This window comes from Pieris napi, chromosome 19, assembly GCF_905475465.1.
Source record: "Pieris napi chromosome 19, ilPieNapi1.2, whole genome shotgun sequence".
NCBI classification, from domain to species: Eukaryota; Metazoa; Arthropoda; class Insecta; order Lepidoptera; family Pieridae; genus Pieris; species Pieris napi.
Window position 1 is genome coordinate 3699083 of NC_062252.1, and position 144179 is coordinate 3843261.

Here is a 144179-nt window from a genome sequence, read left to right on the forward strand (position 1 = left end):
AAATATGTTATAACAAAGGTATAAGCTTTCGGCCGACGTGCGCTGAAAGCCAAGCTTATTCTATACTTATTATCAATTCCTTCACTTAACTCTTTTTCTTACAACCAACTTTGACAAAGAATTAAGTGTTCTGTATGAAAAATTATTTATGCACTAACATTTCTGTTTAACAAGTACTTTAAGTTTGATTTATGTTCATAAATCCTTTTTTTCGTATTGTAAGAAAATGTTATAAAATTATTCAAAACAAAATCATTGAAGTATAAAAGAGCCATACATAAATTCACAATACGCTAGACATTATGACATCTATTATTGACAGGAAAAGTAAGAGAAAGAGTTAAATACAATACAAATAGTTAAACTAGCGTATAAACCGTGCATTGTCTATGCTTACCCGTCTGTCAAAAATATACTTTTTCTTCTCTACAAAATCTTTACCTATATTAGTTGACTATCTATCTGCCTGAGGTTAGATATTTCATGAATAAAGTAATATAATAGAATATTCATAAAAACGGTGATATAGTCTTGCTTAGGAATTAATTTTAAAAGTATGTACATTAGAAAATATATAAATATAATATGTTCAGTTATGTCTCCAGTTCAAATAATTTGTATGAAAATACTTGGCGATTAAAAACAGTGGCGAAAAGTTTCTTGCCAGTTCTTCTTACCCGCTCTACGCCTTTGACTAGCGAACAGCCCTGCGATTCTGTAACTCACTTCACGAACTCACACAGCGGTTTTCGCATCGGCGGTCTCTGAGTGAGTTGCGGTGAGTTACAGAATCACAGGGCTGGTAGTAAATGTAAATTTACGATTAATTTAACTTGACAATTCAAAAGTGTACTTGGTTACCCACTTGAATAAAGATATTTTGAGTTTGAGTTTATGTTTGTCGTAGATGTAATGACACATTTCATAATTTGATCACATATTGAAAGATTAAGATATATATACTATATACCTACATGTAACATAAATAACTCCCCTCGATGTTACCGTTGAAGTTAGTGGAACTTAAATTCCATAAAAGCTTGATATAGTTCAAGAGCTATTCATAAAATTCCTAACCTCAAAAACATTATCTACATTAACCTCGCGATATTGTCAGCGTATTTACTATAAGTCCATATTAAAAAGTTTTCATTAGAATATGTTCAGTCAATGCACCCAATTTCGGCATAAGATCGCTATCTTTATTTTCCTTTCTGTGTCTGCATTTTTTATCTTTTAGTCCGATTTCGGATTTGTTGTGCGTATTCTTTATTTGAGTTGATAGATATAGGTTTTTCTTATTACAAGAAGTGCACGCACAGTTAATATTTTCACAATCACTTAATTGTTTCTTAACTTTGTTCTTGGTTTTAATGGGAATGTCCTCTTTAACCGCTTCAACTACCAGGTGCTTGTGGTCAAAGCATGTTTTTGATTTCTGTGAAAAAGGAAACACACTTTTACTAAATGTATAAAGAAACATATTTAGAACATAAGTTTAACAATTACTCATAAATGACTTCTTATTATGACATTTGCATGCCTGTTATTGTATGGCTGATTGTGCGGACTTTTCTTGTTGTTGTTTTTATTTTATTGTGTAACACTATCATGGCAAATAAAGGATTTATTATTATTATTATTAAAGCTAAGTTAAACATTTCATAACTTTAAATAGTTGTGACATGTTTTATCGTAATAGTGCTTTGTTTTTTAAAGAGCTTGGAAGCAATAACAACGGGACATTTTGTTTGCGGCTTAAAATAGATTAATTATTATTATTTGATCATTAGTATGAATTTACAACTGGATATCAACTTACTCGATCGTAAGTTCAGGATTTTAAGTAACATAACGTACATTCATATATAGAACGCCTATTATTAAAGCTGTATACAATTTTAAAAATCCTTTCTTAGTGGGTTTTTACTCAAACATATATTAAGTGCCAAAAATATTATAATCCCTGTTGCCCTGTCTCTAAAAAAGTTAGTTACCAGGTTTTTTTAAATAAATACCAGACTGTATATAGTCTACATCAATATTATATTCTTAATTATATAAAACTAATTATATTATCAATTAACTTCTGAATACACATAATATTAACGTAGTTAATTAGTGGTTAGATCGCAAATTTCAACCAATAACACAAGTATGTACGTACATTGTAACATGGTTAGTATAAAATTTTATATAATAATATAATAGAGAACATAATTTACATATATAGTTATCTGTATACCATATCTTAATTAGAGTTAAAAAATATATAGATCACATACGGTAGGATTCACTGCTTTGGAATAGATCTGAACTCTCCCCTCCAGTTCCATCTTTAGTCTCCAATCTCTCCAATACATATGGGCGGCAGCGCTACTAGGCCAACCTCTTCGCCATGTGTGCCATCTGCAAAATAATAGAGGTTAAAGCTAGTAGATAATTACATATTAACCTTATTTTAAAGATAAACCTCACCAAATTTTTTCCGTCGTTTTGTTTACGATGTCAACAAAAATCCTAATTGATGATATTAGAAAACAACCAACAAACAACAAACTCGCTCACAGCCTGTGGTTTTGAATATACATATTAATTTAGTTAAAATAATGTATTATAAACATTAGTATTTTATAATGTATAGTTTAATATAGTATCGTTCAAAGTAGCGACAAAAAAAAATCAGTGGCGCTACTACTTCTTTAGGCCTTGGCCTCAGATTTGTGAATCAGTTTCATGATCATTTTTAAATCTAATAAGTGATCTGCCTCCAGTGCCTGACACACGTCGTCGACTTTTTGGGTCTAAGACATGTCGGTTTCCTCACGATGTTTTCCTTCACCGTTCGAGCAAATGTTAAATGCGCACATAGAAAGAAAGTCCATTGGTGCACAGCCGGGGATCGAACCTACGACCACTAGGCCAACACTGCTCTTAGATTTCGCGACATACATTATCAATAATGATACAGGAAGCCAATTCACAACAGGACACTCCCATTAAACCAGCACACGTATCTTTTTAAAACCAACATTAAACCGATACTGATTGATGATATCGTTGTTAACGCGTTTCCCGGCTTTATTTATCAGGAGTGTCGTTCGCATAATAGCAACTCGTAGACTACGCTTATTGAAAATCGATGTCATAGCGAATGCATTTGTTGTACTCTTATTCTATATGTAACATTAATAAATTATAAATCAGTGGCAATACATGATCTCTTAGGTCTCGGCCTCAGAGAACATTTGTCAATCTAATAGGCAAGTAGGTGATCAGACTACTCTGACACAACGCCATCGGCTTTTTGGGTCTATAGCAAGCCGGTTTCCTCACGATGTTTTCCTTCACCGTTCGAGCAAATGTTAAAATTCGCACATAGAAAGAAAGTCCATTGGTGCACAGCCGGCGATAGAACCTAGGACGTTAGGGATGATAGCCAACACTTTAAAATTAGTACCAAAATAAAAAAGTACAATTTGCTGGAATATTGGTCACTGTTATATATGTGTTTACAAAATCTTAATAGTCAAAAACCAGGTCCTTTTGGATAAAAGAGTTGGTATAGTAATTTCCTTACCGTGTCAAAAGCTGTAAAATTCTAGACTTCTGCCCTAAAGCTCGATACACCAGTGCAGTTGATCTTAAGGAGATGAGGTCAGCCCGCACGGAGCGTTGTAATGACTTCGAACGGATACTAACTCTTGTTGCTTCTAAATAGTACTTGGATGCTGGACCTAGTAGACCTGTGAGTTTTAGCTTTAGTTTATTCTTGATCTTTGTTTTATAGTCATAATATTTACTTAGGCGTTACACTCTTTCGAAACTGTTACTTGTTTCATCAGGATTCAAACTCAGGACATTTGAAATTCTTCATTGAGCAAAGGCAATAAATTAATTAAAAAATAATCCACAATATAGTTTGAGTTTAGAATCACAATCACAAACACTTGAATGAAATTTTAGCTTGCACATGAAAATATAAAAGAAAATCCACAAAATTTACGCAAAACATACCTTTATTCTTGAGCCAATTTCCATACAAAATATAATGTTCCCAGTTATTAGGCTCCAACTCTACCAGTCTTCTCAAAATGCTCAATTTTTCTGTTTCTGGTTTCAACGACATCAGTTCAACATGAGCTTGAACAAATCGAGGTTGCAACGTGATACACCGTTCCAACATTCTTATTGCTTGCTCCATACGACCTGTTTTCCTGCAAGAAGAGTAAGAATATATGTTTTAATTGAAAACTTCTTTAACAAATAATTTGGAAATTCTCTTTCAGTCTCTTGGTGGCCATGACATCGCGTGGTGTAATATAAATGTGTGCATTTAAATAAAAAATAGTATTCGTTGCAGAAAAACGTTTTCTTTTTTTCACTTTAATACAAACATCAGCTACAACCTTTTTAGGTCTGGGCTTCAGATGTCTGTATCTGTTTCATGATCATTTGTTTATCTAATAAGCATGGTGATCAGCCTCCTGTGTCTGACACGCCGTCGACGTTTTCGGTCTAATGCAAGCCGGTTTCCTCACGATGTTTTCCTTCACCGTTCGAGCGAATGTTTAATGCACATAGAAAGAAAGTCCATTGGTCCGGCCGGGAATCGAACCTGTCGTAGGTTCAGGGATGAGAGTCGCTCGCTGCCACTAGGACAACACTGCTTGTTTAATAGTGTTTAAAAAACTACTGTACTTTGTTTTTGTTTTATGTTATATGTAGGTAGATTTATATATACGAGTATCATATTCTTTTATCTATAAATCCGATGTGGACATTGATCATGCTATTGTTTTGATACGTTTATGTAGTGATTACGTAAAATTTTTTATCATTTCAACGCGATTCCGAAAAAAGAAAATGGAACTTTTACCTCTTGAGGTTATAAGCATATATTATATGTATGTTATGAAATAAAGTTAACAAGCTTCTATTGTTCTGGAGTTGTGGCGTGCTTTTAACTATCAGAGTTAACTGGGAATGCTCGCTTAACGTTGAGCATAGTTACCTAAACTTTGTAAAATATTTAGAATGATTTCTACTGTCTGAGATTCGAAAAAGTTTGCTAATATTATAGTTATTTTAAATTAGTGTAGATTTTCTCAGTTAGTTTCTTGAAAATGGTTAGCCATGCGGTATTTTAAAGAAACATTATCATTACTTCGCTTTTATCTCAATTTTGGTTTTAAAACCGGAACCACTTTTATAAAATTACTTTCTACGAGAAACTAAACACAAACTTGTAGTGTACTAAGTGATATAAGTTTTGAGTATTCCATTTCCGGGGGAAAAAGTATTATTTCCGGTTGGAGAGCATGACCTACAAAAATACACAATTATACTCTACTTCCTACTCTGAGGTTAAGGAATACAGAGACATACTTGTAAAGCTTTCCCAAGTTGTAATGAGCGTTGACATGTTGTTTGTTGTATCGTATCGCTTGTAGAAAATGGTGCTCTGCGTTGTCTGTGCCCGACACCAATGTTCCAATGTTGTTGTGGGCGCTTGCATATGTTGGCCACAACCTTAGGAAGAAATGTGTAAGATTAATGCAAAAAAATTGTATCCGGTCTATATAGGCCGTAGACCCTTGACCTTTTCTCATTTAAAAAGGTCTATAAAATAGAAGAAAGAAAAAAGAATTAGAATATTCTAATTCGTTTCTCAAGTTTCCGATTCAGCACTGTCAAATATGTCTTACAAAAACTGTCAACTTCATACAGAAATAATGGTTTGACAGCTCTCGAATCTAGATTTAAGTTTGATTGACGTTCTAGACAACAATTAAATATTTTAGTTTAAATACAAAAGAAGTAGGTACGAGACCAACAGCTTTCCTAAACGTTCATTTGTTTTAATACTGGCATAAGAGTAAATACGTCACACCTGGTAGCATGTTAACTTTTAATAGAAAACATTAGAGGATGCGAGGCATATGCGTGAAATCACTCAGTCAAAGTCAGAAGTCATTGCCTATGAGTGAATAACCCTACCCCATGAAGACGTGAAAGCGAGCCTTTAAGAGGTACGGCGTGCTATTATTTTATCTAAACAGTTACGAGACCTTATATAATTTACATAATTATAAATAATTAGGACTAAAATTAAATAAACTCATTCTCATTATTAATTAAACGAATTTATTCATTTATCAAAAGACATCTGAACAAATTACTGCATATTCTCGAGCAAGGAAATAACTCTATGTAAATATGTTAATTTCAAGAAATTACATTTCTCTGCAAGTTTCATACGCGTATCTGCAGCACGTAGTACTGCAATGCAATACCTGTCTGCAGTACTGTACAACTTAGAATGTCGTAATAAATAAAGATAAACTACGTGTGAGTACTTTAATCCAGAAAAGTATGGTGATAATATGTTTAGATAGTGATAACAAGCTGTTTGCTTAAACTATGTAATATAACAATAATTAAAATAAATACGTAATAAGCTACAACACTACAGATTGCATCCGCTTCTACGATCAATTTAATTTCACAAACAAGTAGGTGTTCAGTCTTCTGTGTATGAGAATGTCATTTGTTTTTGTTTTTGAGTTATGCCGGTTTCAATACGATGTTTGCCTTCACCGTTGGAGCTAGTGCTAATTGCACAGATCGAAAGAAAGTTTACAAATGAAAGAGGAATACTGCTTTACAAAATAAATAACATGCGATGCGATTTTTTTCAAACTAAAAAGTCTACAAAAAGAGAGAGGGACTTTATTGGAATTATAACTTGACATATATATTGACAGAGTCATATATAAGATATAACGTTATTACATTTGAGAGAATCATAAAATATCTAAAATAAATAATAAAGTGAGTCATAAACCTTCTATTTTATGAATCATGACCGTGATAGTGATTTAGAAATCCGTAAATCATAGATTGTAACGCCGTTGACAAAAAGGAATAAAAATCCAACCAATTATTTACAATTTGGTTTATTACATTCTATGATTGCAACGAAATATGCATCTTGAAATAGATAATTATGCAGTCATCTAAACGTGCAACTATTGGCACGGGTACCGGCTTTATAAAGGTCCCTAATCTGTGTTTCTTAATCACTAAGTAATAGAAACGCGAGAAAACAATGACTTCCTGTTGAAGGTGAAATTTGTGAATTACTAGTTAAAAAGTTCTTCACGTTCACAAACCTCAAAGCCTCCTTATAATGCTTGATGGCGAAGTCGGGCTGCTCTGTTTCTCGTAGAAAGTTTGCCAAGTTGTAGTGAAGTTTGGCGTTCTGCGGCAGGTTTGCAACGTCCGCGCTAAAAATAAAAATAACACATATTTATTATCTTTAGCTATGTTTAATGGCTACTAAAGAGCAATGTACACCTACGACTTGAGTACATAAAAGCTTGTCGCAGACTACAGCCTTGCGATTCTGTAACTCACTTTTCAAACACTCACAGCGGTTTTCTCGGTCGCGCTCAAATCAGTCGTGAAACAGTCATTTTACGATTTGGCATTCTGATAAACAATAAACTACAAGCTCCCTCCGCTTGTCAAGACACAATGTAAAATTGCTTAACAGAATACCATGAGATTTCAAAAATGACGTGAGTGACGAATGGAGCGTTGTTAGTGCGAGGTGAACTCACGGATTAACAGAATCGCACGGCTGGCCTTGCCCTGGATTGGTGACGTGTATCTGCAATGGCCGCCGCTACATCATATTTTTAAGAGGATTGGCACATCAATAAGTGAATATCTACTCTTATTCCATCAGTTGAACACGTACATTTAGAATAAATATTAAATATTTAGTTACAAATAAGGTTTTCTAAATCAAATCGTTATATATTTAAACTCATGCTGTTGTGTTATAATTATTTTGATATAATTATAACTTATATCCGCCAATGTTTCGACTAACGATTAGTTGCGTTACTATAGAAAACAATATACTGAGATATATGTATGTTGAGATTGATATACTTGTACATAGTAAAAATGTATTACAAACTATAATGCAATTGTACCTATATAAAGTAGTAATTGTTATGGAAAATAAAACTTTAAACTCAAAAAGTTGAACTGTAAATTTAAAAACAAATGACAATTACACGCAGTATGTTTGTAAAGTTTGTTGGTTGACTATAACTTAGCAACAATACACATTAAAGTAAACCGATTTATCATGCCTTGTATTCTGCGCCAAGAAATATAAAACTTTAAGTGCATTTTTGTATATCAGATCCAACTGCAATTTATGTCAATAAACTAGATAAAGCGGTTTTTACCACGACTGCGAGTATTCCACATTAAAACTAAGCATTAATATTTGAGGAGATTACGTTAAACGTCACTTGTGGTGACTGGTCGTACTTGAATTGGTGTATTCGGTGATATTAGTTATTTCGACTATGTGTTTGCGTGTTGTTCCCACGAGAATGTAAGTGCGTGCTCCTATTACACCATGCCTCCTGCTGATAGAGGACTGGTCTTTGTTTTTAATTTATGTTATTACTATTAATTACTTAAGATGTCATGTGGAACATGGTGTTATGGTTGCAGCTACTTACAAACGTTATGTAAAAAAAAAACATGGAGATTAAAAAGAGAGGCGGAGAGTTTATTGCCAGTTCTTCTCTTCCGTTCTATGCCCTTGATATGTGAACTGGCACTAAATGTAAAGCTAGAAGCATTTCATATACAGTTATTTTTTTCACGATCATAAGTGTACCTATATGATGAAATTATTTTTGAATTTGAAATACATTAGAAATTCCCTAAATTTTCGTTGCCCTACGTGATTTGTTACGTATAAGAACAAGCACAGAACTGGACCAAAATTTTGAAACACATATTCAAGTGTGGCTTACACACACACGTATCAGTTAAACTTCATTTAACCCTAGAAAGATAACGTTATTTTTTTGTACTGAAAAGATAAACATGCGCCTGAGAGGCGCACTATTTTAATAGCAGATTTTTTTAATGAATGTCAATTATTTTTATTTCATTCACCACTGTAAATTGTTGAATTATTAATAGGTAAATAAAATACATAAGTATTATCATAAATTTTTATTCAAAATATGAAAATTTGTAGGTATTTATAAACCCTTAACAAAAATTAGAAGTCTTCTGTACTTAGGTAGAAATTTTTAAAAATATGTAATTTTTATAGTGTTTTTTCTTATTAATTAATTAATTATTATATAATCAGTCTCAATTTTATAAAGATACTGGAAAAATCAACGGCTAAAGACAATTGTTGCAACCATCTTTTTTATGTTCTCCGCACACTGTCTTTTTACATATTGTGCAACTCATCTTGGACATTCTCTTCTTTTTTTTGTATATAAGCTACAGTACCGTCAAATTTTAGCTGGAGGTTCCTCATCAGCTTCTTCAGACATCTCTCGGTTAGTTTGTTCGAGGATATTCTCAATACTTTCTCTTGCATAATCTCGTCAGTTGTAAATATCTCAAAGCATGTAAGTGGTTCAATAATATTTCGAGACATGCGACTAGGCCCTCTATTGGAATGAACTATATTGATCGCAGACGTTCTTCTGTTATTTTGTCCTTTAGCAGTATCCCAAACATGCCTATTCTTGCCCCTGATCACATCATTAGGCGGCGTTGGTCATGTCCAGTATTTTCAGTGACATTCTGCGATGAAGGATCATTCGAATATTCATAAATCATAGCTTCATCTACGTACTCATCATCAGTATCGCTTTGCACTTTGTCTTCACTTACATGGTCCTCGATCTCACTGTCACTGCCGACATCTGCGCCTTCATCTTCTTCATTCAATAAAGAAACAATTTCTCTTTCATCCAACACTCTTCTGCTCGCCATGATGCTAAAACGCTCCTAAAATCAATTAATTACAATAAGTATTCACCAATAAAAAAAACCTACCTTTAAACTTACCGTACATTGGTAAAAAATTGTAAAAACAAAATCACTATGAAAGTGGCGAAAGTTACACAAAAGATAAACATGCGCCTCCCGAGCGCAACGCATCGCTCTTACAGCAAAACTGTGGTACTTACCGAACAGAAGCAGTAGTCTCTCGGAAGTGATGACCAAGGACTGAATTGGCCCGGAAACACAAACTTGTATGCGCGTCGGTAACAAAATGGCAGCGAAATATATATTTCGCGGGCGCCTCTGAGGCGCACGTTATCTTTCTAGGGTTAACCAAAGAAAAGATAATGAAAATGACGTGTATACGTGACGTATGCTTTCGTACCATAATTCATTAAAAGCAGTGTTGGCCTAGTCGTTTCAGCGTACGACTCTCATCCATGAGGTAGGTGGTTTGATTCACAGCCGTGGACCGATGGACTTATTGTCTATGTACGCATCTAATACTCGCTTGGACGATGAAGGAAAATATTGTGTGGCTAGCATATCTCAAATCCGAAATTTGTCAGACAGACAGTCGCCTACTTGTCAATGAAATGAAAATGATCATAGAAACGGATGCATTCTAAAGCCAAAAATATTTTTTTATTATTTAATTATATATATTAAAAGATTACGAACCGTAATAATGTCGCCCTGTCGCGCCAGTCCGCATTACGTCTGTGTGTTCTGGCCACCCCACTAGCTGCCAGTACCACCAGACCGACAACCAGAAACACTTTTGATCCCGGCTTTGAATACCACATCAGCTGGACACCGTACGCAGTTATTATTACACTTCCAACACTGTGACAAAATCGAAATAGATTGATGTTGTACGTTTACTATAAGGAAATGAATGCTTAGGCTGCTTAAGGCTTTATTTTCGTGTCGTAATCATTATTATGAAAATAAAGCCTGTTTCACAATTATCTGTTCGTTCCTTTCTTCTGTATTATCACAGAACATTGCATTACTGTGCGGCAAGATTTTCATCAAGCAAAACAGTATGAATTTTGTATCATTTTTTTAAGTATAATAATAGTAACAAATAAACAGAAGTTTGATCTAGATTCTAGAAAGTTATTTTATTCAACCTGCCAGAGTTTTTTCTCAATCATGTTCTGTGAATAAAAATATTTTAAGAATTCGATTTATGTGAGCCGTTCTAACGAACGAGTATTATATAAGGAGTATTTTATTACTTTACCCTCGGGGGGTTAATTTTTAACCCAGTAACAAGATACCTCATTAGTTTAACAAGTCGTAAATATGCTCTCATTATATAATCAATTTTCCATTTATCCTCATGAGTATAAATTCTTTGAAATAAATATTTTTGCGTAACACAGTGGTCTAAAATCTCAAAGGCTTTGTGTGGAAACAGGTAAACACAAATATGTATTACAATCAAGAATGGGCTCACGAATAATAAAGCTTATTAATGGTGAAACAAATTAATAAATTTTCTACTGAACTGATTCCAGAGATTAATTCCTACAAACAATTTTTTATAAGAAACAAAACGTTCTTCGACTATTATGTCATGAAGCATAAATGTTACAAACATTTTTTTTATTTTTTTTTATAATTCATGAATCTTACGAAAAACTTAAAAGAAGACTTTATAAACATCAGGCAGCAGTTAAGCAGTTATAGAGATGTACAGAAATGAAAGATTACCTTGGTATGTAAAGAACACGTTCTGCGATGACAAATCCAACGGTGACCAACAAGTTACTGGCAGGCAAGAAAGGTATGACCAGAAAAAGAAGACCCACGACGACTGGACAGTGTCTTTGTACCTAGGTGAAAATTAATTGGAAATCATTAAATATAAATAATTTTATAAGATCTTGTATTTTAAGTTTACTTTCATCATTTTATGTTGAAACATATCAATTTGAGCGTATTACAGGAGGATTAAATTGGAAATTTTAAATCTTTAGTACTCGTAAATAGTCCTTTTCATGATTAATTATGAACGAGATCTTTAATGAAAATAAAAAGTGTAAGGTTTCTTATTATGTTGTTTATGTGACTGATATATAAATAAATATTCGATTGTAGACATTTTCATTACATGCATTATATTATATATACAATATATATATTTGTTTTTAGTTAGAAAACCTTTTTTTATTTCGTTTTTTAATCACATACCTCCATATCTGTAAAGCACCGATAACAGAGTAGAAGAAGAGTGCCCAATGCAGCACAAGTGAGCAGGTTCCGAGGATCCCAGCTGCTGGTGATGAGAGGCACAGAGCCCATCTGCCAATCATGACTCAGGGTCCAGGGACACAGAAGGAGCCACCAATTGAAGGCCGCCAGGTAGCAGAATGTCATCAGTCTGCAAGATAAAAGTAATTTGAGCGGTCTTGAAAGATTATAGAAGAGTACGAAAAAACGGGTTTAGATATCAATTATGGTGAGTGAAATTCATTTAGCATGAAATGTTAACGTACCCACAGCAGTCTTAGTTACGTAAATTGAAATAAAGCTTCTTTGCGAATATAAACCAAAAATATGTACATATTATATCATATTATGTCCTATCGCGCCATGAACAGGATTACTGAAAACCCTCAAAGAGGTTTGTAAAACATCTAATAAAATTGCATTTATATCCGTTGAAGTTTTATTTAAATAGCCCGATTTAGTACAGAAATAGTTGTAACGAGATATAGAACCAACCCAACTCCTCTCATGTGAGCAATCATAATGTTTGCATTGCCTCTGCAAGTTTACATAATACAGTTATTGACTGGTGATAGGCAGGTGCCTACAATATGACTAGAGAAGACCTGTATGATAGCCTTCCATTGCAGATCGGACATACGAGTATTCAATAACACTGTCTACAGTAAAAAGTAAATGTACTATAACTAAATACATTAGATGGTTAAAAAGGACTTAAAGTTATCAAAGAGTATTTAAGTTTATTTATCAAGTGAATAGTTATATATTGTAATGATATACGTTTATTTCGTCATGGTTATTTAGCCCAAAAATACTCAATCCGACGAAGTACAACAATATATAAAAGATCTCTTTCATTAAGAGAATTCTGGGAACTTTTTGAAATTAGCATAATGTTCTTGCCTCTATACTCTTTAAATTTATACAAGTATAATATTTTGGCTGAAAAAATGACATTACTTTGACAAAGAAAAAGTTCCATTACAAGTTAATATGCGATGGCATTATAACTTATTTTATCCAAGAGATTTGCAAAGCGACGCTTATAAAAGCTAATAAGTCGTACGGTATGCGAAACACAATGCTCGTACAACGCACGAATGTGTTTGCGGCTATTACAGATTAGCCATTTCTACTTATTGTGGAAATAACCATCTTCTATTACAACGTAATCATATTAATGCGAAAGCGTTTGTAATATTGTCAGGCAGGTGCGACGAATTTCGAACCGCGCGTTCGTTATTAAACCACAGAATAGATAAAAATGTTTGGTATTTATGTTAACGTAAAATTGTAAACACCGTTAGATTGTAATCTATCTCGCGAGATTATAAACTGTCGAAAGATTGTGATTCTCAGCTTACTGCTTACAATTTAACTTATTATTATTCGGTAGATTGCACTACACTAACTTAGTTATCATTCAAACTTCTTTGGTCAATTACAGATTAATTTTACTTTCCAACAATTTCATATAACTACCGAATAATAATACGTTAAATTGTAAGCAGTTCGTTGGGGTTCACAATCTTTCGACAGTTTATAATCTCGCGAGATAGATTACAATCTAACGGTGTTTACAATTTTCCGGTGACATTTATGTACCAAAACCATAGTCACTGATTTGAAATTCACAAACGAATTCAATGATAAATTGTGTTTTTTTTTTTTTTTTTTTTTTATAGAACGGGGGGCAAACGGGCAGGAGGCTCACCTGATGTTAAGTGATACCGCCGCCCATGGACACTCTCAATGCCAGAGGGCTCGCGAGTGCGTTGCCGGCCTTTTAAGAATAGGTACGCTCTTTTCTTGAAGGACCCTAAGTCGAATTGGTTCGGAAATACTTCAGTGGGCAGCTGGTTCCACATAGTGGTTGTGCGCGGCAAAAACTGCCTTGAAAAACGCTCAGTTGTGGAACGGCGGACGTCGAGGTGATACGGGTGGAATTTCGTATTCTGTCTCGACGTCCGATGATGAAATTCAGCTGCAGGTATTAATCCGAACAACTCCTCTGAACACTCTCCATGGTAAATGCGGTAGAAGATGCAGAGTGACCCCACATCTCTACGCAACGCCAAAGGATCAAGCCGCTCGGAGAGGGATTGGTCGTCGACGATTCGAACCGCTCTGCGTTGTATACGGTCAAGTGGAAGGAGCTGGTACTGGGGAGCCCCCGCCCAGAGGTGAGAGCAGTACTCCATGTGGGGCCGAATTTGCGCTTTATATAGTTGCATGCGGTGGCCCGGAGTGAAGTACCGCCTCGCCTTGCTGAGCACACCAAGCTTTTTGGAGGCTAATTTAGCCTTTCCCTCCAAGTGACCGCGAAACTGAACGTCGTTCGATATGTCAACGCCAAGTATTCCAATGCTGGCTGTGGCTTTAAGAAGAGTGTTTTCGAAAAGAGGAGTAGCGACAAAGGGTGTTTTTTTAGCGGAAAACGCGCAAACTTGTGTCTTCTTGGGGTTAAATTGGACTAGGTTTTGTCTGCCCCAGTCTGAGACTCCACGTAGTAGAGTTTCGACTTCAGACACAAGTTTGTTCCGGTACTCATCAACAACTGCCCGAGAAATACCTGCCCGGCCAGTGTAAAGAATATCCCCAGTGCTGTCATCCGCATAGCAGTGAATGTTGCTAAGTTGCAACATATCATTGATATGCAGAAGAAATAGGGTCGGGGATAGAACACAGCCTTGTGGGACCCCAGCGTTCACGGGTTTAAGGTCGGAACATGCTCCGTCGATGACGACCTTGATGCTCCGATCGGCCAGAAAGCTGGAGATCCAATCGCATAATTTCTCGGGAAGCCCATAGGCTGGAAGCTTCGAGAGCAGTGCTCTGTGCCACACCCGATCGAAGGCTTTCGCTATGTCCAAACTTACCGCCAGCGCCTCCCCCTTGGACTCAATTGCTTCCGCCCACCTATGGGTAAGGTATACAAGGAGGTCACCAGCTGAGCGACCACGACGAAAGCCGTACTGAGAATCGCTAATCAACTGGTGACCCTCTAGATAACTCAAGAGCTGGCAATTAATAATGGTTTCCATTATTTTGGAGAACAAGGAGGTTATAGCTATTGGGCGATAGTTGGACGGATCAGAGCGATCGCCTTTTTTTGGGATCGGATGTATCGAAGCGGTCTTCCAGCACTTCGGGACAGTGCCGAGCGAGTACAGGTACCGGAAAAGGCGCGTTAAGACCGGAGCCAACTCAGGAGCACAAGTACGCAGCACAATTGGGGGGATACCATCCGGCCCGCTCGACTTATGAATGTCCAAGGTAGATAGTGCTTTGCGGACAGCACGTTGCCTGAATGTGATTTCCGGCATCGAAGAATCACACCGCGAAATGGTCGGTGGTGATCTCCCTCGGTCATCCAAAGTCGAGTTGGACGCGAAGAGACAGCCCAAAAGGTCGGCCTTCTCCTTCGCAGTGTGGGCCAGAGAGTCATCCTCCCTGTGCAGTGGCGGAATGGAGGGCTGACAAAAATTCCCCTGGACAGCTTTGGCGAGAGACCAGAAGGCTCGAGTCCCTGAAGGGAGTTGGGCCAATCTCTCGCCAAATCTGGCAATGTGCTCTGACTTTGCCTTAGTGATTTCTCGTTTGAAGGACCTGGAGGCTGAGTTATATGCTGTTTTAAGTTCGCTGGTATTGGCATCACGAGATTTCGCCGCTTCCGCCCATGCCTTAAAGCATTCTCGCTTTCGACGCGAGGCCGCCTTGCAAGAACGTTTAAACCAGGGCTGAGACTTGCCACCGATCGGCACCGCAGAAAATGGAATAAAGAGTTCCATGCCCTGCAGAACCACTTCGGCGACAGAGGCGGCGACGGAATCTGGAGCTTCCGGCGAAAAGCACATAGGCCCCCAAGGGTAGGACGCAAAGAAAGACCGCATCCCGTCCCAATCTGCTGACTTATAGTGCCAAATACGGCGACAACCCATAAAGCGGGGCCGTGAAGGGCGCGTAGATGGCACAGTACTCCGGACCACACAATGATCTGATGAACCCAATGGCGGGTCAACAGAGACTTGATAGTTCTCCGGATGTGAAGTCAGCAGAAGGTCCAACAAAGAGGGTTTATGACCATCCACATCTGGTATTCGCGTAATCGCAGGGACCATTTGTGTCAGGTCGTAGGCTAAAGCAAAGTCGTGAAAGGATCTTCCCGCGTGATCGGTAGTTTCAGAGCCGAGCCAATCGGCATGGTGGGCGTTAAAATCGCCAAGTATAACGATTTCAGCGGTAGGAACCCTTTCGAGCAGGGAGTCTGTAGCCATTTGGATGTGCTCAATGAGTCGGTCAGTTTCGATATTTCCGCTATGGGACCTATACAGGCATGCGTAGAATCGCGGATGGTCATCGCAGTCTACGCGCAGCCAGAGGTTAGATAGGTCCCTTCCTTCAAGCGTCCCGAGGCGACGAGAACAGATATCCTCTCTGACGTACACGCAAACTCCCGCCCGCGGCACAAATGAATGTTCCAATTTGTACCCCGGGTAGGAGAGGTAGGAAGTATCAGCCGGGGAGGAAATCTGAGTCTCGGTAAGAAAGAGCAAGGCCGGCTTCGCAGTCTCTAAATGGTAGTGGACTGCGTTGATATTGGTATTGAGCCCCCTAACATTTGTGAAGTCCACGGCGAGTGTGGACGGGGGTGCCTTTGTAGGTTTGCTCCGTTTGCCCCGAGAACGAATTATGTTATTTTTTCCGAGCGCAGAATTGCCCCCCCCAGAATACGAAGGGCAGCCTGTGCGTCCACCACCGGGCGCAGAGTGTCCCGGTGTTGGACGCCCAGAGGGGGATTCTCCACCGCGAGCGCGTGTGGTACCCCCCTGGGGTAGATTCTGTCTTTTTTTCTGCACCTTCATATTTCTTGTAGAGGGGGGGGGGGGGGGTGGGGGGGGGGAAATGGGCTCCGGGAGTCTCTCTCACCGCACGAAACGCGAGTACAATAAGGCAAACTTATTGCATCACTTCACGCCGGTTTTCTGAGAGACAGTGGTACTGCCCCGGTCGTGCCTGCCCATTTGGCTGAAGCCCGAAGGCAACAGCATGGCACTCCCACTAGGAAATGGACATATAGATATGCATTAACCTACATTGCACAATCATTAATAAACCTGTTTCTTGCTCTTCTTACTATAATAATTTAACAAAATTCAACTTAAATGTATTAAAGATTTATTTTGCATATTAATTATTAAACAATGGCCTCGTTTTATTGACGCACAACCAAACATGGCGGCAAACAATGTTGCTGGTGCAAAAAAAAGGTTGTATATGAAAACTCTTTTCATAGAATATAATAAACCTAACAATAGCTCCAACATCTTACAAACTTCTTCAAAATTTCCTCAATATTACCTTTCATGTGTTATCGTTGAATCGTATTATTACAAGATTTTCAAAAGGGTTATAGAAATTTTGAATTTTCATTCATGTTCATTGACGGTAACGCAAACTTTGCCCAGTTCACAATAGAAAACAAATTTTGGGGCGAGTTAGAAGTTGGCAGCGTCACAATAGAGGTTAAATTAGTGCCAAGTTATGTTACGGAGGATTTAATTCATAAACAATAAATATCAAAAGAATATACATACATACAATAAAATAAATAAACTAGCCATAATTTCGGATAAGTCCCTTTTTCTCATACACAATCAATTAAAAATAAACTTAAGTCCATTTGCCGTCCCGGCAAAAGCCTCTTCTAGATCCTTCCATTCTTCCCATCTCTTTTACCGTCCAACTTTTTTCCAATTGTTGGATACCAACATAATATAGTTTTTCTCCAGTGTCCTGTCCTTCTTGTCCTTTTGAATACTCTTTGTAATTGCCTCTTTCTTTGTCGTGTTCCACACCTTTTATTTTTGGAACGACTAAATACAAAAACTACTTGACCAATTTCATAAGTTCTTTCATCATAACTTATGTCCAAAAAAATTAAAAAAGTGGGACAGCGCACAAATGTTATTATAAACATTATTTAGATCTTTTCACTAGTTTTAGTAGTGATTAACCCAATTCATTAGGATAGTGTGCTGAATAATAAATCAATCGAATCAAACCAATGGTAAAGTAAATAAATAAATAACTAATCGTGGTTAGCTCAATTATAATAATACCACAGCTTATAATTAATATCAGTCAATAATTACTTCGTAATCTGTCTACTCATCGGATTATAACCACGAATCTCAATCTATCGATCCATGGGTCTATTGATATCGCAATACATTTATACTATATCAATATTCAATGTAATATTCAGTATATATAATATATTAAATTAGCAGTCACGAATTGCCTTTGCATATTTTGAAAATACATCAAGAGCCAGGTTTCGTTATCGATTTCTGACTAAACATATTTGTTCACAAACATATCACCCGTGAATGAAAACAAATATATATTTCGTCCTTATTGCAACTAATTAACAAAGTTAATAAATAGTACTGCGGTGATTAAAATTTTTTTCGCGAGGTATATATTATATAGACCCATGACTGTCCTTCTTTAGTATAGAGATATATTTGTGATTATATATCCTTTCTTATTCATTAAAATTACAAACAATTATTAAAATATGTACCTATATTTGACAGGCCAGTCCGAAAGCTTCCAGTGATACAATATTTATGAAATCCTGCATGTAATCTACTTACTACGTTTTAGTCTGTGTAGCTTTTTAAAAATATCCTTTTTGAAGTGCGAAAACTTTTTTAACTCTTACCGTACAAAGAAACTCGGGTGGAACGCTGTAGGATTGTCTTGGGGCGAGAAAACAGGCCACGTCCCGTGCAACAGAGCGAGACGAACGCTGATCAGCAATGCGAGGGACACGACGACTTTAATTGTTCTTATTGACAATCCTGCACACTTCTTTTCTATTTTCATAGAGCATATTGACCTAAAAAAAGGTATTAAACATCAGTTAATTCAAAATAATTTTATTTTTAAAGTAGACAAGAGATATAATGTTGGCCTAGTGGCTTAAGCGTGCGACTCTCATCCCTGAGGTCGAAGGTTCGGTCCCCGGCTGTGCTCCAATGGATTTTCATTCTATGTGCGCATTTAACATTCCCTCAAACGGTGAAGGAAAACATCGTGAAAATAATCATGAAACAGATACATAACTCTGAGGCCAAAAAAACGGTTGTAGAGCCACTGATTTTTTTATTTCTTTTAGAATATAACTCGCATTTTACAAGACTTATCACACCAAAATATACCGTGTATCGAGTAAGATCATGAGTTTTATAAATTCCCGTTATCCCACGTTATCAATATACTTTAACGAAGTTTTCTTTTACTCTATGATAACATATGTTTACAGACTATATTATAATTGATATACCTGGCTTAGTATTAGCTATTAGTTAGTATTATCTTGGTTCAGGGCTGTAAGCATTATAAACTCGTTGAATTATTAAAACATGATATCACTGCAACAACTTTATAGTGCATTTAACTGATATATTTATGTATTTTTGTATAAGGAATTAAGCTGATCGCTACCAACATATATTTACATTTTATATCCTAACCAAATTGAACAATATGTAATTATGAATGTTTCAACTTTTAATAGTCATAAAATAGACTGTACGGAAATACAAATTACAATAGTAAATCATTGAAATGTGAAGTAATAATTGTGTGTCGAATTGCATCTGTTATTTATGGTATGAGGTGCAAAAAGGCATTTATTGTCGCATTAGCATAATAACTAGTGGGCGAATTAATCAATTCCTTGCCGTAGCAATAAAGAAATGTCCCGTGTCGCTAATGGAGCATAAGGCAGCGCGAAACGCTTGTTTTTGATATATTTCTTAACTGGCAAATCAAGATTAGCCTACAGCCCTATGCATGAACATTTTTAGGCTTTTCAAAGTTAATGTAATATAATGTAAGAATAAATCAACAAAACAGTGTTGGATTACTGGCTTAAGCGAGCGACTTTCAACCATGAGATCGTGCGTTCAAATAACTGTTGTGCTAATGGATTTTTCTTTTTAACATAATTAACACTTGCCCATACCCAAGAATCGATGATGAAGCGCAGAAGGGTGATGACCTACTTGTTTATACAAAATAAAGAACTGGTGCAATTTGCGGCCAAAATCCATACAGTTGTAGTGCTTGGTAGATTATTTTAATAAATCACTCAAAACATGTTTTTAAATTTCTACTTGTTAAGTAAATTTAGTTTTAATAGAAAATCCGAGATTCCCATAAATCTAAAGATTTTTTTAAAATTAGTTATATTAAACAAAACGTTTAGATTAAAACACTCTTGAAATTTTTGGATAAAGTCGCTTTTATTAAGAAAACAATCAGTGTTATAGCACTGTTTGACGGAAGTACTTTTTTGTCTCTTTCCTTCAAATTGTATAAATGATGTGATGAAAAGAAACACTACCTTAATTTAGTTTTTATAAATAAGGCAATAACGCACGCGTATCAGTGTGAACAAATACAGGTTCTATATTCAACTATGTATTTTCAATATCGAAAACTTAAAAAAATAACTAAATTTAAAATTAAAGCTTTGCCGTTGTCGACTATTCTTTTCCATAAGTTAAGTTAGTTATTAATCGATTCATATGGATTTATTTATATTAATACTAATAGAAAATAATGTATTTAAATGTTCTACTTGAACACAAAACACGGACATTGTAATTATTTACATTATAAGAGCAATATAATTAGCTCATGTGAAGGGATTATACCAATCATGACACAAAGAAGATAATTAGTTTATAAAGGAAATAGGGAAACAGGCCAAATTTCTATTTAATCATACATAATTAGAAGGGCTCTTTACAATGTAATGTATGCTTTAATTGCCATTGAATCATACGTTCATTAATCAAATAACACGGGGGCCAAAAGTCCTTAGTTCTTGCGAAACGATTCGTAAAGGCATAGAGAGTAGATTCGTAAATTCAGACTTGCTATATAAAAAAAATTTCAACGGTTCAACGGTTTTGTCACACCGGAACTTATAAACTAAGAACATCCAACAAAACTAACCTCTTTACGAAAGGCCAGCACCTGTAGAAGTCAATAGCCAGGTTGAGAAGTAATATTGTTACACCTGTCTCCTTAGCCAGCATACTTAGAGCTCCCAGCACCACACTTAAGCACACACTCTTCTTGCTACTAGTAGGTCTGCAAAAATGGGTTACTATTAATTTTTACAGCCTTAATTAAATAACAGCCAAAGCTCAAAACGTCCAGGGATCGATGCAAAGGGAAATAAATTCACATGAAAAGGCACAGAACAAAATATTGTATATCATCATTGAGGCATATTGTTTCCCGTATTATTAGAGTCTTTAGTAAAATACAATTATTATTTAAACTATAATTATAACATTCAGCGTGCGACTCTCATACCTGAGGTCGTATATTCGATCCCTGGCTGTGCGCCAATGGACTTTCATTCTATGTGCGCATTTGCTCGAACGGTGAAGGAAAACATCGTGAAGAAACCGACATGTCTTAGACCCAAAAAGAGGACGGCGTGTGCCAGGCACTGGAGACTGATCACCTACTTGCCTATTAGATTTAAAAATGATCATGAAACAGATTCAGAAATCTGAGGCCAAGACCTAAAGAGGTTGTAGTGCTGATTTATTTATTTATGACATGTATTATAAACATTTAGTATATATTAAAATAATAGTAGTAACTAAAAACATTCTTTAAGCCTAATCTTTTAATAATTTAGACAATATTTCTACGCAATAAATAAAATAAAGAGTTAAAATTGAATTTCACTTTTCCAACATTCGACTTCCATTCAATATGAACAAATTATAAATGATTGAAATGGACTTTTACAAGTTAACAGTCTACCATTTATTGTTATTATCGCCGGAATGGGAGTGGTGAAATCACTTAAATGTATTTCGATGTAATTTTACAATGAATTTAGGATTTTAACTGAAAAGGAACGTTTATTTCTATCGAACAATATACTTTGAAAAGCAACTAACAGTTTTTTAACAGCATTAGCTTAGAGATAAAGCGACAGTAAGTTTGAATCACGGCATCAATGATGTTTACATAAATGTTTTATTAACGTTTTACTCACCTATGATATACTAATAAAGATGATAGAAAGAAGATACATGCAAGTACATCCGCTCTGCCAACCACACCTGCTACCTATAAAACAAATCAAGGTTTATTTTAAATGTCAAATGAAGGATACAGACATATTTTGCGTCATATGTTACTGATAATCCTTTAGAGCATTTACTGTAAGGTTGCTCTGTCTTCCAAAACAAAATGATTGTTTTGCCCGGAGTCAAATCCAAAACCGTCATACTATTTACTCCTGCTATCAATTCGGTAATTATAAATGTGAGTATTTTCTGAAACATTTTAAATCACAATATAGCGAAAAAAACATGTATCTTAAATACATACCTTCTTCATTGTATCATAATAATAATACCAAGGAACTTCATTGTTAAATCACACAATATTCGGGGCAACAAGCAGTTGGCTTCGATAAAAGAACGCTGCTCTATGACACCTGCAGGACCTTTACGTTGTCAGCCTTAAGCTTAGGTTTCCTAGAAAAGCGGTGCCGTTATCTAACGGCCGTAATATAACGTTGGGTGACGTCACCCATACGTTGTCTATAAATGACATCGGATGGTAGGGGAGCCCACGATGCTAAATGGGGATTTACTCGAGCGTCGTAGAGACCTATTGGGATGCAAAGCTTAGATAAAAAGAAGAAAAAAATGTTATATGATAAATTCCTTTTCATCGGTGGGGGAAGCGGCTATAGATAGTTAAATATGTAAAAAAAAACTGTTGCATGGACATCCTCGAGCGCGTCAGATATTGATAGCATCTATGCCCTACGTATTTTTAATAATGTACGTATGTTAATCTGATCGTTTGCATGATGCGGGTGGTTGTATTTAAGGGTTGAAAATTAAAAAAAAAAAAAAATTATCGAGCGCGTCAGATTTTCTAAGGGAGTGTTAAGTGCACCAAAAAAAAGCTCTCATTCACTAATCTGACGATTTCGATGGGACGCAAACCCACAGCCATTTTCTTAATTTGCAAAAAAAAATCGCAATTTTGAAATACTCAAGCGCGTCAGATTAAGATATATGTGGTTCATCTTTATGTTCTAAACGTACTGTCTCATAATCTGACGATTATCTAGAGGGATTCGCCTGATCTGACAAAAAAAAAATAGAAAAACGGTTCACCTAAAGGGCCATGCCTGCAACTTCCCGCTAATTCCATTCCTGGGCGCTTAAAATTGATATTTTGAGCTCGCTGAGTTCAAAGAAATAACATTTCTATGCATTTGAGCTCTCCCAGCTCGAAAGTCTGATAGAAGTTTCATAGAACACTATTTTTGGAATTTTCAAACCGCAATAACTTTTGAATGGATCAAGCAATTTTCACGCGGTTGGCGGCATTCGACGCAGTTTTATCATCCTCATAAACAATTTTGCAATTTTAATTGATCGAACTACAAATTTCGGAGTAATCCCGAAAAAACACTTTTTCGGGTTTCTTTCGTGTACGATATCTCTCGAACGAATCAACCGCTTTTGACCAGCTTGGTGGCGATCGACGTGGTTTTTCAAGCTCAAAGGCGGATTAGTTTTTGAAATTGATCGATAAAGAAACCACTTTAAAAAAAAATATTTCTTATTTTTTTAAGATTTTTCAAAATTTCTCAAAATCTATCGGTCCGAATCGGTTCAAATTCACAGGAAATGTAATTTTGAGGGAAATATTTAGAACGCCGTTTAGTAGATTCCGATCGGTTTAAGGAAATGTAGGCATCACGCAGCTGCACGCATTTAACTTTATCGACGAATTTTTGTTATTTCGGCTTGCGGAAATCGTCAGATTATATATTTTTCATTATTCTTGAATTATTTCCTTCAAAATAAAAAAAAAATTAGCTACGCTCGAGAATGTCGAGATGACGTTTTTTTTTTACAACTTTGTTGCCCTCCCCTTTTTTTCCGTCACTCTCAAATTGTCAGATTAGTGGAATATACACTTTTTAGGATGTAATTAACTCACCCTACCTTAATCTGACGCGCTCGGGAATTTCTGATGGTCAATTTTTTTTTACTAAACTGATCCTGTCTCCTTCACGTGCGGCCTTATATATGGGCCTCATATTTTGTGGAGGTACTTAACCGGGTACAAGGTATCCCCCTATATATTAATCTGCCGCGCTTTAGTAAATCCCGAAATCCCCTCTTGGGCTCCCCTACCAGGAGTAGGTTTTCTAGAGAACATTGAGTGTCACCGTAACGTCAAATAGTTGTGGTGTCATTTGCATAACGGCCGTCACAGCGGTGATAAACAGTAGTTCAACGTTTTTCGCGTGTAGCGTTGCCCATATTTAATTGACGAGCGAAAATGATTGTTTTTTTGCATTAGGTTAAAATGTAAAGACGGCCGTTATTAAAAATCGTAAAACGACGGCCGTTAGTTAACAGCACCTCTTATCTAGGAAACCTAAGCTTAATAACCGTAAAATCACGGCCGCTAGTTAACGGCACCGCTTTTCTAGGAAACCTAAGCTTTAAAGACGATTGTGGACTAGAATGTGCTTTTTCTATCTGTAGAAACACCACTATCTGCGTTGCCAAATGCTAGAACTATATCTTACCGCTTCTGTATGTATAGGATGTACAGCGAATAGTAAAGCAGCAAGTGCTGCAAACGGCCGCTGCAATCGCGCTATGGTAACGCACGTACGAGCGACGAGCGCGCTGCAAGCCGCATGTAGGACCACATTACTTGCATGCCACCACCAAGGTCTTAGACCGGCTAGCGCGTAGTTTAACCTGCAAGCAAAATAACGTCTGGTTTACACGAGGACAAGTTAGTAAATACTAAATGCGTAATTTAATTGAAACTTCTTTATCGGTTATGAACCGATATATTCAAGCTTAAGAAAAATTTGAGTTGTGTAGATGATGTAAAAATATCGCTGTACACCAATAGCAGATTTATTATCAACTACCCACATACATTTTAAATATGCATGTCATATTTATTTATGATTTATTTACACTTCGTTGCAATAAAAATAAAAGAAACACAAATAACACAAATCAAAATCAATACATCAAAATCAATACATCAAAATTATAAGGAATGCAACGGGCGGCCTTATTGCTAATAAGCGATCTCTTCCAGGCAACCCTAGTTAAAGGGAAAAACTAAAAAAAAGAAACATGATGAGTGCGAGAAGTGCAGAACCAAATACCATCATACCCACTAAGACGGGTGACTGTCCTTATTACCTGCTTTAATTCTATGGCTTACCGAACGCGAATGCTTAGAATATTATTAATTTAATTTAGACGTTGATGTCAGCTCCTGTAACTTAAATTTTTCGTTACCCCGGGAGAGTTCTTTCGCCTGACGCAATTTAATCACCATTGTCAGGTCCTCACATCTTAATAAACGATCCCTGACAACTTGGATTTCGTGTGCCACATATTATACGATGTTTTATTAAATCCACTACGAGTGAAGGAAATCAGAAATGCTTGCTGATTAAACGCGAAGCCGTTATATTTCGGCTTGAAAAACTTTCAAGTAGGTAAATAAGATGTAAATTATACAATAATATGTCGAAACTATCTTTTACAATGGTACAGCCTTGCGATTCTGTAACTCACTTTTCGAACTCTCACAGCGGTTTTTGCAGAAGCGGTCGCTCTCAAATCAGTCGTGAAGCAGTCATATTATGATTTGGCATGGTTTGATAAAACATTCTGGATCCATTAAATGAATCAATAAACTGGATATGATTCGGGCCGATTTTGTATGAACTCCCGATGCATTAATAAGAAGTCATCGTTTTCACGCTTCGGCTGACCCAGTTAGTCAGCCTTTATATTTAATTTCGACGCTGGTCGCGCTTGTTCCATTTTTATTCGGGAATGTTAAAACTGATACACCGATAATTGTATTGAGATAACACTTTCAAGTATGTAACAGATAGTTCTCAATGTAATTTATAACTTTTAAAGACTTTCATCAGCTAAAACTATTTAAATGACACCATGTCATGTTCACTATAACGATTATATGAGTAGCAGAGTTTTATTAATATATCAATTATATGTAAAAATTGTGTTTGGATTTATATTAAATACAATAAGTTAACTTAATTACGGATGAAGTATGTTTTTTAGCTCAGAGACAGTTTTTAATTTCAACGATTATGTCGTATATTTAAAATTAAATGTATTTTAATCTTCGCAAAGTTTAATTGAGTTTAACCATCACGCATTCATGCCAAGAAAACGTACGTAAATAATACTTTGGAATATAGAAATAAAGAAACTTTTCTTTACTATAAAGAAAAGAAAAAGTAAAAAGGCGAAATAAACTGCAGAATGAACGTAGAATTTTATAAGATATTTTCCACCTAGCGATGTAAATTGTGAGAAAAAGGTCTTCTTACTGCGTAGTTTACTTACGCGAAATAACTTACGTATACGTTACGTGAGCTTTTAATTCATGTTAAGTACCTTTATATGAAACATATTTACACAAAACTATTATGAAGAATGTGAAGCTGTTATTTCTCATTTTTAATTAATAATACATAATCTATGTTTATTTAACGACGAAAATTCTTCCCAGAAGTTTATAATATGTCTACGACGATACTTATGACTATTGTTATTGCATTGTATTGTTGTTCTATTTGAGATGTTCTAAAATAATCAAGAGCCTAAAATATTATAGCAAAACTTTCGGGTTTTATATAAAAACTACTGACCAGGCAAACGTCGTTTTGCCATTTATATCATTTATAATAAAAAGTAGGGGTTGATCGTAGAGTGGCGAAAATTAGGGGTTGTATGTATTTTTTAATGCTGTATCATAAAAAATAAAAAAATAAAAATTTATCTAAAAACTAAAAAAAAAATTAGGGGTGGACTACCCTTAGTATTTAGGGGGATGAAAAATAGATGTTGTCCGATTCTCAGACATACCTAATATGCACACAACATTTAATGAGAATCGGTCAAGCCGTTTTGGAGGAGTTTAACTACAAACACCGCGACACGAGAATTTTATATATTAGAAGTATCAAAAAATTAACTTTTTATCAGCTAATCATGAACGCTTTCGTTTCAATATAATAGTATAGTATAAAACGATGTTAATTGCATTTAAATTTCATAGCGATTAAAAGGAAATATGTGTAAAGTTGTGATAGGCATTTACATTTGAATATCGGTATTATTTAGACAGTATGACAATCAGACATGCGACTTTGAATTGCCATAATGCACGGCACGATAGGACAATTTTTTTTCGATATTAATGGTTTAGAACTGACAGCTAGTTTGTGGTCTGGTCACGCGACGTTCGCGGAAGCATGTAATGGTTGACAGTTAACTGATTTTCGCATTTTTTCAACCGATTGAATACATGTATTATAAAGTTAGGAGTATGGCGCCGCTTCGTCTTTTATTCAATACTAGCTGGCCTGGCGAACATCGTACCGCCTAACAGTCGATTCTTTATTTTTTTTAATACTTATTCTGCTAATCGGGACACCGATCTAGCTAGTAAGATAAAAAAAAGAAAGCTGATAATACAACAAATACATTATGTCAAAAAATAAACATTTACCTTCCCAGAACCCCTCCACTAACACTTGAACTTTATGATATGGTATTAAAGTTCAAATTGCCTTTAAATATTATTACGAATATTTTGTATGGGAATATAGAAAAGTGTTGTTTTTAGACTTTTTCACTCAATTTTTTTAAATTTTTCTCTCCGTAAGAACCATCCTCGTACTTCAAGGAATATTATAAAAAAAGAATCAGACAAATGGGTCAAGCCGTTTTCATGTTATGTCGTGACAACGGAAAACTGGTTTCATTTTTATATATATAGATTTATAAATACCTCAGCATTGTCCAGGGATAATTCATATTTTTTAAATAGTTTTAGTAGTATTGGTCTAGTGCTCACGTACTCTCAACGCACGATGTTTAAACTCTAGCCGTGCTCCAATAGATTTTCGAGAGTTAGTACAAGATGTACTAGCTCGTACAGTTCATAAGAAGACCGAAGGAAATATATCTGAGCAATCTAAGGCCAATAAAAAATTAACCGGCAATGTCATTGAATTAGCGATTTAAGTGAAGAGTCATATACCTATATAATAATACCCTTTAATATTTCAAATATAATTAATAATTTACAACCAGTTTCTTAGCATAGTTACGAACCAAAGTAGCGAGAAGTTGTGCGCTTAACCCTTGGGAACACAATTGTTTTACTTTGAAACGCAATAGCTGATCACCTGAAAATTTTCCTTATATATTTGTATTAGTGTATCAAAAACATTTTAATCAATTTACGATTTATTCTTGTCACACAAAAATACCTAAAGCCTTTTAAACCTAAGTTTCGTAAAAATACACTGAGAACAAGGTATGAGAAAAGATAAAAGAGTGTTGATTGGTACGCGATATCTGGCACGAAGCTATTAAAAAGCAATCAGGCATCGTGTTCGACGTGTCCTCGGACGATATGAAACTTCGATGAGCGCCACAGATTATTTACACAGGACACGAGTAGATACTTTATTTTCTTATAGTCACTTAAACCCAAGTATCGTAGTAAAAGCGATTTAAAAATCTCTTAAATGATAAAATAGTCCAGTCAACAATCCCTTATGAAATATGGAAATAGATTTACTCATGTGTTTCTTTATTATTTTTTATAGGTTTTATTATTTAACTCGATACCTGTTTAGTAGACGTACAGATATATTTCATTAAAGTTGAGTTTATATTGTTATCTATTTGTATGTGGTGATATCGGAATATTTTTCTTCACCATCAAACAGGCAAAAGAATAGTAGTACCTAGGAAAAGTGCCTTAATATTCCCTGTGGAAGCTTTGGTGTTACGGGTTGAATACCGTATTTATCCTTGGCGTAAAGTGATAAAACTCAGCTGTAGGATTTCAAATAACTTTCAACGTTAAACGCAAGATATTTACGAGAAATATTTGATTATATATTTAGTAAGATATAATTAAAACTGTGTTGAACACAAATTTCTTCTCCAGCTTAAATGAAATACCCATCTATATTACCGCAGGAATTATAAAGTGCAAATGGCCACTCTATACGATCACATACGGTCTATCCTATCAAAGGCAGCTTGATTGCGTTTTAATAGCTTCTTGCCAGTATATTACAATACCTAACTTTTGTAACTATTAAAGCGACGTATTCGTCTGAGAGAATATAACACATACCGAAAAGGATTTTTTTGTTATTATAAACGTATCGATTAAACTGGTTTGAAAAATTAAAAAAATATATTTATGTAGTGTGTATATAATCTTTGTTTTTACCTTCGTGGCTATTGTGTCTGTATTTTTAGTATTTTAAAATTGAAACAATGTTTTTTATCCAGGGTTACTATTTTATATTCCAATATAACATTATCACCTACTTGCCTTTTTAGTTTTTTTTAAATTTCTTTATTTTACAAAAAAATATAATACAATCATAATAAGTTACATTAGAAAACCGCTGTGGTTTGTATTAATATAACCATAGCAGTCTTGTTTAGGAGCGCGACAAATGCATATAAAAGTAGTTTTTTTTATTTGCTGTTTATGTAGGTTGGTGTTAGGCAATCTAATATGTGATTTGGTAGACCATTTATTAGCCGCGGTAGCAAATACCTCAACGTTCTCTCGCCGTATACGTTGTTGGCTCTCGATGTACAGAGCCGAACTTGAATCTGTTATCAGTATTACAGACACATTATATGTCTTTCCATTAGAGGATGGAACCTTACATATATGCCTCAACATTCCGCCTAAAGATAAGCGTGGCTAGGTTTCACCTAAGCGAAGCTTATCATTAAGTATCTATGTGCATTAAAGTAAGCGTATGTGCTACGCCGTAGACATAACTACTACTTATTGGTCAACGATCCTAATACCCTATAAATATATTTAAAATAATAGAAGGAGATTTTAATAAATTAATTTATTTACACTTTCCGATTGATTAGAGCATGAATAATTAAATTCATTTGCACGAACCGAAAGTAATAGAATTATAATTACTAATTGCAAATCAAATATTTGTTTCATCAAAATTCAATAAACTAGGCTCAGCTTATTTGGGACTTGAATATTGTAATATTATTTACATAACGTATATTAATATTATAGTGTTAGTTTGAAATTATCTATCTATATATAGTGGCACTCCTATTTATCTTCATCAGGTTTGACGATGGATTTTTCTATCTGTACGCACATTTAGGTACGCCAAATAGAATTGTATTCAGTGTCATTTAGGATTCGAACCTTCAACATCAATCCGGACTAACTATTTATTGAGTGCTAGTAAGTAAGAAACTAACCAAAATCTTATATTTCTATTCACAATAATCTTAAGGTAAGTTTTAGAGTAACTACCTAAAATATACCACTTGAAATTGTTACATAATTCAACATTGTACGGCGATTTCTTTGTTATACAATTCTAATTATAATATCTATATAATTACGGTCTTATCAAATATCTACAAATTGTCAATACAAATGAGTACTCTAATATATTACTGTAGTGACAGTAATGGAAAATTCTATTGAATATTTGATGAATTGCCCTTGAACTATGTTCAAACTATTGTAATACATAGGTAGAACTTAATTATAGAGAGTAGTTAAAACAATAATTTAAGTGTTTTAAGTTAATAAAAGCTTCATTATATTTTTGTCAATATAGCGATGAGTTTTAGATTTTAGTTGATTCTTTTTTTTTAATAGATCCAACTCCGAATCATTAGACACCTCGAGCATCCAGATCGATCAGTGGAGATATGCTTGAACATACACAAAAAAAAACTACACGTCGTATTGAGAACCTTCATCCTTCGGTTGCGTTTTTGGCGTTGGTTAAAAATAAATGCTATCAAATAGGTATGTCGCTTTTTTGAAGTGATCCATATATTCAAGGCCTATTAAATAATAACTGTCATTCGAGCTAATAATTCAACTATTAACTTGAACTTTAAATAGTTCAAAAAACCCACTGAAAGTTTTCAAATTAAAACATAATTTCTGAACGAAAGTTTTTAATTCAAAGAAAATCTTTAAGGTACACGAAATCGAATTTGATTATGACACTGTAGTTAAAACGAGACATGATAAAGATAATGTCGTGTTAAGCTACGTTAATTATAAATTGAATGTTCTATTAAGCATTAGAGTAGGTCACAGCGTATTTACAGTATACTATATGCATATGCAAAATCAATAAAAGAGTTAAATATAGATAGCATTATGTATTTCATATAAACAATAAAGCTCTTTCACTCACAATTCAAACACTCTTCGATCTTTAACTTTTAAGAACAATAAATATTTGAAAAAACCAGTGATGTTGGGTTCACAAAATATTCTTTTGACCATTTTTTCTTTTTCACCATTTTTCTTATCAGGCATGTTATCAGCATTCGGTTCCTGACAAAAGCCTGTTGTAAATATTTGAGTGTATACCGTCTTGTCGATGTTTTCCAATACTGTGTTTTTAATACTTCGCTTATAGCGAAATCGGTAATGATATTTATTTACCATATATAATGAATATCCCCCCGTACTAGACTATCTCTAGTTAGTAATTCTTTTTTGGTAAAAGGGATACTCTTCTTTAATAAAATCCTAGAGGCTCTTTTATCTCTGCCTTTTAATAAATTTAAGAAATATATTAAAGAAAAGCTGTGTAAAAAGGCTTACTATAAAGTTAACGATTATATAGTTGATGAAAGGGCCTGGGACTAGTGCTAGACAGGCTACTTCTAATTAATTTGCGATATTTGTTTTAAAATTAGTGTTGTTTGATGATTTCCTATTTTAAAAGAGTACCGAGAGTTTTTAACGCCGGCTTTTTTCTCTCTGCCTACACCCTCTGTCTTCTTTGCCGATGAGTAGGGATGCCTACAAATTCAAATTTAATGACGTGGAATAAGTGATACATGTATCTTATGTTCCATAATAAACATATTTTATTTTTATTTTATGAAATTCTTGATGGAAATTGTACCCTAAAACATTTTTCTATTAATATCCAAGTAAATCATATATTTTATATTAAAAAAGTTTTGAGAAGCATGACAATCGCCTCCGGTCGAAATTCTATACCTAGAATGGAGTGAATACTATTGTATCGACTATATTCATTCAAACGTCACTCATATATGTCAGTACTCACTATGGCAACGACTGGTTACTGATAGTATCTAGTATAAATGATAAATATATTGACGTAAATAGATTTTTTTTTATGAAGATTTGTGTTTCCCAGTTTGACTTTGCTATCTCGACCACCTTAGCTGCATAATGGTCATTTAATTCTTATTCCTGGGTACAATATTTATTCCAGTGTTTATTTAAACTAACCAAAAACCAATTTAAGAGCCCTTGACGAGTCTGAGTCCGTATATTAAAATGTATAACTATCAGCTGCAACGGGTAGCCTCATAAGAATGATCTCTTTCAGGCAACACCAGAAAATCTATACTAAAATCATAAAGTAAAGTTTTACATTAAAGCACTTCAAGATATAAAATCATTTAGTAAGAGTTAGTCTTTATATACAAGAATAAGTTTAGTATTAACATTTACATATATAGACCAAAAATGTATTTATAATTCTCTGGCTGTACCCCGTGGTTTCCTCGTAACGTGATGCTGTTCTCGATAACTGAGTTTCACATAAATAATTATACAATTCCAAACAGTAGTTGGAAAATAAAGCCTAATGAAGCTTACATCTCTTTAAGAATAGTATAAATTCTTTTTGATCTCTTAATTAATTACATCCTGTAGAATCCGTTTTCCAAAGCTTTTGGATTTTAAAACCCCATGTCAGATGATAGAATTGTAAAACCTAAAATAGAGGAAGAATCCATTTTTGTTTTTAAATTGAAACCGTTTTATGATTTCAATTTAATATTGAAAACGCATGTCAATTTTTATATGAACCTCTCTTAACCTTCGTCGGCAATCAAACCAAACTAAATACTAACATGTTCAAGGCGTTTATGGAACTTTTTTAATTTAGTTTAATTACAGTATATCGAAGGTTAGATCCCCGGCTGTACAGTAATAAACTTTTCTGTTTATGTGCAGTCACTCGTACGGTGAAGGAAAATATCGTCAAGAAACTGGCATGCCTTCGACACAAAAATCGACGGCGTGTGTTAGGCACAGAAGGCTGATCACGTTATTTAATTGCCTATTAAAAAACAAATGTTCTCGAAATAGATAAATCTGAGGACTAAACCAAGTTTTTGTGCTGGTTTTTTATAGGCTACATAACTTCACGTTTTGACCAAATTAACGCAAGTGAAACTAACGTTTATAATAAAAAACAAGTAACAGTAAAGAAATATCGTTTATATTCGGCTGATATAGGATAAAGTTAAATTGTCTACCGCAGGCATTTAACCTTTCGATGTTAAGTTTTAAATTGGTTCTTGTACGTCCGCTTGTCTTCGCTAATGAAACCTCTGCGGTTTATTTAATCGTTTCGCGTGCACTTTATAAAGTCTTACTGTATTTGCTGTAATTTTAGTATTCAAAAATCATACCGTCAATGGTCTAGTGGTTAGAACTATTGCAGATTTTACTGTCTCGGACTAAATTTTAAGAACCATATTCCTAACAAAAGTAAACTAAACTGACATCAGTGGGTCACAACCACAGTCAGTGTTTGTAACGTAAACCTGACTGATGAACTTGGCTGTCGACCCTGCACCTGATTTTGCATTACTCCGGACGTGTCGGATATCCATTTTTTCTGTGGTTAGATAATGCAGAGTGCACGTGTGTTTACTTATTTATTATTTATTTTAAGCCTTATCTTATTTCCTAATACAAAAATATCTAATTATCTCATGTGTTAGTGAATATCTTTTACAGTTAGTAAGTACCAGGAACCCTCTCCGGTAAAGGCCTCCTCCAAGGCTTGCCATCTTTCTCTATCCCGAGCTATTTGGACCCAGTGATATAAAGCGTGTTCACTAACACACTTTATATAGTCAGCCTGAAGACTAGCCGTGGCCGAATCGTTCTCGAGAATTTTATACAAAATATTAAACTTCTAAGGAGCTTTAATTTCAACTTAAATATTGATAAAAATCAAACAATTGACACCATTTCAACTAAAGTAATCTGTCTCCTTTTATCATAGCGTAAACACAATTTAACAGGAGATAAAAGTACTTTAATTTAAAGAGTGCAATTTCACTGATTGAGTTTATACAAGCTTATACAAATTTTATAATTCGTTGTTTTTTGTATTGAGGCTAAAAGTTTATGGGTCGAATACGGAATTCGTAAATGCATTTGATTTCAATTGTATAATTTGTCTAATTAATAAATTGTGTAATTTCTCCATCGAGAAATTATTTGTTAAATATTACTAATAAGGGAAGCTATGGTGAGTGGGAATTCAGTATCAACGTAAAATATTTAGGGATGTCGTTGCATATTCAGTGGTAAACTCAAAAGCCCGTTGTCACGCGTCTCTCACGTCATTTGTCACTCGGGACAAAAACTGCGGGACAAACTCTGAACACTCGCTATCTCGTTTACTTAAATTTGAAAAATGGTCAAGGATTACATATAAAAATGTACGATTGTTGCTTTAACAAGGTTATCAAAATTACATGTTAGAATATACACTGATTAATTTAGGTACAAAGTCTCTTAATACACTTTCTTTAACATGTTTCTAGAACAATGAAAAATAATGCCTAACGCATTTCATTTAAAAGCTAGGTTAAAATTATGGTTAGTATTCTTCAATTTTAATTATATAAAACTATAAATTCTGATCTAAAGTGTCATATTTCAAAATATGCTTCAGTTGCCACGTCATATTTAAAATGTACGTTATATAATTTATTTCTTGACTGGCAACAAAATTACACTATGTTAAAAAAGGGCGGAACAAATGTAAATATATATTATTATCTATAAATGATTATTGCTTCAGATGGTAGAAACAATTTTGTTTTGTTTTTCCTTACGTTTATTTTTAAATATGTACTTTCATGTGATGTTTAAAAAATATACAATAAGAGTGAATTATGGCAACACCTGGACATTTGCCCTGTAATATTTTATTGTCTATGACTGCCATTGGTCGCCATTATCCCACTTTCCCGCGCTTTGTGATATAAGTTATGGCTTAGTATTGTATATAGGAAATTAATTGTATTTCGATCGTCGAAATAAAATAATGTCTTTCACGTCAATTCTTTTAAAAATCTATACTTCGGATAATCAGGTCTGTGCCTACAAAACAAAAACACATATAGAAACTAACCCAATTAACGCTTTTTTTTCCGGGATCCAAACCCTCTACTCCGGATTATATGCCATAGGCATGTCGTTGAGAGTATATATCTAATATAACTAAATCATTAAATTCGCTGAATTTTCTTGAGGAAAGGCCATAAACAAGAACAACTGTTATTTTAGTTAAGACTGAAACATTAAAAATCTTCAAATCTCACTCCGTATAAACTAAAATTCTTCTGTAAATAGACACCAATTCATCAATCCATTCAGTGCATTCACTCATTCATCAGCTGACAACGCTTAAAGAATCCAAATGATATATTAAAGTAGGATTTTTCTGTTTGAGTGGCGCTATTGTTGAGAATCCCATGTTTTAATGAAAAACTGCAAATTATAGACGCAGCAACTTTATATCCTTTTTTATGAATGCTGGGAATTCTTCATTCTATTCACATGCGTTTTCGTGAAACTATGGTATTGGATGAATCTGCGTATATAATAAAATCATTTAATATATATACATACAGATTAATCTATATAATTACTTGAAATTGAATTTGATTTAGAAATGGCCTCGGGCGATTGCTTGTGGCACCGTGGGGTTTCTGTAGGTAAGCACAGTAGCGAGTTCCACATAACGAAATAAAAAAAAAGATAATAAAAATAAATTAATTAATTAACTTTACGAATGCAAACAGCATATGGTGCCATCTGTTGGCAAAATAAGAAAGTCAAAGTCCATCGAATCATCAAATATCTGCAAATATGTCACAAAAGTGAGCGATATGGCGGTTTTTGGCATGCAACCTCTAATACTAACGAAATAAAACATTTCTGTATTTTCAAAAAGAGTTATATTAATGTATAATAACAAGTATTATACCTTAATGAAATCCTAAATTAAGTTTAACTAAAGTTAACACGATAGTATTAGACTGTTAGGCGAAACGAAGTTCGCCGGGTCAGCTTGTTATCTATAAAAGGACATCATTATATTTCTTTCCACACAAAAATGTAGAGAAAATTAGAAAGCGATATCATATTAGTTCTCAATATAATTATGAGTGATAACCTAAGGTTCATGACAAACGAAATTCGTTATGTGCAACGTAATGCAGTGCAAATTCGATCAGAATTTGTATTAGAGGATTCCCGACACGCGTCGAACTAACGAAGCCTCGCCAAAGTTTCCAACCGTTCAATCGCTCCCAGAGAAATCTTTTACGCGAGTAACTCAGTGAAATTAGCATTAGTTAGAGTTGTACTGGGATGATTAGGAGAGCCTTGTGAAGACTTTTAACGAATTGAAGAAGTGGAGCATTCTCTGATAATTTGACCTTACAGTTTTCATACTTCCAATTTTGTTTTTGTATTTAAACTTTATATATAAAAAACAAAGGTTCTACAATCTCTTGGTTATCAGATTTCTGTATCTTGCCAAGTCGGCGATCAGTCTTGTGCCTGTGTGTGTCAGATTTTCACCAACTTTTATGGGACTAAAGGCCGATTTACATTATCTTAGTGTTCAGGAGAGTGGTTTAGTACAACTTGAAAGGCAAGTTCTTTAGCGTAGCGTTTACTAAAGCAAGTAGCGTTTACATGTTTCAACTAAAGTACTATCCTAAAGCACTCTCCTAAACACTAAGATAATGTAAATCGGCCTTAAGGCACACCGGTTTCCTTACGATGTTTTCCTTGAGCGTACTAGCGAGTGTTAAATGCGCATAGACAGAAAATCTATTTAAATAATCTGGGATCGATTGACCTCAGGGATGAGAGTCGCACGCTATGCCACTAGGCCAACACTGCTCCAAAGCTGTATATATATTAATTACTTTATATTTGGTAAACATAAATATACTAAAAGATATAAACCATCTCTGAATTTATAAAACACGTACTTTCAATCTAAAGTTTAATTTAAACTATGTATTTCCTAATTCAAATTTAAATCCATGAAATATTCTTTTATCGTTTTAAAGTTGAATGCGTTTAACAGATAAAAGAGAAATTAAAGAGTACGACGACATGCACTAGTTTTATCGACAAACTTCCAAAACCAGAAACAAAAAATCCACTTTTCACTGCAAAATACGACATTCGCTTCTAATTGGCCGAGAAACAGACGGCACTTTTTAAAATTCACACCACGTCACCACTTTAATAGCGGCACGCAAATTTACCCTTTATCGAGGAGGACACAAAATCGAGTTTAGCGTGGAGGTATTGTAAAAGTTTTCCTGTCTCTAAAACGGGAACAAAACAGCGCACTTGTCATAGTAAACGCGTACATTTGAACCGCGAAGTTGAGAAATGGTGTTACTTAAAACTAAATTGCAGCTTGAAACTCTGCGGTTATAATTCACTGGCTTTGCCGCTATTGGAGTTCATAATTTTTGCTTTTAAATTTGCATATAAGATATATTTACTGACTTATTCATCCTACACTACACGACATTATACGTAGTTATACCCCTACCTCCTCCGAAAATAACGATAATTGTATTTATTTTTGTATTATGTACATATTTTCGTTATATTAGTTTGTTATATTTCAGCGTGCCTCATCCCTGAGGTCGTGGGTTCGATCCCCGGCTGTGCACCAATGGACTTTCTGTCTATGTGCGCATTTAACATTCGCTTGAACAGTGAAGGAAACGTGAGGAAACCGGCTTGACTTAGAGCCGAAAAGTCGACGGCGTGTGTCAGGTACAGGAAATTGAAGACCTTCTTGCCTATTAGAATAAAAATGATCATGAATCAGATACATAAATCTTAGGCCCAGACCTAAAAAGGTAGACAGGTCTTTTTGTTTTCTTTGAATGTTAATTGTTCCAAAGTAGACATTAAGTTTTTGAATAATTGCAATCAGCAATATCGTTATCACAACCAAATCTTTGATTATTAATCGAGTTAAGAACTTTTATCACAAGTTTCGACCACTTACGTTTAAATGTTAATAATGTAATCGGGATGAGCCCGCATTTAAATACATCCAAGTATTTGAAAGATAAATGAAAACAAAACTAGTTCTGAAATAATCTTTAAATCATTCTAATATACAAATGCGGTTAGAAGCAATACAGTAGGGTTATATAGATCGTTACCATACTCAAAAAGCTCACGTATGTCATCTGAATATACTCACTGAAGTCGATGTATGGCCCAATCTCTATCGAGAATTGGTGGAATTTTTCACAGCACTTATTCCATCTATACACGTAGGCGCGGCGCGTGTTCCACGAATGACTAATGATAGGACCATGTCAAAATAGATTGCTGTTCTAAAATATGGTAAGAGATTCGAAAAGCTTTTGTTAAAATATCAATGTTTTCTCTATTGATTTCTATGTCATATGTTATTTCAATTACTTGCCATTCACCCTCAATTTGTGATGCAGTTTTTTTTAATGTAATCTGCCTATTGGTTGGATATTCAGAAACTTAGACATCGAAATCTACGTATATCTTGTTTATCAATTGTTTTTGTTTACTAGAAAATAATGGCAGTAGTTAATAATAGCTTTATTTTTTTATAATAGTTACTATGTCATAAAATGCCGGCAACGCACTCGCGATCTCTCTGGCATTGATTGAGAGTGCGGCGGTCTCACTTAACATCAGGTGTGCCTCCTGCCCGTCTGCCCCATGTTCTATAAAAAAATCCTCAAGGTACTCAAAAATTAATAAATCAATAATTATAAGTTTGTTTAATTCTAAAAGACATGCAGTATTTTATTGGTATAGTTTTAATTGAAAATTCTGGGTACATTAGGAAAATCAACAATAAAGCTCAGTAAAAACTTAAATGTAAGTTCTCTATGCGAAGCTCCGTTTAAAATTCAAGAAAATAGTTATGAAGTTAGTCGACATTTTAAAAAGAATTCTTAAGCTACGCCAGCTGGTAACATCATAGTCATCTCGAACTTTGAAAATATATTTAATTGTTTAAAAGCCTGTCTTTTGCAGGACTAGATTTTACATAAATATTTAATTTGGAATTCGAAGAATTTTTCGCAATTGTGTACGATTTAAATTTGAATAAATTTACCTATTCTTTTTTGTATTTCAATTTTGATGTTAGAAGTAATTTAACTAACTTGTTTAAAACACAAAAAACTAAATAACTATCTGCGTAGGGCTTATATTAGTGGTAACGTTTCTTAAGAGACTTACATCAGGGAACTTAAAACAATATTAATATAATTAAAACTATTGAATACAAATACACACACAATATTAGTTTTTCCGTTGATAAAAAATACTCCCAACTTTTATATTTTCCCGAAGTGTGCAACCCTAATGTTCGGCGGCATCTGGGCCACTTAATTTTATCTCCAAGGCTTTTTCCCGATACTAGTTTCGCTGAAGTTATTTTTTGTTCAAGAGTAAAATATTGATAGAGTTTGCGACGTGTCATCGAGAACTTTGTCTAAGTAGTCGAGCTGTTTACCTTGTTTTGTCTCTTTTAGAAATGTCGTAAATTATAGTTGTCTGTTCTATAATAGTTTGCTAATATAACTAAGAAATTTATATTAATGTGTTTATTTAATATAATTTTGCGTAAATAATATTTCAAACTTGACTGATAATTATATGCCATGTTATTTTTTGTTGATTTATAATTTCTTTGTTAGATCTTCTAGCAATCTTGTACCTACCACGAATATACATATTGCACTAGCTTATTACACGATACTTGGATGGTTTCTTTCATTTCAAAACTTAATATATCTCGTATTGTCTTTGATTGACATAACTTTTATACATTTAAATTAAAAACTTTTTTGAACGGATTGAAGTTATGTATTATTAAATTTACAACTATTTAAACACAATTTTTAATTTATCCGACGTTTCGCGTGCTTTACAGCCTGCGTGGTCACGGTGACTGAAGACAAAAGATGTTGAATGTCAAAAAGTATCACAGCTGCAGAGAAAGTTGCATTATCTGTATTTATTTCCCCGGAGTTGGTATCGACTAAAAGCCGATACCAACCGGGTTTTGGCAAAATGTTTTTGCCAAAACCCTCCATCTTTTAGTCGATATATATATATACTATACTATACTATAACTTAGATAGGCACTTGGGAGACCTGTTTGGATATGGTCTGCCATACAACTCGGCTCTTCTATATCGACAATAAAATAATCATTGTAAGTTATGCGTATGTACGCATGTGCGTCTCTCTATTTGGGATACACACATAAGCTTGGATCTAATATATGTAAAATATACCTTTCATTATAGTATTACACCTTAATTAACTCGATAGAAATAACAAAGCATACACAATTTATATAAAACGGAAAGGACAAAATGATTTCAAGCGTAAAAGTGTTCAATTTTGACCCGACGGGACCGCAAATGTGCCACAAAATTGCACTAAACCACAACCTGCGGACCGGACAATAGACATTAGTGTAGTTTAGTTTATCGAACGATATAATGACTATAATTTTCACCGTTAGAACATTCATTTATTCAGATTAATTTACTCTATAGTGTGTTTAGTAAGATTTTTACAGGTATTTGTTTTTCAAGTATTTTTCGGGGTTGAATTTAGAAATCGGTAACCCGAATCTGATGATACTGATTATGCAGAAGTGCGGTTGACCTTGATTGGAACACCTCCAAGTGATTTTTGCTACCGGAAATGCGTCTAAGTATTTAAAAAAAAAATTAAAAGTTTGAGCCCTTTTACCCCAAGGACAGTGAGTAGCAAACGGCAGTCACATTAATGTGTCTATTTCAGTGCAGATGGAATAGCAATCAGCCTTCTGCATCGTCCAAATATTTGTTTTAAAGTAAACCGTCATGCTATACGTAGCATCAACCACTAATACGTTTGTCCTAAAAGTTTTTCGCCAGTAACTTAAAATACCAAGTGTGGACATGAAGCACTGTAAAACTCGTCTTGACAATATCTTAATACAATAAAATTATTATATATTACTTGGAATTAAGGATATATCAACTTTCAAAAAGTATAAGTTCAAAAAACATGGAGAAACTGAACTAAATAATGATGCTCTGTGAAAAATATACATAGAGTTTGTGGAAATCTAAAAATAACTAGTAAAAATGTTACTGATTAAATCAGTGGTTTCACTTAGCTCAAATGAAGGTTGACACGTAGGCTATATCTTAGATGTGACGTTTAGTCGACCGGAAAACTGTGTTACGCTTTATACGCTGTGGTTCCACGTCTCCATTTTGTGGCGGGAAAATGTTTTTATGATACAGTAAGATAATATTAAATTGCGCTTAGGTTATAGATATTAAACGCACTGAACATATAGTAGATACTTTAGCAATAATAGTTTCCACCTCCAATTTATCTTTATAAATATATTAGCTGGCCTGGTGAACATCGTACCGCCTAACAGTCGATTTTTTATTTTTTTTAAATACTTATTCTGCTAGTCGGGATACCGGTCTAGCTAGCAAGATAAAAAAAAGAAAGTTGATAAGACAACAAATACATTATGTCAAAAAATAAAAATTTACCTTCCCGGAATCCCTCCACTAACACTTGAACTTTATAATATGGTATTAAAGTTCAAATTGACTTTTACGAATATTTTGTATGGGAATATAGAAAAGTGTTGTTTTTAGACTTTTTCACTCATTTTTTTTAAATTATTCTCGAGAACTAAGAATAAGAACCATCCTCGTACTTCAAGGAATATTATAAAAAAAGAATCAGACAAATCGACCAAGTCGTTTTCATGTTATGTCGTGACAACGGAAAACGGGTTTCATTTTTATATATATTATAAGATTAGGTAGAGACGAGAAATCATCATAGTTGATTTGATTTATTTAAGCGAAACAAAAATTCACTTTCGCATTTCGTATTATAATATAGTCGCCGATACATTAACATGAGAACCAGCCATAAAACGAACGTAATAACCACATATAAAATAGAAATTCATATATCGATGTAAATGTATACAGTTTGCGGTTTCACTGGCCGAATCAGCAGGACTAATTTAGTACTGAGTATGCTAATATTGGCTCATGTGGAACTTTCTCGAACGTAAATGAATATTAAGTTTAGACTTTGATCGATTTTCCACCACTACTGGAATTTCCTTTGATGTAATTAATGATATTAAGTAAATAATTCGTGATGGTATTTATAATAAATGAATTATACGGTTGTTTAATACGTTTAAACATAACTTTTTTAAATTTCATAAGTCTGGACTGTTTTAGTGTTCATTTAATAAAAATTAACGATTTGCAAAAAACATTTTAATACAGTTGCGTAAAAAGTGGCGTATTGCAGGGACGTATAGCGTTCGGGATGTGGGCTATAACATACACATTACACGTGCTTTTTCTTAACCTTTTCCGAACTCGTGCGTTGTCTTTCCCAACAGCTGTCAAATTAATGTATATTAAAAAGAAAAAAACCAACCACTGAAAAAAAATTATAGAAGATTTTATGATTCATGCAAATATATTATGAGTTAGGTTGGGTTTCATTTCATGTCATCTCATTAAATTTCATTTTCATTTCATATCAATAAAAAAAATCTACTGAAGACTTGGCTGTATAGGCATTGGGCATAGTTCCCTTTGCCTACCCAGAAGGGGTGAAGAAATAAAAAAAAATCTCTGCTTATATTCTTTTACGGTTGGCGCCATTTTCCCAAAATGTTCTTTGCGAGTTAGCTGTTTCTTAAATTATATGTTAAATATACATAAACAATCATACGAAATTAATAATAGTTGGTCTCAAACAGTAAATATGCAACCTAAAACTTCCTCAGTTACTATAAAACACTGTACCAATTTCAATGTAGGTATATGACTTAGCCATAATATGTACCAGGTACCTGTTGAAAATAGATATTTGACTGCGTCCCCTCTTCATTCCCCTTGCCGGTGACAACTTTTAACATACAATTTTCCTTAACGGTAGCTATTAATAGTACAAGTTAACGCTAAGAATATAAAATCGTTTTCCTCTTCCAAACAGCGTTATTACCCAATAAAGATTCACCTCGCAACACAACCAAACGATTTGCGAACAAACACAATTACCAACATTAATTATTTACGTTCATTTATAATGTAACGACACGGACCGATAAATAAATTATTGCCTAACATTTTATTGGGGCTTCGCCAAATTAATTTGAACCCTGGCCCAAAATAATAAGCCCCTTAATGGGTACTGCTAAAGGCTTCAACTGGTTTACCAACTTGTGCCATTTATTATGAAACCTCGACCAGAGGTTATTCAATGGATTTTCTATTATTTCTTCGAGTAAGGGTCTTATAACCATCAGGTAAATTGTTTTCTATTTACTATATTCGACCCTTTTTATTATTTATATAAACCTTTGTTATGTATGGAAACCGTTTGTTGTACACTCCATGTAAACACACGGATACACGTGGATCTAAATTTTATGTATTAAGAAAATCCTAAACGAATAATGGAAATATATATTAGAAAGAAAAATATGTTTGCTAATAATTATATAAAAATATGCACTATTTTTCTTTTCACTCTTTAAATAAAGGAATTTGTAGTGTGATATTGTTCTCAGTTTAAAATCATTTGGTTAATTCAAGCAAAAAGGAAGGAGAAGAGACATCATAGATCCTTCAAGGCATGACAAATGTTCATATATAACTATTTCTCGTAAACGTGATGTTAATTTCAATAAACATTATATATATATATATATATATATATTTTTACCTTGTTGTCTGAAAAACTAAACGAAAAAATTACCAAACTGAGAGAGAAAAATAAAACATTTTTAGAATAGAATAAATTTTTTTTATTAACTGATAGATGATAGTAAGATGATCTTCTATTACACTAGGCCCATTAAACCAGACATCAAAAAAGCAGAGCAACATAGTTGCTGAGTGTTGTTCAAATGAACTTTTATTGCTTTTGGTTTGGTTAATTCTCGCTTTAATAACTCCGCTAGGCCGTAAACCACAGAAATTATACGCCCATAAAATTAGGAAACATCGAAAAACAAACAATGCACGCACGGCTGAGCATTTAAAGTCATAATTTCACGACAATTATGAATTTAGGGTCGATCACGATTTTGCCGAGATTGGTACGGTGCGGCACTTTTGTTCAATACAGGTATAAATAATGATTATGGCTTTATAGGGGTACTTACTGTGGGGTATAGTTGAAACATATTTTCATTGGCTGATTAATAAACCTTCATTTGTTTATTTAGATTTTGCGTTGTGCAATAATTTATTTATTTATTAATGCAACAAAGTGTTATGTACTAAGTATTTGCCCGTTGCCTTTTTAATAATTCACGTAAGCTTTATCTATTAACACTTTGTTGCATTAATAAATAAATAAATTGCACAACGCAAAATCAAACTAAATTACCAAAAATATAATTACAAAGAATAATGTAGATTTATACTAAAATAAATAATAAGAACTTATTATTTATTTATTTATTTATTTATTTTCTCACAAAAACTTAAACTTAGGACATAAGCAAGTGACAGTTATATTCTTACTTCTGTTTATGGAAAAAGCAAAACTAAATGCGTTTTATAAGAATCATGAATCACAATTAATGCTAGTTTTCACATTTAAATAAAAAATATGCTCCCTATATCGCTATCTCTAATAAGCAATGCCTTTCAGGCAAATTTGCTATGTACAATATACTATCAATACAAATACATAATAATCAGGCTACACCTATAATAATTAATGAAGCCGTAACCCTTCACCTTACATTACAAGACCTAATTGTATTACTAATTAAAGGGTAACACGACTGTCGCTACTGAACTGAACGAAATTATGTTCCTGCGACTGTCACAGAATGGCACACGGGTAAATGTAAGCATGACAAAATCTACCCTGTTTTAGGCTGTGGTTTAAGTAATAAGCGGACACGTATGAGATTTTTACCTCGTACTGATTCGTATTAAAAACGCGATGAGATAAAATGTCAAATAAATAGACTTGCATAATTTGAATTTTTATTATACAAGACACAGTATATATTCGATTCTTCTATATCTTTTATATTAGATTCTGTAGTATACTTTATATATTTTATAAAACACTTTATCTGATATTATAATGATGGCCTAGTGGCTTCAGCGTGCGACTCTCATCCCTGAGGTCGTAGGTTCGATCCCCAGCTGTACACTTATTGACTTTCTTTCTATGTGAGCATTTAACATTCGCTCGTACGGTGAAGAACACGACTTGCCTTAGACCCAAAAAGTCGACGGCGTGTGTCAGGCACAGGAGGCTGATCACCTACTTCGCTATTACATTGAAAAATGATCATGAAACAGATTCATAAATCTGAGGCCCAAACCTAAAGAGGTTGTAGCGCCACAGATTTATTTTATTTTGTCCGTTAAAAACATTGAAATTATTATACAAAATTAAAAACAGAGAGATGTTTTAGAGAATGTTAATAAACTTAATGTTCGAGTTTACAAACGTTTCCGGCAAAAACAATATTTGTTTTGAGAAATTTTAAAAAATCGAACGAAATTTATGAGCTTGACGTACTCCTACAGCCTTACTCTTAAACCACACGATATAAAATAAAAAACTTCGCGTGCGGCTCGACATTAATTTGCCGCGTGAAAAGATCGCTCCGAGCTCGTAGGGTTTGCCTTGAATGATAGTAATGTATAGGTTTCACTGCGCGAATTATGGCGTACCTGTAAAGCTTCCCTTACAACTTTTGGGTCACGCACTTTTGTACCCCTCTAATCGACCTGACGGGAACTTAAAAGATCGCACAAAGTAAAACTGCAATTCTAAAGGTTTTCGTCGTTAATTGGTAACGAGAAAGGGTCTTGTCGCGCCTTGCGAATTAGTTCTACAACACTGTTTTTATAAAACAGGTGGAAACGTTCAGAAGAATCACCTGATGTTAGGTGTCACCGCACATGGAAACTTACACTTTTTTAAAAGAGTACCGAGAGTTTTTTACGCCGGCTTTTTCTCTCAGCCTACACCCTCTGTCTTCTTTGCCGATGAGTAGGGATGCCTACAAATTCAAATTTAATGACGTGGAATAAGTGATACTTGTATCTTATGTTCCCTAGTAAACATATTTTATTTTATTTTAAAAGCAAATGCGGGTCTGAAATTCGTCTGGGATAGTCAAAGTTTAGAAATTTGTATGAATATGACTGTTGATGTTTAAGGAAAGTCACCGTTTTGGATCGTTTCTTAGAACCGTCTAGATCAGTGTTTCCCAATGGCCCACGCCCCACAGGGGGGCAATCGAAATCAGCTGGATATAACACAACGTGGAGAATTGAGACTGAAGTAACCAAATCGGAACCCACAAAATTAATATAGAAAAATGTTTATTAAAATTATTTCGAATTTTAATTCCAGTTTTTCATTACGAAAATTTACTTATTGTGTCGTTTTCAATTTCCTAGTGATTTCTTCCTGTTACATATTGCATAAGAATTTTGGGTAGGCTAAAGTGAACGTGAAAAATAGTTGGGTAACACTCGTCTAGATCCCGTCCGGGAATGACTAATGATACCCCTCCATCCTTTGCTTAAAAGTTTCTTTATAACAAATTAAAAAAAGCGTACAAAGGAATAGAACAAGATATGCAACAAAACATGTAAAACACAATTAAATTGCTAAAACCATAGTAAATCTAAGACAATGCAACGTTCGCTCGCCACAAACCAACTAAACCTATTTCATGTATCAAATATTACTACAATAGCTGCCACCTGTCTGCTTCTCAGTGAATTCGCTTTGGTTGCATCCCGAAATAAACGCTTACTTGTAATCTAGGTCATATTAAGTATAAAGCAGATTCACTAAACAAAGGGAAATTAACTGAATGGGTGGATTTCGATGTGAATTACTATACATTTTATCGTTAATACGAGAAGTTTATAATTTTTTTTTTTTTTTTAACACACTTCACACCAATTGACCTAGTCCCATGCTAAGCTGGTGAAGCTTGTGTTATGGGTACTTATACTAGATAGACATATAAATGCAACATATTTAAACACCCAAGACCGAAGCACAACACCAAATGCTCATCACATCGATGTTCGTCTCAGCCGGGGATCGAACCCGGGACCCATGGTTTCGCAGTCAGGGGTACTAACCACTAGACCAATGAGTCGTCAATGTTAATTGATGGATTTGCTAATTCTTGTTTATTCTTTTGTCCATATATAAACACCTTTCATACAAGCTAAGTAGAATTATGTAATACATTTCGTAGATATTTTGGTGCATTTAAAATACTACCTTACATTGAGGAATACAGCGTCCACGGATATTCAGTATAAGCCTCCAAAGTGCGGTGACAATCAAAATTAGTAGGCTCTTGGGCTTTGGAAGGCCCCTCAATCGTATTGGTTCGGAAATATCTTGAAGGGCAACTATTTATTTAATAACGATTATATTAATTAATATAATTTAATCGTTCTTAAATAATTTCAGTACAATTATCAAGCACCAAACTATAATTACGCATGAAATTACCATACATTGTTTACTAAATCTAGTGGATAAGTTTTTATTTTCTTTCATTAATTAAATTAATTAATTTAACTGTTTATTAATAATCCACAGACAATACATTTATACCAATTTTAATTAATGAAACACACATTTAAGCCGAATGGTATTATAATATTCATTAATAGAGTAGTTTGTGCAGTAAAAATACATACAGAAATACTATGTTTTACAGTATGCGGTAGGATACTGTAAAAGATAGTATATTCACATTAAAAAAAATCGCTGTAGGTACCTAGATATTTATTTTTTATTTTGTACTCTGTGTAACACGTGATTACAAACCCCTTCGTTGCTCCCCTATTACATTTATTTTATATATTCCAAGATAACTCGATATGGCGTACTCTGGCACTCGTCCAAACGTTACTGTGCGTGAGATGCGCAATCTAATTTCAAAATCAGATTATGCAACCCTGTTCCCGAATATCGAGACACTTTAACGACTTTGTGAGGGGAATCTTAAATGCACTTAACATACTAGTTTTATTTAAATTTTTCCGGTAATAGGATTAAACTTTTATCAATAATAATGATTTGCGTAAGGAGGAGGTTTGGTGCTAGACATTTTATATATTATATTACAAATATACTTAGATTTAAATATTGATATTAAATAATAAAATATTCCTCTGTTTAATTGTTCTAGGTCGGTTATCGAAAGCTGGCGCGTTCACAGTACTCACACTAATGCAATTTCACTATACAGTATGTTTAAAAATATGACTTTTTTGCCAAGCTATATATTTTAGTCTACTCTGGTTTTAGTAAGGTTGGGTGGGTTGTAAATAAATAAAAATGTGTCAAATACATATTTAAATATTATGTGCATACGAGGGTGGATCCAAAAGTTCTAAGCCCGACCAAGAACGTAAAAGAGTAGTTTGTGTAAATAATTTTTCATTTTTCGACATAAACTCTCGACTAATTTTTGGACGGAATATATTTCATAAGACATTTTTTTTCAAAGTATTCTAACCTCCAACCAAATAAGTAAAAAGTAAAAAGATCAACATGTATAGTAAAGACCAACATAAACAGTAGCAAAAGCAAAACAATAACTGTCTCTTTTATACTCAAGCTTGACCGAGCGCGAGAGAGACGGACAGTCTTTTCATGATGCATATTCAGTTTGACATAACGTCTCGCGCTTATTCACAGACACAAGCACAAAGTGTAAATGTGTTGAAGCCACCAGCTTTAGATAACATACCAATACGGGGCTTCAACATTAAAAACAAAACGTCAGTGCCATTATGTTTGTATATCATCGATAGTAAAAAACATATCATATAAGTATCTATACAGATATAGTTTATTAATACATAATATGTAATTTATAAACAGAGGAATGTTTTATTGTTCTTATTTAAATTCATTGTTTCGTAAACCAAACTTCGTTCTTTTTTATTTAACAAAACGAGCATTTATAATCCGAAAGTAACCTTTAATCGTACAAAAAGCTATATCATGTTAAGTATTGTTCCTCCCCTCTGATGAAAAGTATATTCTAGTTCGCTTTTCTCATTATAACAACAAGTGAATTACTTCAATGAGTACACTTGTTACCTAGAAATCGAGTGAGGACGCTCAGCGGATGTAATTTTCTGCAATTTGACGTGATTCATGTATTTATATGTTGTAACCTAGTTGCGAATGGGAAAACTCTATTTTTAGTATTTTAATGATGTACAACTTGTCAATGAATACTTGCATCTACGACGAATATGTAATTAGTTCATTGGTACTTCTAAATACGAACGGAACATAGGTACGGAAAAAGGCCGCATAAAACTTAAATAATATGTTGTTTAAAACACGACCTTACATACATATTATGTAAGGTTGTGAATTTTCGAAGTTATACTTCTTTTGGCGCGTTAGGGAATAATTATGAGATGCGTGCGCTCACCGTCAAAAATCCGACACCCTGAAGTTAGCTATAGTCAATATTTTAGATTTTCTATTGTTAGTGTCGTATTTTCTACAAACGTCGAATAAAATTTTTGAAAAGATCTTTATCTTGTTACGCCAAAGAAGTATAACTTCTAACGCGTGTACATAAGTACACACACGTTTTTTTTCTCTATTCGGTTTCATGAAACCTTATGGGTTTTTACGTGGTAAAAGTGAAGTTCTCTAGTATCGGAGACTCGCTTTGGAGTAAGTAGGTACTTAAAATATAAGTAAATTTAAAAAAATATATTGTGTGGCGCTACAATCCCTTTCTGGGTCTTGGCCGTAGATCCCATTCGCTTATTTCATACATTTTTTTTCTATGGTCAAGGGGATCTGCCTACTTCTGTGACACATTCAAATTCAATGATTAATTTAGATAACACAATGTATACTTATCAGAGTCAATATTAAAAGCTTCTAATTTTACATTTACAGCCATTTCTCAAATCAAGGGACCCTTTAACTTTACCTAATGTTTGTTAGGAGCTGCAACCATTACGATTATGTCGATACATGACACATTTTTTTTTAATTCAAAAAAGATCAGTCTTCTGTGCCTACTTGTCGGAAACAAGTAAGTCAATGATTACATGTTCTTAGGGTGCTTTCACCACAAAGTCAGAGAAGCTGAAAGTTGTAGTGTAAATTATAAAATGTGTTATTACTAATTCCATAAAAAATCACTTAAAAACTTGATGGTTAACTATATTTAACTAAGTATATAATCAAAAGTTTAACAAAATAAAACATGAACGTTAATTGCATGTTTATTCAAAGCAGATTTATAGTTAAGTTAAGGAGGTAGTTGGCAGAGCGAGCTAATTAAGGCTAGATATCATTATGTTTACAGCGCTGTTAAATGTTGAACCCATTTATTAACCGACAACCTAATGTTATATTTTTAACTATCGAGTTTTTCGTTTACTTTCGTAAGTAAAGTAAAGTTAAAAAAATCATTTAATCATATAGGTAACATAATGTACACTTATGACTCATCAGTAAAGAAATACATATTAATTCTTCTAATTTTACATTTACTGCCAGTTCTCAAATCAAGTGCGTAGAACGGAAGAGAAGAACTGGCAATAAACTCTCCGCCTCCGCTTTTTTACACAACGTTTGTAAGGAGCTGCAACCATTACACCATGTCCCACATGACATATCAAGTAATTAAAATTAATAACATAAATTTAAAAAAAAACAAAGACTTGTCCTCTATCAGCAGGCACCAGTTCACGAGCATGACGCATGGCCAGCCATCGGAACCCTCGCCATATTTTAGGGAGAGAGCGACTCGTAAATCATTACGTAAATAGTGGCCAGGCACTGTTCAGAGAGAAGTGTTGGCCTGATGGTTATATCGTGCGACTCTCATCCCTGAAGTCATAGGTTCGATCCCCGGCTGTGCACCAATGGATTTTCTGTCTATGTGTGCATTTCACATTCGTTCAAACGGTGAAGATAAACATCGTGCGGGAATCGGCTTGCCATCAGGCTCGAATGGTCGACGGTGTGTGTCAGGAACAGGAGGCTGATCACCTACTTGTCTATTATATTGATAAATGATCTTGAAACAGATACAGAAATCTGAGGCCCAGACCTAAAAGGTTGTAGCAGGAGCTGACCCTATGTCGCTACGTAAAGCAAGACACCGAGAGGAGTGGAAGCTTTTAGAGGAGGCCAATGTCCAAGGACAAGCTGTAAAGTAGAAATTAACTGGCTTGCCGATTAGTTATTAGTTTTTATAGTTTCACATTTTCATGTACTAGGATAAGTATTTTACAGCAATAAAGGCTATTATTATTATATTTTGGCCAGCAGTGTGGATTATATTTAGAGAATTAAATACTTCAAATTTGTATGTGTGTAAATAAAATGAAGATCAATACAAGAATCGTCATGTTACAAAATTTTACCGAATACATATATTTTTGGTTATGTAATAATAATAATAATCTTTATTTATTTCTCACAAAAACTTAGGACATAAACAAGTGACAATTATATACTATTATAAATAAATAATTGTCTTACTTCTTAAAGGACTTCTTCTTAGGGAATAAGCTAGTTTGTGTGAGACTGATGCCTGCTAAAGGTAAGAGTACCTGTGTTACAGGTCATCAGGCCTCCACCACTTCGGATCGACAGAAGGTCTTATACAATACAATACAATATATAGTAGAGAAAAATCTAGTGAGAATAAACAATCATTATTGCAATACTTATAGGAATACACATATAAGGAAACCACATGGGGTATGTGTGTATGCGTAAATTATGTGTATGTGTGTGGGTGTGTGTCTGTTATGTGTCACATTATAAATTATTATAATTCAAACAAAACTTTCATAAAGGTTCCCTTTCTATAACTTTCAAGATTTCACCTAAGAATATAAACAGATTTAATATAGTTTCATTTAAACTGAAAATCCAATTTCGCGACAATCTTGATTAGCAGATGTTCACAAAACGCGTTATACTCACTACTCATAATAATTATAATTTCGAGCTTATGCCTCGTACCAACTTGTACCAATGTTATTAACATAGATATAAAGCTGAAGATTTAGTATTCTAGATGTTTATATGTTTCGTATACGCATTACAAGTAATTTTTTGCTAAAATTTCTGACTTACATGTTTGAACATCGATAAATGTATTAGTTTCACGAGAACTCTCACTTTTCGAACTCTCACAGCGGTTTTCACAGCGGCGGTCGCGCTCAAATCAGTCGTGAAACAGTCATTTTACGATTTGGCATTCTGATAAACAATAAACTACAAGCTCCTTATCAGAAGACCACCCGCTGCGAAAACTGCTGCGAGTTCGAAAAGTGAGTTACAGAATCGCAAGGCTGTGTAACCTCGTTTATTTTATGCATTTCATATGCGGGACAAAGTAAAACTACTATTAAGTCATTCATCACAAGACCGTCAGTATTAAAAATCTAAATGAAAAGTGAAATGTACGTGAATGTCATATTTAATTAGTGCGCAATCATTGTCGCTTCAATTGCATGCTTATTAATTCATTAAGCCCGACAGAATTGCACTATGTAATGGTACTTGTCTCGCATTAAATAAGCAACTTTGTTAATTAAAAATTAAAAGTTCCATTATGTTTCAATTACTACTTCAATATTTAAAATGAGAGTGTTTCTAAAAATAGAATAAAACTGGTATTTATATTAAATGAAGTGCAGATGTTTTATCCGCTTTTGTCTACTTTGCTTATTTAATTTCAGTAACCCAATTCGACTTAGGGTACTTCAAGAAAAGAGCGTACCAATTCTTAAAAGGCCGGCAACGCACTCGCGAGCCCTCTGGCATTGAGAGTGTCCATGTGCGGCGGTATCACTTAACATCAGCTGAGCCTCCTGCCCGTTTGCCATCTGTTCTATAATTTTTTTTTAATCCTTAGTTATAGTTCTATAGAAACTCAAATAAGTGAATTAGTGAATAAATAAAATGTAAGCTAGGAACGCAAGAAAGTAATACAGAATTGGTAAATGCTTTTGGTTTAAATAATTCTAGTTTCAGTATAACTTCTAAATAAGTCAGACAGGTATTAAATACATCACAAAATATATTTTTTATGGCATAGGACAATAAAATGTATTTATTAAGGTCACATCTAGAATCTGTAGTTATGTTCTATAGCCAAAATTTGAGCGTACTCTGAATTCTAACTGCGAGCAGACACGCGACGGCACTACTACATTTTTATTAATATTTCTCTTTTACGTTCAATACAAACTTGCCATACTTTATCATTTAGTAAATCTAGCTTTTAATGGCTTGTAGACCTTTGTATAAAGCAATAACAGCGATAATTTAACCTGGAACCTAGGCCAGACTTTACCATATAAATTGGAATACGAAATATTCACTCAATTGACTCACTACTTTGAGGATGCGAAAATAAGCAGAGCATCATGCACATATCTAACTTTATTAATTTTTATTTCAACTAATTTAAGTGGCTTCAGCGTGTGACTCTAATCCCTGAGGTCGGAGGTTCGATTCGCGGCTGTGCACCAATGGACTTTCTATGTCCGCATTTAACATACGCTCGAACGGTGAAGGAAAACATCGTGAGGAAACCGACTTGGACCTAAAAAGTCGACGGCGTGCGTCAGGCACAGAAGGCTGGATTAACAAGTGATCATGAAACTGATACAGAAATTTGAGGCCCAGACCTAAAAAGGTTGTAGCCCCATTGTTTTTTTTTTACATCATTTATAAGACAGATGCCAACGGGCGGGTCCCTTACATTTAAGTGCTAACCCGTTGATACCCACAACATTAGGCTTGCAAGTTCTTTGCAGGCCTTTAAGGTGAGCTCTTGTCTTAAGAGCCCGTTCTCAAATACCTGGCATGGCAGCTGGTTTCAGAAAGTAGTGGTGCGCGGTATAAACTGCTTTAAAAAGCTCTCTGTCTTGGAACGCCAGACGTCAAAATGGAACGGATTGAATTTCGTGTTCCTTCTAATTATGTAGATCATAATTATAGACAAATGGGTTTCTACCAAAGGTTTCTTTTCTTTAATAAAAAACGCTGAAATGTCCTGCTCAATAGACTTTGTACGCTGAAAAATTCAAATATTAGTTACAAGTTAATGTTAGAATTCATATAGAGCGTAGAACATTATCTAAGTTCCTGAATGTTGTTTAGGTCATAAATTGCATCAGAGTCTTATCTTAGTGTGCGCTATCTACCTCTTTATGAGCCTCGTAAAATGCACGTCCTCTTGTAAATATTCTATATTTTTGAATAAATTGAACGATGCAACGCTATCATTTAAATTTTTAAGACTACCCACAATCTATAAAATATTTTTACTATATCCTCCAAAAATATTATACGTAATTTAAGTAAATTAAAAGCCTATCTAAAAATAGTTTTAAAAAGTAATAAGTATATATATATATATATATTATAAATTTAAAATATCACCGCATTTTACGTATTTAATAAAACTTTGAGTTTTTAAAACCATTGGTTTGAACAAGCTTTATTCAATTTAAAAATTCTGTCTGACAGTCTGACATTGACAAATAACAGACTAATTTCTAGGCAGAGCTGTCACCAGCTTAACAATAACGAAACAAACAATTCACAATTTACTGGAGCTTTTACGCTTAAGTAGATTTAAGAACTGAACGTAAACAAAGCCTAAGCAAAAACGTAACGGTCATATTGTGCTACATAAACTCAACATTACATTCCAAAGAATATTTTATTTAGTGGGTCTCTTTTGCTTCCTAAGCGGGGTCGGGTCTGCAATAAAAATATTATATATCTAAGTGCTTTGCGGCCTGTTACAAAGGGTGGCTCAAGTTATAGAAACCATGCAATACAAAACACATTTAACGTGGACTATAGAATGTAAACTTTTTGTAATTAGTAACCATGGCAACCTACACTATTAAAATCACATTTGGCCGAATTATAAATTGAGAATCAAAAACATCATTGTAACCTTGGCAACATACATGGTAATAACTTTAGTCAATGTTTTATAATCTATCGACCTATTAATTTGTGTACTTAAATTTTAAAATTTGCAACGTTCATCAAACTAGTTTCCATAAAAAAACCAATTAAACCTAAATTATATGAGATGCCTTTTGCAAAGTTATTTCTTGATATCACAATTAAGTCAGTTATAAGACGTGTTACACTGTTCTTACTTACGTGCTTAGTATCTTTCTGACTAATTGGTGATTATACTGCGGTTCTAAAAGACAAAATAGTGTTTAGTTATATTAGAATGATTAACACATTATAAATAAGCGCGTATTAGTTTGTAAGATTCCAAATAAAAATATATTATTATATCTCCGTAAATTGGCGCTTATATCTTAGACTGTAAGCTCTCCTAGTTAACCTTTTCTATCCTGGGTCGTTTACCATTCTAGTTTGTTAAGATTTTGCTCGGTTTTATTGCAAGCAGATCCTTACACATTATATAATTATTTGTTGAATTCTCCAACCTTCGCCACTCAGCTGGCCATAAAAACATTTAAAAGGTTTGAAAGGCATGACGCCGTAGTTGATAAATTATGTAAAGTTATACTGTACTTTAACTTTAAGATATTAACTATAGCCGAAAGGAAAGGTTAATACTGGCTTGAAACTGAAAAGTAATGCGAGTACAATTTGCGTCAAATTTGCTCCGAATAAAATCGATGAACCACTATTCTCACAAGGAAACAAACTATAATGGTTAGAACCAATTGCTTCCATCTAAAACTACTACTACTACCTACTCTAGTAGTAGCTTGTGAAGACCTAGACTCAAATACTGCAATTGATTAAGTAGAGTAGAGTAAGATAAAGAGATTTTTATATAAAAGTTCGCTCAAATTACGAATAAATGCGACGATATTTGATGCGAAAACATTTGCATTAATTATGCAAATAACAGAAAACCACTAAGTATGTTGTCTGACCCACCCAAGCCTCTACTTTATTTAGGCTGCACCAAATATGAAATAATAATGCGTTTGATATAGAACGTAAAATAAAATCAGGGTGTCTCTTTTACGATAGAGAATAAACCAAGTTTTATGAATCCGTAACTTCGCTACGTGTTTGAACCTTTAATGTTACTTTTATTATGAGGTTAGGCTGTGCCATATTTGAAATTACTCTATTCAATAGTATACAGTTATGTTTAACTGTCAACGTGAAGAACATTGTCTTATATCTATAAACATATTTTTTTTTTATATACAAAGAAGTATTTGAAGATCTTTTAGCCACACTAATCAAGTTTTTAAGTTAATTATAATGTTTCCATTTTACCTAATTATTTTACTTCAGTACAGCAGCAGTACTCGGTAATGTAAAATAGTGATAAAGATATCAATAAAGAACGTTTTAGTATGCAATTTAGATTTAGTACTCTCAATATCTGAGCGATTCTTAAGGCAATTTCTGTCGCGCACCACCACTATAATATTGTGTGGAACCAGCTGCCCACTGAAGTATTTCCGAACCAATTCGACTTAGGGTCCTTCAAGAAAGCGTACCACTTCTTCAAAGGCCGGCAGCGTGCTTCCGAGCCTTCTAGCAGTTCGAGTGTTCATGGGCGGCGGTATAACTTAACATCAGGTGAGCCTCCTGCCCGTCTGCCTCCGTTACATAAAAAATAATATCCATACGCTGACACAACCTTGTTCACGCGGTACAAAAGCTCTACATTCAAGTCAAATATACAAGAATGATTAATAAATCGGTATGTTAAATTTATTAGAGTCCAAAAACAAATAAAAATGTAAGCCCTACACAGGCATGTATCATTGTCCAAATGAAAATTTATAAACACGGCTTGGATCGGCTCCAAATTGTAACAACGCTTGGTAGCTAAAAGCCTTTCTTGTATAGTTACTCTAGAACTTCGTACTCTAATAGTACAGCGAAATCACAGTATTGCATTTTTTATGGTTAAAATTATATATAGGGGAAAACATTACAACTGTTATTAAAGCATTGGAGATGTCCTTATGTCACTATATTTAATAAATTGTAGCTATTAAATAGGTGTTTGTTTTGTTATTATATATGTTATGGTTATTATTATTGTTTCTTAATTATCCTTTGGGAGAATGCGCGTATCTATGAGAGCCTTTCTTTAATCATTATAAATTTATTAAGTTTATTTTAAAGAAAACACTTTTTTACCGGATTGAAGATATGTATTATTATAAATTTACAATTATTTTGCATAATTTTAAATTTTTGCGACTTCAATCCGGTAAAAAAGTGTTTTCTTTAAATATGAAAAAGTTATGTCTATAAAAGACAATACCAAGTTTATTTTAGTTTAGGCAGTTATTTTATATTCTAGTTAAGTTAGTTACTACTTAGTCTTGATTGAAAATCGATTTCAGTATTCTAAATTTATAATAACATATCATTAACTCTATGAATGTGCTACAACATATATTATTAAGTTAAACGTTCCAATTAAAATCTATTAATTACATAGAAATGGCTTTAGCCGTCTTTCGAAAACCCATACGAAATGGTTTTTCACTTTACTAACACTTCAATCTCAACTATTGATTTAATAATTTTAAAATTAAATTCAAACTATTTACAAGAAAACGTGGCGAGTTACTTTCTGTAACGAGGCGAGTTTAAATTAAAAAAGTTATTTATAAAAGAAAATAAATTAGTATTTATAAGTTAAATTCAATTCGCAGTGGTTATCTGTTAATTTCCGTTCTTTGATTAAAACTCCACATAAATATTGTCCTTGTTTTGTATTTGCACTGTCTAGATCTAAGTTTAATTTAATTTTTGATCCCTAGGGAACGAGATGATTCAACAAAGTATTATAACTTCAAAACACGATCTGAAGGACCCTCGACAAGCTTTTATTACTAGCAATTTAAAAGAACGCTTTATTTATTTATGTTGTCCAGTAATATCAAACAGGAATTTTTATTTTTCTGTTTGTATCGAACTCAAAAACAACAGGATTGATTAAACATTCTTTCACCATTAGAATGCCACATCATCGCTGAAAAAAATTCAATTCCAAAGTATTAGAAAAACACATGTCTAGCCGTGAGAATTGCAAGGCAGCAAGTTTTCTATAAATTGTAACAATATTCATACTGGCTACCAAAGCTCTGCCTGCCCTGCGATTCTGTAACTCACTTTTCGAACTCACACAGCGGTTTTCGCATCGGCGGTTGCTCTCAAATCAGTCGTGAAGCAGTCATTTTATGATTTGGCATTCTGATAAACAATAAACTACAAGCTCCCACCTTTTCAAAATAGTATTTGTAGCTACTTACAGCGATATTGACTTGCGATACCGACTTTAATGTCGAATATATCGACGTAGGAAAGCATATTTGCTGTAAGTAGACAAAATACCTAAAGTGACTTTTTACTGCCATTAGAATCAGAAAAAAAAACCGCATCGAATGTCCTGGGTCCTGTGCCTCTACGATGAAAAAAAAATTACATACGCCGTTGAAAACGCCCGTACTTATATTTTTTTTAGCAAGATTAAATGCTGTATGTAGGCCAAAATCCAGTCATTTTAGACAATTTGTACTTACAGCAAAAGAAAAACTGCATTTTTTTCTTTACAAATACTTACTTCTTCCCATTTAAAAACTTAACGCTACTTACAGCATTTCTGCGGCGTGTGATTTTTACATTCGTTTACTTACAGCAGTTTTTTTTTTACCATTTACGACATTTTATTTCAAGCAAACATTACATTACCAAATGACCCACTGCATTTCTAGATCTAATCATAATTATAAAATAATCTTACATCTTGAATTGCAATTGAAAGTACCCAAATACATAAATGTACTGCATACAGCATATTTACCGCCTGTAAATTGATAATATTTCCGCGCGTACATTTTTCTTCCTTAGTTACAGCGTTTTAAAGGTTTGTGATTTAAAAAACTGTTTGCTGTAACTAGCCAAACACGTAGTTATAGTAACCTTGGATAAAAAGTTTACATTGCAAATGGTGACTGGCAGTTAAATAAATATATGTTTCAAAAATGGTAGCAATATCATGGATAGGTTCGACACTATTAATTTTTTTCCAAAATTAATTAAGTTTTTTGGCTCTGGTGAACAATTGCAATATGTCTACTTACAGCAAATATGCTTTCCTACGTCGATATGTACTGCGCAATCCCAAGGTCGCTGGTAAAGGAAAAATACGTTGTAACCTCTTTCGTGTATAATTTCGTTTAGCTTAGTAACGGTTGTTATTTACTTTTTGTTGCTGACTGACGAAAAACTTTTGGAGAAACCTCTTGTACGAAATGTTGTTTGCGTTGTTATAAATTATTTCTTTATTGCTATCTTATTTTTCCTCTTAAATTCCTTAAATCTATAACTCTCCTACTGTATATTAAAAATATCACACTTTAAATGTCGCGACATCAGCGCTACGAATCAGTACCGCTATCACTATTGTTACCGAGTACTTTCTGCTGCTGTACTTAAATAATATAATTACTTAAACATAAATGTTAACTTAAAAATCACGGATCTTTTTAACTTAGATAATATTAGCAGAGAAAACAACCGATTTTTTTGTATTGATTCATCAAATCAGAAATTACTTCACCGAAGTAAAATAGGAATATAAATAATAAATGTACTTCAATTGCTATAATTTTAATGTTATAAACAAGCTATCGGTCTCGCTTATAGTGCTGTATACGTCAAAACGGTCAAGGGTTTTAAAATTATCTATTATATTAATCTTAATATATATTTATAATAATTACTTGTCACGTTGTTTGTCCGCTATGGGCTCCTAAACTACCGAACCGATATCAATCAAATTTGCACACCGTGTGTAGTTTGATCCAACTTAAAAGATAGGATAGCTTACATCTCAATTTATACCATTGCAAAATATTTGTTTATTATTTGATAGTCACAATTCTAACAGATGGCGCTGTCTTGAAAGTACTAACGTTTCACATAAGCTACAATTTAATGGCATAACCACCAAAAAAGCATGGTGGATTGGTGTTCTCCTGCCGTTTCTCTGGAATAGTTTACTACTATAACAAAAACCTTAACCTCAGCAACGCTTGGCCGAGTCTGCTTGTAATGTATAAAATGTTAAGTTTATCCCTTTCACGTTTTATTAATTGCGTAATTTATTAATCAAAATAGGTTTTAGTGATTGTGAAGGCTTATCTTTATTTATATAGTAAAATTAAATTACTAAAGCAACAACAAACTAAGCTAACAAAATTCCAAAGTTTTACCAATAAATTTTTCCCTTCAATATAAACCTATCAACCATAACATTTCAAAGGCAACAACCCACTTCGACAAAAAATGTTTGACGTACGAAACAATTGAAATTCAATACAGCAAAGCAAAGTTGAATCGTCCACTCGTTCGTGCTCTAGAAATATGAAAGCGCAATCAGATTACCTTTGCCGGAAGACAAACAACAATATTTTGTATGCATTCGTTTTGTTTCGGAAAGATTAAAGTATGGGCAAGCTTAAAATTTGTACACAAAATGAAGGCAAAACAGTCATAGTGCCTTTTAAATTTTATTTACACATATACATTATTCCTACTCGGTCATTTTAATTAATCATAATCAAATCTAAGGATTGATCTTGTCAAAAACTAAAAAATATTGTCTTAATGACTTTATGTCTTTATAATAATAGTAATGATAATAATAATAATAATCCATTGCGTCTTCGCTTTAGATGAGAATGATCAAAGAAACGTTACATACGTCATCATTTTTATTTCTTATGCTAATAGTTTGATCAGCCTTCTGTCTGATACATGTAGTTTTTTTACTGGTTTCCTCACCATATTTTCCATCACCGTACGAGCGAGTGTTATATGTACACATACATTGGTATACACGGGGAGATCGAACCTACGATATCAGGGATGAGAATCGGACTCTGAAGCCATACTGTCAACACTGCTTTGTTTAATATATATTAAAGTTTGTTTTACACATTTAAAGTACATCACACAAATGTAACGTTTCCGCCGTTTCAGGCCCTATTTTATAATATAAAATATTTCATAAATCAACGCTTAAATAGACAAAGAAATAATGTAACAGATGGTATTTTCACACTGCCACACAATACAAATTATTTCATATAATAGAAACCTGTAATTTTATATTTGATATGCATATACTTTAGCAGCCATTAGGAATTAATGAGTACTTAAGCTATTAAGTAATATATAAAAAGTTGACCATAGATCCAATTTGTAATCTATAAAATAGTAAAGTACCTCCAATGTAATTTCCCATAGACGAATCGAATCGAACGAAGACGACAGATTTTTAACAAACTGCGATTTCTACGAAAAAAAAGTAGTGTTCTGAAGAATGTGTATGTACAAGTTAGATGGACAATCACCTACTTGGCTGCCAAGAAACAAAAATAATCACGAATCAGATATCTGAAGAATTATGCCTAGAGGTTGTATCGTTATTTGTTTTTTTAATTCATTAAGAAACATAAATAAATTTAGATTTCCGAGAATAAAGTCTGTGATGCAAGGTTGCGTTTTTTATTTTAATAATTACATAAAAAAGCATGTATTCAGTCGTTTCAAGTACATTATGCTTTACACATTTATATTCAAAACCCGTCTAATAAATGACGGTACAGAAACGACAAGGAATAAATGAATTTTTAATAACGGTTGAAATAACGAACAATTACTGGTCATTAATGTTTTATTGTCAATATATCCCTTTCAATTTGGCAACGTGTAATGTATATATAATTTAATTTAAATTTTTGTGTTGCGTAATTTGTTATTATTGAATAGTAATTTGAAATATGTAATTTTTTTTTAATTTCAATCAATTACCAAAGAATGTTTTTTTTTAAATTTAATTCAAGTTAGCCTTATTAGTTAGATTAAGTTAGATTAAGATCTCCTCCCTGAGTCTGTGCGTTTATAAGCCCAGATGGTAAATTTTAGTAAAAAGTAATATTTTAACCACTTATATTGTGATAAAATTGCCATGCTTATACCCAATTATCTAGGATTGTCAGACACAGAGAGCCGATCGCTTACATGGGTTAAGGAAAATACTAAATAGCAAAGGGTTTTAGCACCTCTAATTTTGACTGCCTGTATATTTTTATATTAGTAATTCGAAACCATAATATCCCTTTGTCGAGTTACAGCTTCTCAATTAATTTAACAACCGCAATATGTAGAGCAAGGCAATATCATACGTAACATTGTTCAATCACACATTAGCGGGGCGTTATTTCAAATCCTATTTGCGCCATTGTTCTCGGGAACAAGGCCCGATGTAATTATACGCAACAATTGATAGGACTTAACCCATAATAATAACATACAGTATGCGAGATAGCATCGGAAGCTGATAGCAAAATGCAAGGGTTTTATACGTTCTAAAAACTATATGTAGTTTAACAATGCACTGGGACAAAATCCATGGAATTTGATTTAAGGATTACTAGATTATCTGGAATCAAGGCAGCTTTAAAGAATATTGATAAGTAAATATTACTCATACATATAAGAAGCCAATACCCATACTGTAAACGCGTAATTTTTGTATAGGTTACTTAAATGTTCAAAATAAAGTACAACACCAAAACATACGTTAACAAATCTTTCAAAGTTTAACAAGAAAAGCGCCATGTCATATTCAAACATTCGTGGCACATTCGTATTCTGTCAACATCATTACCCTATAGACCCAAGCGAGATAACATTATTATTTTATAAAGGAAGGAAGGAGAGGTAAATACACATTATGTTGTGTTTTCAACATTCATTCCAACGTCTAGAAGTCGCTCATAAATTGTGCGGAGAAGCCTCTATTTATCACATGGCGTGTGGACTCCGAATTTAATATATCAAACACATTTATTTCATTCCGGAGAAAGATTCACCCCTTTAATGAAAAGGTAAATTTTGAAGGAATATCTGGTTTACTTTGATGAATATGTTTTTTAATGCCAATATATAATATTTATTTACACTTCGTAACCATAATATACAAAATCATACACATAAGATACAAATAAAATCAGGTTACATAAGTTATTAGTCAATAAGCGATTTCTTCCAGGAAACCCATATAGTCGTTTATAGAACAATAAAAAAATAAACACCTACAGCGGGTAAAGTAAAAGAAGTGCATAATTAATAAACAACAAAAAAATTACTCAAAAAACATGTAACTATAACTAAAATTAAATAAAGTAAAATCTAAAGAAAAAAATATACATAATAATATGTATAAACAAAAATGTAAAAGCTAATCCAAACGTTAATTGAGTCACAATTATATGTAGTATGTAGTCAGTTTGTTAAAAACAATCTAATGCTTTTAACCGAAATGAAAACGACGAGTGAAATACTGCTAGTAGAAGACTAGAAGTTACTCTAACATCATACAAAGTAATTACTAAACATAAACTTGAACTCATTTGAGCTGATGGGCTAAATGTTAATTCAATGTTGTCAACCCATCAACCGTATTATGTTTCAAACGTATAAGTTTTGCATTTTTTTTTGGAAACGTTTAGTTCTAAATTCATACATTATATGTACAAGTACTTATCTGTGAATATTTTACAGAATTTTCCAGAAAGAGACAGCTTTAGTTAAAAGGGCGAAATTGGACTGATTTAGTTAAGTAAGGAGAACATACACTATCTGAGGTTGTGAGTAGCTGCTAAAGCTGTGTTAATTCGTGATCGGATGTGGAACCAAGACGCGATTAGCTATTGCTAAAACTTACCAAGAATAATTCGTAAAATCGAATAATAGAAAAGTAATTAAATATTTTCATCAAAAATATCATGAAGTCAGAATTTTATAGGTGCGCGATACTTTCGAGCTGTTTTAAACTAAAAATAACGTATTTTATGAAAGCATGAAACCATCGAAAAAATTCGTTCACTAAACTAAAATGTCGTTGTAATCTGGTGTAGTCATTGTAATAATTGATTGTATTATCTGCGATATTTGATATATTTAACATAATAAACCACAACCTTTATATTTTGCTTCACAGCTGATTACTACAATTTTTTTAAATAAAACATAAAGTTCATTAAAGATAACTAACGTTCGCGGAGACTGTACTTATAATGAAGACAAAGACGGTAAACTTAACGCAAACCTAAAGGAAACTTAGATGCAATCGACGAGTGCAAACTCGTCATAGTGAAACTGCAGTATTAATCATTATTAGTTCCCGAAACTACACAAATATGGATATAGTTAGTTATATAAAGTTAGTGAAGATGTTGCGCTCCGGAAGCAATCGACTCCTAGAATTGCATAACTCATATGAAATTGATATCCAACTTTGGAGGATTTGTGTAAATCCTGTTCGAATTTAAGTTTGGATCGTGTCTTGGTACTTGTTTGGTTTATACGAATGTTCGAGTATGTTGTAATTTATTATTTTTCTTATGGTATGGTATGGTTATATTGAGAATTCGATGGATTCATGGTTTGTTTTTGCTATTTATATATGATTATAAGTTGTTGCTATTTTTTTCCTATTTGCTGCAATAAAGTTAGGTCATTAATCTTCGATTTAAGTAGTATACGTGATATGTATTAGGTTATTACGAGAATGAGCTTATAACATAATATGTATATTATAAATATTGTTTAGCATTTTTTATGCTGTAAATAAATAAACGTCACAAACATAAAATTACTTGTTACATGCATTTTGTATATAATTTACAAACATGTGTATAGTGCGTAGTAACGTAGATATTGAAAACTTAAATTTATGTAGTTAAAACCGTTGCTAGTGTATTAAATGCAATGAATTAAAGCTTTAACATATATAAAAGCGAGAAACCACGTCTGCTAAAGAGAAATTTATATTTTTTATTTATATTTTATTTTTTTAGACAATTCACACCAATTGACCTAGTCCCATGCTAAGCTGGTGAAGCTTGCGTTATGGGTACTAGGCAACGGATATACATACATATTATAGATCGATAGACATATAAATACATATTTAAACACCCAAGACCTAAGCACAACACCAAACGCTCATCACATCGATGTTCGTCTCAGCCGGGGATCGAACCCGGGACTAATGGATTCGAAGTCAGGGGTACTAACCACTAGACCAATGAGTCGCCATATAGATAACGTAATGATTGTATACGTTTTATAACTTTTATATATATTTATGTGTAGTATTCGCGTAAATGTAGCGTTGTATAAATATAATGAATACTTAAAGTATTCTATAACTCACCTAAAAGACAGTGTTGTCAGCGGCCTATAAGATTTATGGCTGTGCGGATCAACCATCGGTGTACCCCAAAAGTCATCCAAAAACAGCTGTTTCAGGCTACTCCCCGTCACATCACTATTCGTCACTATAGCAGGTATATCGTCATGAACAAAATCACCATTGAGACTGTTAATATAACTGAGTACCGCTGTTGTAGTCACCATAGTATACACAACTAAGTCACTATTGCACATACTATGTTGGGGAATATCTTCCCTCACTGGCGGTAAGCGGCGTTTCATTTTGGGGCTGGTTTTGTTTACAGTGACGTTCCTACATCTGCACATTTGTAATCTGTAACAAAAAAAAAATTACATGAGAGTATGATACAAAAATTAGAGACGGTCGGAGGTTATGTAGTGTTAATGGAGGCTATATGCGCATTCAACACACACTCGTATGTGTGTGTGTTAACACACTATGAAGGAAAACATTGTGAGAAAACCGGCAGGTCTTAGGCGCAAAAAGTCGACGGCGTCAGGGGCGTAAGGCTGCTTAGTAGAAAAAACAAATCATCACGAAAAATATACAGATCCAGTCCAGCCTAGACCTAAAAGGTTGTAGCGCGACGGTTCTGCAGACGATAGAGCAATTTATTCATTTATTTGATGACAATGAGCCGGTAAATGGTTGTCAAATCCTGGCGACCACTATAATTTTTAACTTACTACTAAGCTTAGTTTTTATTTATTTTTATTAGAATATTAATGTTTTTTTTTAAATTCTCTCATAAATTTATGTAAGGCCAAAGTCTGTTTTATTTTAGTTAAATATTCAATTTGAATGTTATCAAAGTGTGATAATTGGTTTTTTTTCAAAGTGCGTCATTGAAACAATTTTATATACGTACCTACACCAAAATACATTTAAAATACTGTAAAAAATAATATTAAAATAAAAATTTTAAGACACTACAGTCATGATCGTAGGGTACCATAAATATTATCTCTATTAGAAATAGATTATTTAGTCTCATTAAATCTACAGTTGCAATTAACTTTAAACATACACAGTAGCTTGGTTCAGCCTTTGATATCCAAATATTCTTGTTATTTTCACTTACGTAATTATATACCAAAAACATTTTGATCCGACAACATGTCTTAGAATAATCTGATAATTTGTAATCACATTTTGCTGAATTTGCTCCAGTTACAAACAATGCGAACCGATAAATATTTTCCTTGCTACAAAAGTGTTCGTTCTAGATATTAGTTCCAATTCTTTTCATTACTAACACCAACAAAAGCGTGCAATGCACTACGCGTTCCACAAACATGACATACATAGAACGACCTCACTCATTAATAAATCTATTCATCATTTCTCGTTGGGTATAAATAGATTAATGTATAATTTATTTGAACTAAACTTAAAAAGCAGATTTAAAAAAAGGCAGCCGCAACTCGTATAGGTCGATTGTTGATGCCGCCTTGCTCTAAAACGTAGATAAAAACTTGTGTTTATTGTAGCGATGTTATTTCCACAGAAACAGAAGAAGAATATCGTATGAAGTGCTTGTTCTGTCAGCCGTTGGAGTTATAGTACTCGGCTGGCTGCTGCGGTTTGAAGAGCAGCCTTCTAACCGTTACAGCGTTAAGCTGCCACGTTAACATTTAATTATGTAAACCGTTAGGACACGAAACTAGGAGCCTTTTTTTTTTCAAAAATAATCGAGATTCTCACTTTTAAAGTGAATTAATCGTTATCCGTTTCAAAAAAATACAAAAATTTCATAACATTATTAAAAATGCTTATATATCCTTCAAGAAGGAGGATGCCACAAAATTATACAAATCATAGTATTGACTTTTATATCATGCTATGTTTGTCTCATTAACAGGCAGCGAAAGACCAACAAAATTGTGTTTTGTAGGGTCATATCAAATGATTAATATTTAATTAATAGCGTCATTCAAGTACGTGGTAAGACTGACAACCTGTTGTTAATGGACGGGGGTATTTAACCAAAAGATATTACAAGGGACACGGTAGCTGGAACTTAGTGTAAGATTCAGAAATGAAACTTAGCGCGATGACTGTCGGTCATAAATGGCGAAAAAACCGTAAACTCTTTACTTAGGGTGCTTCAAGAAAAAAGTGTACCAATACTGTATAGGCCGGCCACGCACTTGCGAGCCTTCTGGCAAGGTGAGTGGTATTACTTAACAGGTGAGCCTCCTGCCTGTTTGCCTCATATTACATAAAAAAATACAGTTTATGCTAACCCGGATGCGTCAAGTTTCATTCCTGTTCAAAAACGTGTTGGATTCATACGGATCAAATTTTATACGTAATAACTTTTATAATTTTGTTTAAGTACTTTCTAGAAAAAATATGTTAATGTTCCAAAGGCATTTATTTTAACGAAATGAAGATAATTAGTTACTATAACAAAACAATTTAATGACTTTTGGTAATGGTAATTAAATTTTTTCTTTGAAACCGAAATAATTATAACCTTGAGATTATAATTATATACGTATAAACTCATGTTTACAGTAATTTTAAAATGTAATCGCAATTTCTGTCAATAAACCATGTTTTCTCCGTAAAATTATTATACAAATCAATATAATACTTACGGATAGTGTGAATACTGATAGAAATGGATACAATCACTCATAAATGTAAAACCCAGCGCATTTTTACAAATACGCACTTCGCTACAGTAGATGACGTTAACGAAATTTTAATAGACAAATCTGGAATATTTATCTTTCAACAAGATGTAGCAAACTCTCGCTGGCCACGATTTCTAAGGTGCGTAAACCAAGGGTAATATTATAAATATACCTAATATCTCTAACGACGCCACCATAATTTAAAGAGAAAGAAAAAATATTAAGTTATTATGTATAATTTTTAGTTGAAAGTGTCTCTATTATTACTCTCTTTAATATGTCAATTTATATATTAAAACTGTGTAAATGCATAAAACTATCTAATATATAAAATTCTCCTGTCGCGGTGTTTGTAGTTAAACTTCTCCGAAACGGCTTGACCGATTCTCATGAAATTTTGTGTGCATATTGGGTATGTCTGAGAATCGGACAACATTTATTTTTCATCTCCCTAAATGTTAAGGGTATTAAACTCCTATATATTTTTTTAATTTTTAGATTATTTTTTATTATTTTTTTTTATTATGATACAGCATTAAAAAATACATACAACCCTTAACTTTCACCCCTCTACGATCAACCCCTATTTTTTTTATTATAAATGATATACATAGTAAAACGACGTATGCCAGGTCAGCTAGTAAGAATATAAATTCTTATATACTAACTATAGAGAAAAAGGGAAAATTTATTTTAACTTTATATTTTTGAGACTTTATATAGATATTGCTTTATTATTTTTCTACCGTGTATATATAGCAAGGTGTACTGTACTAGGCATACAATAAAAATGTATTCTATTGTAGTAATTAGTGTTTTTCTTTTCAATGTCTTTGGTGAGTTTATAAGTTTAAATTTATTTAAAAATTCCTATTCTTCATTATTCTCAATAATATTTAATATAATTTTAATAGTTACAAAGAAAATTTGTAAACGTTAAAATTTTAAATATTTAATTAACTCCTAACGATTTTAAGTTAAATTTTTTTCAACAAAATTTATACAAATTACTTTATATCACAGGTTGTATATATACCAGAGGCTGTAAATTCTTCTTCACTTTACATTCACAATTATATATTTTAAGAGGAAAATATCAATCACTAACAAATTCAGCCCTTAAATTATTTTGATTTAAAAAGCCTACTCAATGGTACTATATTTTTAATTTCTTTATTTTAAGATATCCATATACATTGAATTATTGAATAGATATTAACATTGATTTTTACAAGTGATTATAAGTACGATTACCACTGATAGTTGATATAAATAGATATTAAACATGATGATAAATTAGTCAAAGTTTCTCTTTATGGTTCTATATCTTCGTACGTAGCCTACATAGGCTTCCAATAAGTAGTGTCTCCAATGAGCTTGAATCTGCCATGTATGCAAGGTGTGAATTGTATGATGATACGTTGTTGATTTTAAATATGCCCACGATTTTTTATTTCGTCATAAAACAATTTTTTGCATACAAAACTTTAACTTTATGTACTTTTTTATACAATTTTTAAAGCAGTGATTTTCTGTTAAAGCTTCGGCAAAAGACGTGCTAACACCCGTTCCTTATCATGCATCAGTAAGGACCGATAAGGGCCATATTTGCTCAGGAGCAATCCTTGCTGAAAAATGGATTGCCACGGTCGCTCATATCTTGATAGTGTAAGTATGACTCATAGTCTGACTGCAGTATCATAATATGAACGCAGTCGCTTTATTTGTTCGTCCTAGGGTCGAGGCATACTAATTTGTACATAATATTCATAATTGATCTTTGAAATGGCTAAAGTATTTTCTAACGAATACCAAATTAATGATTATTTTTAAAAAACGACCTAATTGCTACCACTACTATTTTCATCAACATAAAGCAGATTTGTGATAGTATTAAATGTAATTTTTTGAAGTTATACTTCTTTAGGCGCGTTATGAAAAATTGATGAGAGTGAAATTTTACGATGCGCGCGCACCATGACACAAAATTAACAGAATGAAGTTGCCCACGGAAGATGCTACGGTATTGGACATAATTTAAAAACAACTTTCGAATAATAATAGAATTTATGTTACACTTAATGTAAGAGAATAATAATAAATATTAATTTATTTAATGTTTCAAATGTAAACTGAACTTTATTGACTATAATGACTCCTTTTCCAGTCTTTGATTATTTATTTGTAATTAATTATTTGTATGCAATGAAAAATAAAATAATCAACTATTTTTATTAATGCCAAAGAAGTATAACTTCTTACGCACCCTTTTTTTTACGTAGGTTTTGTTTAAATTTTTACCTATTTAGAAATGTCTCGGAAACTAAAGTTTGTGTCAGGAAAGATTTTTGACTTTGATTTGTCTAATGACAGGTCAGTATTTACGGTTTGTATAGTATTTGAAGACAATTTTATTTATCTAATTTACTTACCAAATTTTATCATTCTAGTCAAGATACAGACGCAAAGCTTAACGTTGTCGTTGGCACAAACCAGTTAAATGGACCTGGGGATAGCTACGCAGTCTCTAAAATATTTTTCTACCCAAAATATAATTCAAGCTATATTCTCAAATATAATATGGCTTTATTAAAACTCGATAAGGGTATCAAGTTTGGATCCCAGGTTAAAGCTATAAGTCCACTCAATTCTGACACAAAGGAAGGTGCTAATTTAGTGGTCACGGGCTGGAAAACACCAAAAGTAATTATATAAGTATAATTGATTAATTTAAATTTTCATACTCTTACATTCTAGGATTTGGTTTCTGGAAAACATTTTTTTCGTATCATAATACATAAAGTAAAGTAATCAGTGATAGTATCTGTGCTATTAACCTTAGTAAGTAATAAATGAAATCTTCAAATGTATATTTAGGTTTAACATACTAGAAGCGCATGGTTCGAAATCTAAATATATAAAACAAAGTCGTGTAAGTTACACCACTTATAGCTCAAGATCGGCTGGACAGATGTTAGTTATCTCTTTTTTGTTAGATTCGAATAGCAGAATAAGAGATAAAATATCGGATAAGTTAACGAATAAGATTAAATTAATTAATTAATTTTACGAATGCAAACAGCAAGTGGTGCCATCTGTTGACAAAATTACGCATATAAAAGAAACCTACCACTTTGTTCTTGCGCCGGATAACAAAACAAAAAATGTTGCATATCAGCCAGTGCTTTAAAATGCAGTCAAAATTCAAAATTCAAAATTCAAAATTCAAAAATCATTTAATCATTTAGGTAACAACACATTGTACACTTATGACTTGTCAATAAACAAATACATATTAATGCTTCTAATTTTACATTTAGTGCCAGTTCTCAAATCAAGGGCGTAGAACGGAAGAGAAGAACTGGCAATAAACTCTCCGCCACTCTTTTTAATCGCCATGTTTTTTTTTTACACAACGTTTGTTAGGAGCTGCAACAAAAAAGTTGTACTAATGGTAACATTAGTATTAGGGTAGTAATACCCTAATGAAATCCTACTAACGACATTACTACACTGTTAGGCGGAACGAAGTTCGCCGGGTCCGCTAGTACTTTGTACAATAAAAAATAAATACAAATCAAAAATAATATACCATGCGTGGGCCTTTTTAGTAATTACAAATAACTTATGCCAGCTCTTCTGAAAATTATGGTATTAAATACATACAAATTTAATATTTTAAAAGGATTTTAACATTATTTTTTGTTTAAACTCTTTGATGACGGACATGATTTGAAAGCATGACGTCAGCATTCTACGCTGTCGTATTAACATATTATAGAAGAGCTATTCCTGACAAAAATTCAAACAGTAAAATGTTCTTTCAGGATTATTTTAGGACCAACAACTTACAAGAGAAATATGTTACTTCTATAAGTAACAAGAAATGTAGAAATTACTTCGGTTTCGTTGACGGATTCCACCTCTGTTCGGAAGATAAGTCGGACTTCGTCGGTGATGCCGACTATTTCGTGAGTATTTTTACAAATCTCTATTATTATTATTTTGTTAGTCTATTAATCAGTCGTGAAGCAGTCATTTTATGATTTGGCATTCTGAAAAGGTGGGAGCTTGTACTTTATTGTTTATCAGAATGCCAAATCATAAAATGACTGCTTCACGACTGATTTGAGAGAGACCGCCGATGCGAAAACCGCTGTGTGAGTTCGTGAAGTGAGTTACAGAATCGCAGGGCAGCTCAGTGGGTGTTTCCTTTCGAGGATCGGCCAACTAAGGAAAGGAAGAAGTCAAGGAAAAAAATATGATTGCCCCATTCTTTGGTCGGAAAGGTCATTTCGTGACAGATGGAATGACAGAAGTTCGAGATAATGAGTCATCCGCCATACAGTCCTGACCTGGCGCCCTGCGACTTTATTTATTCCCAATAACTAAAGATAAAATTCGAGGTATTCGCGTTACGAGCCCTGAAGATGCGGTGAAAGCGTACGAAAATGCCATAGAATAGACCCGTAAGGAAGAATGGGCCTACTGTTTTTCTCAGTGGTTCCATCGAATGCAACGATGTGTAGAATGGAACGGAGATTACTTCGAAAAACAATAAAAGTATTGGCAACTTTTGACGTGATAACGTCTTTAAAATCGTTTTAGTCGGGTGACATGTTCAGAAACTTCTGTCACACCAAAACCTCACGAGCGCGATCGCAGGTATAACGAGAGAGAGACGGACCGATCTCCCGTCTCATCTCGAGCGCTGCCAATCATTCCGTGAATGTATGAAGAAAAATGTATATCATAGTCGAATAAGTAAACTTGTCATTTTACACCCGAAATTTATCATCAAAAGTGTGAATAAAACGATAGATGTAATTTAAAATTTGAAAAAATTGTTATCTTTATTAATTCCTTACTACCCAAAAACTTATATCACCAATAAGACGTTACGTAAACATCTCGATCGTAAACCTACTTTACAAACAACCAATATTTTTACATTAAGCCGTTTTTCATTTTCAGTGTTACATAGGTATTTCGATTAATCTTGAATAAATAAAGTGACTGTTAATGTATATAAGACTCTCAGTAAAGAATTAGTAAATTAAAAATTTAGATCAAATTTAAATATTTACAGCGTGACGCCGGTGGTCCATTGGTTGAGAATGACAAGCTTGTAGGCATACTCAATCAGTTCTTCGGAAGACTTCCAGCCCTTTATAGCAGGGTTTTCAAGTATAGAAGCTGGATTAAGAAGACTATGTCTAAGAATAAGTAGTGTTACAAGTGTACACAAAATGGAATTTCTTAATTTTGAGTTTCATAATAAAATTGATAGAAAAATTCTGACTTTTCTGCTTTGGGCGACAATGTGCCAACAATTATCCTTAGATTGATATTCCTAGATTAATGAAATACCTACAGTAGATTACGTACAAAAATAATTGTTCTTTATTTATTGCATAAATATAATAAATGAATGGATAGTATTAAAAGAACCAAGTAGGAAAATATTTTTCATTTAAGCAATACCAGATATTTGCATTTTACAGAAGGCTCTAGATACGAAACGTTCAGACACACGTCTGTTCTTCGAGAGATGTTCGTGGCTAATGGAATGTCAAATAAATGCATTCCTCGATTACACGGCATTTATCTGAAAAATAGGAATTGATATATATAATAAAAGAAAAGATAGGAATATTCTTTAAAGCTACCTTTATTTTTACTATTATACACAAACTTACAAGGGTATATAGTACTTTTTTTTTTTTTAAATTAGGTATCAAGACGACACTTTGTTTAAGGAGGAAGAGGTATATTTTGCTTATGGTCAAGCCAGTGGAGCCTTAATCGATATTAAAGCGTGGTTCGGTTCGGTGGTCGGTCTTTGGAAATATATTTTATAAAGCAACCAACATCCAAAAATAAGAATCTTATTGGTCTTTCTTTTTTGTCTATGTAACGTCTGAGATTTGATAAGGATACCGCTAGTACGCGATATACATATACTATTCATAGAGGGCATTTTCGTGCTGACTATATCACGGTATGTCATTTTGATTGGACGGGGACTGACGTGTGATAACTCATCTTCGATTGATTAAGATTATGTTAAACTGTATTTTTACCAGATAAACATTACGTCACATAAATATGTAATCATCATACCCATTTCTACATAAAATATACTTTAATAAAACGTCTCGATAATTGGCTCATATGAATATCCTGAGGTAACAAAATATAATTACCGAAAATGTCCGCTTTTGACGAATTTACAGGCGCGCGCCACTGAAGCGAGAACCTCATTAATATTATGAAGAGTACTCAAAATATTTCGTGTCATTGAATTGATATTAATAGTATTGTAAATTATTTTCATAATATATATTATTAAGAACTAAGTGATTATAATGGATTTATATTGTATTATTGCTTCCCGAGAAATTATGCGACTGGATCTCCAGTTTTCAGGCCGATCGGAGCATCAAGGTCGTCATCGACGCAGCATGTTCCGACCTTAAACCCGAGATTGCTTCCCACAAAACTGTCCTATCCCCAAACCTTTTTCTTCTTCATATTAATGATACGTTGCAACTTAGCAACATTCAAACTCAAACTCAAACTTATAATGTCTTTATTCATGTAGGTAAACAATTACACTTATGAATTGTCAAGTTAAATTAATTGTAAATTTACATTTACTACCAGTTCGCAAGTCAAGGGTGTAGAGCGGGTAAGAATAACTGGCAAGAAACTTTCCGCCACTCTTTTTAATCGCCAAGTATTGTCATACAAATTGTTCATTGCTATGCGACAACACAGGGGCTACTCTTTACACTGGCCATACAGATATTCCAAAGACAGTCCAAGTTAACCCTAAGAAGACCCAAGTTTGCGCGTATACCGCTATAAAAACACCCTAAGTCGCTACTCCTTTGTTTCCTCTTCCTTCGTAGACACTCTCATTAAAGCCTCAGCCAGCATCGGAATACTTGGCGTGGGCGTGATATGATTTATAATATAAAAAAAAGAGTGCGTGTACTTATGTACGCGCGTAAGAAGTTATACTTCTTTGGCTTTCTTTATTTTTTTTTAATATTAAATAATTAATAATAAATATTTAACGTTAATAATTTAATAATATTTAATATTTAGTATATTATTCAATTATTAATTAATATTAATAATAATTACATTTATTATTTTATTATATTATTCATTCAATTTAATAACTAGGTATGTTTCATAACCTTTTAACTCAGTAACAATAGGTCTTTGTGAAAAAGCATTGCTAAATTTCTTTGAAAAAATAATTAAAACTCCTTTATTTGTTTAAAAGGTTCTACAAAGGTCATGACCATAATGACCTTTGTAATAATAATTTTTGTTCTAATAATTTTGTGTCACGGTGCGCGCGCATCGTAAAATTTCACTCTCATCAATTTTTCATAACGCGCCTAAAGAAGTATAACTTCAAAACAATGTCTGGTGGCATTATAAATGTAACATTAAATCTAATATAACAACATCTATGTCAAAATACTGTCTTATTACTTATTACTATGTTATATGTTCCGATCAGTAATATAAAAGTTATCTGTAAATTTATTCCCAAATTAAATCATTCTCAAGTATGGTATTGCATTTAAATGCAGTATTAGTGGTATATACTCGTATAGAAATCAATTTGAAAGCTTTATTTTATAAAAAAACAAACCTAAAAACACACCATGCAACAATCCGCTATTTTACTCAATTTTAATATTCATATAACCCTTTTTCAAAATATTCGTGGAATTTCGCAAAATATTTAGTTAGAACTTCGCACATTACAAATGCAGACTGCTTGTACACAATGTTAATAGAATCATAAGCTCTGCCACTCTCCATTGAATATTTTAGCGCAATTTTCATGAATTAAAATTCATGGAGTGGCCTGTAATGTTTGGATAGTAAATATTTGTATGAAATACTATGTACAAAGAATAACTATGAATCAAAAAATAAATCTTTTTTTTTTAGACAATTCACACCAATTGACCTAGTCCCATGCTAAGCTGGTGAAGCTTGTGTTATGGGTACTAGGCAACGCATATACATACATATTATTATAGATAGATAGATATAAATACATATTTAAACACCCAAGACCTAAGCACAACACCAAATGCTCATCACATCGATGTGCGTCTCAGCCGGGGATCGAACCTGGGACCCATGGATTCGCAGTCAGGGGTACTAACCACTAGACCAATGAGTCGTCAAATCTATGATAATATTTAAAAAAAAAGCTTTATTTTTTTTGTTACAAAAACCTTTAGAATGCTAAATTATTCCTGAGTACCAGAAAACAAAAAAATCGAACATGTTTTATTAAAAAATTTGGTCCCTCTGGCAGACCCTGAATAATTTATGCAGGAACCTTAAGAATTCAAGATTAACAAATCAACTACATTAAAACGGTTTATATTACCAATTACCATTTAAATAAAAAAAATGTAACGCATATTGTACGCAACTAATCGACTTTTCCTAAAACATTGTTCTAGATTGTGTCAAGCAAAAATCCAACTTTAATCTATTTTCAATACAGCCGCAATATCGGTTATGAATTTTCGTCTGGCCCACTCCGCGCTGAACGTGCTCCAAATATATTATTTTGGGGAAAAAATTGGAACTCGAAGCACTAAATATAAATAACTCGAATTTGTGGCACAAAACGTGGTTACTCGCGGTATTGCCGGCTTTGAATATTTGAAGACTGCGCATTTCATATAACAATACCACGTTTTCAAGATACAGAAGGATCAACGTATTATCTAAAGCTTATTTTCCTTTTTGACTCTTCGAAATAAAAATTGCAAATATTGTCTTCATTGACTACTGTACTGAACTAAAATTTACATTATTTTTTTTAAGTTTGTCTCTCACTTACAACTCCGATACTTAAAAAAGTTTCGCGGTTAAAATAGGCTAAGCTCAGTAGAAAGTATGAGGTTATATTTTTGTAAAATCTAGTCTCTGGGAAAAAGGTTATCAGCATTTAAACACAATTTTTAATGGCTTAATGCAGCTTATTTTAATTGCCGTCTCGTCTTTAAACATAGTTGTCCAATATAGAAATAGGTCGGCGAGTAACTAAAAAATAATAAAAACCTATGCTGCTACTTATCTAAGGTTAGGCCTAGATTTGTTTTGTGATCATTTGTCAAAAATTTGTGCCTGATATACGGGGTGCCGATCCTCGCGATGTTTTCCTTCACTGTATGAGCGATTCACATAGACGTAAAGTCGATTCGAACCTACGACCTCAGGATGGGAATCGCTTACCGAAGCCACACCGTGCTCTCAAAACTCTTAATTTTAAGCATCTAATAAAATCTTAAGTTATACCTGTTGCCTATATTTACATTAATTAAATAAAACATTAATTTGCTAGTTCTAAAGCTATTGTTTCTGCATAATATTATACTTATAAGCTCGTTTATTGAATATTATTTAGCAAAATAGACGATTTGATTCTTGTAAAGGAATTTCAACCGAGTAAATTCGCAAGCTCATATAATCCTATATCACAAACCTTTGATCATTCTAATAAGCATATGCAAATACGAGTTTTGGGAAAACCAAATTAATTTGATTGTTTGTTTGATGCCGCCATGCGTATTTTTACAGTTCTTATTTGATTTAACACAGTTGCTGAAATGCCTTTCCAGTCTGTTATTTCAATGCGTGTAACTTTTGAGTATGGAACGAAATGATTTGAAACGTGAAACCAATTTAACCGATGAATAAGCAGACATATTTTATAGTAACAGAGTTGTTGTTGTCTATCCGAGTTTGTAGGCTTTTACATTATAAATCATTAGATAAAAAAGAAAACAGTTTAAAGTTTCTGATTAAGAAGACACGACGGTAAAGTTGTCAATCCGTTTAGATTACACCTTTAAATGGATCCGTAAGTAGGTATATTTTAATAACTTCACGTTCACAATAGTGCTTATGAATTCCGTTGGATGGTGAAGGTTCTGTTGACGCAAGGATCCTATTAGCATAAGTTCGCAAGTACATTGTAGTCTATACATTTTCTGTGTTTGTATTATTAGTGTATAAATAAATTGGGCAGCAAACCTTGTTCTTAGCCTCAGGCTTCTGAATGTTGTGTAAAAAAAATGCGACCTTCAGTTTGATTGAGTGGTCGAACAAAGCAGAAACCTTTAAAAAGTAGACACTAATGTCGAAATTAAACGGCTTATGCCAACATTTTATTTTTAGACGTCAAGAAATGCGTCATATCTTTAATAAGTTATCTCTGCATCCTTGCTTCCTCATTTTTGTGCCTAGTTTCCCTTCCCTGTCCAATTCACCTGTCATAATCTCTTCTTCCGTCAATTGTCTTTGTGATTCCTAAATCTCTTATTAAACTTATGTATGTATAATTGTATGAAACCAAAAAGTCATAAAAAATTATTTAAAATTTTTATGACTTAGATTATATAGAAATTATATTTCTACGATAAAAATATTATCAAAAGTTTTTCCTAATACAGTCCAGTTATAAAAGGAGAAAATAAAGAGAATTTTGAAATACCGATTCATTTCTGAATTCAATTTTCACAAAAGGAATAAAAGATGGCATTTTATGTAACAAAATTTTTAACTGTAGAATATTTCTATGCATAGTATAGTAAAAAATGAAAAGAACACTTCTGTATTTGGTAAAAGTTTCATATTATATTTGAGTTGTGTTAAGTTATCATTCACAGAGGATCTCTAATAGGCAACGATGGCGAAACGTCGTGAAGCGCATCACATCTGCTCCTTCTATTACCACTACTTCATAGCTATCACGACCGCTCTGTCAAGAGAGTACCAGATAGGAAGGAAGTTATCATTATTTTTCTCCGGCAGTTAAGTATCTTTTGGCGGCGGTATTACAACACCAGATGAGTCTTTTGCCCGTTTCACCCCTGTTCTATAAAAATCAATAACATTCTTTTCTAATACATTAATACGAAAATTACCTTGTCTAATATTTTTTCTGTAACTTACTTTGGCCGTACACACCAATCGAAAGTCTTATCGCGTTGTGTGTTTTAAGCAAATACGCTATCATGACGTCTTATTGTTCGATCGGCGTATGTTTCGTTCATACAACTTGTTTGAAAATTCATACGATAACATCGTAATTAAACCCAAATTGGATTGCTATCCGTTACTATGACAAGATAAGCGATTGATAAAGTATTTAACCTAGTTTTCATAAAAAGCATCTTCTTTGTAACGTGTCTAGAAAGAAACAAACAAAACTATCCATTGTATTGAAGGCGATACATTGAACGCTGGATAATTGAAAAGATGTAACTCTTTCAATGCGGCATTGTTGCAACACAATGTCCTTTCTTTTACACTTTTTGCTTTATCCAGAAGCAATCTTTAAGACTTTGTCTACGCTTTAAATAGGGCTTTAAATTTTCTTTATGTTGCACAAATTTTATACTGAGAATAAAGAATATTTATATTTTAGTTACCAGCTTCGCCCGCTTGGATTTCGTGTATAAACAGAAGAAACAGAAGGGATTGCGATCTCTGCAAGAATCGTTATATTTGAGTAAATTCACATAAAGCCACAATGAATTATACCTTCCTCAACATTATTGTATATTGGTAAACATCGTACAAAATTCTAATAATAATATGTAAGGGTATGGTATTTTGGAAAATGGTTGTTTAAATGTAATATTGTATGAAACAATTGTAATTTATAATATTTTTAGTTATAAATTACCAACAAACTAACGAGTAAATGACACAGACAAAAATAGAAAAGGAAACAATAATGAACGTGAAACAGAAAATAAAACCTTTTATTATTCCGTTAGAGTAACCTTTTATTTAATTTTATAAGAATTTCATTTCATATGTTATTCATATCATTGTCATTGAACCATTCTAGTACACATTTGATTTAAAAATAATCAATATTCATTGCATCGGTAAGCCTGAAATGCACACGAAAACACCCTTGCCCGCACGTACTTTCTGAATATATTACCAAATTTTTAAACATACGTTATAAAGATATAACTCATTTTCTTCTTAATTCAAATGTCGCAATTAAAATACAATAATCTAAAAGAAAAACACCGCGACAAATGAACGTAAGTAAAACAAAAACAAACTCCACGCAAACAATGGTCCCCTCCCGTCACTCGGCATTATTAAGTACAGATGTATAGGCTTAACAACTGGCAAACAGTTACTATTGAATTTTCCCAGCGCTAATAAAATTATTCATTATACAATTGTGATCGCGACTGTACAAGGTCGCGTTCAATCAACTTTTGACAGATTTGCATAATGAATTATTTGGCTTTACAAAATTAGAGAGACGTAAGAATCCTCAAGGATTTTAATTGAATCAATAATTTGCAAATCACAATACTTCTCAGAAGCATTGCCCCGTTAATACGACGGTCTTTAGCGATATACGATGAACCTTATAAAATACTTCGCAACATCATGCGATAGCCTTAAGCAGTTGGGTCATGTACAAGGTCCTTACTGAATGCTCGACCTGATGGCGAAAAACCCCGATGGCTGAGGTTGCGTTGGTGAGATGGAGTTGTCAGGAACCTCGAACATGTGTTGACACAAGAAGCCCGGTTAGATTGCAATGGCTATAAATACTAAAGGATCCATAAGGCTGCACAATCTTTCATGATCACGATAAATAAGGAAAAATATCTGATGTACTTTATTAGTAATAACAGATTTCGACTCAAACTCAAAATAAATTTATTTATATAGGTAAACAAGTACACTTATGATTGTCATCAGAAAAGCTGTTAAATTGATTCTAAATTTACATTTACTACCAGTTCGCAAGTCATACAAATTGTTTGAACTGAAGCAAATCAATCCCAAGGATTAGGATGTTTAAATATTCGTAAAGTTTACTGCACTGACTTTCTGACTGCATTTTACTGTGGGTTAACGTTATAAGTATTGTAATATTATATACCGTAATTAGTATGCACTCACCGAATGCCTTTAAAAATATATATAATCTATTCAATACTTAGGAGAAGCACACACTGCGTATAAGGTTTTAGTTCTTATCTCATGTCAGTGATAATCTAATATATAAAATTCTCGTGTCACAATGTTCGTTCCCATACTCCTCCGAAACGGCTCGACCGATTCTTATGAATTTTTTGTCCACCCCAAAAAAAATATTTATATTTTTTAGACAATTTTTTTTGTTTTTATTTTTTTTATGATACAACATACAAAAATACATACAACCCCTAATTTTCACCCCTCTACAATCAACCCATACGTTTTATTATTGTAGATAGTTATTTTTATTGAACTAAAAAATGTTTCCTAGAAATAAACATGGCAAAACAACGTTTGCCGGGTCAGCTAGTATTACATAAACATCATTCTGACACTTCAAACATCTCTGACCCTTATCGAAATAAATAATTTATGCATTGAAATGTGTCAAGTCACGACAAAATACCCCATTAAAAGAAGTAAATAAATTCGAATTAATAACATCCAAATCCGAGGCCGTGAATAAATAATGATATTTTGAAGGCTGTATAAAAACTCTCATTAATATTCAAAGGAACGTTGGTAGCAATAAGATGGGAATGAAATTGTCACAAAATATCGCTCCAATTTTTATTTATTGAACGTTGTTAGGTAGAAGGATGTTATTATAACAATCAATTCGCATTCCATCAAATACGGATTAGATTAAGTTTTAGTTTATTTACTAATAGTACTTTACGAATTCATTTCATTCAGCAGCACCAAAATTGTTGATATATATTAGATTGGTATTTTGCATAGGAAAGTAGGGGATCGGCTCTCACTTATAGTTAAATTGGGTTTAGGACATGATCATTTCTTTACGTTTCCCTTTGCCGCAAGAGTAAATTACCTAGTGAATATAAAGCTCAATAGAGCTTAGGATTTAAAAGCTTGATGTCTCCTATAAGTACCTAAATATACTACCGGAAAAGCTAGGGTCATGAAGCGGCATAACCCGTCAATTTACTAATGTATATGTGATTGTAGAACTGGTATAATTAAATCCGCAATTTGTATCCTCAATAAGTTTTTCTAGTCTATTAATAGCCTCAAAGCTTTTGAGATGTGGTGCTTCCGTCACATATTTCGCCTCAGATGGATCGAAAGAAAGGCGAATGAAAGAGAGCTTCAACGAATCGGGAGAACACGAAACTTTATACAGACTGTTGACTGTGTCAGAAATTCGCATATCTCGGATACGATACGACTTGTTGCAGCTTAATGATGGCCAAAATTCAAGGCAAGAGACGGCCTAGTAAAAGAAAAGTCATGGTTGCGGAACGTGGACCGACATCACATCCGCCAAGGAACTGTTTAGCCTAGCGCACGATAACTGACACAAGTTGCTAGCAATAAAACTTTAGTAATAAAGTGCCTGAAAAGAATAGGAAGAAGAATGTGTTACTCAGCTCACTTGCTATGATCTTAACAAACCTCTCTCGCTTCACTTTCGTGGCAACATGCATGCTCATCGGCTATTGGAACTTTTGACTAGTCCCTTCTAATGGATTTGGTCCAGGTATGTAAGACAAGGCAGGTAGGCCTTCCCGACCTCATCTTGCTTTGTATATCCAACTTTTCCGCTTCTCATTTATCCTTTCTACAAGGCCAAACCACCTAAGCAGTCCCCTTCGTATCCTTGTCAATACGTTCTCTTTTATACCACACTGCTTAAATATCTCACTATTGCTTGTCTTATCACGCAATGGAAAACACCACAGATTTTAGACATAGCACTCTCATTTAACGTAATTTACTCCATACATATATTTTTCCAGTAGTAATTAAATTAATTCTTTACATACATGCAAAAATACAAATCTCTTTTCCTTGTATTTACGTGAGTTTTCCTATAAAACAAGGTATTTAAGTCGCGTTAAAAGGCAGATAATCTTTAGCAATTCTCACTTGGAGTGCAGGGATTAAGATTTATTTATCGTAGTTTTTCCACCAACCAATACTTGGTTTAATCTTTAGTAGTGTTTGCATTTGTTAAGTGATTTTCTTTCACGTATATTTTTTTCAGTTTCGTGGGTTACGTATTTCCTTCTACACTTTTACAATTTAAGTGATTATATTTTTTTGTTATAAATCAAAACGATTTCAAAGATCATAGAACTCGAGTAGAATTTATTTCTTTACGCCAATACAACGAATAATAATCTGTTAAACTTACAATGTGTTCTAATAGGCATTTTCCAAATTCTTAGTAAAATAAAAGTGCATTTTTCCTTTTAATAATATTGTTACTTTTCTATTATTTACGTTCTCCCGTAAATAGCAGACAATTAAAAAATACTTATAACGTTATGTTTTTAGCCAAGTGGCGTAGAGATTAAAAACTAAGCTTTCAGGTTATTTTTACGTGGATATATTTTTTTAGTTTCAACAAAATTCATCCCATATCACGCTTGCTATCGTATTCAGTTTCGCGGATAACTTCCACGCACTTTCTATTTAAAATTACTTTTTGTGTTGCCATCAGGGTGATTACAGATTAAAATATGTGATTTAAATGTATCTGTATTCAACTAATTGCCTATTAACTTAACCTTTTGAATTCTAATGAATAAACCTTGACATGTTAAAGTTGAACAAAAATATCGCTCAAACAAAACATAGTGGAAAAGCACTCAAACAGAACTCCACAATGCGATCTCACCTGTAGGGGTTAAAATCGCTACGTCACACACTTATCTTTGAACAAAACCCCGTGACTTTCATTTTCATTCCCACTCAGGAAGCCGTTTGGCCTGACGATTACAGGACGCGTAAAAATGCGATAACTTGCCCCTTTTTCACCTCGTTAACTTGAGATAGGGGATTAACTAATGTGAGTATTATTGAGAAAAGAAATAGGTTAACCTGCCATTGTTCAATGTTTTAACCTTTACATACGTACATCATGATTTCATACATGATTTTGTTTTGACAGCGTTGTGTAGTGAGGAAAAACATCGTGAAGAAACCGTTTTAGAAACAAAAATTGCCTTTACGCTAGGTACCTACCTATTCACTAAAATAAAAAACAAAAGTAAAAATATATCTCCTATTATACTAATCAATAGATTTTGAATGTATTACATTAGTAATTACATTCAAAATTTATTTTTCAGCTTTATCGTTTACAACTGACAGCGAACGATTGATTTGTGAAAATAAAATTACCGCAAAGTCTCCGCTATTTTTGGAATAGATTTTTATTACTCTTGTTACTTAGGATTAAATCATACCGACAACTCTTTGGTCTAGTGGCTAGTACCCCTGACTGCGAATCCATGGGTCCCGGGTTCGATCCCCGGCTGAGACGAGCATCGATGTGATGAGCATTTGGTGTTGTGCCTAGGTCTTGGGTGTTTAAATATGTATTTATATGTCTATCTATCTATAAAATGTATGTATATCCGTTGCCTAGTACCCAAGCTTCACCAGCTTAGCATGGGACTAGGTCAATTGGTGTGAATTGTCTTTAAAAAAAAAATATATATATCAGATACAATTTTAGGCATTAATTTCAATTACATTATTTTAAATTATAGAACTGTCGCATACCTTATCTCTGTTATCACGAGAACTTTTAAATCACTGATTTAAAGTGGCGATTTTCAGCCCTAAATCTCCACTTTACAAGATTAAAATAAGTTCTAAGAGCTAAAACGTTTCTAGGATAAGTGAAGACGTATCGATTTCTTGGTGAAAGACAATGCTGCAAAAAGTATGTTATCTATCATGCTCCCGCTTCAGTGATTCCGATAATTTCTGTGAGAATCTTGTGAATTCTTGGTAAAATATCCGGCAAAGAAACGTTGGATCGTCTAGACGCATTATGCCTTGATATACGTTCTATCTATTGAATGTTTTTGCTCTTTTCATAATATAGGTATCAGTACACCTACCCAAATGTATGAAACCTTCATATGTTTGTAGGCATACGTAATGCTTAATTATGAAGTGTTTTCGAAGTAAGTCGTTGGACAATAATTCGTATAGATCAACAAAAATCCGTAACCTAAATTCGAATTTCAAACAAAAAGCCCAGCATTTTTCTTTACTTAGTTTTGTTTATTACATACATAATCTTAGAGAAGACAATGTAAACAACCAGTTTTTATACAATAACTAGCTGATCCGGCAAACGTCGTTTTGCCATGTATATAATTTATAATAAAAAAATAGGGGTTGATCGTAGAGGGGTGAAAATTAGGGGTTGTATTTTAAAGCTGTATCATAAAAAAAATAAAAGATAAAAAATTTATATAAAATTTAAAAAAATTTTTTTAGGGGTGGACTACCCTTAACATTTAGGTGGATGAAAAATAGAGGTTGTCCGATTCCCAGTTATACCCAATATGCTCACAAAATTTCATGAGAATCGGTCAAGCCGTTTCGGAGGAGTTTAACCACAAACACCGCGACACGAGAATTTTATATATTAGATTACTTGTTTAACTTACTTATAGTTATATTACTGTAATGAAAGTTACGCCACCACTTAGAACTACGACGTAGCAAGATTTATTAGCTACGCGTTATATGAGATTTTCTTTCGCTACGAAATATCTCGTAGCGTTCGAGTGACAAAAACTAAACTGCACGGAATAGTGCAAATGTTCCAGCCAAGTGTGATTTATCGCGCACAGTGGATATCTTAATAACTCCCGGCTGTCACTCGTAAATCAATGGGGCTTATTCTAGGTACAGCTAATTTTATCATAGGTTTAATCTTCAATTAAATTTGTTTTCTTATTTTTGTCAGAAATACATTGTTATTTAATAACAGGACTCTTATAAACGAAATAGCACGTTTGTTTAGAAACAAACGAGCTTAGAAGATTTTTTTCGCAAAATAATCTATGCTCCGTTCTGATGACGGTATTTAATTAAAGAGTATGCGTTCGTTAGACATATTTTACTAAAATTAGGATTTTTATATAAATCTTTTTGAAGTTTTAACTTAAGCTCTGCAATGGCTTAATTCTTCTTAAGAGTTCATAGGGGCCCAATGATGCAAGCATGAGGTGGTGGAATACATGAGTCTCGATTTAAAATAATAAGACTTTTTGTAGTCTAAGCTAACACAGAAGTATATCATACGTTTTCAATGAGAAATATCGCTCGATAATATATCAGCGCAGAAAAATATTACCCCTATAATCCTAGGATTTCGCGCTTATTTTTTTATCGACTTAGCAGAAAATCCGTTAATTTTCACGTGTCAATATTATCTATTTGTTCACAATTTTCCAGGGATTACAGAAAATTGAGATGTTCGCCCGCTATAAATTGGTGGATCAGATATAAATCGCTGTATTACAAAATTTTCATACTCACTAATACTAATCTAGCAACCGATAAACCAACCAAACACATCTAGTATAAGATCCCGCTATACAACGACCTTCACCGAGATGCTTATTTAATGAAACTTATTTTATATATAATTTAATATGTCAATAAATATAATCCATATGGGTTGCCTAGCAAATTTCAGTCCAGAGTATGTTTAATTAATATTTAAAAAAAAAAATTTTTTTATAATTTGCATGTAGTAAATTTTTTGAACTTTTTTTAATCAATATTTTTAAGCAGGGTAGTATTATATATGTATCACTATAACCTTCTTTTATACTAAAGATGTATATATACTTTAGTGTCACATAAAAAATATACACATAAATAATTAATTGATTATAAACAACCTAACTTTTGCATATTCTATGGGCTTCATACTTTCGATTGGTATAGAATTTATCTAATAATCATACCGGTGAAATGTTTAAAAAATATTTTTTTTTTAAATTAATTAAAAATACTCTGGACTGAAATTTGCTAGGCAACCCATATGGATTATATTTATTGACATATTAAATTATATATAAAATAAGTTTCATTAAATAAGCATCTCGGTGAAGGTCGTTGTATAGCGGGATCTTAGACCAATCGTGCTATACAAATCCAAATACCAACGCTAGAAATATAACATCGGCTGTCACTGTTTTGACATTCCACCCGCGTTTAGTATTTCTGTAACGCAAACAAGACAGGTTTTCAATCAAAATAACAGTAACAATTTAAATCTGTGGTACTCGCTTAAATAATACACAATCACGTACTAGGAATAATACCGGTTAATTGTTGAGGTCTTGCCAAGGATATACCACGTATATAGCCTGCATTTTCCTTACCGGGGTGCAAAGTGGTTTAAAAAATTTCCTAATGAAACTTTAACCACACTTTGGTTGGTTCTTTTTTAATGGTTTAAAAAGCTGGTTGCTTAATTAATATTTTATCGTCACATTATCGTTAATTCACTCCCACTATACAAAGCTCACAAGTTAACAATAAAACAGAGTTGAGTGCAATTCAAAGATCGACCTTTATCGATCATGACCTAGATACAGTAATGCAGATATAGCTTTAGGCTTATAAATTCAAATAAAATATTGATTTTTAGTGATAAATCCGACAGATTGATACATTTACGAGAATATTAGTAATAACTACCTATAGTGTATAACAACCGTGTGTTTTAAAAATAGTTTAAATTTCGAACCACCGACTCGGCTGCATACGCATTTTGTATATATAATATAAATTAGTTGTAAAAGTTTAATAAGTATTTACAACTTGCATAAAAATATAAATCTGATTTATTCGCTCTACCACACTGAATTTATTTTTAAGAGAGACTGAAACGTGAAAGAGACGAAAGAGTCCTTAACTTCAAAGAGTGCAATTAGACTGATTTAATTATTATTAAAAAGAGGTGTGTCACTCTCGCTTAAGCGACTACTGTAAGGCACAAAACTCGAATGTAAATAATACATTGTGTTACAAAGGTTTTATGTAAATAGTTCTCGTAAATCAAAGACAATATAAGTATATGTCCAAAGAGTAAACGCCTCAGGATATGGTCTGTTAGAATGAAAATTAATATTTTAATTATCCTATTGCTCGGGTTTGATATTTCATTCCGTGTTTCTAGTTTGTTCCTTTTACGTGTTTCATATTCTATACTGAAGGGTTGTTTACTTAAATAATAATTAATTAAACTGGAATTATGGTGTCCTTAATCTTAGTGTAAAATGTTAATGTATTTTCTTTGATAATTTTAAGGGCCTTTTCTCTGTAGATGGTGATATCTTTTTGGGTTTTGGAAATGTCGGTTTTCAATAATTTCCTTTACTGTGGGAGAAAGCATTGCGTACATAGATAAAAATCCACTAGTGCACAACTGTGGTTTGAACGCAGGACTTTAAGCTTAAAATAGCTAAGTGTAAACTGCTAAAGCTACCCATTTTTAACCATATCGTAAGCGAAGTATCATTATAAATCTAAACAAAGTATTGGACGCAATCCATCCCAGGAAAGTAATTTAAGAAAAATAACATTAGCAATTCAGATTAGCCTCAATCGAGCCTTTTATTAACCATCGAAGAGGCAAGAGGCGCAAATTGACTTCTCAGAAGGTCGCTGGTGATCGCAAACTCAATTTATCTGATCGAGTGGATGTCATATTTTTCCTTGAATCGTGATTCAATGAAAATGTATATTTATTTGTTTCTTTAAGAATTACATTTTTGAATCTTTCAGATTTTGATCGATTGTCTTCTTTCTTTCAGATTTTGAGGCCCTTATAAAAAATATATGACTAAAACATTGCAAACTAGGCTAAGTTATAATGTGATTAATGTCTTCGATATTCTTTTAATATTTATCTTATTGGTATCAAGATCACTTAGGATAAGGAAATAAAGCCCCAAATTTGGCGATCTAAATCTATCACTCGTTGTTAGTACTAAGACGTCCCAAGAAATCAATCTTAGATGAGCGATGAACAGAACCTTTCTTAGTTCCTATTTAATACTAAATTAAGGTGCTAATCTTCACTCCATTCTGATTTGTTTGAACATCCAGTATTAGAGTTTCACATCAAATGTGAGTTTATTGATAGAACTGCATGTACATATGTTACATTAGAATATGTTGCACTAGTTCAAAGCGGATCAAACAACGTTTGTGCAAACATAGAATGTCATCCAAATTCCAGTTCTAAGTTATAGGTTTTTTTTAATCAAGGGATATGTGTACACTTTTTACTTATTTTATAACAAAATAAACCTTTTTAATCTGGGCCTAAGATATCTGTATCTTTATTCATTTTAAAACAAAAATTGTCATATTAACGTTTAATGTTATAATTTCCATACTCCGTGTTGTTACATAATTATTTTGACGTTCATAATTTGAATTGTGCTTGTATTGTCGTGTGTGTTTTAGTTGTATTTTATTTTAATTTCTATTTGATTTTTTTTTTGAGAAACTTATGCTTGTATTAATTGTCACACATTTTAGATGTAAGATTTTGTAAAATAATTAGTAAATTTAGGACTGTGTGTGATGTCGTAAGCTTGATAACTAAATAAATAAATACATGAATATAAGAGATGAGGTAAAAAACGTCATCTTAAATTATTGTTTAGAAGTTCGTAGAATTTAGTAGAAGCTATCTCATCTATATACTACAAAATCACCCTTAATACAATCATAAAATAAAGACTAAAATATCTGAAAACCCAACTGACCGTTAAACTAATCTTTTAAAGATAAAAAGACCTTACCAATCCTATCCAGACCATCACAAGACTCTCGTTTTTAATTCATTCCTATTAATTTCCTGGTCTTTTCTACCCTACGTGATCCCACTAAGATCTAAAACAGCAGCTCACGGCTTGATAAAGCAGTTACCCACTTAATTTGAGCCTCGTATAATGGTGTGTTGCGAGCGAGATTGCGGGTGTTATGTGCCAGTAAATTAGGGTGGGGGTGGATCTACCTATCCTATTCTTTGTGAGATGTGCGGCTGGAGATATTTGTCTAATGATAATTGGACTCTTATGAGTCGTTTGACAATGATACGTGTTACGTTTGAGCTTTGAACCTTTTAGGTTTAAATTCAGTCAGGAAGCGAATTACGTTATCTGAAGTATCAAAAAGTATGTAAGGGGATGTACGCTTTTACGCGAGTATTATATGTTTGAAACGATTATTAACGAAGTTTTAATTTAACGGAGTTTTTATTAATCTTTATTTATTGACTTTGACTAAATATGTAAAATTCTTTAAGACAATTTTGCGCGCCATTGTGTGTGGCAGAATATGCGAACGATTTACGATTGTATCACCTTAACATTTTGTACCATTTACACGTTAAGGGCAAAGGACTTGTGACAGACTGTAGGTTAGTTTTCTGACGTTATTTTTGTTTGTAGGTAGATCAATAATTTCAACTAACTTTGAAATGCTGTCAGTATGGCCAATTTCAAAATACACTTTATTCTCAATATAAAACAGTTATCTATCCAGTGTAGCTGTTTCACGCTACAAAGAAGAAGAAACATCAAGTTACGCAAACAACAAAAAATCACGTTTATATCGGTTCGGTCAAGTTGAGCTTGGTAGATATAATTGTATTCGTTCACTAGTCTACCATAATTTTAGGCTTAGTTTTGGTACCGAGGAAAATAAATAAATAAATATTATTGTGCAATCACATGTACATAATTCATAATCTCATATACACTTTTCTATGCGGGAATAAACATTATTTTTCACGAAAACTAAGAAAACATGGGCAATAAAACAGCAGGAATCGACATTAGCAATGTTTTAATTTATATGCAAATAAAATATGAGAGTAATTTTGACATTTCCGTAAGTCTCGTAATGAACTCGAAGGTTTTTTCGCTTCTAATTGGTTTTGTTATGGAAATGAAGAATTAACGTTTGGGCCGTAATGACAGCATTTATGTTGTTTTCCTTGAATTATAATTTATTTTTCACGTGTTTCCTCTAACAGGGAGTGTTTCTGTTTACTAATAGTATTTAAAATGTTAGTTTTATTGCCGCTCATAAAATGCACATTACGCGTTCTAATGATGATAGGTATGATAACTGACTAAATGATTACCCCCTTTGTGGCTCAACAATTTTAATTAAATAAATAGGTCACTTCTAAATGATTTAATATAAAAAATGTAACATATATATATATATATATATATTGACGACTGTATATGTTAACTAAATGTAAAAATGAAGGTGTCGAGTGCGGAAAATATTTCCCAGGGCAAATATTTCCGTTTCAAGTGCAGGCTCAGCGAGGACTAACCAATGTTAAAGACGCAAACACAATATATCTACCTAATACTAATTTAATTAAGTAAACAAGTAATGCTCTTAGAAATACAAAAGATAATTTATGTTTATTATGAAACGAACGAGTCAATATATAAACAATGCGATCTTTCAGATAAACCAAGATTAATTTAATTCCTATATCAAGATAATTTCTGGTAACAAAAATGACGCCGAAGATTGGTTACGTGAAGCGTGAAACGTGGATCATAACTAAAAGCATTGTGTTAAGAACTCTATTATGTAATATGTTATAATCCTACATATCAAAGTCAACGCTATAGAATTAATTGATCGTATTTAATAGGGCTTAGACTTGTACTAGAAATTAATTATTGAGGTTCGGTTTAGTTAGCGTCGATATTAAGAATAATATATTACTATTTGTAGTGTAAATTTACTATAGTATATAATTGTTCAATGTATTATGGTGTTTCCTATATTATTAAATTATAAAAATCTGTAACTTATATGAATCCAAATAATTAAAAAAAAACGTGTGATACTCGGGGACTGCCGCGGTAAAGCTATTGCATAGCATTTTTAATCAACTTAAGCAATTATAATTATTTATTAAAGCAGGATTTTTTTTATGTTAATTCAAGTTTTTTCTTTGATATTAATTCAATCTACCTCTTTACCAGACTCAGACTAACACGCCTATATAGTATGTCTCACTGTAACGCGTACCTGCTGCAACGGCTGCGCTTACGCTACGTCATCGATCACGCCAGACCGACGTCACGTTACGTCACCGTGTGTTAGGTTTATTTTCGTTACGGAATTTCTTGATTTGATCGCCGCGCTCACAGCCCGCCATAAAATCTATGCTTATTAAAAACTTCAATGCAAAAATACAAACACTGCCAAAAGTACCCGTTACATTTAATTTCAGGTCCAAGAACAGTTATTTTCAAGAAATTAAGACTATAATAATGCCTTGGCAATAAAAATGTAATAATGTTACTTTATGGCTGCTACGGGTAGATGTCATGTTCCCTGACAATTTTGTCATGTCACGTCGAAGAAAGGATTAACTTCGCTTTTATTACAATGACATAAAATATTTCTAAATTAAAAAATAAACTTAACAATACAGACTTCATTCGCGTCGACATATGAAAGCGCTGTAAACTTAAGGCATAGACAATTATTATTTCAGTTTTTACTATGTACATATAACTATAGATAGTTTACTAACAAATACTGTTGAAGGGACATTAAAATACATTTTGTGGACGGCGGAAAGTGACTTCTTATACTATGTCAAAGAAATCTTAGATTAATTGGTGTTTATATAAACATTTTCGGATTCCTACTGTTTAAAGCTTTTTTTTTTAATTGGATAATTCACACCAATCGACCTAGTCCTAAGCTAAGCTGGTGAAGCTTGTGTTATGGGTACTAGGCAACGGATATACATACATATAGATAGATAGACATATAAATACTACCCTATACCTACCCTACCCAAGACCTAAGCACAACACCAAATGCTCATCACATCGATGTTTTGTCTCAGCCGGGGATCGAACCCAGGACCCATGGTTTCGCAGTCAGGGGCACTAACCACTAGACCAAAGCGCCGTCAATGAGCTTGATTAACTATTTGCCTGATCCATTCAACATTGTAATTAATTATTTATGTTGCTATACTCCCCACTTCTAAGTAGTTCACTGATAACTGAACACAATAAGTCAACAATCAACTGTCTGCTAACCAATGCTGTTTGAGATAGATTACTCACTAAAATTCTCTTTGTACTGGGATTAGCTAAGCTTAGAACAGACTGGATCATGGGTCTAGGTAGCTATGGAACGTCAGTACATGAAATACTATGTGTTTCCTGTGATTCTATTGATGTAATAATAATGTAGTGGTGTAATGCACTCATCATTGATTTTTTTTATGTACTTTTTTTGTTATATAGAACAAATCAATCCTAGTATATTAGTTATTAGAAGGAATAACCTGCCATGTCTATAATTTTTAAGATATGCTAGTTTTCCCACGTTCTACTTCTGTATAATTGTTTGCGCAAATAAACAGTCACGGTTACATCACATAGTTGAATATCGCTCGCTCACAGTAAAAAATACACGTTATCTACTAACATTATATACACATTCTAAAACTAAATACATATGTGATAAAGACAAAATTATTAAAACTATTTGGTTTAAGAAATATACTATTAGGAGTAGTCAAAAACGTTTTATTAAATTTGCTGTAGTTCAAAGCTGATAAAATTTAAATATATAAAAATGCTCGTAGTTTACTGGAATAATGGATTAAGTAAATAGAGAATGTATTAGCGTAGATATAGGGTACCTAATAAAGTTGTTTCTTACGAGTATATTTGCGTCACGAACTTTCTAACTTGATTTATTCTGCGATCAGAGCTCTAGGCAACGTCCATCGAACGATGTTTAGCGTAAGATGAGTTTAACTAGAAATTCGTACACAATTTGGTTTTCGGGATAAACAAATTTTATATTTTTGAAGACCTTATTATCTTTTTTAAGCTGACAACACCGGCCTATAAATGGTTATATACATACTCTAATTAAAAGAAAGGTTAGCATAAATAATAAATTTAAAATTTCTATTAAATTGCACAGCTATCCCCTGGATATAGTGTTATTCTACATACTCAATTATTAGTAAAAAATAGGTAAAAGAATACTTTACGAACGAATACGTAAAGTTATTAATAATTGAGTATATAGTTGGACTAAATATTAAATGTTACGTGGAAGGCGCTATACTGTCCAATATCCAGCGGGATATCATGCCACTCAAACATATTTTGTGATACATAGTATGAGAAAGAATAGACAATTAACTATTCATCTATATACAGAAAAACTCAGTGAATTTGTTTGTAGGAATCCGAATAAACCATAGTACTGAATTTAATAATTCATTCACCACTAGAGAACTTACTGGTTAAAATATTTCGTTATTATTAATATTTGTTTTATCCTGTTTCCATGCGAACGAAGTCGACCAAATAATAAATGTACAATCCATTGCTAAAACATCGTGAATCTCACCGCGTTTTAAAACTTTACAATGAGGGTGAAAATTTAACGAGTCGTCGCAAGGGTAATTATTGCCTGTAATTTCAGTCCTGATTTCAACTGTGGTTAGATTATTTAAGACATTTATAACGCCTTATCGGAGTTAAGTTTCTTTAATGTGATAACGTGTATTTAAATTAATGTTTTCATTAGTTAAAAGTTATCTTAGCAATTAACATCAAATTGAAATCAGGAAATTTTGTTTTTACGATAACATTCCGAAGAAACTATTTTTTTTATTTTTTTTTTATTGAGAAAAGCTTGCCAACGCTTGGCACACTGAGACATTGGTAAAAACAAACACAAATAACAATTTTTAATGTGACAAGCACTTATAGGCCAACATGACATACATATAGAGATTATTAAACAAAACAAACATTACAGAAAAAAAAAACAATTACTTATCAAAGAAAATATTCTTATTACAAAAAACTAAACAAAAATCAATTTTATACTGTGAGGGGAGCAACTATGTATATCCAGACCTAGCTCGTTTATAAGAATGCTTAATCTGGACATCGGTGAGTTTTGACCAAAACGCGTTCTACGGAAAGGAGGGACAAATGGAACAATGGGATGCCTGGGGTATCGAGAGGGTACAAGGTAAACGCAGTGATTTTAATTATAATCATTTTTAAATTACATTATACATATAGCGGACATACGTTAGCAGTAATCTGTATTATTTAATGTGGGGCCTTATAACAACATGAATCTGAAAAAAATATTTACTTTTAAATGCACCTATAACTTTGCCGGACAACCTAATATTGAAGCTTTAGCTCGCTATACAATGAAGAGTCTCACTAGCACCTAAAAAATATATACACGCGTTAGATACTATACTTCTTTGGCGTAACAAAATAAAAATAAATTGATAAAACGACACTAACAATAGAAAAAAAATACTCTCATTATTTTTCGTTAACGCGCCAAAATAATTATGACTTCAAAAAAACTAAAATGGTGACTATGGCTAACTTCAGGGTGTCGGATTTTTGTGACGATGTGTTTGTTTGTGCGCGCGCATCGTAAAAATTTACTCTCATTATTTTTCCCTAATGCGCCAAAAGAAGTATAACTTCAATAATACAGTATATGTCAAAAGTTCATACGTCAAGTTTTATAAACTTTTTAAGGTGGTTGAGATGCGTATTTATAATTCGTTGTATGACTGTGTAAGCAATAAGAAATTACCAGCAAATTACCTATTAGCGTGACCATCAAAGTTGATGTATCATTTTTTTCCATTGCAAATTATACTTTAAGTTAATCATTTTACGACTCAATTGAGAATTGTAGAAAATTAATAACATAACAGCGCAGTTTTGCTAGTCATGTTAATGATTCTAAATCTTTTTCCTGAAGCACCATAAAGGAATAATTAAACAAATTCAAACATATACCAAATAGTTAACAGATATTTCGTCGAAAACCCATTTACAAAACCATTTAAAAAGTAAATAAATCCATACGCCATGAGGTCAACTTTCCGACTCGAATTAAAAATCGTTTAAACGCTTATGGAGATTGGACAGTGCCATGAATAAACAATAGATTATAGGATTTTGTATTGACGTTATGACTATTAATGCTATCTCTAAATCCAGTTATTATTTGGAGCTTTAAATTGGTTTTTAAGCTTGGTTTTAAATCTATACATCTAAAAATCTGTGTATTTTTTGTAGACAACTTATTCATTATAATTATAACGATTTCACCTTGAAACTCTCTTCTGTGTTTTAAGAAACCACCAAGCATAACACATTAAGGTTTCTGCGACTCTCATCCCTGAGGTCATAGGTTCGAACTCCGGCTGTGCACCAATGGACTTTCTATGTGCGTATTGTAACAATCGGTGAAGCAAAACATCGTAAACTATGCCTTAGAGTGGCTTAAACCCAAAAAGTCGACTGTGTGTGTCAGGCACAGAAAGCTAATCAACTACTTGCCTATTAAAATATTATTATTACGAAACAGGTACAGAAATCTGAGGGCCACAGCGAAGAATGTTATAGCGCAAACTGGCTTTTTTCTAAGTAAATCTACCTACTACAAATAACAATATAATAAAAATACGAACTAATTACTATTGTAACTATTCATTATCAGTGCAAATCTAAAGTAACTAAAAATATCGATACTCGATCTTTTTCTGTAAAAGCTCTTTTAAAGCCGGGAACACTGTAAAAATACTTAAGTAATTGTAGGGCACTAGTGTAAATACCCAACACACACGTTTATTCCAGTGGTAGAGCGTGGACTGTATTTAATTGTTTGCAGATGAGGTCAGGCGTAAAAGAAAACACTTATTTTTTAGATATTAACACACCACTAACCACTTTATTTGAGCACACTTTTTACAAGAACGAATGGAAAACGGAAGGAAGTGAAAAACCATAGACAAATAAATTATACAACATAGAAAAATTACAGATAACAAAAAATAAACTATATTATGTTGCCAACATAAGCTGCGCCCTCAAAATGAACAATTTAAAATTTAATTGACAAATACAGCATAAATTTTACAACATAGGTTGTGTAGACATAGGAATACTTAAATATTAAAATTATACATTTTAGAATCAAACACTTTTATGAATCGATAGGTAGCAAACATATTTTTGATAATGCCCTATTGTGAACATGACCGTTTGAAAGAGTAACTTCGACAGTTCTAACCTGGCCATCTTTCCCTGGAAAGATATTGGACACACGAGCCATAGGCCAATGCAAAGGAGGACTATTATCACTACGTAATATGACCAAGCTACCAATTTTTACGTTAGAAGAAACGTCACGCCATTTGGGCCTGCTTTGTAAAAGACACAAATAATGTTTACTCCAATATTTCCAAATGTTTTGTTTCATACTTACGGTTATAGACCAAAATTTAAGTAAATTAGTTGGTGTATCTGACATATTGTGTTCTGGATAAGAATTAAGAGGTGCTCCTGTCAGAAAATGACCTGGAGAGAGGTAATTGAGGTCATTTGGGTCGGCAGTAACTGCGGTGAGCGGTCTAGAATTAAGAACGCCCTCTATTTCTACTAGAACAGTATTGAGTTGCTCATACGTGAGTAACGCCTTGCCTACTACAGGTTTCAAGTGATATTTCACGCTTTTTACACCGCTTTCCCAAAGTCCACCAAATATCGGGCTGTAACTAGGTATAAAGTGGAAATTGATTCCTCTAGCAGCCGCGAAGGATTGTACTTCGCATTGGTGACTTCGAGAAGCGTGCAAGCGATACAGTTCATCTAATTGGTTCCTTGCCCCTTTGAACGTCGAGCCGTTATCACAGTGGACGTCGCTGGGCAGGTTTCGTCTCGCAATGAATCGTTTAAAGCATGCGAGAAAAGTATCGGTTGTCAAATCTGAGGCTAGCTCTAGATGAATAGCTTTAGTGACGAAACATACAAACAATACAATGTAACCTTTGCCTATAGTTGGCTTTCGAATGCGGCTATTTTTTACCGAAACTGGCCCAGCGAAGTCAATACCAATTTTTTCAAAGACGCGGCACGCGTTTACGCGTTGCGTAGGCAAGGAACCCATCAGCTGAGCTGCAGCAGCGGCTTTCAATCTGCAACAGGTTACACATTTGTGAATAATTTTTTTTATTGTTCTTAGACCATCAATGATCCAAAATCTCTGCCTAATAGAGCTTAATAATAGTTTTTGACTGGCATGTAATAGCTTAATGTGTTCATCTTTAATTATCAAGGCTGTTATCACTGATTCCTTTGGCAATATGGCAGGATGTTGGCTAGAGTAGGGGATTGATGCGTTTTGTAAACGTCCGCCTACTCTTATAATGCCATCTTTATCTATGAACGGTGTCAGAGGTTTTAAATTGCTATCTACTCGATTGTGAACTTGTAAAGATTTAATATCACTCGCATAGTATATGTGTTGTTCATTATTTATAATTAACATTAGTGCTTTATTTAGCTCTTTGGTTGATAAAAATCCTTTAATTTTGTTGTTTTTGTTAGGATTAATATTTGTACAAAATCTAAGTATATAGGCAAGTACACGAGTCATTTTATTAATACTGGAAAATTTCTTTAACTTTTCATATACATCACAATCAATGGCTGTTACTTTGACACATACTGCCCTTGTAATGTTTTGTTTAAGTTCGGGTAATTGTGTCACTATCTCTGACTTCAAATAAAATTTATAATCTTTATCATGTAAGAAGGATGGGCCATACAACCACATGTTATTAGCCTTAAGTTCATTAGGATGAAGGCCTCTACTGAGACAATCTGCAGGATTCTCATCAGTATTTACATATAACCAGTGATAATTATGAGAGCTCTGTTATTACTCTTACTCTATTCGCGACATAGGTCTGTAGTTTCGCGGAATCTATTTTGAGCCATGCTAAAACTATTTGTGAGTCTGAAAATAGGTAAGTATTATCACATTTTATATTATTGGCACTTAATGCATTGAGTACCTTTACAGTTAATTTCGTAAGAAGCAAGACTGCATTTAATTCTAGCCTGGGAGTAGTAAGCCTTTTATTTAATGGATTAATTCTAGATTTCGAACATAACAATTGGATGTGTACATTGCCTTGTGTGTCAGTAGAACGCAAATACAAGCAGCAGCCATATGCAACTGAGGATGCGTCGGCAAAACCTAATAATTGAATGACTACACAATTATTAGCTATGGCACATCGAGGTACACTTAAAGGTTCCATCTGTGACAAGTCCCTAACAAATTCTATCCACATCTGACGTATGTCTTGTGGGGGAGGAGAGTCCCAATCTGTATTAGAAGCCCACAGTTTTTGCATGATTACCTTTGCACGAACAAAAATTGGACCGATTAACCCTAGTGGATCATAGAACTTACTAATATAGCTAAGTATGTCTCTCTTGCTATCATTTACACTAGTGTAAGGTTCAGGACATGAGCTTGTAAAGGTATCATCATTAATAACGAATTCAATACCTAAAGTTTTTACAGATGTTTCAGTTTTGCTTAAATCAACCTCGCTTTCTTGGTTGAAATTATTATTTTGTACATTTTTGAGTACTGAGTCACAGTTGGAAGCCCACTTGTGGAGCTGAAATCCTCCCAGAGCAAGTAACTCTACTAATTCAGTCTGCATTTTTAATAACACTTGCTTGTTATTATTATTAACCAATACATCGTCGACGTAGGTGTTATTAATTAAAATAGAGGATGCTAATGGAAATTGTTCCTTATATCTATTGGCAAGTTCAATCAGGCAACGAGTGGCTAAATAAGATGACGACTTTAGACCATAAGTGACAGTGGAGAGCTGTATGCACTTGATGTCTTCATCTGGTGATTCGCGCCATAATATGTTTTGAAGTGAACGTTGACTAGGATCTAATCTAATGCACCTAAACATCCTACGTATATCGCAGATAAAGAAAAAGGTTCCTAATCTGAAAGCTATAAGTGTTTCTAATAAATCTTTCTGTACTACAGGGCCATTGAGTAACAGATCGTTCAATGAAATTCTTTTGTTCGTACGCATTGAGCCGTCGAATACTGCTCTTAATTTTGTAGAACGAGCATTCTCTTTAATTACAGCATGGTGAGGGAGAAAGTAAATAGGATCTTTCGATAAATTATAGCTATTTATATTAATGTACTCACCATGATTTAATTCAATATATTCATCGATAAACTTTTTGTATTCGTGGAAAAGGTTTCTGTTTTTATGTAATTTCTTTTCCAAATTAAGAAATCGTTTATAGGCTAAGTGAAATGATTCTCCCAGTTCTAAGTTTATTTGATGTAACGGGACTTTAATAGGCATCGAAACTTGAAATGTATTATTGTCAAGCTTTGTAGTCTCATTAAAAAACTTTTCACAATACTCTTGTTCAGGTAATTGCTCGGGGAAGATTTCAGACACTCGCTCAGTTTCCCAAAATGCACTCAATGACTCATTTAAATTGCTATCACACTCCTGACAAAATAAAGATATAACCTGCTTACTGTTGGCAGTGTCATAGGCACTGCGTCCCGCTACTATGTGCCCAAATGATGTGTGAATTATAGATGGTTGCTCGGAGAATGTTGAGCCTGTTTTTGCAGGACCCTCGTTACTTATTGACTCATGGAGTGGCAACAGGGCCTGGAAAAAGACATCAGCTCCCAACAATACATGCACATCACCAGGCATATTAAAGGTAGCGTCAGCTAGATTGCAGTTAGCTGGAAATGTTAGATTGGAAGTGTCGATAGGTGCTTGAGGCAACTTTGTGGTTATCGTTTTAACAATATGACAATTAACATTGACCTTATATGGATATACTATAGAGTGTACATCAAGGTTTATTTGCAAGTTAACTGTTTGCTCAGTGTTGGTAATGCCAATTATAATTGATGCATTGTTGTCGGGAACCTTGCCTAATATAAGGGCAAGTTTCTCAGTGATGAATGATACTTGTGAGGCACTGTCCAATAGTGCTCGTGCGTAAATAATCGTGCCTGTCTGGGAAATAAGCTTAACTCTAGCAGTAGGCAAAAGCACTTGTCCCCGAGGAGCGCTCGATAACAAACTGACAGATGGGCTCGATGGCTGTTGATCTGTTTGATGCAGTAATGTGTTATGAGGCTTTTTGCATTCACCACACTTAAAATGATATTTACAGTTGCGTTTATGGAAAGACAGACATATTTTGCACAGCTTATTTGCTAATACAAACTCTAGACGTTTTGTGGGTGCTGCCATTTTAAAATTTGGACATTGGAAAAGTTTGTGCGGAGACTTACAATAGGTGCAGGAGGTAGAAGCAGGTGCAGTTACTGCAATACTAGTCAACCGTTGGGGTTGAGGTTGCTTGTTGGGAACGGAGTCGTTTTCCAATGACAATGCTCGACGTTCCAGGTAACCTAAAAGCTCCCCTACTGTGGGTAAACACTTGTTGTCTCTCTCCATCTGGAATGCAGAGCGTGTAAGGTTGTCTAACTTCCTCACTAGCACACACACAAGCAAGCTGCTCCAGCTGTCGACAGGCTCCTCGAGGTTTTTTAAAGCTGCGAGTGTCTGTTTAACGTCTGAAATTAATTTACGGATTGTGTTAGGAGTAGAACGAGTAATGGGTTGCAAATCTAACAGTGTATGTATGTGTTCGTGTATGATTTTAGTTTTAATATCATATCTCTCTTTAAGTAATTTTATTGCTTCAGCATAACTATCGTCCTCTAATGGGAGGTTTTTAATTAAAGCTGCTGGCTCGTCACTTAGAAAACCTTTAAGATAATATAGCTTTTGAACAGGTGCCAGAGACTCATCTTTGTCAATCATTGCGCTGAAAAGGTTTATAAACGAGTAATACTCTGTATATTTGCCAGTGAATGTTGACATGACTACGTTAGGTAATTGAAGCTTTGACCTAATGCTCGAAGTTTGCTTACAATCTGAGTCGTTAAGCGTCTCATTTTTAGTGTTCAAATTGTGTTTTTTGATTGTCTTATCGATATTAGAGAGAATGTCGAAGTATATTTCTTCGATTTTACTAAAATCCTCCGGATCTTCAGGATTTTGTGCACATATTTGGATACAAGCATCGCTATATTCTTGAAAAACGCTGACGACCCTATCTCTTACAACTATAAGTCGTTCTAGCGAGCGTGATTGCAACTCACCTGACAATAGTGCATTATGAATTTTAGTAATAGACATCTTTGCATAACCCCTTTTTGCAATATTAACTTTTGTGTCGGCCATGTTCACTAATAGGGCAATATATTGCTAGCTTTCCTAATGTTAGTTAACACTTGAACCGAAAAAATACTTAAAACTATGTGTATTTTGTTACAATTAATTAATACTAAAATCAAAATGGTGGAGTTAAATGACGCTTGATGCTTGCTTACGCGCAGTACGAATCGTTGTCGGCGACCGCGTCGTTTGCTACGGTGAGGCGCGCAGTGATTGGCTACTGGACACTGGTTGCACTCGACACTCGTACGTGATTCGTCGGTTTCGGCGCTCGTATGCTGTGGTGCCAACTGAAGGAAGTGAATCGCAGTTGACATTGACAGACAGCTATTGTGTTTATCGACTCGCTCTTTCCGGTCCGGCTTCGCTTGTTTGTTTGATTGATGTGCTCCTTCCTCTTTGTCTTTGGTAGTATGTTGAAGACTTTGTGAGGGCTTCGTAATAAAGATGGCGGGCGTATGTAATAAAGATGAGTCGGTAACTAACTTGATGTTGATGCTTTTTCTTTCTACGGATACCTCTGCGTCCTGGGTTCTGCGTTGTAGCTTCTTGCTGCCCTCGCGGGAGAATTCTTAAAGGCGAAGACGGCTCGCGGGAGAATTCTTTAACGAAGACGGCTCGTACAGACAAGGCGATGGCGCATCATAGAAGGACCATTATGTAGGGCACTAGTGTAAATACCCAACACACACGTTTATTCCAGTGGTAGAGCGTGGACTGTATTTAATTGTTTGCAGATGAGGTCAGGCGTAAAAGAAAACACTTATTTTTTAGATATTAACACACCACTAACCACTTTATTTGAGCACACTTTTTACAAGAACGAATGGAAAACGGAAGGAAGTGAAAAACCATAGACAAATAAATTATACAACATAGAAAAATTACAGATAACAAAAAATAAACTATATTATGTTGCCAACAGTAATTGAACAAAAATACAAAGAAACTGAAGTCTAGACTTCCTGAAATTGTATCTTTTTTCGGATTAAAGCTTTTCATCTACGTTTTCATTAAGAGACATTGCTCCTGGGAATCTGAAGTGTTTAGTGTTTAGAAATAAAATATAATGCGATATTTTTTAAATACTATTATGTGATTAGCTCCGCGGTTTTACCTGTGTTTATTCGTTCTAATCGATAAAAAAAATTGGTCTGAATTGGGATACCATAATGGTCTAACGTTATAAAATATATATTACGACCTTAAAACCTACCTATTGGGTATAAATTTTTTATGTATTCAAAACTTAATAGATATATATTGTTAATGATTACTCGTTAGCCTATTATTAATGGCCCACTATAGGCATTCATATATTTAAATTATAATTACATGACTTGAATGTGAATACGAAATAAAGTTTATTTTAATTAAAACATAATTTTCATTACTAAAATGTTATTTAATATTATTCCCAATTAATACTAGGAATGGCTTAAAGGTTATTTTATAATCTCATTAAAATTGTTTATTTATTAAATATTATTATTTATTATTTAACTTATTATTATTCTATGAGAGCTTATATTTATGTCGTAAAGTAAAAGCTTATAATTTCAAATACATTTCTTCCCATATTTGTCTTCAAATTTAAGATAAGTGAAAATACTTGTACAACACTTCATAAACGAATATTGCATATTAATAAGCCATACAAATTTGCACTATTAAAACATCTATATGCACCACATCTGTTTGTCAGAGACCCCCACTCCTAACAAACACCACCACCACCTCCACCACCACCAAGAAAAAACTTCTTGTGTTCCAAATTTGAAATAAGACAAACATATTTTGGCATAACCGCTGTAACCATTAGGTAAATGAGCCGTATCGAGTGCACGTGGACATAGGCGCGGCCGATTCGAGGTAATCGATGGACAAATAGACAAATATTTGACATCGCGATTGTGCTGCGGTGGATGGCAACGTTTACTGTGTTCACTTGAATAAACTGCAGTAAACTGGCTAAATCTAGTTCAATGTCAACACTTTTTCAGATGATATAAACATAATCATAAACCAATTATTTTTTAGGTTTTTGATAATTTTAAAAGATTACGTCATTATTAAATAATTAAGCTTGATGTGCCTTTTACACTACGATTGTTGTCTTCATTATACGTTCCTGTGTGTTAATTGAGCATATAAAAAACATAAAAATAGTAATCGAGTACCATAAGGATTTATGTTTTATTATTCATAATACTCTAGTCCCCTACCATTGTGTCCAGGGACTTTTTCTATCTCTCAAATTTTTCAAAAAAAATTAATATAATTTTATGTTATTATATTAAATATTAGTATACGACCTCCGGTGGAGTAAAGGCCTACTCTAAATTCTTACATTTATCTCTTTATATCTCATCTTCGCTACTATTTTCCAATTGCACATATATAAAAATATATTGGACCAACCAAAGTTTTACAGACAACCTTGAGAACCATATGCTTAATGACTAGGTCAATAGCGCTTTCAGTAAAAGTGGAAATGCTTTACTTCTCGTTTTGTGATTTTTACTTCATGTGAAATTTAAGCGTAAAAACAATTTATTTAAAACAGTCTGCGAAACTTTGGACTATGACTGAAAGATATAAATTATTTAAAAATGGTCACGTATCGTGTATATATATATACTAGCTGACCGGGCAAACGTTGTTTTGCCATGTATATCATTTATAATAAAAAATTGGGTTTGATCGTAGAGGGGTGAAAGTTAGAGGTTGTTTGTATTTTTTAATGTTGTATCATAAAAAAATAAAAACAGAAAAAAATATTTAGGGGTGGCTACCCTTAACATTTAGGGGGATGAAAAATAGATGTTGTCCGATTCTCAGCTATACCACACATATATATGCACTATATATGCACACAAAATTTCATGAGAATCAGTCAAGCCGTTTAGGAGGAGTTTAACTACAAACACCGCGACACGAGAATTTTATATATTAGATAATATAATATCACTTGAGGCAGAAATATTTCCATTCATTTTGCTTTGTCACTGAACAAAAACACCTTCTAAGCCGTACATACGACTAACAATTTTATGTTGGCGACAATAAGCGTCACTTTTACGTCAAGTCCACAATAAAAGAACTCATTAAACAAACGACTTATTAACGATAACGATTCATTGTTATTCTTATTTTCTATGACATGGCTAGGCCATTAGGTACATGCTATTTTAGTCGTTAACACTTTAAGATAAAGATCGAAGCCGTGTGCTTCCGTTAAGGAAATTAGCAGGTGCATTTTAAAATGATTGGTGGACGATTCATTTGTTCTATTTTTAAATTCGAGTGTATTTAAAGCTGTATTTTTAGTATCTATTAATTCAAATCTATCTATAGTGTCTATTTTATTCTATCTAATTTTGTAATGCTAGCATTTTAAATCAGGTTAGAGATCACTTGATCAGGTCATTGTTTATTTTATTAATAATAGTTACGGAATTATACTGACGCAAGTGTTTAGTTCTTCAGAAGAATTTTTAGGAATTTTTACAATAAAATAAAGAAAAGCATGGTTGTCTATATGTGTAAAGCAATTTATATGTGATTTTTAATCTGCGTGGGTAACTAAACGTACTCATATAGGTACTCATATCTGAGTATTGTGGTCTTCTGTATAGTAAGATCTGGCGGAAATAATTTTCCTCTACCGATTTAAGTTCTGCGCTTCTTTTACAACCGTGTATATCTTAGACTTGATCAGTCCATCTCATTGGCGAAAGTCCACACGATCTTTTGCATTCGGTGTTACCAATCACGATGACCTTCTCTAAGGGCGTCGAGAATCGCCCCTACGTATTGTGTGACCTAAGTTTTAAATGATGCGTTGTCAGCATATAGCTGATAAACGGGTTTTAAAATGGAGCTGGGTAGGATCGATGCATTGGAGCATTTAGCGGTCCACGGTATTCTTAACATTGCAAAAGCGCAAAGGCTTTCTCGGTCTAAGATTTACCACGTATCTGCTCCATAGAGGAAGATAGGAAATACAAATCGAGTTATGCATATAATTCAATATTCAATTTGTTAAATAGCTTTTATTTAAAAGAACCAAAATTGTTCGAAGAAAGTCCTTTGCTATACTAGTAGAAGATTATTGAAAAACGGTTATTAAATTACTTTCGTCCTACCAACTGAATATTTTATTTAAATGAAACAAAAAGCACGTGGAGACTCAATTTCAAGTGACAAAAATCGATAATGTGATGTGATATTATCGATGCTTGCTTACTTATTTATTCTGAAGGTGTAGCAACCAAAAGTAGGCCTTCTAAACTAAAGAATGCCACCGTTGCGTTTATCGAAGTAAATGTATTTTATCTATAAAGTAGATAAGATTTTAACTATTAATGTTCAGAGGAAGTTAGAAAAAGCTATAGAGGCAATATTCCAAAACACAAAAGCCGCGGCAAGGGGGGAGAATCCTCCCACCATCACCACCAAAAACCGCTCCAGTCAGGATGGATCCCTTGTCTGCATCCCGTATGCTATATGGTGCATTTTAGAACCACTTTGCCCTTTCATAATTTGCTTAGGACTACGACCCTATTTCTACAAGAGCTGGCTTTTATTACATTTGGCTTACTTAAAATTCATAAATTGATAGCAACCGTAGTCAACAATGAAAAGAGTGTGTCTCTCACTGAACCATTAAAAAAATTAAGCTAGTAAGTGCGAGTATTCTTTCTTGCTTATTATAAACAAGCAGATGTTCTTCGAACGATGTTGTAGAATTCAATTTGTATTTTATAAAAAATCTTTAGTATAAATGGAATTGAGTCACAGAAGCAAGTCGAAAAAAATGTATATATTTCGAACGAAGTATTTCTCAGAAAGAGATCTTTACAATAATTCTGATTCTGGAATAATAAGTATATTAATAGTATTGTCTTTGATTAACATAACTCATAACATTAAAAGAAAAACGCTTTTTACCGGATTAAAGTTATGTATTATTATAAATTTACAACTATTTGACATAATTTTAAATTTATCCGACGTTTCGCGTGCTTTACAGCGTGCGTGGTCACGGTGACTGAAGACAAAAGATGTTGAATGTCAAAAAGTATCACAGCTGCAGAGAAAGTTGCATTATCTGTATTTATTTCCCCGGAGTTGGTATCGACTAAAAGATGGAGGGTTTTGGCAAAAATGGCTCACGGTGTCCTCTATTTTCGCGGATTGTTTTTCTTTTTGAGATTTTAATTTGGATATTATTGGATCCCAGGTGTTTGACAATTTTAGGCCGTCTTCTCTATTGAAATTGGGGTGTTTTTTGATTTCAATGGCTTCGCGTACCAATCTTGGGAATTTAAAATTATGTCAAATAGTTGTAAATTTATAATAATACATAACTTTAATCCGGTAAAAAGCGTTTTTCTTTTAAGTATATTAATGATTACAAAGAGAGCTTTATTCTATTATTGTTTTATTTATTGGCAATTAATGTAAATTTAATATCGTGAGCGCAAGAAGTGCTAAACTACATAATATATACAATAACTTAGACATAGAGAATGGACAAAATAAAGCAGTTATAACATATGTAGACAATTAATTTAGTTAGTACGAAAGTTCTAAGCTCATGTATAATGTGATTAAAAAAGAAATTAAATTCATTGTTTACAGCATATGTGAAAAAGAATCAATTTAATGAGACACATACAGAAGTAGACTGACGTAATTAAATGAATTTATTCAACACAAACCCTTAAAAACCGCAGCTTTACCGAGCTTGCCATTTAATTCCGGGGGTTAAGCTCAGATGAACCCATAAATTTACTTTTAACCTCCCGTTTAATGTTCACGATAAGATGACCCGTTTTCATATTTGCTACATCGCTATTTTGTGTACTTAGCTTTATAATCATAAGCTTTCATGAAGGGACAATAAAATCCTTTGTTCGGTCTTAACGATTCTATCAAAATTATTACTTATACATCAAATTATGTTTTGATATATTTGTATGGTTCACTAAAATGAAGAACTTTAATCAAATTAAATTGAAATCCTTAGAGTAGTTTCCGCATCAAGAAGTCGTGCGACTTGGGCGCTTTCAAGAAAAGTGCGTTACATTCCCTGAAAGGTCAGCAACACATCCGCTTGGCCTCGGCCTTGCAGGTGTCCGTGGTCGGCGGTTACCACTTTATTTAAAACTCCTTCTCATTTGACTTTTGTCCCATAAAAAGTCATTGAACACCATTAAGTATTGATGGGTTTTCTCTATAAAATTATTTTATGAGTTTTAACTTCTAGAATTTCTATCCACAAACAATACTTAATGGAGTACGTAGCGAAAGCAGTATAAATCTCACCATGAAATATACTAATTGATAATAAAGTAATATTACTAAAAAAGCTGAATCTGGCCTTGTTCGTAATATTACCATGTTAAGTGGTTTAAGTCAAAGACAAAACGCAACACTTAAAAATCAGTAAAATATTTTTTTCAGTTCAGTTAAATATTTGTTTTGTAGCTATAAGCTTTAAGCTACATGCCCCTCAAGCTCCTGCTTCAGTGTTTAAGGTGTGTGAATTAGTATTATCTACTGTTATAGGGCGGTGCTAAAATGAACTTAAAGGACTGCTAAAAGGACTTAAATTCACTTCACGTAGTGCTTTAGCCAAATATACTAATGTATTAGTTTGTAAATATTTATACGTTGTCTGTTATTATTGAATTCCTATCATCTCATATGTGTCTTTCATTGTACTGGTTTAAATACTGCTAAGGCAAACAAAATATGTTTAAAAAAATGACTGAAATAAGACGAATATTTCAACATTTCGGGGTTGATTCAGTTTTATATGTATAAATCTTCTGTACGTGGGTTTGTAATTAAACTACTAAGCAGCTGTCAAGTGGATTCGGGAGGTTTAGAAGATCAGAAATGTGTTCAGGACGTCTGCCAGGTCCGCTAGTCTGTTCAATGAAACATTATTAAAATGTCTTATAACTTGGGCGCCCTCCCCAAGACTAGGGTTGTCAAAAGCGAGTATTACACGTTTACACACCGACACGCTGAGCTTTATCTTGTTTAGTCAGACGGCGACCCTCCGACATATTTGATTACAATTGAAATACGCGTTACTAACCCTATGTTAACCCTTTCATATAAGCGTGTAAGCCTTTCCGAGTTCTGCTTTGTAATCAAGTGTATTGTTCACTAATTATGTCACATATTGTATTGGACGGTTTTTTAACTTAAGCAAATGACGTGTTAATATTTTTTTTATATTTTATAGAACGGGGAACAAACGGGCAGAAGGCTCACCTGATGTTAAGTGATACCGCCGCCCATGGACACTCTCAATGCCAGAGGGCTTCGCCAGTGCGTTGCCGGCCTTTTAAGAATTGGTACGCTCTTTTCTTGAAGGACCGTAAGTCGAATTATAATTAATTAGTTATAATGTATTAATTATTATACCTAGGGAATGTCTATTATAGACTTAACTGTGAAAGCATTATAGTACGTTGCATAAAAATTAGTGGAAAGCGAACTTAGTATAGGTATATATACGTTTACCTCAGACATACAAACACACTTAAGCTACAAATAATACTATGCGACAAACCTATTATTAATTTACTTCGCTGACGTAACTGTTTAAATTAAGCCATTAATACCATAAACAATTTACGAATAAATTAAATCACCTGTAAAAACACAATTAACTATAAGTCAAGTAAGAAAGATTTCGTTACGAAAGAATAACAGCTCATTGTTATTTTCATGAAAATGGCCTTTTGTTAGGCTAATGCACCTTTTCAAAGTTTTCTTTTTAAATATATTAGCAGGTATTTGACTACTACGCCTTTGTTCCCGTATTTGGATTATTATAATAAGAATAAAGGTATAGCAATATATGAAATTTCAGCAAAGAGTTTTGGCAAATTCAGATATAGAACTTGGAGAAAACCTATCAAGCTCTAAGAGACAAGATATTATTTAAAAATAAAGACTTCTAGATCGAGACAGCTGCTATTATGTGTAAGACTGCTCTTCTACCTGGGAGAAAGTAATACACTCACATACTAGTAGTTTTCTGTTCGACAGGAGAATGGCAAGCTCCTGTCCTCTCCTTGACAAACTCAGCCGAGACACGAAGGTTGGCATACCTTCGTGCCTCGAGTAACTACGGGTAAATAAAATATCCAAGGCAAATATAATAGTCTCGCCCCGCGGTAGGGCGATTAAAGAATGCAATTTTTAAGTAATAGGACGCAAACGGTCAGCAGTCTCATCTCGCGATGCCAGAAGGCTCGCAAGTGCGTTGCCGGCCATTTAAGAATTGGCACGCTCTTTTCTTGAAGGACCGTAAGTCGAATTGGTTCAGCTGGTGCCACATAGTTGTAGCAAAAACTGCCGAAAGAAACGCTCAGTTGTGAAACGACGGACATCGAGGTGATACGGATGGTATTTTGTATTCTGTCAACATGCCAAGTGTAACAACAAAAACCTATACAAAATATTATTCAAGTCTTATTCGTGCTAAGTTTTGATTATAAAGGCAACACAATAAGACTTGAAAAAATAATTGCACTGTGCAAATTCTAAATACAAATTAAGTCGAAGGCTATTGAAATACCAAACTTGCGCAAGCTAAATGGCTAGTAGCAATTTTCCGCCACTATTATGCTTGAAATTAGCTCGCATTGTTCACGATCGATTGCGAATACCGAACTGAATACATTGTTTTATTTTCGAATACTTTGTAAACGATATTTTGTTGGTTTCCGATTTTACTACGGCATCCCGACATTACTGTGAATCGATTACACTCAATTAGCCGCAGTTTAAAACTATCGGTTTTAATTTGTTACATTTTTATTTGAATTAAGACCGTTGAGATGTATAAAGTATCGATCAAGACTTTGTATGTAACTAAGACCCCTTTATTAATTAAAAAGTAATTGTAGTGTTATAACTAAAGAACTCTTCTGTCTCTTTTAATCACAGTGTAAACGTAATTTAACAGAAGAAGACGAAAGAGTAGTTTAATTGAAAGAGTGCAATTATATAAATTTGTTTGATTTTGATTCTAAATTTCTTCAGTTATGACAAGTAATAATTTAAAAAATAATCGTCTCATATATATAGATTTGAAAGCGTGTAATAAGGGTTATATTAATACTTACTACTCAACAATATCTATATATTATTTTAACAAAAGCATGTTTATACTTGATTATGTTTTCTACTATACTCTATCTAAAAATATTTCTGTAATGTCAGTCCATGCCTAAGCTTGACTGACTTGGTTTCAAATTACGGTTGCAATGAATTTCTTAATTTAATAAAAAAACAGAAAACAATACTAAAAAAGACTAAAATGAACTGCGTAAGTGCGTAGTGCGTCGTAGCATTGCTACGCAAATTAAAGATTTATGTACGCACGTTTTAATTACAGTTCACCGTAATAATTTATGGTAATTGTTATAGAAAGGTTAATGACTTCAATAATTTTCTGTATTCCTGGTATATAACGGTTAACACTAAAACTCCTGTTATATATTTTTTTTTAATTTAGTATTATAATCACGTTATTCGTGTAGTGTCGTAAAATTTTTAAGTATTTTTAAGACTCACAATTCTCAACAAAAAATAAACGCTGTCTATGAAAGATAAATCAATGTGTTTGTATATACAGGTTTATTCAAAAAAAGAATAAAAAACACCGCACATTTTTGATGTAAGAATTCACATAAGGAAATAATAATAGTCCCGCGCTACAGCCCTAAATGGGTCTTGGATTCAGATTGCATTCATCTCTGCGATTATTTTAATTTTATAGTCAAGTATATGATCAGGTTCCTATGTCAGACGTCATAAATTTTTGGGTTCGAGACATGTCGGTTTCCTCACGATTGCCTTTACAATAAAAGCTCGCAAAGGGAAATTCCGTTTGTGCACATTCGAATGACCTTAGGATCGCACGTTTAGGCCAACACTGCTCTTGCAATAGCATCATTAAAATAATATTAATTAAAGATATTTGTAATATCTTTGTTTTGTCTCATATTTATTAATAATACTTGTGTTAAAACGTACAACATACACATCCCATTCTATTGCCCAATACATTAGCACAAATCCGAATAGTCAGCGTAGAATTGTTTATTATAAAAATATTTTTGTTTATTTTTGTATTTCTTGTTTTATTTGCAGTAGCATTTGTTTCTTTGTTGTTCATACTGTGTACTGTTAGTGTGTCTCAATATGATCAAATGTTTTTTTCAGATCTAACATTGCCTCATTACCCAATAAATTTGCTTTTAATCTAAATATATTTCTAATTATTATCATATACGGTTCTACTTAAGTAAAAAAAAATCAATGACGCTACAATCATTTTAGGTCTAGGCCTCAGATTTCTGTATCTGTTTCTCTATTAATTAATCTAATATGCAAGTGGGTGATCAGCCTTCTGTGCCTGAACCACGCCCTCGACTTTTTGGGTCTAAAACAAGCCGGTTTCCTCACGATGTTTTCCTTTACCGTTCGAGCGAATGTTAAATAACAAAAAACAAAGAATGTAAGTCCATTGTTGCACAGCCGGGGATCGAACCTACGACCTCAGGGATGAGAGTCGCACGCTGAAGCCACTAGGCCAACACTGTTCTCTACTTAAGTCACGAGGAGCTAATTCAATCAGCCTATATACGTAGAGTTAGTTCAGTTAATAGTTCCTATTATATGTATTAAGATTTTACTAGACAATGTAAAATAAACATAAAGACTATAAGATATCGACAGTTATACAGACAATACGAAATTCAACCCGTATCACCTCAATGTCCATCGTTACCTACCCAGTAAAACACTCATTTGATAGGCACTTTTTGCTAACCACCATGTGGAAACACCTGTTCATCGAAGTATTACCCAACCAATTCGACTTATTCAAAGACTTACGACGTTACAACCTTGGAGGAGTATGAGTGTCCATCTGCGGTCGTATCACTTATTAAGCTATTAAGTCCCAATAAATAGTAAAGAGTACCTCAAGATCAGATATTGTACTACATAATTTTGGCTTATATGATATAAAATGGTTAGGCCATACCTGATAATAATTGGACTATTCGACCGCATTTATGTATTTCACGACTACTATTTACATGCAGAGGTTCGATACATACTGTACACATTGAAACGGTATTTGATATATATATAAATCACCTGGGTCAAAATCATTCATGCTTCAATGACACAGTAAACACATGTAATGTAAATTAACTCATGTACAATGTACATGCTAGAATACATTGCTAAAATATATTTGAAATGGAAACTCATCAAAATCAAAATGTGTACACATATTGTAGGGTAAATATTCATTTAGTAAATTGTATTACATTCTTTAATAAGAATTTTGACGAATAAGGCTTCAAAAATTTACATGCGAAATGAATGTATATTATAGTATACATAATATCTCATAATAATCCCTGACTGAGCTCGTCAGAGCGCTTACTGCTGCAACTACAAGCTCTGGTCTTGATTCTTAGAAAAACAGTTACATCCTTGCGCCACTCACCAGTCTGATTAAGCAACTGTTTGTTAAGGAATTCAAGCTAAATAACTTTGTCTTAATACATGCAAAGATTATTACAATTTATATAGTGTAGAGATCTTGATTTCTGATACAAGAACAATAAATGTTTAAAATAACCTTTTCCTCTACTAGGTTTATTCGTGAGTGACCTGACCATACAATGTGCGATAAGTCGTATTAATCTAGTCGTTATAGTGCTACACCACCACCAGGTCCTATATAGACCAGTGCAGATAGCCTTCAAAATAAATAAAAAGTGAAAAAAATTACAGTAGGATGAAACCCATTAGAAAAGCAGGGTAATATGATCAAAATGAAAGGAAAAATAAATTACGGTCGATCTGAGGTCGGGAAGGGGTAGGGGGGGAGTTTTAAGGGTAAAAAACGGTTTATCTCGATTTCCGGCAAAACTAAAAGTCCTATCGAAGAAAGTTAAATGGAAAAGTTGTAGGTAATAAAAAGATCTAAAACTTTTGTATTCACACATTTTTCACATAACCTCAAAATTGGTGTGAAAAATTCAAAAAACCAAGTTTTTGGTTTTTTATTTTTATCTTTTACAAAAATTTTTTTTTTTAAACGAAATTTGGTGAAAAGTTACCTTATTATGTCCCAAATATACTGTAATTTATTTGATTAAAAATATTTATTTTTTCACCTTATTTTGAATTAATATCGAAAAAACACCCTAATTTTCAATCGAAAATTCTGACGTCAAAATTTCAGCTTTTTTCAAAAAGTTGGTGTGCTTTCAGTTCGTTGAAATCTCTACTTTTTTATGGTAAAAAAATATATATATATTACCATAGTAAATCTTCTCAGAAAATGCAAAACATCGTATGCAGTAACGCCCAGACCCGTCATACCCTTCCCTACTTCTCTATGAATCTTCTTTAAATTATAATTAGATGCCTATTTATTACTATTTTAAGATAACTTATATATACCTGAGTGACCTAAATAAAAATTTTTAGCCTTTAGATGGGCTAAAATTTTCGTATTTCATAGAGAAGTAGGGAAGGGTATGACGGGTCTGGGCGGTACTGCATACGATGTTTTGCATTTTCTGAGAAGATTTACTATGGTAGTATATATATATTTTTTTACCATAGGAAAGTAGAGATTTCAATGAACTGAAAGCACACCAATTTTTTTAAAAAAGCTGAAATTTTGACGTCAGAATTTTCGATTGAAAATTAGGATGTTTTTTCGATATTCATTCAAAATAAGGTGAAAAAATAAATATTTTTAATCAAATAAATTACAGTATATTTGGGACATAATAAGGTAAGTTTTCACCAAATTTCGTTTAAAAAAATAAATTTTTGTAAAAGATAAAAATAAAAAACCAAAAACTTGGTTTTTTGAATTTTTCACACCAATTTTGAGGTTATGTGAAAAATGTGTGAATACAAAAGTTTTAGATCTTTTTATTACCTTCAACTTTGCCATTTAACTTTCTTCGATAGGACTTTTAGTTTTGCCGGAAATCGAGATAAACCGTTTTTTACCCTTAAAACTCCCCCCCTTCCCCTTCCCGACCTCAGATCGACCGTAATTTATTTTTCCTTTCATTTTGATCATATTCCCCTGCTTTTCTAATGGGTTGCATCCTACTGTAATTTTTTTTGGTTTCAAAAATTATCGGCACTGGTCTAATAGTCCAACTCACTCACTAACAGATCAACTTTTATTTGTGTATTTCTTCCCAGAGCCTTAGATCCAAAAATCTACTCGATTATTCTATTTTTAAATTAATTATATTTGGTAAATTGTACATTGTTTAAGTACTATCCTAATCGTATATTAGCCAAATAAATCGGAAACAAAAGAGAGTAAGCCGGTTAAAAGAAAGGTATTTGTGAACAGTGAGCGTGGCATCCAGAGGCTTAAGGCGCTGAAGGTAATCCTTCCTTCAATCCGGACGCTCTCCCTAATTAACTATTTATCTATTGGAGGTTTATTTTAGACCTTTACTTAATTTAGCTAAGTAATAACCTATCAAATTAGTATTATCAAAGTGCTTCTAATTTTGAACTCACTATTCTGTGTTTACAGCAATTGCAATAACATTTATTGAAGTAGTTAGATCTGATTATATTTAATATAGCTGCCTTTTTCGTGGGTTTCAATTGTATAAAAGCAGTTAAAGGATTTATGGATTGTACATTTACATAAACTTCATATAAACATAAACTTAATTTAATAATAACGGACTTGTAAAGTTAAACACAGATTTTTTATAAACCTAAAACCGAATATACAAGATTTATCTGCGGCAACTCTATAAATATATAATTATAATTCGATATTCACTAATATATTAATATAGCAACATTATATAATAATTGATATTAGATATATTTAATATCCAAAACTATTTATGCTACATTAATTACAGTGAAGATGACTCGAGAGGTTGTTAGTGATAAATTACTCATTACCTAATGAGCTGTGGAATGGAATGTCCTTATAGCATATTAAATAATATAACGACATCTATATATTATATATAGAGTAATAGAAAGACATAGTAGATAGATAAAGACATACATTTATTCATTTTTATTAATATTACAATTAATAGAATCGATCAAAATTAATGTTAAGCCTTTAAGCCTGTTCCTTAGTAAAAGCGGAAAAGTTAGGTCTACAAACTTCTTATTATTGGTGCAGTAAAGTTTTATTTAGCACTTCTAAAATACGCCTTTTTAACTAAACAAATAAATCTATATGAAGATGACTGACAATTAAAATAAATTTATTTAAGAAGCTCCTTTTTGATCATTTTCTATCTGCCTCGTAGTTAGCTCTGTTGATATGATTGTATTTTAAATTTTTGTTTCTACATATTTTTATGTATTATTATTGTTATTTTATCTTTATATTTTACTTTATTTTATTTTATTTTATTTTATTTTAGTTATAGTAACGTGTTATTTTGAGTTTATTTTTAAATAATTTTTGCATTACTTGTACTTTACCTTCTGTAGGTGTTTCTTTTTCATTGTTCCACTTTAGGGTTGCCTAGAATAAATTCCTTGTTAGTGATAAGGCCGCCCGTTGCCTTATAACTTTTGTAACCTGTTTTTTACTTTTGTTATGTGTATGTTTTTGAATAAGGTAAAAATAAATAAATAATTAATTCAAATTACAAGTTGGTAAACGTGGCTTTACTTTTATAACACATAAGTGATTTTTTACGGACAAATGTTTTCAGAAAACAAATCAGTTTTTCGTTAGAAAGATGCTAATCTTAATATATTTGAGATTTTAGAAGTTATAAATGAAACTATTTTATTCACACAAAAAACCGTAGTATTTCTTTTATCTAACCCTTAGTCTATTGTTATTATTCGAAAGATGTCCTTCATGATATTATATTTACGTTGTGAAGGTTCTGTCTTGCGGTCGTAGAATACCGCGGGGAATGTGTACCACCTTCTGTATGTATTAAGTCCTCGTTTTTAGAGCCACCAATAACACTCCTAGGCTAAATTCTAGTAGATATAAGCACTCTAAATAAGAGATAGCGTAGACAGATCCATATACCTCTATAATTTAGCAACATAGTAAAACGGTATTAAGGTATTTGGTAAGCACAAACGCTTTTTGCTTCAAACGTCGCCAATATAGGGTTAGCACAGACGGCAATTATAAATAGACTTGTTCGTAATTACGACCAACGAGAACCCAGACATTACATAAATATAACTTGTAGTACAAATTACTTATAAACATGAACAAAATTTATTTATTCTGTTCCTTCTTCAGATTTATGATCACAGTATATATCAGTAACAGTTCGTATGTATACCATTATAACGAATATGAGTACAATATTAATATTAATATTTACGCTTTAATGTTAAAATTCTACGGTTTCGATATTTGTAAATATGTGAGGAACATGTATACTAACTTTTTTAGTATAGTAGTTTATTCTAAGAGTACATTGTCTTCACATATAATTATTTAACAAATGTAACAAAATATTGTAAACCTATTTTAAAGGAGTAAGTGTGGAGTTTCTTGCCCATTCTTCTCCACACGAAACTACCTTTTGGAAGGGGCAACTAGAATCTTCTTTATATTTTTTTTTTGACGTTCAAAAGTGCCATTTTAGATGGTCTAATTGAAATAAATGATTTGACTTTGACTTTGACTATTGTATCCTTACAATGAGATAAATGAGATTTTATTCTAATTTTACATATTTTTATTGAAATTACTTTATTTAATTTACCTTTTAACTGGGAATCGAACGCACGTTGTTTTAATGCAGCCCTTATTTAAACTATATTAAAACAAATTTGTTTTAATTTTCTATTTAGTAATTTTAATATTATTATTCTTACTATGTAGGCTAATAATGTTGTATATATTGTATATTTGTGGGTTAGAAATAAATACTTTATTCTAATTCGTATCTGAATAATCTTAATTATTAACGGAAGAACAGAAGCGCATCCTTCAAAGATAAATAGACCTCGGTGAGGAATAATTGTTCAAAGAATTCTATTTTATTGAGTTTGATTCGATTTTTCGACATTGTTTTATAATTATTCCAATTTTTATAACACACATTAGTATTATATTAATGATTTCACTATGTCCAATTAAATTTATAAAAAATGGTTAGAAGACACAAAAAAAAATATAAACGCTTGCTCTATTCCCCAGATTTCAGTATTTTTTTTATTTATATTTTTTTCAATAAATTCAGCCCAGACGTCAACTTTTTAGTCTTACACCGTTCGCTTCTTCACAATATTTTCGTCACCATATGATAAAGTTTATTTACTTAAAAAATGCGTTAATGCAAAAGCAGGGTTCAACTGAACGACTTTAGTGTTGAGAGACGAAATCCTAGCTATCAATTCTCGAAAGAGATAGAATATTTCAAATTATTGTATTTCTTACTAACACCTCATGGGCAAAACCCTTCCACTACTATTTTTTCCGTTCAGGCTGTTTAAACCAAACCAAATTTTCTTTATAAGATGGATGCTTCAAGCGGTGCTTTAATGGATCAACGAAGGTTATTTACAAATTTATTAGTAGATACTATATGTATCAAATTAATTCTTCCAACTTTAGAAATCTCTCATAGTTACTGGGTCCTCTTTAAAGAAAAGGTATGATGTTCAAATGTTATCTTAAAATTAAATATTACGTATTGAAAAGGTGGATTAGAAACCAGCCTACTGCTTTTCAGCAATCGAAATTCCGAGGTATTTTTTAGTTTGTAATAATACATAAATTATTATTTACTAAATAAAATTATTTTATTTCAGAAATGTATATATTTAATCCGAGTGCGGTAGGCTAATACGGTGAGCAATTTGCTCAGCGTATTAGTTATATTCCAGTGTTTATTATCGTATTTTGATTGTATTTATTACTATTTTTATTAATAATTTCCTTCACATAATTTACATTTGATAATCGCAATACAACGAGGAAATCCTGCATTAAAAGTACACTGCCAAGGGCACACAGGCTAAACCTAAATTTATTTTAGTTTTTTTGTTATTTATTATTATTATAATCACTATGTAAGTTAACAATATTATAAATACTTCCTCAACAATAAATTGAACATTTCATAATTCATATCTTGGGTTATGGAAAAATATTTAAAGTAGTCCACACTTTGGGCTCCACTCTCTTACTCACTCAACTTATTTTAAGCAAATTTTACCTTAAGAGAATCTTTTTGATAATTTTATTAATTTTACCTAGATTTCTAACGGAAACCAGTTATCATAACATAGGGCGGGCGGGCCGCCTAAACTAACTTTACCGAGATTTCAAACCTAATATTGCAAAAACAAAAAATATTACTTACCAATTCCTTATTTATTTCACATCTGATGTTAAAACACTTAACTTCGAGTCGTTAAAAAAATACGTCGCAACTCATGTTAACGTTCTCGATAGTAAGTATCGCGAGCAAGAGCGTAACCGGCCCCCAACGCGGTTTCCTATCGACTGATAAAGGATCCACATGGTCCGAAGAAGTGCCAAGCTGCAATGACCATTGCGCATGCGTAATGCAACCAGAATTCTACATCTCGGAACCAACAAATTTTACTTAACACACTGTTACACCATTAAAGGCTTTATTGCAACAATTTAAGGGTGATATATGTTCGTGGCTCTGTTATTATTTGTAAGAAAGTTGAACATATCCACAAGCTTGTTTGTGTTAAGTGAATTAGCCGCTAGCTTACGTTTTTATCGCATTATTTGACTTTGGCAGCGTGTGTAGAAAGGCTTCTATTGAACACATTGCAGTATTGAAATATTCTTTTTAGTGGCAACAATCAAAGGCAAGATACAAACATTGCTTAAATTAATAAAAACCAGTACAGCAGTAGTAACTATAAAAGACAACTTCAAATTGTATTTGTGTTGTTTGAAAAACGTTAGCTTTGAGTTGTTAAATATTCTTGTTAACAGATATTCAATTAAATTGTATTCGTATGATTATCTTAATATGTTATATAAATTACGTGTCACGTTGTTTGTCCGCTATGGACTCCTAAACTACCGAACCGATATCAATCAAATTTGCACACCAGTTTGATCCAACTTAAAAGATAGCTTACATCTCAATTTATACCCGCAATATTATTTTATTGCAAAATATTTGTTTATTATTTGATAGTCACAATTCTAACAGATGGCGCTGTGTTGAAAGTGCCTACGTTTCACATAAGCTACAATTTAATGGCATAACCACCAAAAAAGCATGGTAGTCCCCATGACTGGTGTTCTCCTACCGTTTCCCTTGAATAGTTTACTACTATGTAATATAACAAAAACCTTAGCCACAGCCATGCTTGGCCGGTCTGCTAGTTATATTATAAGACATATTTTAATTGTATGTCACTTTTAATTGTTATAAAAATATTATTAATACGAATTGAAAGCGTTGATGCATGCTACGCACCTACTTACCTACTTCGTGCTAGTAAATAAGGATCTAAAACCCATATATAATATGAAAATTATATGTGGGTTTAAATAAGTCAAATCATATTACTGGATTTATTGTTTTAGGTGAGTACCCGTTTCAGTTTCGCCATCGCGTTATCTCGAACTACGCAGTTCATCCCACGTCAACCTTGTTGCTAGCGCTCATCAGACAGAGGATTATTTATTTTAGATTATTGATTCCAGTCTACGCCCCGGACAATAACTTCTGAACTTGAGTTTGAATTCGATTCCATTTTTGGTTGGACTTCAATCGAAAAATCTAAATGAAATCGATATAAACTCGTAATTATCTATTTTATAATTGCTATAAAGCACATTTGTGCACCCTTTTTTACTATGTTTCATATCCCGGTGGAAGTAAAATCCAACATTGCCGGAGTAAGTAAGTTTATGTTAATTGAAAAAAACCCTCTAAATAAAAGTTAGAGTTAGATATTTATATATATGTAATATATATATAACAAATTACTTTTTAGAGCTAAACAATAAAATAAAAACGTGGTCATTTTTAATGTAAAATTCAACCTCAAATATATTTTTCATCAGAAAAATTTGCAAAAGTCAGGATTTTTATCAGAACAAAATATATTTTTGCTCCACCCGTAATTAGAACCGGAAACTTATATAACAATAACAATCGATTTTGCTTAATACATGAGCGATGAAGAACAATATTAATTACTCATAAATGACTTGTCTACCGAGTGATCCAACACGATTGTAGGTTCCTGCAAGTTGCATTGTATTGTAAAAATTGTTAGGCCATAACTATCAAACTGTTTAATCACCTTTCTAGAAGTTATAAATCACTGCCGTGTAGTGCTTTCAAGGGGAGGGTGAATAAATTTTTAAAGACAAGGTGCCAATTATATAGTGGGAGAGGTTTTGATCATAAGTTTTGACAACAATTATACTTAACTGTTCTTATAATTATGACATGATAATTGATATTACATTTGCACGCCTATTTTATATGGCTGATTGTGCGGTCTTTTTTTATAATTAATCAAACTAAATGTACCACTTTCTTTGCAAATAAAAACTTATTATTATTATTATTAATATTACATACATATAACTAGACGATATATAGACGTTTAAATGTTTCTTTTTAAAATATAATAAAACGAAGGTGAGATAACTTTGTCACAAAGGAGTCATACGAGTCCCCCCAAATCTTGAAGGCACCCTTATCTCCGAAGGTACAAATTTCGAATATTTTCGCACATAATAAATCTAATGAAATTCATCTTCACACCCCTATATTTTTACCCCTTACATTGTGATCTGCGCGATATCGTTTATACCCTAAAGTAATTGATAGACGAGCTACTATTTGGACGCGTGTTATTTTGTGCAATTTATTTGTGTGGAAGGTGTTTTAAATAATTGAAAAATTTACTCACGTAAAAAAAACTGCGATAAATGAAAACCTTTTTTTAAAATATCGCTTTGCAGTAATAAATTCTAAACACAAATAAAATAATGTTTTAATTAACTAATTAACAGTTTAATACGTTTTAATTTGAATAAAAACTTTTTTTTCTATAAGAAAATGTATGGTGCAGAAGACGCTTTGTCATGACACGACACGAAGAAGTAAATTGCTCCCATTGGAGTAAGCATAGCCACAAACTAATAGGTTTTGTTTATTTTATCTAAAAGGCTCATCTATTGTTGGCAAATCTGAGATCGTTCTGTGAAATATTTCAATCCTAATGGATTTCAATCAAATTTAACCGACATAATAATAAAATTAAATATTTAGGTTAGGTTTTCACAAATTATTATTTTTAACATTAAAAGAAATATCATCTAACACAGAATTGACTATAGATTCCATAAGAGCTGATTTACACAGGGTCAGTAACTGACTACAAATTCGAGGCAAGTCAGTGCTGACCCGAAAAAAACCCTGTGTAAACTGATTTGAAGTCAGTACAGTGGCTTGAAGTCAGCGCTGACTTGAATATTCGAACACGAATATTTTAAAGTCAGTTGGCGCCCCCCGCAACCCGCGCACCCCCGCGCCAGCCAAATAAACCCCGTGTAAACAGACAAGTCAGTGCGTGGTTAGTCACTGCCGCTGCGTTGTAGAGTGACCACGTTTTTTTCGCTGGCGATAAAAATGAAGCTTAGCGAAGACGAAACCTTAAAATTGGTGCAATTATATGGCCAGTTTGTACTCCGCAGGATCATCAAATCGCAATTGCTTCAGCAACAAAGCAGAGCCAGTTTCGTTTCTATCGTCAATCCATTTTGTACCCATTGTAGTTTATTTTTAGTTATCTCATTTTCTACCATTTCTATTAACTCATTCAATAGCAAAATTGATAAATTTTTCAACAAATAATTAAATCGTCGTTTCAGTTGTTTTCGCGAATTCATTTTTCCCACTGACTTCACAGACGTGTGCTCATCGTGAGAAACGCACCACTACTACTTACTTCATGTAAACAGTTAAAGTCAGGCGGCGCCGCGACTGACTTGTCTACTTACCCTGTGTAAATCAGCCATAATACTATTCCATATACCGCCCGCGTTTACACCGCCTTAACTGTCATCCCGCCCTAGAGTGACTTTTCAACGTATTAACTATTTAGTGACTGTACCCTTCGAACATTCTCGCTGTTAACGGCAGTAGCTTTAATTTAATGCTGTTGCTTAAATTTTCGAATACTGATTTAGAGCCTTTTATTTTTAATTACAAAATGAATTAAAATAGACTTTTAGACTGAGATGTTATCGGTCTAAATACTATCGAATAATTGTGAAAAAAGCATTTAGACAATAATACAAATAATGTTTCAATCGCTGTCAGCATACAAGAACCATACTTTTAAACTTATTTTAATGTTTTATTATTTTATTTATGTACAGTTATTTCTGTTTTAATTTTTCATCATTGTATGCCAGTTTCATTAAATTAAGTTTTATTTTTATTAATTTCAAGACATACTTTGTACTCTTGTAATGTGTACTGTAATGTTAAGTAGAGCAGTAAATATTTTTTTACACGTAGCTTAAACATAAAAAAAAATACTTAGGAACACGTTAAGAAATTCGCAACAATCCTTTGATACATTATGATGGTAATATAATACGTTTTTGGCTCATAATCAGCAAGCTATGTAATGTAATTAACATGATTTACGTCCATCATAAACCCAGAATGTGCCTCTTAATGAGGCTGACGTATATATGTAATATAACTGTCTAATTAAAGATGTGAGGATGTTCATAATAATTTTGCCAGAATGTATTATCTTCAGTCTTATTAGTTATATACAAGTCCCAAGAGTACATGGCATGGTCACGGACTGAATGACTGGCATTAAATGTAAAGTTTTGCCAAAAATAAATTAAAGCCGATATATATTTTACTATAATTACACAATAATGTTAAAAAAGATTGCAGTTAATTATTGATTGTAAGATGCTTTACGGTCGCCACAACGTTTAATTCAAGTTTCTTGATCTGTAACAGTATTTTTCCTGTATACGGTACTTTTTATGTAATAGTTTTCTACACTGCCCGTTCCAGCACAATCATCGGAGCTATATATGACCCTGAGGTCATGCAGTGATCAAAAACTGGTCAGCTGTTTGTGGTCATGCAGTGATCAGCTGTTTGCAGTGTAAAATCACGCACGTTTAACCGCCAACACTGTTCTATTCAAATTATAAAAGAAATGCAAATTAAACAGAGTAAATTAGCCTTTTATATAATTTTAAACAAAAATTTGATCAATGTTTCGTGTAGTTTAAATTCGAAATTACTTAAATAACAACATATACTCAATAAGTTAGACAGTACTGGCCTAGTGGCTAAAGACTCATCCCTGAAATCTTGCGTTCAAAACTACGGTTTTGCACGATTGGACTTTTCCATATGCGCATATATTACTCGCTCCCACGGTGAAGGAAAACATCGTGAGGAAACCGGCCTTAGACACCAGGGCACTTACCAGGGCACTACTTGCATATTACGAAAATAATGATCGAGATACAGAAACCTGAAGTTAAGTCTAAGGTTACAGTATTGTGGAGCACAACGCATGGTCTTAACTTCACATTGTTTTTTTATAAACATACTAGCTGACCCGACAAACGTTGTTTTGCCATGTCTATTATTTCTAAGAAACAATGTTTTAGTTTAATAAAAATAACTATCTACAATAATAAAAAATAGGTATTGATCGTAGATGGGTGAAAATTCGGGTTTGTATGTATTTTTTGTATGCTGTATCATAAAGAAAAACCAAAAAGTTTTGTCTAAAAAATAAACATTTAGGGGTGGGACTACCCTTAACATTTAGGGGGATGAAAAATAGATAGTAGCCGATTCTCAGACTTACTATATATGTATTAAAAAAAATTCATATGAATCGGTTGAGCCGTTTCGGAGGAATATGGGAACGAACACTGTGACACGAGAATTTTGTATATATAGACATAATCAAGTTAGTTTTGCAAAACTTATAATATGATAGTAGTAATAATAATTCTGTATATAAAAAAATCTCGACACAATTTCCTTTAAATTCATGCTTTCAAAGTTTAAGAATTTAAAAGCTCTCAACGTAAGAAGTGAGCTTATAAAACTAACAAAGCTTAGCCATACTTTGGTATATTTTAACGATCCCATCAGCATGCTATATAGATGTAGTATCTAAAAGCAAATACTTAATAGTATGTTAGTTGTGTCAAGTTATTTATTTTTGTACTCCATTAGAAATGTATCTCGCACCACCACTTTATGGAACCAGTTTCCCGTTAAAATATTTTCGAACCAATCTTCAATAAAAGAGCATACGAAATCTTAAAACGCCAGCAACGCACTCGCGAGTCTTTAGGCAGTGTAAGTGACCATGGGAGGTGGTATTATTGAACATCAGATGAGCTCCCTGCCCGTTAGCCCTTTATTCTATAAAAACCTATTAACGTATTCTTTTCTAGAAATAGGAATAGCTGGGAAACTTTTTCTATTTCTTCTCCTTTTCCCTGATATCTTTTATCTACACTTTCCTCGAAGCTTGCAATAATTAGAAATATTGTGTAACTGACATAACATACATGCTTAAGGATAATTTTTCATATGAATACTTCATTAAATATTTATTCATCAAGTTTCATAACAATAGCGAGATTCCTAGAAACAATGTACAATATACTTTTCCCAAAAAATTTCATTCGGCGCTGGAGAGCTAAGATGTATTATTCAGAACTTTGTTACAGTTATTTAGAACAGTTGGCTTTGATATAATAAACGCAAAGTTGCTTAAAGTCCCAGTTCTGTCCCGTTAATTTTATATTATTATTAATAAGATTACAGATGTCAGTAAATGTAAGAATTAAATTAAGGAATTACAATACCATTCAAATTTAAATTTAAAAAAAATCATCATAAAGGTAACACATTGTACACTTATTACTCGTCCGTAATGAAATAAATATTAATGCTTCTAATTTTACATTTAGTGCCAGTTCTCAAATCAAGGGCGTAGAACGGAAGAGAAGAACTAGCAATAAAGTCTCCGCCACTCTTTTTAATCCCCATGTTTTTTTTTACACAACGTTTGTAAGGAGCTGCAACCATTACACCATAATATCTTAAGTAATTAATAATAATAACATAAATTAAAAACAAAGACTTCCTCTATCAGCAGGAGGCATGGTGAAATAGGAGCACGCACTTACATTCTCGTGGGAACAACACGCAAACACATAGTCGAAATAATTAACCTAACCGCATATACGAATTCAAGTACGACCAGTCACCACAAGTAGCACCCTTTCACGAGCATGACGCATGGCCAGCCATTGCCCCCCTCGCCATATTTTAGGGAGAGAGACGACCCGACGGATGGACGCCGCCACAATAAAAAAAAAAAAAAAAAAACGTTATAAGTACCAAATGTACGTTATTTTTGTTTGGCCTGGAAGCAAAGGATAACTTGACACTAAATTAAAATCACCAAATTGTGTTAGTATTATTTTGTATTAGTATATTGTCTTGAACGGTATATAAGGAACTTTAGTTTAATTAAATATATTCAGTCATTTGATTATAAAAACAAAACTCAATCATATCCCCTCAACAAATCTGACACTACACATTATTTTTACCGACTATGAAATGACAACGACCTATGTAAATGCAATCCAATCTTCCCGCCATCACCACTTAATGTTTACAATTTTATACAATTACTAGCTTCCGCCCGCAGCTTCGGCCGCGTGGGTTTGTTTGTGACCTCTACAACACACTCACTACACTACACTCTAATCATTAGATTTTAGTCAATTTAATAACACCATAATGGATGACACTACACTATCTACACATTATCTATTGGTAAAACGACACTATGTTCGGTAGTTAGCTGGGGGCACGGCAGTGAGCCCGCCAAGTCACTGCAAGTCAATAGATATAGCATGTTAGATTTTTGTTGGGTCTATAATAATAACAATTCGATATCTCAAAAAGAGGGTACATTAAAATGTTGTACTCATAAGAGGTACCTGATATTGAAAAAAGCTACTTCAACATAAAGAACTGAGCAATATCTATCCTAAACATGGTATGATTAACGCTTGTAACTCTATTAAATTTCCGCTTGAAACTAAACTGTGAAATTGTTGAGCTTTGAATCTCACAAGCAACTGCTTAATTCATTCTGTGCCTAAGTGCATATGAATGGTCCGCCCCATCCCCAGGGACGATCCAGGATCCTGATTTAATATTTAATATGATATTTCATTGATCAATGCTTTTAACTTGATGTAATGGTGATAAAAGGAGTTACTCACTGTACTTGATTTAATTAAAATTTAATTTTTCCTTATAATTTAATTTAAATTAATTATTAATTATCTTAACTATAATCAGAATATCTTTTGTCTTTTGGAAATTTCTCTGGATTGTCATATCTCCCTATATTCGTCAAAGTGTATTGAGCAGTTACAGCTTGGACAATAAAAACTGTGTAAACTAACACCCTGAAGTATGTTATGTATGTATGTGTTAAGTCAGTGTTCATAATAACTAACAATATCATGTGCACACTTAAATATATTACGGGTTGTATTATATATAACTTTGATATTGTTCTCTTTGGAGGAGAGACTCTTGGGTCGTGGGGTTTTAGTTTTCTATTTATGACTTTTAAATTATTATTATTTATACTGTGTAGGTAAAGAGGTAAGGATAAACTAGTGTCTTTTGTTTTCTAATGTAAAAGCAAAATTAATATTAGATTTTTAATCGGCTGAAAGTAATATATCAATTATAAAAGGTGATGAGTTGAATCGTTAAATGGTTTAATTTAGATTGACCGTCAAATTTAATCCTCTATTGATGGATTGATCCGGATGAAATTAAGTACGCACGATTTTATTTTTGAAGTTATACTTCTTTAGGCGCGTTATGAAAAATTTATGAGAGTGAAATTTAACGATGCGCGCGCACCGTGACACAAAATTATCAGTATGGGCGCCGAGCGTGCGCGAGCGAGATGGGAATAAGACAATCTACAAGTAAAAAGAAATAGAATATGCGTGACGTTAGCAGCTATGCCAAGAATTTTGAATGACCATAATGACATTTGTAGTACCTTTTAAACAAATAAAGGAGTTTTAATTATTTTTTCAAAGAAATTTAGCAATGTTTTTTCACAAAGACCTATTGTTACTTAGTTAAAAGGTTATGAAACATACCTAGTTATTAAATTGAATTAATAATATAATAAAATAATAAATAATAATAATTATTAATATTAATTAATAAATGAATAATACACTAAATATTAAATATTGTTAAATTATTAACGCTAAATATTTATTATTAATTATTTAATATTTAAAAAAAATAAAGAAAGCCAAAGAAGTATAACTTCTTACGCACGTACCATTTTTTTTTTATCTGACCAATACTCTGGATTGTAGTGTACTGGTACCTACGACCTACGGAATTATGTTTATTTGTTATAACTGTTTTGTATTTGTACTTTTTAATTGCTGTGTTTATATTTATTATTATTAGTACAATTATTTGTGTAATCCATTTTACTTTTAAAAAATGTGGTATAATCCTGTAATTTCCAGATTACAATAAAAAGGCCTTTAAGATTGTATACCACCTTTTAAATAACAGAAACTCTATAGATAAATTACCTGATAATTAAAAGTTCTAATCACAAACCCCGTAAAATCATAAATAGCCGACGATCATGAGAATGAATAAAGGCCAAGTTTATCTCAAAACTCGTCCATTCACGTTTAGAACAAACGCCAACAAATGTCAAACAATCTAAACAGTCGTCATTAAAATGTAAAACTTGCCGAATAAATAAGCGGGTCGCGTAGCTTCTTAAAGGGCGTATCTAATTCTTTAATTATAAAATGCAAATCCGGCTGAGTCACAATCGATGGTGCCCAGGGCAGGGTTATGGAGTGGAAAGTTGATAGAAGGCCGTAATCGTCTCCGTAAACGCCGATGAATTAACTCACAACGTGATGACGTTTCACAAACGCTTTGCGGCTTGTGGGGGTTCTTATCTTTGTCTTAACGCCTTACGTACATTTATTTTTAAGATAATTTTGTTACTTACTAGAAACATAATGGAATTGCTAGTATCTGAATGTATTATTATGTAACTCGTGTGGCAATTTTATTTCTGTTTGACATTTCAAGGAAATCAAAATGCAAACGGTACTTAAACGTTTCTATTACGGCCTTGGTCGGTTTACAATTGCAATATTATAAACGTTTTTAAAAAGTTCTCAGTCTTCAGTATCTGAAAAGCATACGAGTATGTAGCAAAAATTTATATTATAATGAAATTGTGTAGATTTATATGTTTTAATAAATTTTCATGTGTGATGTATTATTTGGAAAAGTTTTTTTATAAACATGATTTGTTAAAAAAGTTAAAGATTAGTTGTATTGTTTTAAATTTTATATTATTATAAATGTTTATAACTATGAAACTTATCTGATTCGAAACAAGTAATGAAGTTATATATGTAATGGGATAAGTTCTGAAATGTACAGTGGATAATGTGGTTACCAAAAACTAATCAATGTACGACTTTGCTTCAGTTGTCTTTTAAATTGAGTTTTAACTTAAATGTTATGCGTATTTGTACGAATATTATTATAAAGTACGAGTACTTTTAGGGTTTATTTACAACAAATAATAAATTTAATGTTGAATAATTATTTCACTGCTATTTAAACATTTGCTATACGTATTATGTAGTGATGAGTTACATGAATTAATGGGTAATTATTTTCCTTTGGTTAGTTTTTACTGTTGAAAACACACACAGTATACCTGCAACGGAAACGGAAAAAAAAATTATCTATTGTTCGTACACAATTATATACATAATAATATGATAATTAGGTACTGATTTTTTTTTATTTGGACCACAAAATTAGGCCAAACTCATGAAGATGTTGCCACATTTTCATATAAAATTATTATTTTATTATTTAAAATTAAGCGATGATACTAAAAAGGGACACCATAAACATCAATAAAGAAGGAAGAAATTTAAACTTATTTAAGATCTAATTTTCAACGAACTAATTTCACTGAATAGGAGGATTTGCTGCAGCTGAAAGGCCAGCAACTGGTGGAAAGTGGCACAGGACAGGAAGCGCTGGATATTTCTAGTTTTCTAGATTCTAAGACATTTTGTGTTGCAAAGGCAACGGAGTGACTGTATTTTCACAATATATTTTAATATGTTTTAGCAATAGATCGAATAAATGTGTTTATGAGTGAATCTTATTATTATTCGTATAAAAAACAGAGAAACGTTTTTTTACGAAATTACATCGGTTAACGGACCTTTTTTATTGTCTGTTGAGTGAACTGACAAAAGTTCTACGATTTGCCTATAACATTTAGTATTTTTTTTCGTTTTCTTATGGCGCTTCTAAACGGGCCATGTTTTGCTGCAATTGATGGCTGCAACACTGTGGCCGGCAACATTGCAATCAATAGCAGCCACACTATGCAATATTGCAGTAATGTCCCGGCCATATAGCCAAACATGTTTTGTATAGACACATATGGCCGATGTTGCCCCGATGGGTGGCCGGACGATCGCTAGGCTATCGAATTCAACTGCAATATTGCACAGCCAGTTCTATTGTTGTTTCAGTCACTCTCTTTGTTATGGCACAGTGTATCCTTTTTTACGCGACATGAAGTTTGCTATGAGTGAAGTGTGCCCGTTGCTATATTATGTGTGTTGCGATCAGCTGCATTTTGACGTTAAATTAAATATTAATTCAAATTGAAGACTCAAATTGTCTACAGTTTCATGCCTATTTAAGTAAGGTCGAATCCACAATCTCTTCTTTTTCTGTATCTTTTTTAAGACAATATAAGCTGCTGCGACAAGTGTGATTTCGTGAGCCATTGTTGCTGGTTTGTGTAGCCCGTTTAGGAGACTGCATCATGGGCATACTATTGCAGACATATTGCAACAAATTGCCTAGCCATAGATTGTTCGACCATCAGCTGGATTAAAATATTTGTGTAATGGCCGGGCAATTAGTTGCCAACAGTGCAGCCATCAATTGCAGCAAAACATGGCCCGTTTAGGAGCCCCACTATGTTTGATTTTATTTTGTTTGTGAATTTAGATATGCATTCCTATTGATTATGGGTCTCCTGTTATGAGATTGTGTTTTTTGTAAATAAATCAAATAAAATGTCTTAGGGGCCTTCAAAAAACAACCACATACTTAAACGTTGGCAACGGATCTGTTTGATTGATACCAAAAAAACTCGGAAATATCTGTCTTATACTCATATATTATAAGACTCAACCTATGATTATTTAACATGACTTAAGCTGAAATAATTCAGAATGTGAGTCGTGAAAAATCTTTCCAATACTTTGCAATTAATTCTAAGAGATACGTGTCCATAGGAAGTATTAATCCTCAGCGAACGAGCACACTATAAATTGTGAGAGGAAATTGTGTCTCTAAGAGAACTTAAAAGGAATTAAATTACTTCAAGAAGAATGCGATTAACTATTGAAGATTAAGTACACTCGCTTCATAAATGGTTAGGCGAAAAGCTGCTTTTATATGGAAACAGTTTTCACTATTACAAATATAAAATTAAAAAACAAATTCCTAATATTAAACAAGATCTTGGAAATGCAAGAAATCTTCAAATAAGCCCTGCCCTGCGGTTCTGTAACTCACTTTTCGAACTCGCACAGCGGGTTTCGTAGCGGCGGTCCCGCTCAAATCAGTCGTGAAGCAGTCATTTTACGATTTGTAATCCTGATAAACAAACTGATTTGAGCGCGACCACCGCTACGAAAACCGCTGTGCGAGTTCGAAAAGTGAGTTACAGAATCGCAAGGCTATCATTAATGTACACGTAGGGTGATGTTTTATAAAGGAAACTGGCGCCGCGCGTACTATATTAAATATACTGTATTAAAAAAGACTAGGCATAAATATATAAGCAAGCAGTGTAGAACAACACACTGTGGCTATCAGCGTACGGCACTCATTTCTGAAGTTCGTAGCCCGTAGTCTCTAGCTACGTACCAATGGACTTTTTGTCTATGTGTAATACATTGTGAGGAAACCGGAATCCCTTAGACCCAAATACAACTGGGCCTGTAATAGATATAACACAGAATAGAGAAGACAGCACAAATTTGGAACCTTGTATTATATATAAATTCAATAAATTGCAATGTTTTATGTTTATATTATATATTGATCTTCATTGATAAATAAATATATATTTGAGTAAAAGTCCTTGTATTTTGCTATCCTTCCAAATTCAAAATAAAATAGACCTACAACTAAATAGGTTATTCTAAATTCAAATGCCTAAATTTTCTAAATACAACGCATGTGTCAATTATGAAAATAGATCGAACCGCGATGGCCGCAGCGAGACAAATTGTTTGGCGAAACTAATATCACATGCTATGTCATCGATGTTGCTAATGAGTAATTGATTTTTGCTCAAATTTCACACATAATTGTTGCTTTACTATTTATTTGATGTTTAAAGTAATTATTTGGTCAATTAAGGTTCAATTTTTTATTAGTAGAACATAACTTCATAATAACGAAGTATTTAATTTATTAAACCTTAGTGTAGTCATTACATTGACCAACGTACAACACGCGTTATATATTAAGAACAAACATATGAAATTTTAAAAACGATTTTACAATAACCTTGTAAAGTAACCTTGTAACCTGTTCTGTATTTAACCATGTAAAGTTTGAGATCGTATAACGTTTTACATTATTGTATTAAATTAATAAAACATAGAATCTATGTAGACTAGAGGGAGGAGCAGTATTCGAACCCTGGTCCAACGTAACATATCTAAGTGCGCTTTAACACTTGCACAAGTACACGACGTATCAGGCACAGACAGTAGACACATATTAGTAAAAAAAATATTATGAACCGGATATAGAAATTGGATGCCAAAACCAAAGGTTACAGCGCTGCAATCAATCGACGACCGTTATTCCTGATACGGATAATCTTATCCAATCAAGTATTTCAACAACAAAATCAAGAACCCATATTCCTCTAACAAAATTCCATAAGCTAAACTAAACACAAACATTGGTGTGAAATCCAAAGCGCTTATCTCTTGTTTGGGATGAGTCGCCGGTTGCAAAGCAAATGTTTGCCCACACCTGCCCGCCAGCTAGATATTTTAAATAAGCACTCGTTAGACCATCGTAAGCACTTTTAGAACTTAACATTATATAATCCACTTTATTTAAAATTCTCATTGAATTCGTATAAATTTATATGAATTCCTTAAAATTCTAAAATGTATGTTGAATGTAGCTTAATTATGCTCTTCGTGAATAATGATTCATAATACTATCAGTATTTATTCCACTTTTACTCTCTCGTAATGATCCTAGAACCACCACCATTTAAGTAATCTGATAAATAAGCTAATTTGGATAAAGTAAAAATACATAAAAGTTTATGGGAAAATAATCAAGGTACAACCTCTAGGTCTTGGCATCGGATTTATGTATCTGTTTCGTGATTGACACCAAGTAGGTGATCAGCCTTCTATGCCTGATATACGCCGTCGACATTTGGTAAGGCATGCCGGTTTTCTCGACATGTTTTCCTTTAACGTACGTGTTAAATGAGTGTATAAGTAGAGTACATAAAAGTCCATGCACAGTCGTAATTCAGTCTTGATAGTCAGGCTGCTAAAAAACGAACAATAAAATACAAAACATTGGAAAAATATTAATTAAATCTCCTATTGATGCTTGTTATCGTGAACTCTAAACCGAAAGGAGGTTTTACTGGTTCTTAAAAGTAAATTTGTTGTTTAAACGATTGATTATAAATTACAACGTCATAAAATAAAAATAACTTAATAGAATTTATATATTTTATATTTATATATGTAGTATACAGGACTGATGGTTTCATATTTTAGTTCCTTCTCTTAAAATCAAATCAAAATGTTTTTATTCATATTGATGCTTATGAACGTCACTATTCAAAAAGGAAGAACTAAATTTACATTTACTACCAGTTCCCAAGTCCAGAGAGCGCGAGAAGAACTGGCAATGATCTTTCCGCCAGTCTTTTAAGTAAGTTTTTTGTTAAGTTAAAACACAACTTATATTACTTAGATTACATTTTTAGTATTGTTAAGTTTCTTTACTTAGAATACTCATATGAGCACAAAGACAACTGCAGTTGAAAATGATCAGTAAAAACTAATATAAATTTGGATGGTCTAATTCAAGGTCATTTACCTTAAGTTCAATCAGTGTATACACGTACTAACATTCGCTTTTATTATATTGGGAGTCTTACGAAGCGAAACATCCGATTAATTTCCCGGTTATAACCGGTTAAAACCACCTAAAACTGATTATCGCCCGCAGCTATCGCAACACAAACAATTAACGTTTCGAGCGTGTCTTATCGGCGGCAATATTTATACCGGATAGGCCGGTGCAAATAAAACCGGGTATATCAACAATCATTACCCGCCTCCCGTACAATTCATACAAATGTGCCGGGATCCCCAACATACCTTGTATAGTATTACAATGGACGACTACGATACGATTATAATAATTTATTATTTAATCATATTGATAACGTTCTAATGTTCTATCCGGGAAATAATATAAATAACTTAAGTACTGAATACCACAAGCTATAACTTCTAATATAATTATAAATTAACACCGAAGAATTTGTTTTAAATGAATTTATAAAGATTTCTATCAGTTAAAAAGCGTGTATTATTTTTAACAGATATCAAAAAAGAGGTAATTATTTAAACATATATGTGATGTGGTTGAACTTAGGTATCCTAGGACGAGTCCTATATTTAGGAATTGTATAAATGTTTTACAAACAATTCTCGCAAACTAAAAGTCGTATCGAAGTGATTTGTTTCAAAGGATTATTATTATTATTATTATACCTGTGAAGACTTTCAGCATTTAAAAACGGTATATTTTAACTTAAGTTTGAATTTTAAAATTAGTTTAGTAGTTTTTGAGGTTTGGATTCAGCGTTTATAATTTAGGTAAGTAATGTTGACAGGTGTGTGAAGTTTAATTTATTAAATTACTTATATTATCGTAATCGTATCATTTAAAAAGAGTATTTAGCATAAAGTACTTTCCTGACTACCTTTTAATATTTTAAAGTTCATTTTATTTTACGAGTTGAAATAAAAGGCTGTCAAGTACAATTTTGTTTAATTGTTAAAGGCTCATTGACCTTGTAATCGTCTTCTTTATGCTTTAATAATGTAAAGCTTAAGAAACTTTTTGATTAATATTTTAAAGAGTAGTCTAGGATGTAGGAAATAACGATGAATGTTTTGTTTCATTTTTAACAAAACTTTCACTTTTTTTTTTATATAATAGGGGGGCAAACGAGCTTGCGGGACGACCAAAAAGGGAAGTCTTCGCAGCCCATAGACACCCATTTTTAGTGCGTTGCCGGCCTTTATTTTATTTTTTTATTCTATAGATTCCTAATCGTATGTGCTTTACGCATATAAAAACTCCATTGGCACACATCTACTGGACCGATTCGGAATACTGCACCATAAGATATATTTATATCCTATATTCCTAATGAATATTGAATACTATATGTTAGTAATACGTATTAAATTCGATGAACCAACAAACCAGCTGATGGGTAAAGCTTTTGTTACATAACACTGTAAGACGCACCAGTTACCCAAAAAATTAGAAGGATGTGGTGTTATCGTCGCATCCTTCGCTGGATCCCTAAAGTTCGATCGAGAAGGTTCTTAAACGATTTGGAATGTCAAAAATGCAGAACATTAATCAACGGAAAGTTGCTTACCTGGGCCACGTGTTGCGCCATGACCGCTACCACCTCCTTCAATTAATTATAATTGGCAAAATCCGGGGTAAACGGTGTGTTGGTAGAAGGAAGAAATCATGGCTTCGCAACGTTAGAGAATGGACAGGTATTGCAACTGCGGAAGAGTTGCTGCATCTGGCACAGAACAAGTCTGACGCTTCAAGAGACTGACGGCCAACCTCCAGTAATGGAGATGTACTAAAAAATGACGATATTTGCTAATTTTTGCTAGTGTGTATTGTAATATTTGCTAGTGTGTTTGTATGTATATTATATACATACAAACACACACTTTATTGATTCACTTACTCACTCACACATCTGCACCCACACACACACACTTATGCACTCTAGGCGTGTTGATAACAGTTGAAAAATCAAAAACAAAAAAAAATAAATAAAAGATGTAATTAAATGACATATAAATATATCTTTTAAGGAATTTATAATTGTTTGTTATGGAAGAGCTGGGAACCCTGACACAGGTACTTTTTACTTAAAAGGGTTCCCAAATCTTACACATTGTAATGCATATGTATTTAAAATGAATAAAGACATTCTTATTATTTTTATAATATATTTACATACGTTATTCCATCCCTCCGACGGAGATGTCGGGGATTATCCAAAGAAAATATGAAAAAACTGAATAACGTACAATCTGGAATCATGGCCTATTGAAGACGTTATCCTACTTTTTACGAGGATATGAAATCACACATTTTTACAAATAATAGACGAACTCACATCGTTTTTATGATGATTAGATTGCTCTCAGCCCTACGCGCTGTTAAACAATATTGTGTATTTACTGAGCCATAATATTTATTGCTCTAGTAATAAAATTAAATATTAATTGTATAGTGTGGCGCACGATCTTTGATCCCAATAAAAGCGCTCTTAGAAGCATAAACTGTAACTTTGTATTACATATTCTATTTATCTTAATATATATAAATGACGCGTCACGTTGTTTGTCCGCTATGGACTCCTAAACTACTTAATCGATTTTAATAAAATTTGCACACCGTGTGCAGTTTGATCTAACTTAAAAGATAGCTTACATCTTAATTTATACCCGCAATATTATTTTTTTGCAAATTATTTGATTATTATTTGACACTCACAATTCTAACAGATGGCTCTGTGTTGAAAGTACCAACGTTTCACTTAAGCTACAATTTAATGGCATAACCACCAAAAAAGCATGTTGGTCCCCATGACTGGTGTTCTCCTACCGTTTCCCTTGAATAGTTTGCTACTATGTAATATAACAAAAACCTTAGCCACAGCAACGCTTGGCCGAGTCTGCTAGTGTAATATATAATAGGATCCAGAATCGCTTGATGTCCAACGTCAGTGATTAATAACTGTTGCCTTGACTGTCTCGATAGATGGCGCTGACAACTGAAAACTAATTAAATAGCAGTATTGTTTCTCCCTATATATTAACAATAAATATGAACGTACTACTAAGAACCTATATTCGTGCTAATATATTATTGTGACGATAATTAATCCTAAGTATTGATTTTTATTTCAATCATACATGGATCTCCACTTCCACGGAATTTGTTCCACTTGTGTGGAGTTTCTTGCTCATTCTTCTCCACACAAAACTACCTTTTGGAAGGGGCAACTAGAATCTTTGTATTTTTGTTTGACGTTCAAAAGTGCCATTTTAGGTGGTCTAATTGAAATAAATGATTTGACTTTGACTTGTAGGTCACTTCTCATTCATCGTGGAAAACCAATAAAGCATTCCGTTTTGTATATATAATATGGTACCTAATGTAAAAATTATATTTTTCTATTTGTACTACCATAAAATACAACTTTTTGAGACAAAATTAAAAGTAGTTATGGTCTAATGAATGTACTAGAAAATTTCAAATGCCTCGGCAATTTATTTAAAAATTCAAAGTGAACTCAACAAGATGTCACGTCGCAAGGAGTAAGAATTTTGGAGTAGGTGAGCTTATATAAGAATTAAGCAACTCATTTTATATTTATTCCTTAAGGCTTGACGAAATAAAAACCGAGCCATGTTGGCCTGGTGGCTTCAACTAGCGACTCTCATTCCTGAGGTCGTAGATTCTATCCCCGGCTATGCACCAGTGCAGTTTCTATGTGCGCATTTAAGACTCACTACTACGGTGAAGAATATGTGGTATATGGTATGCCTTAGAGCCAAAAACCGATGGTGTGTCTGGTACAGGAGGCTGATCAAGCCTATAAATAAAAAGGCCCAGACCTAAAAGGCCACTGGATTAAGGAATAAAGCCTACTACTTCCCGCTTAGGCTGTAATTCTCAATTCGTTAATTCACTGCCGGGTCACTTCTGATTAACAAGCTATCTCTTAATACCTAAAGGAAAGCTATCTTAAAAATTAAAAACATCATATTAGTTTAACGATAAACAATATTGCTTAAAATCAGTTTTATTATTAACTAATCGTAAAACAATTTGATAAAATTATATAGTCAGATTTGCTACGATTTATATAATTCATGAGAATTATTAATTAATATTAATTATTAATTATTATCTTTTGATACCTTTTTAAAATGATTTAAAAAGGTATCAAAAGAAGCCGTCCTTTGAAATAACGGTAAACTGACTTTTTAATAAATAGTTTTACATAATATTTTATGCAATAGTGAGAAGATCCATTTGTTCTATTTCAAGTGTACGAGGCTTGAGTCGTAAAAGTTCGTCTCCTATTTGATTATCTATTTTAAAAGTTTTCCCGTACAGCCTTTTGGTACAGACATGAATAAAAGCGAATTTATTATTATTACCCACTAGCGTTAACTCACTTAAGCCATTGTTAGTGAAGTTATTGCGAACTTTCAATATGCTACCTTTCCCATATTTTTGCGTTGCGTATTATCTTAGGAATTTTAGCTATTTGAATAGAGCTATGTTTTTGTATTTGAGCGTATGTTTAATAGTACCAAGTTAATGTTAGCACTATTATTCGCTAAAGGCCAATAGGCGATATTCCATTTCTAAAAAAAACAAGAAAATTGCACTGTTATTATATAGCATTACATTTTTGCCCCGTAGCCTATTGATTAATACCGATTTCGAGTTTGATTTCCGATGTTAACACTAATATTAACTAACACAACCGACAAAAGGAGACTTTAGCAACACGTCAACGCCCTAGCTTCGGGCCTCTTGGAAACGACGGACTGTGTGTATCGGTTGAGAAGGGCGAAACTTGCCGCAGTCTAATAGTTTGCGAATTACGGAACGAAATAAAAAAAATATTGGATTTGCGCACCCTAATTGCCATCATTTCATAAAATCTTATAAAAGAGGCTGATTGTAGATGGATTAGTAGTAGTATTGTCTTTTATTGACATAACTTTTAGACATAGGACACCGTGAGCCATTTCTGCCAAAACCCCTTTTAGTCGATACCAACTCCGGGGAAATAAATATAGATAACACAACTTTTTCTACAGCTGTGATACTTTTTGACATTCAACACCTTTTTTCTTCAGTCACCGTGACCACGCACGCTGTAAAGCACGCGAAACGTCGGTTAAATTTAAAATTATGTAAAATACTTGTAATAAATCTATATATATAAAAGAAAGTCGTGTTTATTACAACACTTATAACTCGAGAACGGCTGGACCGATTGCCATGGTTTTTGATTTGTTGGATTTGTTTCCGTCCCGAATAGCAGAATACATCTTAAAAACAATGAAAACTCGATATGTGTAATAAATACTTAATCATTTCAATAGATGCTGATTTGTTTATTACATATCAAACATTTGTTGTCCAATCCTGTCAAATAATGTAAGAACAATTTTTTTTTGGAGCTTATGGCCTGGTTGCTGAGGCCTTTAAGCCACTACTTTATTTTTTTCTGAAGACATCATGTGTGCGTTCAGAAATTTATTTTTTGTAAAATGTCTACAAAGTTCAGGTACTGTTATATTTGTTTGTTTTAGACATTAATTTTCGAAAATTATTTATTAATTATTTAATTTTTAACTTCCGAAAATAATACCTAAGATTTATTATACAGTAAAAACATAAAATCATTGGAAAGGAACGGGATTTAGGTTATAAAAAATCAGTTGGTAAAGGTTATAAGATTAAGGAAAAAAAATCTACAGGTTAACAAAAGTGTAAAATATGTCTTTTTATAGGTTGTCTATGATTTTACTTGATAAGCTATTCATACGTAGTGGTTATATACTCTTTAAGCTATTGTCTATGTCTCGAAAGTTCAGGCACTGTTATTATATTTGGTGGTTTTATGCGTGTGGACATTTTAATAACAATGCCGTATGTATATAAAAATGAATCCCTATTTCCCTTGGACACGGCATCACGCGGGAACAGCTAGACCGATTTCGCTAATTCTTTTTTTGTTATGTTTGTTATTGTCAGGAGAAGGTTTTTATAAAAATTAGAAAATTTAAGAATACTTAAACTGTCATATTTTGTTACGATAGTAAATAGTGTTTTTCAGTGCATAACTCTTTTACAATTCAAACTTTTTTTATGGGGTTTAACATAACATTGATCGAATGCGTGCTGCAAATATCGTCAAGGAGGATGTAAGAAAAATGAATATCGTTTAACACAAATGCTTCAATAACTCCGTTATTATATTGAGAAAATACATATAAAATAATTATATTGATAAAAAACAAAGAAAAACGAGCATTAAAATAATAAACACTTTGTCAATTATACCAATTCCAAATCAATATTCATAGTTACGATAGGACAACGTCTGTCGGGTCTGCTAGTTTATAATAAAACATAACTTCAAATCCGTTAAAAAAGTGTTTTTCTATGGATTAGAATATTAAAAAAATAACACTAATATTATAATTGTTTCGTGTTGGCATTGACGGCACTTGTTTTATTAATTATCACTGAAGCAGCGCATTAATATTTCTGCTTCATGGCTCAGAATAAAATTTCAATCGGAATATTTGCTTAATTTGGTTCCCATACAAAAAAAAAAGTGTTCGTTTTTGACATACCTCTTGGCGCTCTAAATTACGTCTAGAGCCCATTGGCTGTTAAAACCCGCCTTGAAATAAAAACAACACAAATTATAGCTACATCGTAACCACAATATATTGCTGTTTGTAACTTTATGTATGAATTTTCTATATTCGTTAAACTTTTAATCAGCTTCCTAATATTCAAAGCGTTGAATCCGAGTGTCGAATTAGTGGCCCAGTTTCTTAAACCGCGCTTAAGTAAATATAGCCTGAGCGAAGAGTTTATTCGTGTTCCAACTTGCTCCAAATTGGCTTCAAGTAACTTACACAGCTGTGTAATTTTGTAACTTAAAACTGATTTATACTATAGCGAACATCTTATAATAATACTGTGGCGTCGGCAGAATGCGAAGGAGCTCTTAATGCTGGAGGGCAGGATGTACCCAAGCTGTGTTTGGGTATTGCATACCCGGTCCTCAAAAAGTAAAGCAGGACATGGATGTGTTTTCTCGGGCTCTAACACTTACTGAAAATCGCTCAAGGCAGTGGTACCCATTGGACACCACTTGCTATTCTATATTATTATTACATTTTGAACCCCGAATTATTTGTTTAAAAAAACAAATAAGAACACTGAATCTATAATAATATATTATTTACAAAACTCAACGTTTTGAGTAATTTTATCGAAATGTTTTATTTGTTGCTTCTGTACACGAACTGGTTAAAACTAGTATTTTAAAAGAAAACCTAACATGGAAAAGCTTTTGTCACATATAAAAAGACTTTTATTTATTTATTTATTTATCTACACTTCGTTGCAATACAAATAAAAGAAACACAAATAACACAATACATAAAAATTATAAGGGATGCAACGGGCGGTCTTATCGCTAATAAGCGATCTCTGCCAGGCAACCCTAGACTTTTACTAGATTAATTTATTATTTTAAATTAGAAAACTGTTCTGTATACTGTGTGATTTCCAATAGCGATAGCGAGGATTGGTGATTTTTTTAAATTCACTTGGAATATTTGTAAAAGTCTGTATTTTTTTTCTCGGAGTTAGTATCGACTAAAAGATGAAGGGTTTTGGCAGAAAAAAATCTATTTAATAGAAATTGCATCATCAGCACATTTTATACATGATTTTATTTAAATTTTAACTAGTTTAAAGTGCTGTAATATGAATTTCAAAATATTCAACCAACAAAAATAACATAAAATTATCACGTACTCATGTTGGGGTTGCAATAAAACCGTACGTGTCACTTCGCCGTGTAAATAAACAGATTTTCAAAATAACATTCGGATTCACGCGAAATAAGTTTAATTTTATGAAGAGTCAAGTTAACTTGCAAAGGCGTTGTTCTGAATAAACAATTGTTTCGACGTCCCCGAGCGCTTGTTCAAATGTTACGCTTTTAGCCCAAACCATACGACGTCGTTTTGGAATATGTTAAGGGAACTGACGTGGGGCTTCCATTTATTTGAATTTGGAATAGTGATCTGGCAACTTACTGTTTGAAACGTACAGTTTTTTAGTGCTTGGTGTTCTCTTTCATTAATGTTCTGTAATAAAAAACAGCAATAAGAAATTAAATGAAACTTCATTATGCTTTCTTATTAAAGCAACATACATGTCATAAATGGATTACCACTGTGCCCATTACAGTGCTGATAATATGATAAAATTTTTTATAGAGTGTATTTAATGATTTTATTTTATTGTTGTTTGTATTAACACTTTTTGTGTCTACTTGATTTCGCTGGTCGTGTCCACATGTTGTAGGGACGGCACCGCTTTTAATTATTTTTGCATGTACGTCAAATTGTATAATGTTTTTGTTCTAATTTTGTGGTCAGATTATTTTTAATAAACAGTCCATTGAATAAACTTCTGAAATAGATCTAGATCTAAAAGTTTCGCTAATAGGTCAAAGAACGATATGCTTGGACTGTACTGGGTTATAAAAATAATCAGTTTAAAGTATTTTATTTATATTTTAGGCATTGCCCTTACCCGGGCATGCCATACCTGACATTGTCCAGAACTTTTCCGTTAATTTCTAATGTAAACATATATTGTACAACACTTAGACGCTGTAGGTGCACTTATTGGTTTAGTGTGTTAGTTTAACAGCCGGCCGCAAAGTGCACTTAGACTGCGACTCTATTTCAAGTAAGGAAATGTTTTCTGTTGCCATTTTATTTATTTCTTTCACTGAATGTAGTGAATTCTCGTGTCTTTGGGTCTAGAGCGTTCAAGTTGTTTTTGTGAAGTGAACCTCGAATAGAAAAACATATTTATTTATTCACTACAGATAGCACTCATAAAACAAAATCAGTGGTGCTACAACCTCTTCAGGTCTGGGCCTCAGCCTCATTTCTGAATCTGTTTCATGATCATTTTTAAATTTAATAGGCAAGTAGGTGATCAGCCACCTGTGCCTGAGACACGCCGTCGACTTTTTGGGTCTAAGACATGTCGGTTTCCTCACGGTGTTTTTCTTCACCGTTCGAGCGAATGTTAAATGCGCACATAGAGAGCAAGTCCATTAGTGAACAGCCGGGGTCGAACCTACGACCTCAGGGATGAGAGTCGTACGCTGAAGCTACTAGGCCAATACTGCTTTAAGATAGCACTCA

General features: G+C 33.1%; 3 protein-coding genes and 1 long non-coding RNA gene across 8 annotated transcripts; 1 reads left to right on the forward strand and 3 right to left on the reverse strand.

The window, feature by feature from the left end:
- Positions 1 to 804: 804 nt before the first annotated feature.
- On the reverse strand, positions 805 to 120099 carry LOC125059368 (protein O-mannosyl-transferase TMTC1-like). Its single transcript, XM_047663766.1, has 15 exons — positions 119968 to 120099; positions 65801 to 66133; positions 24767 to 24944; positions 22193 to 22266; positions 21127 to 21264; positions 18821 to 18997; positions 12052 to 12241; positions 11572 to 11693; positions 10531 to 10695; positions 7176 to 7289; positions 5389 to 5532; positions 4018 to 4217; positions 3581 to 3746; positions 2286 to 2409; positions 805 to 1438 (listed from the first exon to the last, which is right to left on the reverse strand). Exons 2-15 carry the CDS (start codon positions 66124 to 66126, stop codon positions 1139 to 1141), a joined length of 2418 nt encoding a protein of 805 aa, XP_047519722.1. The 5' UTR covers positions 66127 to 66133; positions 119968 to 120099; the 3' UTR covers positions 805 to 1138.
- Positions 9040 to 10184, reverse strand: LOC125059370. The gene is made up of 2 exons (XR_007118647.1): positions 10035 to 10184; positions 9040 to 9852 (listed from the first exon to the last, which is right to left on the reverse strand). It is a non-coding gene; the product is annotated as an uncharacterized LOC125059370 (long non-coding RNA).
- Positions 69221 to 73759, forward strand: LOC125059369 (chymotrypsin-2-like). The gene is made up of 5 exons (XM_047663767.1): positions 69221 to 69299; positions 70005 to 70131; positions 70914 to 71166; positions 72291 to 72434; positions 73553 to 73759. The coding sequence occupies exons 1-5, from the start codon at positions 69254 to 69256 to the stop codon at positions 73691 to 73693; spliced, it is 711 nt and encodes a 236-aa protein (XP_047519723.1). The 5' UTR covers positions 69221 to 69253; the 3' UTR covers positions 73694 to 73759.
- LOC125059365 lies at positions 97119 to 103466 on the reverse strand. 5 transcript variants are annotated; one of them, XM_047663761.1, is made up of 3 exons: positions 103025 to 103466; positions 102463 to 102828; positions 97119 to 101871 (listed from the first exon to the last, which is right to left on the reverse strand). In XM_047663761.1, the coding sequence occupies exons 2-3, from the start codon at positions 102542 to 102544 to the stop codon at positions 99128 to 99130; spliced, it is 2826 nt and encodes a 941-aa protein (XP_047519717.1). In that variant the 5' UTR covers positions 102545 to 102828; positions 103025 to 103466; the 3' UTR covers positions 97119 to 99127. The 5 variants fall into 5 exon arrangements, with proteins under 5 accessions (XP_047519717.1, XP_047519720.1, XP_047519721.1 ...); XM_047663764.1 differs by having other exon boundaries at positions 97119 to 97834; positions 100807 to 101871; positions 102463 to 103466; XM_047663765.1 differs by having other exon boundaries at positions 97119 to 97834; positions 100799 to 101871; positions 102463 to 103466.
- Positions 120100 to 144179: the final 24080 nt, after the last annotated feature.

Excerpts from the sequence above, each read along its gene's own strand:
- LOC125059368 (XM_047663766.1), bottom strand. The coding sequence starts at position 66,126 with ATGTGCAGATGTAGGAACGTCACTGTAAACAAAACCAGCCCCAAAATG. Across the intron at positions 18,998-21,126 it reads TGCTGGCCTTTCGTAAAGAG|GTCAATATGCTCTATGAAAA; the intron begins GTTAGTTTTGTT and ends ACCTTTTTTTAG. Across the intron at positions 3,747-4,017 it reads AAATTGGCTCAAGAATAAAG|GTCTACTAGGTCCAGCATCC; the intron begins GTATGTTTTGCG and ends TAAAACTCACAG.
- LOC125059369 (XM_047663767.1), top strand. The coding sequence starts at position 69,254 with ATGTATTCTATTGTAGTAATTAGTGTTTTTCTTTTCAATGTCTTTG. Across the intron at positions 71,167-72,290 it reads CGGGCTGGAAAACACCAAAA|GATTATTTTAGGACCAACAA; the intron begins GTAATTATATAA and ends ATGTTCTTTCAG. Across the intron at positions 72,435-73,552 it reads TCGGTGATGCCGACTATTTC|CGTGACGCCGGTGGTCCATT; the intron begins GTGAGTATTTTT and ends AAATATTTACAG.
- LOC125059365 (XM_047663761.1), bottom strand. The coding sequence starts at position 102,544 with ATGGCCGACACAAAAGTTAATATTGCAAAAAGGGGTTATGCAAAGATG. Across the intron at positions 101,872-102,462 it reads TCATAATGCACTATTGTCAG|ACGTTAAACAGACACTCGCA; the intron begins GTGAGTTGCAAT and ends AATTAATTTCAG.